Source organism: Paramormyrops kingsleyae, chromosome 18 (genome assembly GCF_048594095.1).
Source record: "Paramormyrops kingsleyae isolate MSU_618 chromosome 18, PKINGS_0.4, whole genome shotgun sequence".
NCBI lineage: Eukaryota > Metazoa > Chordata > Actinopteri > Osteoglossiformes > Mormyridae > Paramormyrops > Paramormyrops kingsleyae.
In genome coordinates this window covers 15264989-15409167 of record NC_132814.1, presented here as the reverse complement: position 1 = coordinate 15409167, position 144179 = coordinate 15264989, and the positions used below count along the sequence as shown (strand labels likewise).

The 144179-nt window shown below is 44.5% G+C and overlaps 2 protein-coding genes across 3 annotated transcripts; both read left to right on the top strand.

Annotated features, from left to right (window-relative positions):
* Nucleotides 1-33680: 33680 nt before the first annotated feature.
* On the top strand, nucleotides 33681-71129 carry bco2a (beta-carotene oxygenase 2a). 2 transcript variants are annotated; one of them, XM_023816287.2, is made up of 13 exons: nucleotides 33681-33769; nucleotides 39885-39923; nucleotides 58040-58238; nucleotides 60810-61021; nucleotides 61481-61596; nucleotides 62385-62487; nucleotides 63395-63523; nucleotides 64891-65051; nucleotides 65646-65813; nucleotides 66013-66150; nucleotides 66978-67160; nucleotides 67430-67540; nucleotides 69832-71129. In XM_023816287.2, exons 1-13 carry the CDS (start codon nucleotides 33724-33726, stop codon nucleotides 69967-69969), a joined length of 1743 nt encoding a protein of 580 aa, XP_023672055.1. In that variant the 5' UTR covers nucleotides 33681-33723; the 3' UTR covers nucleotides 69970-71129. The 2 variants fall into 2 exon arrangements, with proteins under 2 accessions (XP_023672055.1, XP_023672056.1); XM_023816288.2 differs by lacking the exons at nucleotides 33681-33769; nucleotides 39885-39923 and adding an exon at nucleotides 50939-51094.
* Nucleotides 71130-77003: 5874 nt separating this feature from the next.
* Nucleotides 77004-132426, top strand: sorl1 (sortilin-related receptor, L(DLR class) A repeats containing). Its single transcript, XM_072701830.1, has 48 exons — nucleotides 77004-77365; nucleotides 92662-92778; nucleotides 93762-93890; nucleotides 95779-95940; nucleotides 96320-96387; nucleotides 98486-98666; nucleotides 105219-105320; nucleotides 105625-105794; nucleotides 107925-108117; nucleotides 108587-108704; nucleotides 110028-110101; nucleotides 110345-110433; nucleotides 110582-110760; nucleotides 111524-111710; nucleotides 112446-112574; nucleotides 115357-115442; nucleotides 115540-115712; nucleotides 115849-115980; nucleotides 116129-116220; nucleotides 116449-116695; nucleotides 117169-117307; nucleotides 117609-117782; nucleotides 117889-118002; nucleotides 118144-118266; nucleotides 118523-118642; nucleotides 118868-118993; nucleotides 119101-119211; nucleotides 119345-119476; nucleotides 120158-120289; nucleotides 120540-120674; nucleotides 121139-121291; nucleotides 122278-122451; nucleotides 123044-123172; nucleotides 123500-123626; nucleotides 123933-124102; nucleotides 124415-124527; nucleotides 124701-124805; nucleotides 125033-125099; nucleotides 125585-125667; nucleotides 126441-126531; nucleotides 126620-126804; nucleotides 127063-127182; nucleotides 127556-127720; nucleotides 128161-128335; nucleotides 128444-128550; nucleotides 128701-128893; nucleotides 129039-129251; nucleotides 130384-132426. Exons 1-48 carry the CDS (start codon nucleotides 77069-77071, stop codon nucleotides 130449-130451), a joined length of 6669 nt encoding a protein of 2222 aa, XP_072557931.1. The 5' UTR covers nucleotides 77004-77068; the 3' UTR covers nucleotides 130452-132426.
* Nucleotides 132427-144179: the final 11753 nt, after the last annotated feature.

Here is a 144179-nt window from a genome sequence, read left to right as displayed (position 1 = left end):
CGTATCATGTTTAGGGACGAGGAGGAGACTAGGGGGCAGTGTGGGGCTCAGTGGTCTAAGCCTCTGTGTCGGTGATCGGAAGGTTGCCGGTTTGAGGCCGGCCACAGCATGCCTGTGTCATTATATTGTCATTGTATGACAATACAATTGTCATTGTATGTCATTGTATGACATACAATGACAATAAAGAATCTATCTATCTATCTATCTATCTATCCTTGAGCTGGGCCATTAACCCCCAGCTCCCTGGGTAACTGCTACAGGCAGCTGCCCTTCACGGCTGAGCTTGCTCTTTCCTATGGAGAGTAAGATGTGGCGGACAAAAAGAGAATTTTTTCCCAAGGATATCAATAAAGTATAATCATTTTCTGGGCACATGGGCTGGGGTATACCCAGTGCAGGATGCCAGTGCATAATAGGGCACACACACACACACACACACACACACACACACACAGCAGGCAATTCAGAAACACCAGTTAGCGTAACTGCATGTCTTTGAACTGCAGGAGTACTCATCATGGACATGCAAAGTCCACACACACAGAGCAGATGAGAGGCAACAGGGATACCTACTGAGCCACCATGTTAACCAAAGGTCCAACAGAGTATTCCAAATAAACCCTTAAACACTGTGCCTTAAAACCCAATGGTAACCTTTTATTTTGTTACCAACTTCTCTGGGATTTTCTATAGGGCTTAGTGATGTAGGAACATTGTTCTCTGTTCTGCAGTCTCATGTATTTCCACATATTCATTGTGGTAACACAATTGAAGTCCTTACAGAATAGAATGGAATAGAATAGAATAGAATAGAATAGAATAGAATAGTGATATTTTATTGATCCCCGTGGGGAAATTCTCTTTTCCCCTGTCCCAACCTACTCTCCATAAGACACACAGACACTTATACAGGTGAGAGCAAACTTGGGGATCACAGTGCAGGGACAGCCAGTGTGCAGTGGCCCTGGAACTGGGGGTTATGGGCCTTAATCAAGCGCCCCTGGACGTGTGACTGTTCTGCTATCACTCAGACCGGCGATTTTCCAGTCACTAGCAAAGAGACTCGGTCCGCGGTTTTTTTACTTAAAATGAATAGTATGTGTCTGGTCCATGTATCACAGCTGATGCCTGGTTGCACTTACATCCAGAGTTATTGCTCATTTCCACTACAATGTGCAAAGAAGCACCATCTATACACTTTATTTTCCTTGCTTCTTTGTGCAAAGGAATTTACCCCTGGAATCAATAAAGTTTATCATCCATCCATCCAGTCTATTCCAATGACATGGGGCCATTACAAATTTCCCTGAGCCCATGCATAGTCCTTTTGGGCATGAGGAGAGAAGCATTATGTCATTAGAGCAGGGATGGCGGCGCCGAATATACAGACAAAAAGAAAGAGGGAGACAGACGACAATAAAAAACGGAGGGACACTAACAAAAAGCATCCCTGCTAGAGATTATTGAAAGGATGACGGTGCCTTTGGCCCATGTGAGGTTCACAGCAGCCTTTGCAGTGTCCCCACTGGACATCATTCTTTCAGCCATAAGCAGGATGTCTCGTCTCCATGTCTGCTGAATGCCTCAATCTTGCCGTTTGTTCACGAAAGTGATGAAAGCTTCGTCCTTTGAAAAAACTGGTTCCTATACCCAGCCTCAGACTATTTAGCTCATTTGGCGGATGAACAGAATTGCAGTTAGAGTAGGACGCTCAACTGTAAGTAATGTTTTGCAGCCCAGATTGAAGAACATCAAACAGTGCATTTAAGGTAACAGGGTGGGGGGGCTTAAATAACACATCCACTAGTTTATGGTCCTCTAACGCAGCCTCCAGCTGCTAAGACCTTCTGTTTTTGCCCCTCCCTCCCAGTGATCAGTCTCAGAACGATGGCATTTGTATTCCAGGACTTGTTTACAATCAATGTATGACATATCTCAGATCTTAGAACACTGTGTTCTAAGAAGCAGCTTTACAGGCCACTCAAGCACCTTATAAGACGCTTCATGAGGGTTCTACCTACCATCTACTATGTGCTGCAGTCTCAGAACCGCTTTCAGTGACTGTTCTAAGTGGCCCCTGATGCTGTTCTTATAGATGGCCTCCATTTAATTTTGTTTATATAATTCAATGGATCTTGAAATTATCTATGTTCCGCTTGTCCAACTGGTATGTTCTGAGGAATCTCAGACCTCCCTCTTACTGGTGGATGCCTTACAGATTGTAAAAAAAAAAAAAAAAAAGTAATCTCAATGTCCCCCCACCAATGGGCTGCCTTGCTCACCTCTGTTCCTCCTCCGGTAGCAGCAGTCTCTTATAGTCCCTTACAAACAGATAAGTAAGATAAACTTTGTCTCAACCACAACGAGAGCTGTTTCCCTCCCAGTACCACATAAACAAGCTTACAACTACGTTCAATGCCAGATAAGTCAAAAGTCACTGCAGTTATCAAACCACATAAAATAATACCCCTCACGGCATGATCCTTTTCCAGCTCAAGCTTTGACTTGTGAACCAAGATTTTGTTTCAACCAACAAGCTTGTGTATAAATGTATCTTTGTCTCAACCACATTGAGAGTCGTGTTTTCCTCCAAATTCCACATAAACAAACTTCCCTTGGCTTATTAAAAAGTGTAAAACAATACAAAACCTGCTTTAAATGTATGTGTTTGATGATAGATTATTTCATACAAGTAAAACAACAGGTACATATGAATGGTTCTTCTACAAGCCCTCTTGAGAAGCCCAGACGCAGGTGCATACAAGCACTGGATCAGCCAGTCTGTAGGAGCCCCAAGCATTTAGGGCTTAGAGCAGGGGAGTCAAACTCAATCGCACAGGGGGCCAAAACTCAAAGCAGACTTTAGGTCGCGGGCCGACGTAAACAGGATACAGGATAAACATTTTCTGAACATAAATATGAATCGAAATAAACAGGATACAATATTATTGCAAAATAAACTTAAACTTAAAATAACTTGAAATATTTTGCTCTTGCAAAATTATACAAATTCAAAATATGAATATGCTGCAAAAAAAATCTGAAAATAAAAATAAAAATTGTGCTTTTAAGTGAAAGTTAAAATATTAACAAATCAAAACATTCCATTTTCTTTGCTTTTATGCCATTCTGTCAGAGCTGGATGCTTGGCATCTTTTCTTGGCAACAAGGTTCTGTAAGGTTCTGTAAGGTAAGGTTCTATGTTGTGGAGATTCTAACTAATAAGACACACGGGTTTAATGTCAGTAAACATATACTCAGCCTCCCACCGGTTTTGAAAGGCTCTGTTTTCTGAATCAACTTTTCTCTTGGCCATTGTTAGGGGCTAGCCTTGACTTGAAGTTAGGGTTGTATGCATCAACGGAGGCTTGATTGATCTGACGTAATTAATGCGGTAATAATCACATTATTAGCCTATCGTCTGTTAATGCTGTTGCGCTGCATTATGGGATTTGTAGTTTGTGTGTTATTAGTGCTCCCTATCGCTGGACCATAAAAAAACAATAAAAAAATAATAATAATATATTTTTTTAAATGATCTTGCGGGCCGGGGATAATTGTACGCCAGGCCGGATGTGGCCCGCGGACCTTGAGTTTGACACATGTGGTTTAGAGTCTTGCTCAACGGCCCAATCGTGAAATTACTCAGTTACTCAGCCACAGGATTCAAACCCATCGACTATCCGGACACAAGCACAGATCCGGAATCTGCTGAGCTGAAGATTATATGGGCAGATGGTGTGTCAACAGGATCTGAAACAAAAAAGGGGAGGCTATATTTTTGGTAGCACCATCCGTTCATCTGAGACCTTTGGATGTGCCTGGTTTGTGACGTCCTGGTTCGGACCCGCATCCCACCATCTGAGCTGATGTTCTCGGTTCTAGAGAAAAAACACCTGCCTGGATCGTTTTGCTCCCTCAGACGCAGAACTGTAAACTGACCCTCCCCACATTAAGAGCACCAGAAAAAACTCCAGGATTCTCTGAAAACTTGGGTCATGAAAATACCAAAATGATTAAACATTTGGCCTTGGTTCAGGAATCCGCTTGAGAAAGAAGCATTAGATCATTATATGCAGAATATGTCATCCAGGCAGCTCTGAAAACAACTGAGTAGAATTCTTTGCTGACACTGTCTTCATGCTTTCAGATGAACGCTACCATTTATGGAGAAGAAGCATGGTGCCCTCCAATCAAACCATGATAATCCCAGGAGTTGTCATTGAGGGCTTTTGTGGATAAAATATGCTGTTTAATTGTGGAGTGAAGGACAGTAAAGACTTTGAATTCATGTTCAACAAATGTGCAAACTTTCAATGAAGGTTGCGATGATAAAAAGACTATAATCAGAAAGGCATAGGAATAGAATATTAACTGGTGACCTCATAGGTTATGATAAGCAAGCACCGTTGTCACATTTTGTACTAATATTACTCCGCGGATTGTGTTGCTATTAGAGTAGCTTCTAAGGCATCTAACAATAACCTTGCACGCTGACCATGTGCCACAGGATTTTGACATCATACGTTTGGTGTTCCTCCTCAGGGGAGCTGGCACGAGTCGAGCAGTCATGCACACATTAGCGTAAGCCCCGACCGCTTGATATAGCCACCTTGATCTGCGTCTGAGAATGTGTGGGTAATGTGTGAACTGACTTTGGGCTGCCCTGTTTGCGGCCTGTACTACGAAGCGGGGCTACTGGCTTATTAAATCCGACAAGTTACCCCGATAAGCCAGTAACCCCGCTTCGTAGTACAGGCCACTGCACTTTAAGCCGACCTGGGGGGTCAAAATCACACACACACAGATACACACACGTGGAATGTGGGCCAGTTAATGCAAGCCTCTTTGCCCATACGATTCACTGGAACTAATTACTGGTGGGAACTTACAGCGACACAGCCACCAGCAAACTGTATCTATTTCCCACAGTGGTATGTCAAATACCATCGAATTCAGAGGAAAGAAATACGGTCTCTTACCCTGCAGCCACAAAATTCACTATTAGGGACATTGCTGATCCAAATAAATTTAAAAAACACACAAATCCAAAAAAATGCAGTTGCCGTGATGCTGTTTTATTGTCTTAAACTTGTCAAACGACAGAACACTCACATTACCATGTAAACAGTGTGCAAGCAGGTCTATTGAAAGCCAGAGCAGAAGGGTCTATCTTCCCAAAAAAATATCACCCATGTGACATTGACAATGACTGCTATGTGGCAACTTAGCTTACAACTACATTCAATTCCAGAGGATCCAAAAGCCATTGCAGTGATTAAACCACGTAATATAATACCCCTCACAGCATGATCCTCGTCTACCTCAAGCTTTGACTAGTGAGCATCCATAGATTTCTGTAAAGGTGAATCACAAAGGATCTTTATGATAATAAGATGGGGTAAAGGAACTCTTCCCCTCAGCATTGCATAATGTCCACAAAAGGATTGACATCCAATACTTCATATATAAGAAAAGACTCCAATAAAAATATTCTAAAGAAACAAAGAACCCTGTGGTAATTCCTTCATTAAGCTTTTTATAGGAAACAGGTCTTAAACACACAAAAAAAAGTCCAGATGTGGAAAGTTCAGGTTCAGAAAGCGCAAATCCAAACCAAGATTTTGTTTCAGCCAACTATCTGAGTTTAAACAGTCATATCCGCAGAGTACTCAGCTGGTTGGTTGAAACAAAATCTTGGTCTGGATTTTTGCTTTCTGAACATGAGCTTTCCACTTCTGACAAAGTCTACCTGAACAAATGCACGTTTTCGGGGAATCACTTATGTTATTATTCTAATAGACTGATGAAGTATTAAGTAGACTGAGAGACATAAATCAGCCTTCTGACTCTGCAATCATAAAGAGCAGACAGAAACTGTCATTCTTTAAGGCAGACCTTTCAACCACCACAGTCATCATGACTCCTGCAAGGTGATGGTTTTTTAAACATACTGTTGGCTGGGTCTGATTCAACAATGAGCTCAGGTGCTCTTGTGGTTTGCAGCTAGCATGAAGGCCTCAACAGGAAGGTCTGTGTCTTTTCCGTGCCACAGCAGTGAGGAGGTCTAGGAAACAATGACCCACATACTGAGTTCCCCATTTAGGACTTTAGATTTCACAGTAGTTGGGAAAAAATCAAAGCTACAGGTGTAACCATTACATTAACACATTCATCTGATGCTTTAAGCTAAAGAAATTTATAGGAGAGAGAAGTGGGCATTGTTTGGCTGCAGAAGCTGGCCCTTGGTAGAATTTCTAGAATGTTTTACATTGAAATTGTTTCAGATTACATAAACGAGCAACGTTTAAATTAAAACCTGTGCAAGTGCCCCTGGATAATCAATGTCAATTGAAAAAATATTAGGCCCAAAATAACTCCTCCATGAAGCAAGGTCCATGATAAACCATGATGAGTCCTCCTTGTAAGAACTTTGACTATTCGGAAAAGCCGCCAAATTTAATCACAGTGAAAGGGTAGAGCTGTCACGGCCATCATCACATCAAAACTCCAGAGGACATGCTGACTGGATGCAGACTGGCCATCGTTAAGCCACTTGGCAAGTTCTGGAGTTGACGTAGGGGAAAGCAAAACTGTTCTTGCTGAAACTAACAACCTGCTTTCAGCCGGTGAGGTCCTGGCACGACAGGTGTGAGGGCTGAAGGCTGGTGCAGGTGCCTGACGTGGGGATGAGGGGATGGAAGCTATTGTTGACAGATTGAAAATGATCAGCCTTCTCAGATCTTCATCAAACTGTCATCAGGGGGCACCAACTCGTGTCGGAAAGCGTGGGATGGACAAATAAAAATAAAGAATAAGCCCTCTGAGTGACAGGTGCAGCATGGGCCAAGTCACAAATACACACCAAAAAAGGTTGCTGAAACTTGGAGGTTGGGTGCTATGCTACTTCCAGAACAACAGCATCATGTGGAGTCACCTTTGCTCAGCCTGACCGATAAAACGCACCTGGAGTATGATTTCCAGGTCTGCGTTTCCACAATAACTCATTCTGGATGGACAGAACCACCTGTTTGGGACCAGAATATGGGAGCAGATCTCGCTCTCCAGTGACATCTTAAAACTCCTGGCAAGCCTCTGATTGCAGCTGCGGGCAAAAGCGGGATGAGGAACGCAGTGTACTGTGTGAGCGACTGACTTTACTGTCAGAATATCGAAATGCTTTTTAAAGCCTAGGCGATCAGGCATTCACGCTCTTAACTTCTGTCATAGTTCTTGTTGGCCTGAGCAAACGCACATGAGTTTTGACTGATGGACGACGCAGAAGATTTTTTAAAGTCTGACTATAAAAACAGATTACACAGATGATTAATACCACGTGCAACGACGGCTCCGTCATTAAAAAACATACAGATTTTGTAACGTGGGGTTCGACTTCGCTAGGTCCTCATAAACAAGACAAACGGTACGCCTGCCAAGATGCCTGAAGAAAATGCATCAGCTTTGGCCTCCGAGACTGACGCAAGCAGGCCACTTTGGAACAAAAGGTCCTGCTGCTGACCATCTATATTGTACTTCAGCCAGGTTGAACACCTCCATTTGAGTCCCAAGAGTGATCAGATCAGGTTCCCTTTGGTCATGCCTCAAGTGTGTCTGGGGTTTCAGGACAAAGTCCAGAGCACCAAATAGCACACACCTTAAGGGGAAACGTGGTATTTTTAACGTTTACGTGGCACACGAGATACTTGATACTCTCACTGCTTAATGCCGCCCAGGACATTCTTACTATAACGGGAGCAGAAGCTTATTTACAAACTGTGAAGATAAAAATTAGGCTGAGTTTGGACACACTGAGTTCTGCACTTAGGGGAACCGGCATTACACTTCATTCCAGTGAGTTGTTAGTAGCTAAAGGACATGGCGATTGGCCAGAGTTTGGCGCATTCTGCAAATGTTCAAGGGTTTTTCGTTCTGTAAAAATATTGAACACAAAGGAAACTATTTCATTATTTAAAGAAAGAATTCTTCTGATATAATAGAAGTAATGTAGTACATTCTGTATTATTTTTAATACATTGCAAAATATGTGGTTCAATGTTAATTGCAAATAGGTATATAAATTAATTAACATTCCGTGAACCGGATATAATGAAATGTGAAATTACATCATGCAAATTCCTTTGCATTTGCATGACAAGCCCTGTATGGAGAGTGCCGGAAACATTAATGGTGAACCTTCCACGATTCCCCACATGGGGCCGCAGATGGTACTGAGGTTGAAGCACTCACTCTGTGGGAGGGGCTCTCAGTTTATATGCACCAGCTTTACCTCTGTTGTGATGCTGGATTACAGAACACAGATGATGTAAAACCCATGAACAAGAGATGGCCCCTCGGGAAAGAGACATCTGCACAACAGTCCTATCACCCTGACAACAGAGTTCTGGAATTTGTAACGACCACATCCTCTCTGCCGGTGGCAACACACCAGTGCCCAATACCTGCCTTTTCAGTCACAGTGACAGCCTTGAAGCATCAAAAGAATAACAGTTATACCAGAAATTCTCCGTCATTAAAAAAGAGTCATAATACAGAATTTAGACCCAATTACAGGTAAGTGACCATGAAAAATCAAGGGAAGGGAGACCATGATCAGTCCAAGAACAGCACAAACAGCACGAGCTGAAGCGGAGAAGTAATTTGAGCTCTCGTTGAAAAATAGAGATAATTCCAACCACTGACTGAGATGAACCTTCATATGGGTGCATCTGGAAAGAAAGAATGAACGAAAGAAATAATGATAGATAGATAGATAGATACTGTAGATAGATAGATAGATAGATAGATAGATAGATAGATAGATAGATCCACCTTCCTCTCAGTACACGCCTCAGCTTTACAGTGAAACGCTCCTCTGTGGCCAATGTCATGTTAGTACATTCTCAGGTTTTTGGGCTTTGCAAGTGAGAGTGTCACCCCCCCCCCCCCAAAGTGAGACCATTGCCCCTTGTCAAAGCCAATAAGCAGAGCTGCTGATGAGCGGGGACAGGCGCGTGGCACAGGCCGCGCATGCGATTGCCCCGGGGCGGCTGGTCTGCCATCTGCGTCGCTTGCTGACCACATTCTCCTCCTGGCTCAGGAAAGCACAGCTGGAAAGGCAGAGCTTTCCGGGCTCTGTCTCACGGAGCCAGGGGAAAGAGAGAAACCTGATTGTGCTGCATTTTCACCAAGGGATCGTAAACACGGGACAATGTTGTAGGTTCCTGTCAAAAAAATAAGCTTCCACTTTTTCGAATGTAGCTGACCTGAAGGCCTGGATTTAGCCACCAATGTATAGTCTTTCCGAGGAATCACACTGGATAACATTGGCCTGTTCCTATATGCAGTAATTGTTGAAAATATTTCAAAGGGGATGGTGGGGGTCAAATCATTCTGGGGTCCTCCATGTTAATATGTGGCAGTGGGACGGGAGAGGGTTGACTGCGCAGTCCAGGTTGAGTTATGTTTCAGACCGGAGTCGGCCCTGATATAGTAGATTTACTTTTACCCGAGTGAAATTAGGCAGAACATTTTAATGGGAGGGGTGGTGGTTGGGGGGACAGTACATTGTCAAAAGGGATGGTGTTTGTCATGTTTTTTCCACAGGGTCATGGCATCCACGTGCATCTCATTACAACAAGCCCTGTCTGTAGGCAATCTGAGAAGCACTCAATCTGTGTTTATCAGTGTTTCCATGGAGATCCAAAGCAAGCCACCACAGGGCCCCGTAATCAGCTCTTTTCAGTACTCATTGTTCCAGGTCAGATTTGTACTGCTATTCAGTGTTTACTGTTTTGTGTCCATCTATTACCCTATTCCAAATCTTTATTGAGCACCATGGGGAAACTGTGGGAACGGGCAATCTGTTAAGCTTAATCCAGTCCATTGAAACAGTAGGGGTTCCGATTCATTTTCCTGACTGATCACTGTTTGTTTCTGTAGGTGTAGTAGGGTTATGGGTATTCTGTTTTTCATCATTCATGCCACAGCTTAACTTTACTGCTTTGCCCCACAGTGGATTTGGTGCAGGATTATATTTCTGTCATACTTAAGATTAACTAACTTGCCCTTATTATGTTTTTATTGCACCATAGATTTCATTCTATCTCGCTGCTTAGTCAGTACCTCAATTAGCCTAAGGTTTCAAGAACCCAAGGACTTATTTTTCAGGCAAAGCTCTTTCAGCATATTGATTGATTGACATACTTTATCCCTTTCTCATTTCCTAATGTACAGAACTTAAATAGAAAACCTTTATAAGAAATCTGGCATTCTACAAATTCATAAAGCCTAAAGCTAATAGTAAAATAATACAGCAAAATTTATGATTGCTTAGTGTGTCTTACTGTTTTGGAAAGATGGCTTTAAATTGACAACCATTACTCCATTACAGCTACTTCTGTGTGTAACCATTTAGAATAACTAATGCGGTATAGGACTGTCACAATCATGAAATTTTAGCTGACGATTAATTGTCATACAAATAATTGCAATTCACAATTTAATTGTCGTTTTCTGTTCATTCTTTAACCCAATAACACTATTATAAAGTTAGCCTAATTATAATGCAATAATGCACGTTATTACTGACCCGATCCGTACCACCTACCCGATTTTATCTCATACGTCTGCGCACGCGGAGCATTCTCAAGCATGCATACACTGCATCACATTTTACAGCACTGCCCAATCCATTCATCCTGCCATTTTATGGCAATTTTGTCTCCATATACAGGATAACTTGTCAGAATTAAGGTAGTCTGGGCAATACGAGTGAACAAAGATAAAGCCGATTTAAACCGGGGTAGCTTATATCTGATGTTATCTGAAGTTACCAGGCTAAGTAAAAATCCGGCTTTGTGAATCGTGGTACAGGCCCTTGTTCTTAACCGATTCTGCCGATTCTTAAGTGTTGTACTTTTACTTGATTTGAAAAGTTGTCTTATTAGGTTCTAGCTGCATTAACTATATATCCTGTGCTCTGATGCTGCTTATGTTTGGTACTGGGCATTCATAGTTGGCTCCTTGACAGCTCTATGCTTGTAATCACTTGTACATCACTTTGGCGAAAAAACACATGCTAAATAAATAGTACTATAAACGTACTACAAATAGAACCGACATCTCGTTAGTGTCTCAAAACAATATCATCAAACCACAGCAGTCTACTATGCGCCCTGCTTGTACGTCACTTTCACCAAACGGATCTACTAAATAAACATGAATGTAACCTCCAAACGATGGGAAACCCAAACCAGCATCAGTCAGTGTTCTGTTGTACCTAGTTTAGCTTTGCTAGCGGGCCCGTACCTCACGATGAAGGTTCCAAACAGCAGCCTAATGGTCTTCTGGATGTTTTCTGTACACAGCCAGCTCCACTAGTCCTTCATGAGGAGACATAGGATGTTCAGCAGGATGTCATTTATATCATGGAAGCCATAGACACACAAATGAGCAGCTAGCCAGACGGAACCCTGTACTTACAGTCACACATCGTTGCCAGTGGATTACAGTCATTCTTGTTTGCTTTGGCACATTTCATGAAACATACTTAAACATTCTCAAGTCTATAAGAGCATTTCTCAAAACAGTTCATGCATAGAGCATAACACTATGGTTTAGCTGCAATAGCCTGTAATCACTTAAAATCACTTCAGTGTCCAATTCCTGTGAAGCAGTGTTTCCCAACTTGGTCCCTGGACCCCCAGATAGTCCACATTTTACTCCCTCTCAGACAGTCCATAGGACCAGAGAGAATCCACAGCCCTGCGGCTATAGGTCACGAAAACTGAGCACAGGACCAGAGAGAATCTACAACCTTGTAGCTACAGGTCACAAACGATGACCAGAGGACCAGAGAGAATCCACAGCCCTCTAGCTACAGATTCCAAAAACTGAGCACAGGACCAGAGGGAATCCACAGCCCTTTAGCTACAAGTCACAATACTGAGCACAGGACCACAGAGAATTCCATAGCTCTGCAGCTATAGGTCAGCTATATGGAAAGAAAATCCATAGTTCTGTAGATACAGGTCACAAACAAAGACCACAGGATCAGAGAGGATCAACAGCACTGTAGCTACACTGTCAGAAAAAAGGGTACAGACCCCCATACAGTCCACATTTTTACTGGGAGGGCAAGTACTGGGAGACACTGATATAAAGATTCAGTCGTCTCAGTCGCTAAGACCACAGGTCTGCCACTCAGATCCTAAACTGGTTTGATAAATAAACAGATTAATCAGCAGACTGACTGTACACTTCAACCCAGGGTCTCTCTTCTGGAATGTTATAATTATGAGCTTTGCCTCAGTTGTTTTGATGTATTATAGGATACAGCAAAGCCCTGTGAGAACTACTGTCAAACAAGGTACTGCAGCTGGATTTCCAAGCTTAATATACAGCTCTGTGAAGGAAAACTTCCCTGGATAGAGGGTTCCCACAAAATAGTAATTTATAATGCACAATGCACTACTGCTCTCTAGTGTCAAAATGAATGCAGTGTGGCCATTCAAACTGTCGAGGACCACAGTTTATAAAGTACCCTATATATATGTGTGTGTGTGTGTGCGTGTGTGTGTGTGTGTGTGTGTGTGTGTGTGTGGTCATGTATATTACATTGTGGAGACCAAATGTTCCCATGATGTGATAAAAACCAGTTATTTTGACTTTGTGGGGACAACCTTTTCAGTCCCCACAAGGAGAAACTCAGTTTTATAAAAATCTCTGACTGCAATCAAAAAACTTAAAATGTAATTGTATTCTGTTTGGTTACTTGTGGTTAAGGTTAGGGCTGGGTAGGGGTTAAGGTTGTCATAGTTGGGATATATATATGCATGTATATTTGTTGAAATTTGAACTATGCATGCAAAGCCTTTGTTAGCGCCCCCAGTTGGAGGGGAGTTCCAGCTCCACGTCTTGTACCCCCCCCCCCCCCCCACATGCATATTCTGCCTACGTCAATGTGCTCCCGGAGTGTGAGGCTGCAAGGCTATTTAAATGTCACTCTCCAAATGTGATGCAATAACTTCCAAGACTCCATGTGAGTCATTCTCCTGATTCCTGTTTCGATTCCACCCACCCCATTTCTCCCCCATTCTTCCATTCCTCTTCTTATTGGCTTGGTACTAGCTGAATGCTCACCATCTGAAGTGGTTTGCTGCTACAATTTCCCAAAGAGGACAAGAGAGAGTTCCCCCCGCCATCCCACATCTATGTGTTCATGGGTCATGCGGCACTCCGCTTATCTGTCGGGGGATGAGTGCGACTGGAAAGGCTGAGGTGGTTGAGATTTCTCCTATTGATGCGTGGACATGAGCTCAAACCATTTTACAGCACCGCGAACCCACTGAAGGACCGAAGAAGAAGAGTACAAAGACAACGGAATGATCTAATCCCCACTTTCGGTTTAATCTTCTTTGATCATACACACATTGATATTTGAATCTATCTTAACACGTGTATGAATCTGTGTTGCTGGTATCAGGCTGGTCGTGTGTTTGGTTTCTGGCTCTCTTGCTCCAGCCATATGCCTCAGTCTCCACAAACTCCCCTGCTCTAGATTCCTCTGATTCGGCCCCTTTTACCTTTACATCCTGACTTTTACTTTACATCCTCAGTTTCCAGTGTTCTGCTCCATTGCCTCCTGGATCATAGGAGTTTTACTTACACAAAAATGTTCGGAGGGCAAAAGGACAATTTGATTGATTCAGACCAGTTGGTTCTGATTTTTGTTTCATCCCAGTTCCCAGTGCACCTGTAAGGTATTTAGAGCTCCTGATTGCTTGGGTGAGGTGTTCTGGGAACTGGGATGGATCTGTCCAGTATGACCCAAGGACTGGTTTGGGAAAGACTGCCTTAGGTCGTGCCCCCAATGCCCCCCATACCTCAACCCCAAGAGAGCCCCCATATATCAACCTTTCCTGTCCCAGTCCCACTAAAGCAATAGTTCTCACACTTCTTTTAACTGGCCCCCTCTGTGGTTGATATATTTGTCTTGACCACCCCCCCCCCCACACACACACACACACATACACATTTTTATGTATTAGTTTCATATGATGCGTACAGGCACGTTTTCAAACAGTTTTAAATGTTTCTACAAGTTGCAATTCCCTTTTTTAAATGTTGCTAAAAGTTGCAGTTCTCTTTCTTTTCCTCTCGCCGGCGCTCCCCCTGCCATTCCGTCACGCTCCACTGGGGGGGGGGTGCCCTTCAGTTGTAATAACTCTGCACTAAAAGTTTGTATTATCACATGGCTGTGAAGACAAACTGCTACACTGAGCTTCCACCCACATATGGGCTGCCTGCTTCGGAAATGTAAAAAAAATCAGTTTAGAGATCATGGCGCTGACTTCAGCACAGCACACTGGCCAGAAGATCTGCAGCATTTAGGGCTGGAGCAACTTTACTGGAAAACCGCATCATGATCAACACTGTAAAAGAAAAAAAATGCATCAAGAGGAGGAGCTGGGACAGTTGTGAGACCAGCAGATACAATTTCTGTTACACCTAAGCAATTCTCACTGGGAATCCCTGTTTAATTTATATCTATATCTATATCTATATCTATATCTATATCTATGACATAAGAAAAAGACAACTGATGGCAAAGTGACCCACACTCTTTAAAATAGATTGAGCAGTGGACATACGGTGGCTGTTTTATTTCTGTAAGTAAAAGACAGAATAATCAATTATCACATGTGTGCTTGAAGTTAACAACTTTGAGCTATTAGTTAAGTCCCCAAACGTGCTTGATGGGCCGAATGGCCTCCTCTTGTTTGTAAATTTCTTATGTACTTATGGAAGCGGAGGCTATAAAAAGAGGATAATTCCAGACATAAACAATTCAGAATCAGTGCACCAAGTAATTACAGGTGAATTACAGGTAAAAGGTGAACCCCCCCAGCCCAGTCATGCCCACTGCATTACTCATCTCCCATTGTCCCCATACACAGAATCCCCCATCTGCCTGTGGTGGTCTCGTGTAAGAATATTTTTTTTTTCATTGTTCCGTCATCCGTTGATGGATGTAAAAAGCATTATTTTCATAGCCTCATCATCCCTGGGTACATGACGTTTTTTTCATGCTGTATTGTCTCTTGAGAATTAGGCTAAAATTTTCAGTTTCCATCATATCTCATTATATTTGTACTGTGTAAAATATATATATTTTTTGCAAACTCCAGGAGCCTTTTATGAACTGTCCTTGCAGTGAGCTTTACATCACTTAATGTTTCCCATTCTTTTTGAAGGTGACTTGAGGTCATTCTCCAATTTATGAGGCACTAAGTTGATAGCCATCTTTACCTGGCTAGTTTCTGGCCACTGCCAGTGTCTCCTGCTTCACCTTGTTCTTGTGTATGATGCCTTAGAAACTTTGAGCCTGGAAGCAGCTTGTCTCACAGTGTAGCCTTCTGCCAGCAGAAGCAGGATTAAACCAGGATTTAAAAATGCAGATATTTAAAAAATATATAGAGTGGTCTCAATTTTTTCCAGAGCTGTATACACACTGGCCCCTATGAATGATTTTGCAAGGTTAGGTCTTGTCCATGAGCAGAACTGCGCATCAGAGCAGGGTTCTGGATGTCCACTTTCAGTCATTTATTATATTGCGCACCACTTCTCCAAGTGCAACCGTGGGTTGAGGAAGTAGCTATGATGTCAGCTAATGATGTGGTAAGCCACTGTCTGGTGGGTGTCCTTATGACTCACAGAGAGCCTTCAGAGAGCCTGCATTGTGAATATTTGTTTAGGTGAGCCAGAATCACCTTACAATACTAATAGACAGGTTCATTACATTTACAAATTGCACATTTACAAACGGTGCACCTGTTGAAAACGTTTTAAACATGCCAGTGTTACTTTCTAAGCATCAGCTTAGTTACACAACTGAAAGCTTGGTAAACAGGCTACATATGGTTACAGGTGATTGAAAAGGGCAACCAACAGAAAATGTTTAGAACTAACTATACTGTGATCGCAGTATAACTTAATCATTCACATACCAGCATGCCTTGCACTGTGCTTTTATATTGTAGTGTTGGTGTCAAGGACTCAGGGGCAATATTAGGAGAGCAAAAAAGACTTTATTGAACAAAACTGGAGCGGGGAACCAAACAAGATCACAAGGGGGTGACAATGAGAAGACTGTTCCAGGGAAGGGCAGAGGCAAACAAGAGGAGTGACATCAATGACTGAACTGGGGAACACAGAACTGGGAAGCACATATATACTGGGCTAACATGGGGCTGACACAATGCAGGTGGGAATTGTTAGCACAATAGAAAAGACTCACCTGGGGAGAAATAAGGAGGAATCTGGAGGACCAGCATCAAGCCCTGCTGGTCATACTAGACGATGGATAGGATGGATCTAGACCAAGGGTGTCAAACTCCAGTCCTGGGGGGCCGGAACCTTGTTCGACTCTCACCGGTTTATAAATGCTTGCTGTGTGTGGTGACACCAGCTGTGTGTGACCCAGTTTTGGGGGGGCGCTTTTAAGAACATAAGAACATAAGAACATAAGAACTATACAAACGAGAGGAGGCCATTCGGCCCATCGAGCTCGCTTGGGGAGAACTTAACTAATAGCTCAGAGTTGTTAAAATCTTATCTAGCCCTGATTTAAAGGAACCCAAGGATTCAGCTTGCACTACGTTATCAGGAAGACTATTCCATACTCTGACTACACGCTGTGTAAAGAAGTGCTTCCTTAAATCCAGTTTGAAATGTTCTCCCGCTAATTTCCACCTATGGCCACGAGTTCTTGTATTTGAACTAATGCTGAAGTAACTATTCGGTTGAACAGCATCCAAACCTGTTAGAATCTTATAGACCTGGATCATGTCCCCCCTCAGTCTCCTTTGCTTGAGGCTGAACAGATTTAGCTCAAATAACCTTTCCTCGTATGACATTCCTCTAAGACCAGGAATCATTCTTGTGGCCCTACGCTGCACCTTTTCTAAGGCCGCTATGTCCTTTTTAAGATATGGTGACCAAACCTGTACACAATATTCTAGGTGAGGTCTCACCAAGGAATTGTATAATCTTAGCATTACCTCCCTTGACTTAAACTCCACACACCTGGAGATGTACCCCAACATCCTATTGGCCTTTTTTATTGCTTCCCCACACTGGCGAGAATGAGACATGGAAGCATCAACATACACACCAAGGTCTTTCTCATAATCAGCTACCTTTATTTCAGTAGGTCCCATAAAATACCTGTACTTTATATTTCTGCTCCCTACATGGAGTACCTTACATTTGTCTATGTTAAATTTCATCTGCCAGGTGTCAGCCCAGTCACTAATTAAATTAAGATCCCGCTGTAGCTGCTGAGCCGCTAGTTCAGTATCTGCTACACCACCCACCTTGGTGTCATCTGCAAATTTCACCAGTTTACTGTATATATTGGTGTCTATATCATTTATGTAAATTAGGAACAAAAGTGGTCCTAAAATTGAACCCTGCGGTACCCCACTATGAACGCAGGCCCACTGTGACATCGAGCCTCTTATAACTACTCGCTGCTTCCTATCCGTTAACCAGTTATCAATCCAAGTCGCTACAGTTCCTAAAATACCTGTCGCTTTGAGTTTAAGTGAGAGCCTCTTGTGGGGAACAACATCAAAAGCCTTTTGGAAATCTAAATAGATGACATCATAGGCCTTCTTATCATCAACTTCCTGAGTAGCTTCCTCAAAAAACTCCAACAGATTTGTTAAACAGGATCTACCTCTCCTAAATCCATGCTGGCTATCCCTCAAAATGTTATTTGAGTCCAGGTAATCTACCATTTTCTCTTTGATTATAGCCTCCATAACTTTACCAGTTATACAAGTTAGACTGATTGGCCTATAGTTTGACAAATTACTTCTATCCCCTTTTTTGAAAATGGGCGTTATGTTGGCATGCTTCCAATCAGAAGGTACCACACCTTCAGATAAGGATTTTTGAAACAGTAATGTTAAGGGTCGGCAAATAATATCCCTCATCTCTTTTAACACTATAGGTAAGATGCCATCAGGGCCCTGTGATTTATTTATTTTGAGCTTAGCTAGGCTTTGCAAAACATCAGCTTCAGTTATATATATATTAGTTATAGACGATGTTGAATTAGTAATAAGAACTGGTAAGTTACTAGTGTCCTCGACAGTGAATACCCGTGCAAAACTATCATTGAACTCATTTACTATGTCAATGTCGTTTTCAATTATAAGACCCTTACTATCCTGCAGATTAGTAATTTCAGCTTTTAGAGCTCTTTTAGAGTTAAAATACTGGAAGAAACTTTTAACGTCATCCTTAGCCTCCAATGCGATCTTCCTTTCGACATTCCTTTTAGCTCGTCTAATGTCATTTTTTAATTCAGCCTGTAGATTTAGATACTCTTGCTTTATTATGTCATCATCAGTTATTTTCCATCTCTGGAACAAAGCCCTTTTCCTCCTTACTTTATACTTTATGTCCCTATTAAACCACCTAGGTTGCAATTTCCTAGATTTATTTTTGCTAGAAACAGGTATGAAGTCCTCTTGTACTTGCAATAACGTGCTTTTAAAAAATTCCCATGCCTCTTCAACAGTTTTGTTATTTAACTCCATCCAGTTCACGGTTTCTAGTTTTAATCTCATACAATTGAAGTTAGCCTTCCTAACATTATATATTTTTGATTTGGACTTTGCTCTTCGGGCACTAAACTTAACCTCAAATTTAACCATGTTATGATCGCTACTGTCAAGTGGTTCTAAAACATCTAATTTACCAATCCTGTCCTGGTTATTAGACAAAACAAGATCAAGAATGGCATCTCCCCTGGTAGGGGTGTTAACAAACTGAGTAAAAAAACAATCCTGTACTAATTCCACCATCTCAAGTTCATTTTCAGAAGAGCCAGCAACAATGTCCCACTGTATCCCCGGTAGATTAAAATCACCCATAACTACCACATCATTTTTATTGCTCATAATCCTAATATCACTGTATAACAATCTGCTTTCCTCAGCAGCTACATTGGGTGCTCTGTAACAAACACCGACAATTAGGCTATTTGAGTTTGTAGCATCTAATTTTACCCATATAGCTTCCGTACTTTTACTTATATCAGTAAGCTCCCTTGCCTGCAAGATTTCCTTTACATATACTGCAACACCACCTCCCTTCTTACCTATACGGTCTTTACGGAACAATGTGTAACCATCCATATTATATTCTTGTCCATCCTTATCACTCAACCACGTTTCAGTTATTGCTATAATATCATAAGAGTCCGATGAGATAAGAGCCTCTAAATCATGAATTTTATTCCTAATACTCCTGGCGTTTAAATACAGACAACAAAGGGTAGGCTTATTACAGTGCCTACTTATAATATGATTTTTTTGGGCTTTCCGTTTCCCCCCAGTTACATACTTAACTAACCTCCCTGCCCCCCCAGTCCCTAGTTTAAACATTCCTCAACTACTCTACAAATACGCCTTCCCAGTACACTGGTTCCCCTCCGGTTCAGATGCAACCCATCCGGCTTGAACAGGTCCCACCTGTTCCAGAAGGTCCTCCAGTGCCCCATAAACCTAAACCCCTCTTTCCTACACCATCCTTTTAGCCACGCATTTAATCTCCTTATCTCAGCTAACTTAGCCTCACTTGCGCGTGGCACGGGGAGTATTTCGGAAAATACCACCATGGACGTTCTGCTTCTAAGCTTATTGGCGACTTCTATAAATTTATCCTGCAGAACAGCCCTTCTACCCTTGCCTATGTCGTTGGTGCCAACATGCACCACGACAACTGGATCCACCCCAGCTGGGGCCAAAAGCTTGTCCACACGATCTGGAAGGTCTCCTACCTGGGCACCAGGCAGGCAAGACACCGTACGGGACCCTCTATCACGCGTGCACACATAACTGTCTACTCCCCTAATAATTGAATCCCCCACTACCACAACCTCCCTCTTTCTGGGGGGAGGGGGCTCCTCAGTGCCCAAGGGCCCACCTGCTTCCCCAGTCCCTTCCGGCTCTAAAGCTGGAAGCACCTGAAACCTGTTAGACACAGACACCTCAGGTGATGCCGCCTCTGTAACGTGTGTACGCCTTTTCCTGCGTCTACGACCTACGGTCACCCAGCTCTCTCGACCTCTCTGCTCTTCATTCTCCCTCCCCCCCGTTAGTGGCGTACACACCGTCTCCCTAAACGGCGTATCAACTAGCTCATCTAACTCACTGTTGCATTGGATGCGAGCCAGTTGCTCCTCAAGGTCGCGAACCTTGACCATGAGTGAGTCCACTAGCTTACATCGCTCGCAGATGAAGTCCGACTGGACACTAACGTCCAGAAGGGCAAACATCTTGCAAACGCAACACTGAGCTGGCCCCATAATTAACTAACTCACTATGACCCCGTACTCCCAGCCCAGTAAATTTATATAGTGTATTTAACTATAAAGATTAATTTGCGTAACAATAAATGCAGTAACGTGCGGAGTACACTAAAATAAGTTATTACTTGTGTTAAAACGGAACTTAATTATTATTTTATTAAAAATTTTAAACCTGATAAACTTACTACTACTTACCAGAAGAACTTCTGCCTGAACCAAGTATGAACTAAAAACAAGGCGAAATCGAAGTTGCTCTTGGGAGGTCGAAAAACCACAAAAACCCCCTCACAGCAGGCTAGCTACTGCCGGAGCGGGAAAAAAGTGGAAAATGTCCTCCCGGCCCCGACTGGCGACCGAGCAAAGCTCAGGAGCAACTGTCCTTTTCCGACGCTTGGTAGCGATACCGACGTTAGATGTTATTAGTTATAATCGCCCCGCGGGTGTGTGTTACGGAGTTTAAACGCGGACAGAAAAACGCCGCGCACGCGACACCCGCAGCTCTCTGTCGGTAATAATCGCGCTGTTGATTAACAGACAGGACAGACAAGCACTCACGCTGACCGAAATAAGAACAATAAATAGAAATAAACAGCCACCCACGTAAACAGGTAAAGCACACAAACACTCAAAACACTCCAAAAAAACAATCCCAAACAATCGCTGCAGCTCAACACCACTCTCTCGCAGCAATCCCAGCAATCCTCGCAGCAATCCCAGCAATCCCTGCGCTGTTTAACCACTGTTTCCATTGAGCCGTACCCGATCTATACCACCGACTGATGGTTCTCCATTGCAAGTTATCCGAGCGGAACCCGCACTGACATGGCCCTATTTATTTGGAGTGCCAAAGGTGTGACCATGCCAAGCTGGTTGTACCACCACCATCTGATATGTTGAAATGCGCGGAGATACCGATGTTCTGCATCGATATGCATGGATTATCTCAAGGAAAAAGGGCATCTTCTGCATATTATTCATTATTAGTAGTATCACGATATTTATGAATTCCTGAAAACTTGGCTCTTGAAAATTTCCAGCCACCTACTTATATAAGTCCTATAGAACGGCTGAATGGAATGGATTTGTAGTGCAAATTTACGCAACTGAATGCTAATTGAATGTGGAAATGATCACATAGTAAATCATGATATACACAGAGTGAGGAGTAAATAAGCGTTTCTTTGGTTTTACACCTGTCACAGTCTTGCAACTGTGTGTTTTTATTTTTCTTGTTTAAGTTGGGCTGCTGCTTCAATTGGCTTAATTTGGCTGATTGGCTACAGCCTGAAATCGATTAATCATGCACATGAATGACCCCGCCTTCTGCGGCTACAAACAGCCCACACAGGCAGGACTTCTGATCCTCACTCTCTTGTTGTTTCCTTGCTTGCGGACCCTAAGGGGTGCGTGTTGAGTTTTTCTGTTGTGTGGATTGAGATCCTTGTACTGTTTAGTTATTTGGGAGATAGTTATTTGTTTTTTAGAATTTAGTGATCAGTGGTCATTGTTGACATACCATAGCACACAGTGCACAACAACGAAATGTGTCCTCTGCATTTAACCCATATGTGACATCGTGACATAGCAGGGGGCAGCTAATTCAGTGCCTGGGTGTAGATCTAGGTGTAGATCAATGTAGCTAGTTAGGTGCAGAAGACTTATTTTTCTTGGCCATTTATTTTGTTCTTGTAAACTTGTAAACCTTAAATCCATAAATGTCGCTGCTACCGTCTTGCCCTCAAGTAAAACAAAAACTTTCTACTGCAAATTCTTCTTTAAATAAACTGTTCCTTTGATTGATTCTAAGTGCACCAGTCTATCATTCCTTTGCACTTCACTCTCAATAATAAGAATCTGTTTTTCCTTGTTTAGTTGCAGAAAGTTTTGTAATATCGATGAGTTTATGTCATCTATGCACTCAAGCAGGCATTGGATAGGCCTATATGGATCAGGAGCTACAGATAGATATAGCTGTGTGTCATCTGCATACTGATGAAAACTAATTTTATGTTTATTTACTATACTTGACAATGGTAGCATGTAGAGGTTAAATAATATAGGGCCTAAAATTGAGCCTTGGGGGACTTCACATGTAATAGTTTGAAGCTTAACGATATAGGTCACAAGTGCAATACAGTATTCACGCCCACTTAGATATAATCTCAACCAGTCTAAGACTGTACCAGAGAGGCCAACTCAGGTGTGCAGCCAGTTCAGCAAAGATCTCATGGTCTGTTATGTCAAAAGCAGCACTGAGATCTAGAAGAACAAGAATGGAGAGGTTACCTGAGTCTCTGTTTCACCTTAAATCTGTATTGTGGCCTGCCCAAAAGCCAGACTGAAACACTGGAGATTATTAGTGTTAAAGATAATCAATCAACTGAACAGACATGACATTCTCAACTATTTTATCAAGAAACTGAAGGTTAGATATTAGCCTATGATTACTAAGCACAGTACCATCAAGATTTTTTTTCGTCAATAAAGCCCTGACAATAGGAGTTTTGAGACATTGTGGAAAAATTCCTTCAGAGAAAAACTATTCAGGACATCTGCCAACAACGAGTTTAAATTTTTTGTGGGAATGAGATCAAGAGTGCAGCTCAATGAGTGTGAAAGTAATACAACTTTGATTAGTGAATTAAGGTCGATAGGAGAAAACATAGGCCGATACTTTGAACAGTATAGTGTGGTAGATTAATGTCCAGCTTTTGGGAGTGAGTAAGCCCAATGTTTTTTCTTATAGCTCCAATTTTATCATTGAAGAAATCAGCAAGCTCATTGCATTCATTAACTATAGGAAGCTTGAATGATATGTGTGAGGAGGGGTTAATCAACCTCTTAGTAGTAGTCAGGGTTGGCACCCGTCTAACCCTGCCCTTAGTGTCCTTTCCTCATTTGACCAGCAGGTGTCACTGGTCTTCCCACTCCCTCCCCCACCCCTTTTTTGTCTCTCAGCCTTCCAGCCTAGTGTGTTTTCCTGCTTCCCTGGACTGCTGCTATGGGTTGAGTCTGCGGCTTACAAATTATAGACCATCCAGGCATGGATTTGAGGCTGGCTAGAGGCCTACCTCATCCGTTTATTAGTATTTATTGGTTTTCAGGTTCCCCCTATGTTTGTCATGTTCCAATTTGGTTTCCCGGTCTTAGGTTTGCCCTGCGTGTGTCTAGTTCACTTCTGGTCCTATTTGTATTTTGGTTCCATTTTCCATAGTGCAGTAATTCCTGGTGTCTGGTTAGTGTTCTTAGTTTCAGTGATTGTTAGAGTCCCCTAGTCCTGTGCTCGTTATTGTAGGTTCCTCCACTAGTTGTCTGTTTCCCTGTTCTGTGCTGGTTGGTTAATTGTCTCATGTTCCACACTTGCCCCTCCTCGTTACCCTGCTTGTCAGTATGTACTTAATGTTTGTACTTGTACAGTAATACAAGTATGTACTTGTAATGTTTGGCTACTGTATTGTTTCTGCCTGCTGCTACCGTACCTGTTATTACTTTGCTTGTTGTCTAGCTCTATTTCCATTATCTCTTACTGTAGTTCCTTTGTTGTAATTAGTTAATGGTCTTAAGTTTAGTCTGTATTATTATTATGATTACTATTATTATTATTTTCTATCAGATTTGAAAAGTATAGCCTTTATGGCATTTTTCAGTTCACTGTTCAAGACTTTCAAAATAGTTTCGTGCTTTTGTTTGCATGTTTCCATTTCCTTTCTGTGCATCTGCAATCTCTTTTGAGTATTGAAACTGGACTTGTGTTCCCCATCGGGCTCTTACGTTATCTGGTACAGTCTTAGTTTTCAGTGTGGCAATAGTATTTATACATTCTGTAATTCTGCAGTTAAATCCCTCTACAAAAGCATTACAAGGGAGGGGCAGTTTCGTAGGAGGAAGAGAGAGAATGAGGTTATTAAATGTCTCAATCAGGCACAAGATAGCATTTGGTAACCTTCCTCTTATCATTCCGGCTTCTGATGTACACTGGCATGTCAAAGAAGACAATAGTGGTTAGAAACCAAAAAATCTGCTATTTCCCACATACTGTAGCAAGATGAGTCTGAATTGGATCTGAGCCAAATGTTGTTCAGAAATTGCCGCATAGCAAGATGAGTCTAAACTGTACTTTTGTTAAAAAAAAACTGGCCCAGTGTCTTTTCGCACAACGGGCTAATACTGGTCTGAATCCGCTTTCTGGATTTGAAACAGATAAGGGCCACATGTGGGCCAAAGTTACATTGAATGTTGCCAAATCTGGCCCGTATCGGCACCAGAGTCAAAAGTTAAATTCAGAGCAGCTTCCAGTGGCGGCAGTGAGTGGCTCTGTGGGCTAAACCTCTGTGCCTGCGACCCAAAAGTTGCTGCTTTAAGCCCCAGCAGAGAACACTGCACATTAGGTGGCCCTGCACTGTGACCTCCAAGCACAAGCACAACGTTTCTCTTACACCGTCCCCATAACTTAGAAGTCAGACAACATGCAGCACCCCAGAGGTGGGGGTTAAAGACCTTGCTTAATGGCCCACAGATATGCAGACATTCCACCTGGGGCTGGGACTCGAACCAGGGACCTCCCGTTCACGAGTACAGAGACTTATGGTGTGTTCGTTTTTCTCTCAGAACTCAGAAATTCCGAGATGAGTGACATCATATCTGTCAATCTCCCGTTCGAGCTACCACATCTCGGAACAAGCATGGCTGCCTCCATGAACATACTGCTGTGTGTTGTTGCTTTATATTTTAGCAGATTTGGAGTTACATTATTTTTTCCGAGAGACAAACAAGAAACAAACTAGTCAAACAACATGAAAAGCTTTATAAAATATATCATAGCGAAATTCTTTTTTCGACAGGCAAACACACTACAAACAAACCAAAGACACTAACAAGTCTGGTAAAAATCTCCCATTGCATGCCTGGATACTGTTTACGGTCATGATATGGTGTTCTCTGAATCGAACAAGTGCAATTACATTTCTAACTATTAATACATTTAACAAAATAAACATTTTTAAAGATTTATAAAATAGAATTACTGTTGAGTGTGTAAGCCGCCATGTTGAAATTATGTCACAGGGGCAACTTGATAAGAATATTCTGTCCGACATGAACATCATAAAAGAAGTGTGTTTCCGACGGGAAGTTAGATTTTTTGTGACGTTCCCATCCAAGTTTGACTCGGAGAGAAATAATCGAACGCACTTTTAACCCACGGAGCCACTCTCCAGCCACATAGGGGAAGGGAAGATTCAGGAGCAGAACCGGTCAGCAGTCAGTCTAGAAAAAATGAGTGTGAGCCACATTTAACAAAGAAAAATGCTTCATTTACACAAGAACATGTACATTGGAATGCTTCTCTTCACTACCATCATCTCACTCTTCACAGCTTGGGGATCACAGTGCAGGGGCCACCTAACCTGCAGCATTCTCTGCTGAGGCTGGGGCTTGAACCAGCCCACAGAGCCACTCACTGCCCCCACTGGAAGCTGCTCTGAATTTAACTTTTGACTCTGGTGCTCATACGGGCCAGATTTGGTAACATTCAATGTAAATCTGGCCCTTACAGATGCAGCCACCTCAATTTTCCCCTCCAAGCCGGCTGCCTGCCCAAAGCCAGCCAAAGGGAGTAACCCCCCTCCTTCTGGGGGTGTGCCTAAATTCTCGTCTAAACCCGCCCATTTATTCACTTGCAGGGTGTTACCATGTGATGGCGCTTTCTTTACAAAAACACATTTTACAGTTTTTTTGGATTGTTTACACACTAAAATTAAACGTAGTACACTATTAGCAAAACCTTACACTCAAGAAGCAAAACATCAGCCCATATTTGCACAACTATAAGCACATTGTCAACCTCACACTTGTTGCAAAACTCTACACACAGTGATTTGCAAAACACTAAACACACTTAACATACATCACACACAAAAATCTATCATGAAGTCACTTACTTGCAATACCAAAGCACTGACTGTCAAATTACCGCACCGTCCAACCAATTGGTTCAACATAGTCATCAGGTGTGCAAACACTTGTTTACTTAATTGTAGACACACCAATCAGGTGTTTAAGCACTATAAAAAGCAGCAGGTGAGTTAATCGGTCTTCAAGCACAATGGAAAGAGTCAGAGAAAAAGTAAGACGATGAGGAGGACAACGAGGAGGAGGACGAGAAGGAAGAGGAGGAAGGGGAGGAAGAGGAATCAACAGAAGAAGAGATGGAGGCCATGCTGGAGGTAGAAGAAGAGGAAGAGGAAGACGAAGACAAGAAGGTGCTCAAAGAGGACCGAATCTGACAAATGAGATCCGCGCAACACTGGTTGACCACGTTGTCAACCACGGCCTGACGCTGAGAGAGGCTGGACTGCGAGTACAGCCAAATCTAAGCCAATACACAGTGGCAAGTGTGATAAGAACATTTCGGCTGGAAAATAGGTATTGTACAATTATCACCATATCAAAAACATCTGCACGGTTTCAGTAACTGCTTTACAGTACTGGCACGCATCCTAAAAAAAAAACATATTCAAATGAAGCAAATTTATCGAGTGCCTTTCGAGCGCAATTCCGAAAGGGTGAAATGACTGCGGCATGATTATGCAGAGGTATGTATTCACTTTAGCAGTGTGATCTTGCATACTGTCTCATAATCTTTTACTGTACTGTAATATGTATACTACATCTACACTGAACTACACAATTTTACCTGACACTGTTCTTCAGGTAGTTATGCGAATGGATGGAGAGGAGATCCAGCATGAGTTCATTTACGTAGATGAGGCTGGGTTCAACCTGACGAGAACACGAAGAAGGGGAAGAAACGTCATTGGCCACAGGGCTATAGTCAATGTCCCAGGGCAACATGGGGGAAATATAACACTCTGTGCAGCCATTACACAGAATGGGGTCCTCCACCGCCATGCCCATATGGGCCCTTACAACACAGCACTCATACTTACATTCTTGGACCAATTGCACAACATAACAGCAGCAAATCAAATCGATCATATGCAATACATTGTTGTCTGGGACAATGTGTCTTTCCACTGCTCTGCTCTGGTTCAGAACTGGTTTCAGCAACATCCACAATTCACCGTCCTATATCTTCCACCATACTCTCCATTCCTCAACCCTATAGAAGAGTTTTTCTCGGCATGGCGGTGGAAGGTATATGATCTCCGTCTCCAGGCTGAGGTACCCCTCATCCAAGCCATGGAGGAGGCCTGTGACCAGATGGAGGTAGCAGCAATACAAGGATGGATTCGTCATTCAAGACGTTTCTTTCCAAGGTGTCTTGCTAATGACAACATTGCCTGCGATGTTGATGAAATTCTCTGGTCAGATCCAGCTAGGCGAAGAGACAAAGTCTAGTGTTTTTTTTGTAACAGTAAACTTACAGTACAATACGTAAAGTGACATGTTGTTACAGTACTATGAATCTCCATGTCAACATTTTGGGCATGTTGAGAAATAAATGAGTTTCTTCAGTGTGCAACATTGGTCTTGTGTAGTGTTTGGTGGATTTACTTTATATTTGTACTTTGTTGATGGTAGCCTATTCTAATCATAGGGAAGTAGAAGTGCTAAAAGTGTTTTAGGTTTATCACAGCAGAGTGTAACTGTAAAATGTCACGACATGTCAGATTACTTTGGAAGTGGGTGAAAGGCCGCAGACTCCACAGGGTTACAGTAAATACTTATTATTCTATGTTTCTTTTATGTTCCTCTTTTTGTGTCTGTTACTATGACAAAAAATTCCCAATCTATCTATCTAGTGCTGCTTCATTATTCCATCCTCTTTGTGCAATGTACTGATGTACTGTACTGTCAGCAAAACAGCATGATACTACCCCCCCCCCTCGTGAATCTGTAACCATCAGCAGCCTTTCACTGTCGCCAGACAGACAGAAAGAACACACTAAGAAATGTGTCTGTTTTATTCAAGCACAGTACAGAACCATATGATTTTTTTCATTTTCCACTCTGTCCACCTTTATTCTCCACAATCAACCTTATTACTTTGTTTAGGCCTGTAATTAGTCTGTTACACACATCTTGGGTCACTCTCTTCTCCCAAAATAACTATTGGACACGCAGCTGCTTTGTACCTGGCTTGGCATCCTTGCAGATGAAGTCTTTCATCATGTGCAAAACAAGCTCGATGGGCTTCAAAACTGTTTAATTTTCATATACCACACTGTCCCTCATTGCTCGACAATATCAGTCTTATTACTTTGTTTAGGCCTGTAATTATTTTATTGCACACACCTTGGGTCCGCCTCATCTCCAAAAGGGGAAGCAAAACACAAAACTCTAATTTCATCAATAAACTGACTAAAAACACATTTTGCTATTTTTAGGCCATTTTTGACTCACAACAGAAACAATTTCTTTAAATTCACAGGCCATTTATTGCAATGTAGTCAGCAGGCAAGTGCTCCAAGACGTTATCAATGGCCACAGGAATTTTGACATCTGCTGCTGACTGGGACATGAGGGTTGACCTCAGGAAACAACTTAAGTTTCCAGAGGAGATTGCAACCACAACTCTCAGACCAGACATAGTCCTGTGGTCCAGAGCAACCAAACAAGTGGTTCTTCTCGAGCTGACTGTGCCGTGGGAGGAGAGGATGGAGGAGGCCCATGAGAGAAAGCTTGGGAAGTACCAGGCCCTCATCCACGATTGTCAACAAGTGGGATGGCGTGCTTGGAATTTGCCAGTAGAGGTAGGCTGCAGAGGATTCCTTCTGGACTGCCCTGTCCAGGCTTGGCACCAGAGGTCTCAACAGAAGATGTCTAGTGTCAAACATCACTAAACGAGCTGAGACTGCATCTAGGTGGCTGTGGCTAAATCGCTGTGAGCGCTGGAACAACCCACCAAGTAGGAAGGAGTCAACTTGAGCAGTGGCTGTGGAGCCTGAGGGGCCGAGGGGGCTGCCCCAGGACGCTGGGGTTAGCTGTCAAGCCCTCTGGAGGTGTTGTGGGTTAATTGATGACACTGGTGAAGGGGAGTACCCACCTGATGACCTGAAGAAAGCACCAAAGGCCCAGACCACAAGCTCTGTCAGGCGAGTGTTGGCCATCTTCCTCAAGAAAGTGGCTGGATGTCCATCCAGCCGTTGGGGGTGAGAGCGATGAAACCATCGTATAACAGACATTAACGAAATTGGAATTTTGTCTAAATATAAGAAAATTATACTTGCTTAGATATTCATTTTTTGCAGTGGAGTTACAATACCTGATTTCAGGTATCTCACCTGATTTCAGGTTAGTCACTTGAGCTTTCATAATCACTGCTCTCCCTGGTGTATATATAAATTATTAAAAGTACTTTACACACAGAGCGTTAAGAGATCATGCCGGCCCCCTTGTTCATTACATCATAGTGGGGGATCTCATTACAGTCAAGGTCCCACTCAGGACCCAGCAGGGACCAGCCAAGGACCAGCCAAGGCCCCATCATGGAAACAGGGGAAAATTCAAGTGGCTACATCTCTATGTGGCCCTTATCTGTTTTAAATCCAGAAAGCGGATTCGGACCAGTATTGGTCCATTGTGTAAAAAGACACTGGGCTAGATCCAGTTTACGTATCTGCAGCAATTTCTGAACAGATCCAGTTCAGACTCATCTCACTATGTGGGGCGATCGTCCTTCAGATTCTTAGCTTATCAGCTGCGCATCTGGTAAGTGATCATACACATACGGTCAGGCGAATGCACGCCAGATCTGCAGAGTGCATACAGACCAGCTGTAATCGTTTAGAACTCTGGACAGATTCTGGTGCAGATTCTCCTGCCCCAATGTCACTGGCATCCAGATTTGAGGAGATGCAGGCGGATCTGGCCCAGAATCAGTTGCTATGTGGGTTGAGAAACCTTGATGTCCAGATGATGAAATATCACCAAATCCAGGTTGTTACCTTGTTTAAGACTGGGGTCTAACACATGCTGTAACAAGTAGAATGAATGAAAGTGAACACACAACAACAGAATGTGTCCTCTATTGAATATTTAATATATAATCACCAGTTATTACAACATATTCAAAATCAGTTAAATATCAGAGAGAGAAGTCCCCAAACTCATTAAGAAAACCCGAGTTGGGGCTTGGTGGATGATAGATAACCGGCATAAGTACAGATTTTTCCCACTTGAGATGCATTGCAAGGTATTCAAACATAGAAAAGTTCCTATAAGAAATTGGGAAGATCATGCTTCATTAAGTACAGGAGCACCATTGCTCTCAATCCACGTCTCAGTGTGGAAAACGACAACCAAGATTCCGGTAGCAGACATTCATTGCCGCAGCTTTGAGAACCTGGAGATTCAGTTTCTCTTCATTGCGGTTAAGACACTTCACACTAATTAAATTATACTTATCTGAATTTTTCGGCAGCCTCTTTATAATGCTGCAACACCACCAACTATTGCAAATAACAGGGATGTTTTGAATAGTGGCACAGATTCCTACACACCGATTTCTAACCATTGATCACACTGTATGATGGGGATGGATGTAAATCTGATTCCAGCACAGACCCTGGTCCATTTCCCAGGCACACTTCTCTATAGGCGAAGCACTTCTTTAGCAGGTGATTGTGGCTTTTGCTGAGTGACACTGTCTCTAAGATTCATGGGGGGATGTGAGATGTTGTATATTCCCCATTATTTCCAGATATAACCAATTTTTCATTCTACAGCATCAGCTAGTATGTTAATATTCAATGCTTCTAATGTGGGCAACATCTCGCTGGGCAACATCTCGCTGGGCAACATCTCGCTGGGCAACATCTCGCTGGGCAACATCCTTAATGGCTGACTGAAGAACTGAGTAGGGGCAGGCACTTAAATACAAAAAGCAACTGCGCTAACGAGAGGGGCAGGTGTGGAACATTGGACAATCAACCACTAACCACGGCACAGGTGTAGTCACTTATTCTAATGAACACAAGACCAGTGGCCTGTACTACGAAGCGGGGTTACTGGCTTATCGGGATAACTTGTCGGATTTAAGGTACCACAGTTTAAATGGACTTAATATTTGCTCACTTACATTTTGTCCAGACTACCTTAAATTTGACAAGTTACCCCGATAAGCCAGTAACCCCGCTTTGTAGTACAGGCCACTGGGAAACTCCCACAAACACTGAAAGTAAGAAACGCTAATCACACACTAAGAATTCATCACTAAGGAAATATAGGAATGTGGAATATAATAAAAATAAGGCAAAAGCTTAACAAGGAGAACACAGAGCAAATAAACACTAGGGGGAACAGAAAAACCAACAATTAAATGGAACAGGACAGGCTGTTTCCTAGCCAGCCTTGAAACTCCTCGACTGCACACCCAAACCAGTCATGCAGTAATCCGGGGAACAGGAATATTGCACTAGGGCCAAAGACAATCAGACGGCAAAGAGGATGGCTATACATGACATCACAATGCAACATAATCTTTATATTCAAGTGGTTGGTTGAAACAAAACCTGGAATTGTATGGATTTATATTTCTGTACATGAGCTCTCCATCTCTGCACTTAGTATAAATTATAGAGAATCCTCCACAAAATCTGACGTAGACATCACTGTCAGATGAGTTTGACAGTGTTTTTTTTGCATGTAGGCCTACAGACAAAACCCTAGAGTGCTTCAAATGTTTCAGAAAGATTACAATTTTACAAATTAACCAAGTCGACAAAAAAAAAAAACAAATTTACAAATTACACAAGTCTTAACTCTGATGTGGCTGCCCACATAGCACACATGCGTCTGGCAAGTGTCTGCTTGACGTACACAAGTTATGTTCAAACGATGTAATACTCAAGTCAGTTTTCGGATTTGCAGCAATTACAACCTATTTATAATCTCTCCGTGATATTTTTACAGTTGCCTAATACATATGACCTCACATACAGTACATATGTCATTATACTCTATGGGAAATTTAGAGACACCGGTTACCTTAGCTGCATGTCTTTATGCTGCATAGGGTGTATATTTGGGGTTTGTAACGCTTGGCCTTCTTGATGTTGCCACTGATGTATGCACCAAGTGCAGGGAGGCCACATCTGGATCTCTAGAAGCCATCAGAGATATAATTATTGTAGTGTTTTTGCTGTGGGTGCTGTGGTACAAACGGTAGGAAAACAGTTTTTTGGGAGCCTGATACCAGCCTGATACTGGCCTTCGCAACTTGCTATCCAGAAAAAAATTATTTTATGCCTATGGAACATTCAGAAGTGAAAGAAATTACCCAAATCTATTAATTGAAGAGGAATTCCAATAAAATTCTATAATTTCCTGTGTTGCTTATTATGTGTACTGAAACTACACCTAACACACATACCTCTGCCCAACAAGCCCGAAATGACGTAATGCTCAAATATATTTCCCACAATGTTTTTTAAGTTCCCTAATACATGTGACCTCGCATAGATGGAACTTGTGTACGTTGGGCAGATGCTAGCTAGACATCTTTCTGCTATGTGGGAACTATAAATGAATTATTATAAAGAATATAAACTAAATTCCATTACATATTAAGTATTTTAGTGACATTTTCATGCATATATAGCAAATACATGTACAGGCATGTTCTTAGAAATGTATCAACTTTGTAAAATAATAACAAATATCCATCCATCCATTTTCTGTAACTCCTTGTGCTATTCAGGGTTGTGGAGGGTCTGGAGCTTATCTCGGAGGCTACGGGTGGAAGGCAGAGAACACAGGGAACAACCCAGGAGGGGGTGCCATCCCATCGCAGAATACACTCATTCATTCACACAGGCACCTTGATGGGCAATTTGGTAATTCTAATTAGCCTCAGCATGTATTTGGACCAGGATACCTGGAGGAAACCCCATGATTACACGGGGAGAACGTGCAAACTCCACGCACATGGAACCCTGGTGATGATTTGGATGTTGCTCCCAGAGATGTGAGGATGAGTGCCAACCACTGCACCACCGTGCAGCCTCACCACCATCTCAACGATGTCAACAACAGCAACAACAACCACAAGAAAATATATGTAAACATTTTATATAAACATTTATTCCAGATGAAGGCCTGTGTGTACTGTTATACTGTTGTAGTAATTTCTGGAGTGAAATGATTTTCAATTTCACAGCAGTTTTCAGAGTAGGTTTTACAGTAGTAAAGTAAAATTCCATTATTCCAGTTTGTACTATACAAACGCCACACTGGTTACCCAATAACGTGTGTTTCTCTGCCCTTCTTGTTCCAAGTTTATCGTCTCCGAAACAGCAGGTGGCAGTAATGACTTTTAACGTTACTCTTTTTCTTCTCCACAGCCTGAGGCATTTCTGTTTACCGTGTTCAGTGCCATGGCCGGGCTGGTCTCCGTCTTCGGCTGTTACCGGAATTTCAAACGTACGTGCTTGATTGTGTGACTTTTTAAATCAAATACCTGCATGGCATATCTTACTTTCCACTCTTTTGATATGGGTGGTAATGAGATATGTCAGTGTGACCTGAGTTCATATCCTGGCGAAGTGGGTAAATGGTGAAGGCTTTCAGATTGCAGCACCTTTTATTCATATCTTTGGTGAATTTGCGTAGAAACTCGTACAGCCATGTACGTTCACATTTAAACAATCTGACAGGTTTTGAGGTCCCTGTCCTCTGTGATGTGGCTGTCCGATTTCCATTGTGAAACATTTTCACAGTCTTTTCAAACGTAAGTTACACGGTGTCGTTTTAATAGTTTACAAAACTGGATCGAGCAGCAACCTTTGGACTGTGTAATCTGTTCAAGATCTAGTTTGGAAGCCATGCCTTGCATTTTTAATCGTTTAAAAGTGATACACAATTGTGGGACCTTACTGTACTTGATCAGTTATAATAACTATTGCCTATGTTATACTAATGAATATTAGACGGTTAACTATCGCTGTAATTATTAAACACAGGGTAAAACATTGACGTATGGAGGGCTAAGAGTGCCAAAATTAAATAAATAAATACACCAATAATTAATTAATTAGATGTGCCATGAATTGTTTAAAATGGGAAATATAAAGATAAATTATTACTTAAATGTGTCATGAATTATTTAAAATGGGAAATAAAAATATCGTTAATTAAATGTGCCATGAATTATTATCTACCATTAGAAATAAAATCATTATTAATTAATTACATGTGTCATTTACAATAATTTCACTATTTATTTAATTTTGGCACTTTCACCACATCATGAATTAATTTTATCTGTCAGTGTGACCCATCAAAGTCAGTAGGCGGGACAAACAATGATCTATCTGGATCTTGTGCAGCCGATTATTTTGGTCTGAAGCTGTGTCATTTCCAACATGGCGCTACCAATCATGGACCAGGCCCAATACTGTGCATGTATTCACATTTTGCGGCAGACCGTGATTCAGGGCATGGATGTCGTGTATCATCATTCATTGGTCACGTATTGTGAGATGGGTCATTGATGTTTATATTTATAGTTCAGCCGTCACTTTATTGTGGTATTTAAACCATATTGCTTTGCAGATTGTAATATTTGCATCTGTGTGCGCGTTGCTTTTAGTGCCGGTGTTCTGACAAAACATCCTACCTATCGAGACGTGCTATCGAGCCTTTCTGCGCATGTGCAGTTCCACCGTCTTGGGATTAGGGTTAGGTTTTAGGGGTTAGGGTTAAGGTAAGAGTTTTGGGTGGTTTTGGGGGGTTAGGGTTAGTGTTAGGGTAAGAGTTAGGGTTAGGGCTATCGATTAGCACTACGGTAGGATGTTTTGATAAAGTAGGACGTTTTGTCAGAACACCGGACAGTAATCTTACACTTTCCCAATTGGTATTGCTGAATAGATGCCTTTTCTTTATCAAGGGGCTGTGATATATGTACAGCATTTTCTAAAAAAAAAAAAAAAGTCACTCCAAAATAATAGTTAAGAACTTTTATTTGCACAACATAAACAATGTTTATGTTGTGCGGTTTGGCCCAAGATAAAACAATCGGTCGTCTGTCAGAAACAAATATAATTTGCTTCATTTAGCACCACAAAACACAGCTGCCATAACTGACCGGAGTGTGTGGTAATTACACTGATACAATTAAGAAAAGAAATGACTAAGGAGAAAAAAGCAGGCTTAGTTTAAGTAACTTCACAGCACATCGAACTGGGAGTAGTACATAATGGTAACATTAAAGTAATGTCACCTTTGACTAAAATTGATGGCCATACCCTGTATTTTACGTCGCTCCTTCTGAAGCACATTAGGCATTAAAGGCCTATGCGAAATAAAATCTTTTAAAGTCGAAGGACTCCATCATTATCCGGTTAATTCTCTTTCCTCTCGCTGTCGACATTATCATAAAAAATCAACAGACGATGAAATGTGACGCGATGCCATAAAAATAGCACGCCTTCTTCCAGAAGTCGCAAGCGTGCGCATGCGTAGTAGCGGAAGTTACATTTTCGGTAGTGACACCCCTACCTATATCGCTCAATTAAGGCCGTTGCGAAATTCTTCTTCTTCTTTATTATAGGTAGCAATGTAAAAACAAATACTGCCATCTATTGTCTCGGAGTATGTTGACGGGTCCCGTACCGATCCATTATCTGGGATCTATTTGTTTTGACTTGCTGTACAGGGTAACCAATCAGATGTTACTCTCGGTTGACGACCCGCAGTGACCCGCCTACTGACTTTGATGGGTCACACTGACAGATAAAATTAATTCATGATGTGGTGAAAGTGCCAAAATTAAATAAATAGTGAAATTATTGTAAATGACACATGTAATTAATTAATAATGATTTTATTTTTAATGGTAGATATAATTCATGGCACATTTAATTAACGATATTTTTATTTCCCATTTTAAGTAATTCATGACACATTTAAGTAATAATTTATCTTTATATTTCCCATTTTAAACAATTCATGACACAATTAATTAATTATTGGTGTATTTATTTATTTAATTTTGGCACTCTTAGCCCTCCATATTGACGTGCCCTAAGTTTATATATGAAGTACTAGTCAAAGGTTGGAAAGCACCTGCTTTTAATGCATTTATATCTATTTTAGCTCTTATTCACCTTATAGTAAAACACCTTGAGGCAATGAAGTAGGCTGATTATACATATCAAATGTTGCAATGATCGAGAAGTGTTAAAAAATTTCTGAAATTTTTAACTCTTCTAAAAATTTCTGAAATTTTCAACTTTTCAAAATAACGCCCCCCCCCCCCCCTCCCCCTTTTTGTTTCAATGATAGCATTGCATATTGACATTCTTCCAGTCAGCTTCCAGATGTGCCACCCCATGTCAAAATAAGAAAGACAAAATATGTATTTTGGTGGAAGCATAGAATAGACCCCCCCCCCCCAACCCGCAAAAACCCAAAATACAGGATGGCCCACGTGAAAGTAACCTGAATAATTATAATGATGTATTGTTGTGCGGGGCTCATTTACAGTACTTTGGCTACCTTGTGTAACTAGGCCCTGACGGCGATCCCACACTAAACGTTCTGCTGATGACACTGCAGGTGAAGCCACCTGGAAAGTTTCTCCAACAGCCCTGAAGGAGTTCCCACAAGTTCTTTGCACAAGTTGGCTGCCTTGCTCTTACTCTTCAATCGGACTTATCCCAAACCAGCTAGGGTTTAGGTGGGGGGCATTGTGGGGGCCAGGTCATCTGTCACAGCACTCCATGTTTATCCTTTGCACTCTGTGTCTAACCTTGAGGAGTGCTTAGGCTTGTATTGGCGAAAAAAAATAAGTGTGTGTGTGTGTATGTGTATATATACCCTCACATTCATCACAATTTAAAATTCCTAGAATTAGATTCAGGTGCACCATATCCGGGGAAAATGATCAGAACATCATTACAGAGCGTTTTGGTGGAGTCTGTCTCATTTAAACCACAGGCATTTAGTTTGGTTTGCTCTCGATTGTTGAAAAATGTGAAAACATCTGTCCAGATGTTGAAGCTGAAGTGGGGGTGGACCATGCAAATGAGAATGACCCAAAACTTTCCAGTAAATCTACCAAGGAATGGCTTACAAGAATAAATGGAGAGTTCTGGAATGGTCAAATCAAAGCCCGGATCTGAATCCTATTGAGATGCTGTGTGGTGATTTGAAGCGGAAGTGCATGCAGGACACCCTTCAAACATCACACAGCGTAAGGAATTCTGCATTAGAGAGAGGGGAAAACTTCCTGCCAGTCGATGTCAGAGATTGATAGATGGTTATAGGAAACGTCTCATTTAGGTTATTTCAGCTAAAGGGGGAAATACTAGCTATTAAGGCACAGGGTGTCCTAACTTTTTCCTCAGTAGGAATTGGCATCTTAGTTAATTTCCTTCATTAAATAAGTGAATGTTTCTAGTTTTTGCATAGCTGATGCAATTACATCAGCTCTATCTACAGATAAAATTTGAAAGAATATTCAATACTGGTATCGCGGGGCAAGCGAGCCAGAAAGCAGGCGATCGGAGCCAGGAAGCAGGGTAAAATCGGGGATTTATTAAAGATGGACAGGACCAGGGAAACACGACAGCGAACAACAACAACAACAAATTTATTTTTGTATAGCGCATTATCACAACATTACATTGTCCCAAAGCGCTTTACAGCATCCCCACCCAAAGCCCCCAGTGAGAAAGCCTAGGCGACAGTGGCAAGGAGAAACTCCCTAGAAGGAAGAAACCTTGGGAGGGACCAGACTCAAAGGGGGAGCCCATCTTCCAGGGGCCGGCAGGAAGAGTCAAATACAGTCGAACATCAATGACTAATCTGGGAAGACTAACTCAGACAGGGACTAAATACAAAAGACTAGCCAGACATAACAGGACACAGGTGATCACAATCAGGGCTGAACACGAGGTAACGAGGTGGGCGTGGCACACATTAGGATCGGACGGAGCGGGGTGTGACATCGATATTTCTTAATAAAGAACTAAATATTTAATGGGGTGTCCTAATTTTTTCACATGACTGTATGTGTGTATATATATAATATATATATATATATATATATATATATATATATATATATATATATATATATATATATATATATATATATATATATATAAATTTTTAGATTTCCATCCCAGAGGATAACTAGAAGTCTTGCATAATAAAGAGACACAGAACAGGTCTGACCTGGAACTGAATCGGACAGGCTTATTGAGTGTCAGGTCAGCTAATATGGAAGGCCTTCTGCAAGCTCTCCGAGCATTAGCTTTGAGTGTGAATCTTACAGCACAGACACACAAGAAGTAATTTAGTCTGACATACAAAGCTTATTCAAAAAGGAAATCACACCTGCCTCCAGTGAACATCCATTGGAAGTATGCCCAAACAGACAAGTGTTCAGGCTTGTCTGAATATTGAAAAGTAATATATCTCTTAATTAGCTGGCAGCTGATGTAAGGACTCGCCTTGCTTTTGATGTATAGGGTGGTTTGGTGTTTGTATTCTTATGGATTATTTGTGGGATTTGCGTGTATCTTGGTTTATGATTCATTAAATCTGATATGTCTGTGTTAAGATCTCAGACCTCTTTCATTACAGATATTTAGATACCACTTTACAATAAGGTTCCCTTTTGTCGCTTGTAAGTGGTATTAACTCATTCATAAAAAGAAAAGTGTAACTTGTTTAAAATTGTCTATTAATTTACAAAGTGTTACAACCTAATTAATAACCAGATTATAAGCCATTCATAAACCCATCCATAAATCACCTGAGTTTCCATTATTTCTGATAGGAAAATTCGCTTTGATGTACGAGTGCTTTGGATTACGACCATGTTTCTGGAATGAATTATGCTCGCAATCTGAGGTTTTACGGTACCTACTTTTGGCCCACCCTGTTTAATCTAAAGTCTGACAACAAAATTCTTATCCAGTTTCATTTTTCTCAGCATGCTTGGCTTCCTGTCCTTTCAATATTATCCTCATGTTCTTATCAAATTTGAGGAAGCACTTCTTTACACAGCGTGTAGTTAGAGTATGGAATAGTCTTCCTGCTAGTGTAGTGGAAGCTAAAACCCTGGGTTCCTTTAAATCAGAGCTAGATAAGATTTTAACAACTCTGAGCTATTAGTTAAGTTCTCCCCAAACGAGCTTGATGGGCCGAATGGCCTCCTCTCGTTTGTAAATTTCTTATGTTCTTATACCTGAGGTAATCAATCTTAAAAGTAATAAATGTTGCAGTGATATTCTGAAAAGAACCTGTATACATAGAGTACAAGAAATCATACCTTCATCTTGGGAAAAATTGGCTTAAATTACAACAGTCAGACCTGAGCATCATTTTCACCTTACTTTTTTGCTGAAATTCAACTTAATTACCAGGGTAATTCTGAAGAAATCTAGATTGAAGGAACATATGTGCACTGGACTTTCTAAAGAACTCTGGGAAACGATAAAATGTTATAAACCACAAACCCACTTCCTTCCACACAGGGAGCAAATCATGATTAACCTTTTTGCTGTCTGATATCTTTCCCTTTCAGCTGTTAGAATTCAAAGAGTCGCCTTTCTTCGCTTAACCGGTGAGTAAATCCTTAAGTCCTTTGTTTTTTTGGGTGGGGTACCAGCTGTATGCTGTACTGCAGTTTACTCCCTGTACGCATATCCTGTAGCGCTGTCTTCACATAAGGTTACTGTTTCCAATCCTGTGGACATGTTCCACTTTTCACCACTCTGCAGAAGTTCATATTTGTGTGAGCTCAACAACCCTGACAAAAAAGGTAGTGAAGCAGAATTTCTCAGTTTGCTGGGTTAGCTTAAGCTAGAAGTCATAATTGTCCAATAAGAGTTTAGGTAAGGGCCATTCCTATTGGGGATTCATGACTTCTAGCTTAAGTTAAACCAGGTAACTGAAAAACTCTGCTTTGTAGAATACCCCCCAGGCGTACAGAGACAAGCCAACAAGTAAGTGTTATTGTCAAGAATGCTGATGCAAATACACTTTCCCTGGTGATGGTCATAGTGGCAGTATGCGAACAGCTCAAACTACACTTCCTGTATGGAGATCACAAGCTGTAACTCATTCTGTGACATCACTAGATGTTTCCAAGCCTGCTCAGAGATATAGTGCCTTCGGCATGTCCGAGGTCTGCCCTGGGGCCTTCGCCCAGTGGGACATACCCAGAACAGAACAACAAATATGTGACATTCTCATAAAGTGCTCAGAACATCTTGTCTGGCTCCTCTTGATTCAACGAAGCAGCAACTCTATTTTCAGGTCCCTCCAGATCTCCAGCTCCTCACCTTGTTGTGGAGAGTGAACCTGGCAATCAGCTGAGACACTTTACTTTTGGCTCTTTGTACTGAGAACCTTGATTTTTTTGGTCTTTCACCATGGCTCAATACCATAGGTGGAGATAGGTTTATAGATTGACTAGAAAATCAGAAATGTTGTTCAACCATCTTCTGTTTCAGTGACTTGTTCATTTACCTCAAAACTGCATCCACTGACCTAGTGCACCTGCCAACCTCACATTGTCTCTAATTGACCAAGATCCTGGGGTACTGAATCTCCTTTGCTTAGGGTAGACTCCTTCCTACCTGAAAGGCGCAATCCACTCTTTTCTGAGCTGGAGAGAGCACCGTGGCTTCTCATTTGGAGTCTTATCCCTTCGTTGTACACTTGATATCAAACCACTCGTGTGCTGGAGATCTTGGCTGGATGAAGCCTGAAGCGTAACATTTTTTCCAAATAGCAGGAATGTCACCTCTATCCCTCCATACAAACCCCCTTCCAGTCACAGTTGCACCTTGATAACCTGCCCATCAAAATGGAAAGTCTTGCCAGAGGCCAATGAATACTCTAAAGAATTTGGATTTTGTGTCAAATATCTCTTGCCACATTCATGCAGAGACTAATCAGCACGCAGTAACAGCCTCAATTGCCCATATTTCTGTAGTGCTTCCCACAATTTGTGCCATCATAAGCATTTGCCAAGTTTCCATGATTCCTGACACAGCTGTATGAGATAGAAGAGTTGGTCTGTTGTTCCACAGCCAGGCTGGAATCAACATTGTTCCTTCTGAATCCTAAGTCAGGGACTCTGATCCACCAGATGTTTCCTGGTGAGTGCACATATCCAATTGGTTGAGCAGTTCCTCATTGTGTTCTTTCCATTACTAAACATCAGGGGAGCAGGAGAGATTTTCGAAGTCCAGCCATTCTTGATGAGTGATTTGGCATGATTTAATATACTAAGCATTTTGATTGACACTGACCGACATACATACAATATTGCAGTGTTATCTTGCTATGGAGCTGGCAGTAACCCAGACATGGTCTATTGGACAATAGCATAAGCAACAGCAAGTATAGATGTTTTTGAATAAAATGTTTTAGAAAGTGGCATCTATGTTTGAGTTATCCTTCGTTAAATCGGTAGGTCATTGTGTAAGTGAAAAGTCTTGTATAAACTAATAGCTATGTGTGGATTTTACTCTATCTACAAACAAGATAAAGGGAGACAATGGGAGCACATCAGGGTCCCTATATAACTGGGGTTGGGGGGAGGGGAGGTGTCCTTCCCGTCTCCCCCACCATCTGCGCCCGTGCTGAACAATATCCCTAAAGTTGGTCAGCCCTTCCCCAACTTCCTCTTCTGAGGTGTTGATTGGTTTTCTCCGGGAAAACCCCCACCACACAGATCATAATATTGGTTTTGTGAGTATCCAGACTCGAAGAGACTGCACCCCCCAATCGAGAGGGTTGATTTAGTGCCCACACTATATACAAAGGTAAGGCCACCTTTATCTATAGGGGTTGGACAATGAAAATGAAACACTGGTCCCTCTGGGTTCTCCGGTTTCCGCCATAGTCCCAAAACATGCCAAGGTGAATTGGAGTCGCTAGGTTGTCCATGAGTGTGTGCGTGTGCCCTGCGATGGGTTGGCGCCCCATCCTGGGTTATAACCTGCCATGTGTCCATTGTTTCCAGGATAGACTACGAACCCCTGGGACCTGCACTGGACAGGCAGGTGTAGAAGATGAATGGACAGTGCTTAATAATCTATTCCATGTGACCTATCACTTTTCTCACAGTCAGGGACTGTTTCTGATTTATTTCATTTGAAGTGTGTTCAAATCATTTTATACAATGAAGAACCCAACTTTTTGCCCATATGTTTATTGGGCCAGTTTATTTTTCTCGTATCACGTCTCCTAAATTGTGAGTTCGAATCCCACCCCCCAGCTCTGTGTGTGTGTGTAGAGTTTGTGCATTTTCCCTGTCTAATGCAAGACACCATGCCTAGTATCAACATCAAAATGGAAATTAAGGTGTAAACCGTAACATCATCAAACAGCCAGTACCGCACATGCATAGATAGATATTTATATAGATGCACATGCATAGATATTCTCTGAATATTTTTATTCAAAAGAACAGGTAAACAACACAAACAGAATAAACATTCACCCCCCTTTTAGTATATATTCTTTATCTCCCCAGAATATCCCCCCAACTCCATAAAAGAAGAAAAAAGAAATAAAAAATAATAATAATAAAATGAGAATGTAGAATGATGGTTTTGTAGAATATCTACAAAAATCATACAATAGACCAAGTTAACAGCTTAATCTGAATGATAAATAACTGAATTCCCAAAAGAAATCTGTATCGGGTCCTACATTGTATAAAATACATGTATAGTTCTTCTCAGGGTAGATTTAACTTTTTCCAGTTTGAAAAGTAAAACAGTCTTGATCCAGTGGAAGGCGTTAGGCAGGTCTACCAATTTGCAGTGTTACAAAGTTCTCCACCAAGCTAGAAGTGAAGCAAAGGCCAAAGTATCTCCCACTCCACTGTTTATCATTTTCAATAAAAATGAACAGCTGGTTAATGTGGCTGTTAATATTTGTTTCAAGTCCTGATTTTCTACCTCTCATGAACATAGCTTATTTCAAACCTCAAAGAATTTAAACACTGATGAACATCAAGTTGGTCTTCTCGTTCACGCCATTTCTCATGTCCATCAATGCAGCAGTGGGCCACCCAAGGCTGTCCACCTCACCGTTGCCCGAGTCACTGACAGAGTATGGATCATTGAAGCTCATGTAGTACATTGGCCACCTGCCAGATTCCAGACATTTCAGGTCAGGCCGGCCTTTAATCTCCTTCAGGAGAAACAGGGCATCATGGCTGCGGTCTTCAAAGGAGTGTGGGACCGGGTAGTCCTTATCACGCGCATAAGAAAGAAAGAAGAAACATGATTTGCTATATAGCCGTTAACAAAGACAGTTGAGTATAAAGAGTCACAGTCACAGAGCACTCAACAGGTTGGTTGAAACAAAATCTTGGTCTGGATTTGTACTGTCTAGGCCTGAAATCTCCACCTCTGTTATGCACCCTGTGAGATCCACTTTCTCACAGCTGGTTTTTTTTTGACCTTTGGACTTGAAAGATTGGGTCGGGACAGCAGCATCTGTATCCCCTTAGGACAGAGGAATTCTGTGGAACTGTGATACATTTAAATTTTTAGTCTGCTGCTCGAAAATGTTTTAATAACTGTTCTAACGGAGAAGTCGTATTTCTGCGTAAAGCCCTTTGCCCTTTTATGTGTGAGTGAGACTTCCCTTTTTCACCCCCTAAATCTGCTTTTTTCCCACCAAGGGCTGACTTGTCAGTTGTTGACTTAGGGAACGTTACACTTTGATTAGATATTTTGTATTATTATGCATATAATTCTGATAATGATCTTTGGTCCTTTTTCAATGTACCTTTTGCTGTAGCTCTGACTTTTAATACCCCTGTATATCAATAGCTGTCAACCTATATTATAGTTCTAATCTACTTAATGAACATTTTCTGAACAGCTTACCTCTTTAACATACACAATCTTATCCTGCTGTCCACAGCACACAGTAAAGTTTCTTTCTTCAAGCCGGATCTGTAGCATGACTGGTCGCCCATTATCTGAGGTGCTGCCCTTATATGTGTGAAGGATGAATCTGCAGTCTGCTTAAAAACAAACAAACAGCCAAGTCAGTTTTATTTATGCTGTTCCCAACACGTTATTTCAGACAGAATTAATATGAAAATCCAAAGCAAGTCAGCTACATCTGAATAGAGACCATGCATTAAAGATATTAAACATAATATAAACATAAAGTAATAGATTAACGTCATGCCCAGGATGAAGCAATTGCAGGTTAAGGGCTTGCTCAAGGGCCCAACGGAGTAGAATCACTCCAGGCATTCATGTTAACTATGATCGCTTTTAAATCCAGGTTAAATATCCATTTTTTTTTCTCCTTGACTTCTAATGTAGCATGAGACTGTTTTGTATTCATTCTAACTTTGTCCACTCTATATGTATTTATCTTCTGTATATTTCTATAATTTGCACAACACTTTGGTCTACTGTGGTTGTGTTAAATGTGCTTTTTCACACCTACCCTGGGGTCAAGTTGACCCCTAAGGCATATGTCAGGTGACTTCTCATAGTAACATAATTATTGCAGGAGTGTGTAAGAGTTAATGTATCATTCTGGAAATGTTGCAGTGGAGTAGCAGGAAAGAGAGGAACTAATCATTCTGACCAATTCCAAGGATCGCAGGCCGATTTCCCCTTCCTACAGATGTAGCACAATGGAATTTTAACCTTAGTTGCTGTTGAAAACGCATATACTTATCGTTTACCAATGCTACAATCAAGTCTGTGCAAAGGCCTTGGTAATGCTTTAGAAAACTGTTTTTGATTTCCCTTGGCTTAGTTGTTTGTCTGATGCCTATCAGCTGTTTAATTCAATTGGCATTTCAACAGTCTATCCCTAATGAAAGGCGATGTAAATATTACAAGTTATAACACCCATCTTCCAACCATTTATCCAGTACAGGATTGCACTCAACCTAGATAGGACTCAGTCCTGGAAGTGCAAGTCGTTCGTTCTACCAACTCAGTCGCTACATGGTTCCAATACATAGTAAGAACAACAAATATTGATGTAGGCTGCCTTGCAACTAACAGCACTTACAATAGGGTCGTCCCTAGCAAGTTGTCCCCTGCTTGGCTCGGCAATCCCAAGTGGTGTAACTGGCTGGCAAAGGACACCAGATGGACAGGGATGGTATATATGAGGTTGTTCGACGTTTCAAACATGGGAGAGTAGTCAGCCACATGGCGGGCAGAAGCTCTGCCGTTTAATCACAGCCAGTGGCAGATCCTGGCATGGGCAAGATGGGCACAGGGCGTCTCCTTGGTATATGCCACATTTGTTTGAGACTTGTGCAGTTGGCCTCAAGGGAGGTTTTCCACATCCCCATCGAATTTGCAATGAAGGCTCTTAGAGTCCTGTTGATGTTGTACAGCTCCAAGCATTCAATGATCCATGAGTGCGGCATTGAGTCATAGGCTTTCTTGTAATCAATCCAGGCCGTGCACAGGTTCCCCAGCACCTGACACAGACCTTGTTTGACCGGGCGACGTCTGAGCCGGCATCTCGTATGTTTTGGTTGCTCTCATCATTATATGAGGTAGGCAAATAGCGCCAAGGGTCGTGCCAAAGGGCCCACACTGGATGTTGGTATTTGTCCCCAACGTGGAAGTCAGGTGTCTTACCTGTTGAGCTATCCAGCTGCTCTATATATATATATATATATATATATATATATATATATATATATATATATATATATACACACACACACACACACACACACACACACACACACACACACACACACATATATATATATACATACATACATACATACACATATATACTGTACATACATATATATACACATATATACATACATATATACACACACATATATATACACACACACATAGTGGTACCTCGGTTGTCGAACTCACTAGAACTCGAATTTCTTGAAAGTCGAACAAACCAGTTTGACCTAGAACTCGATCTGAATATCAGAAGTCGAACCGTGAACGCTGACCTAATATAAATTGTATATGCGCCAGGAAATGAGTCATACTACAATGCAATTCTTACTTGAATGCCTTCTTCACAGGCTGGACGATTAACCAAATAAAGCAGCGCAACATTACAGTAACTAATAATAAATAAAACACTAACTTACGTGTACTATTAGAGCATTTATGTAATTTATTTAAACTTTATTTTACCAGGTAAATTAACTGAAAACCAGTTCTCACTGCTTTACGTGATATTCCGGAGAAATAGCAGATTACGCATCGGAACTGCCTGGGATACAAACGTTGTGCGTGTAATTAAACTCTTCAGCCAATAAGGTCAAAGGTGTGTCGTCACGGAGGCGGTTCCAGTTTGTGCAGCTGGGTGAGAGGTCGCAATGCATCTAACCGTAATGCATTTTGTCAGGATCAGAAAGCGTTGCTTTAAGCCAGCGCTGTAAGGAAGTCGAACGCACTCAATGACCGGACTGGGGAAACAAACTGAAACACGGACTTAATACAGAGGACTAATGACAACAACCAGAAACAGCTGATCACATGGGGATCCCACACGAGGTTAATAAGGGGGCGTGGCACACGGAAGGAGCGGATGATCGGGACAGGACAGGGGTAAAGATCTTTATCGTTTTGGAAGCCATTAAGAAAAAAATGCTCTTCTTGTTTTAACCTGTTCAATTTGTTTTTAAATGGTAAAAAAAAACATATTTAGGTGTAATTTTGGGGGGCCGGGAACCAATTAATTGGTTTTCCATTATTTCTTATGGGAAAAATTCGATCAGAACTCGAACTTGTTAGGATTCGATCCGGAGTCCGGAATGGATTAAGTTCGAGAACCGAGGTACCACTGTATATATTTTTGCTAAATCTGTAACATTGGAAACCATTGGATACATTTGGATCAATTACACAATTAAGTATGAGAGAAGAGAAATTAATATGACAGAGAATTACCACATCAGAGAATTATAAAGAGTGATTTTTGCTGTGAAAGGCAGAAGTTTTTGCAGCAGTTTTCCCCTAAAATCAAACATGTTTATTCTTAGTCTAATTACTTTTGGTAATAAGCAGCATGAGTTCCTTGGAGGGGTTAGCTACATTGCCAGTGGTCAGTCCATAAATTTCATATACAATTGCATTTCATTCTCTCCTTACCATCTCTGGTTCTGCTCCTTGTTCTGGCTTGATAGACCAGCTGTTTTCCATCCAAACACATGTACTGATGATTGGTATTCTGAATGAGCTTCGGAGTGTTCTCTGAATAGGTGAAACCATCGCATTCATAAATTTCTGCAGGTCAGGAGGGAGAAAAACTGCAATTAGTGGGAGAGAACTTCTGTGTTGCTTAGGGGGAAAAAGAAATCTTTCTCAAAAGGATTGTGATTGTATTATGTGCATGGGCGTCACTGCAATTAAATCTGAGGGGGATTATGTGCATGGGCATCACTGCCATTAAATCTGAGGGGGATTATGTGCATGGGCATCACTGCCATTAAATCTGAGGGGGATTATGTGCATGGGCGTCACTGCTATTAAATCTGAGGGGGATTATGTGCATGGGCGTCACTGCCATTAAATCTGAGGGGGATTATGTGCCAACATGTCAGCAAGGGCTATTTATCTTTGCCAGCCTGATTCTACTCAGAGGTGGTCTAACAAGAATTCTCTGTTTGTTTGGAAGGAAATAACAGCCCACAAAGGGACATACAGCAGCGTGGAACAAAGGAAACAGCTTAATGTTTCCAGTGGGCTGTGGTTGCAGCCCATTACGACACATACCAGAACTTAGATTTTAGGTATTTAGTTTTAGATATTAACTACAGGGTGTTCTGATGCTGTCAAACTGTCAACCCATCATCCCTGTGCACAGATGTCGTAAAACATCCTGTAACTAAACAGTCACGAGCACATTCTCTTTCCAGTGTACTAATCCTGCCAGTTTAGCCAGATTCTGTCGCACTCTGTTTGAATTTTTTTTTTTTTTTTATAAAAATGCCAATCCACAGTCTTCGGCTAAAGAAAACGGCATTAGCATGCAATGCCTGGTGTATCCCCCCAGAGAGAGTTTTGGGAGTTTTGTAGTCGTCCAAGACAGTAAATTTTTGGAGAATTGGGGGATGTTCCACGAAGCAGGATTTCTCAGTTAGCTGGGTTAACTTAAGCTAAAAGACAGGATTGTCCAAGAGGAGTTTCTATTGGACAATCACAAGCTTTAGCTTAAGTTAGTTCAGCTAATTGAGAAACCTTGCTTTGTGGAACACCCCCTTTAACCACCAATTATTATTGCATTTAATTGTACTGTAGTACTGCTTGTTTGTATATATTCTAATGTTAAATTGTGTTTTTTTTTTTCAGCAAATACACTTACAGCCCGAAAACTTACTTTAAACATAATTTGATTTTGTGGCCTGATTATATGTAAATTATTATTATTGTTATTATTATTATTTGCCCAATCTGTGTCAGACAACTAAATTTGTTTGCTCAAACGCTGTTTCACCACAGACGTCTTGAACGCTGTCGCACTGACGTCGTTAGATATACAAACAGTAAATTACTTACGTAATGTACATGCAGACCTCATCGCTGGTTTAAAATCATTTTATGGACTAAAGAGGAAATAAGCGCAAGATGTCACATGACGTCCGCGGCTTAGGCCCACGACAGACCACAAAACGTCGCTTTCTGGCAGATTATTTTTAGGAACATTTCATGGTACTTTGGGGCAGTATTTTTCAACCGATGCGCAGCGTGTGATTGAGAAACGCTGCTTTGGTAGTATGGAACAAAACGTACTATTTTTAATTTTATGTAGCTATTTTTACAAATTCATAACGGGTGTGAAGACCATCGGAACACCACCGTGTCTTACCCTGGAAACAAGTTCCATCCATTAATTCAAAGGTACTCTCTAGCTGAAAGGTGTGATCCATCTTTTCAAACGTTGACTGTTCCTGTGTATAGCCAAAGAAAACAGAAAATGACATAACCATCAACTGCTAGAAATCACTTTATGATTCAGTGATTTTGAGATACATAAAATTTCTTAACACTAAAGATTGCAGATTAAATATTAAGGCGAAGACTATAGATTGCAGTACGTTGCGCGAGTATGTATGATTTGCGTTGATTGGATCTTTAACATTAAATCTGTGTTCGGCGCTAAATTCGTTTTGTTCTGACTTGAAGAGCACGTATAAGAACATTCAGTTTTAATAAAAACATCTTAGGCAGGAAGATACCTTAAGTAAAGTCACGTTTCTGTTAACATAGTAGCGTGCTTCTTTCGACATCACGCCTCTCGGCTTTGTAAAGTCGTAAAGAGTTTAATCATTTATAATAACAATTCGAGATACTATTCAAAATGCAGCATCCAACGCAACTGAACGTGAAACCCCGACCAAACACCGGATTGGCGATTTGTTGAAAATGGTTCGCTTAATAACACCTGTATTAAGATCGCAAGGACCGTGCAGCAGAGATGGATAAGTGATAGGTAAATTTTTGTTGCATGTTGTCATTCCTGCGATTCTGGGAAGCGACGTGCAAAAATAAGATACAAAAATACTTACTTATTTATCTAACAATAAAAAGTCGTCCACTGGCACTTCTCCTCGCGTCTCGTTTTCTCTTTTCGGGAAAACCCGGTGAATTGGAGCTGAGCATCTTAGACAAGGGCAGATATAAGAAAAACCCCGCCCACGTGCCCGTGACAGGCGGTGCCACAGTTTTTCCCTTTGACTTAAAACTGAACGACTTCAGTACAACCAGACTAACATTTCCGTGTCATAACGAGTGATTTCAAGAAGGTGTCAGGTTCTCACTTCTCGGCATATGGACTCGATTAGGCTACTGTAACAAACCGCAAATGATGACATAATGCAAAGTTTTTTCACAAATGCCCACTGGGTGGCAGTGTTCTAGTCACCGTTACAGGCAACTCATTGCCTAATAGCATCATTCTACATGTCTTTTCTGTTGTGGGGGGAAACTAGAGCCGGTATGGGGTTCGAACCCTGAACACTGGAAAAAGTAATAAAACGTTTCCCAAACTTCCCTGAGCTAAAAGATCACCAGAAGCAAATGACACAAGGCTAATCTTGCCCCAAAATACATAGGTTGGCACTTTTAATACGTTATGTTCAGACAGTAAAATGTAACATACAGACAAGTGTAGCTGGACACACATTTTAAAATGCCTACCTATCTGAAGCCTAGTTCATGCTTCACTTTTCTGTGTGCTGTTATGGTCCGTGCGCAGACTCTTGTGTACCTTCTGCATTACATCTGTCCGTGGATGCAGACGGTTGGGCTTGGCGCACATATACAGCAAAGATATTCCCCCTGACCAGCAGAGGGCAGTAGGGATGGGTGATACCACTGATTTTCTTTTTGATCCAATTCGATCCAGTACAAAGATCCTGATATTCAGTGTCAGCCCAACCCTGACAAAAATAATTGGCAAGTGGGGGGTCCCAGCAAATCGATCGTTTTGTTTTCATACTCAGTAGTGTCTGTGTCCCTGGAAGTCTTCCCCTTTCTCCCCCCTCGTGGGGGCCCCTGCCTGGAAGTACTTCATGGCTCGAGGGGTGTAATACGATGCAGGTTTACTGGCTTGACAAGGTTTCTTGAGGCTGACTTCCCCGGTTCACATACAGTAGCTCAGTTATAAATGGGATCCAGGCTGGTGTGAGTGCAGGCTTTCAGCTTAAACTCAGCGTACAATGTTCCTGCGCAGTATGGAAAACTGTGGAATTTGATTTTGGCGTTTTCCAAACGTGGATAAGTATGGAAATAGGTAAGACAGTATTATTTTGGCATTTCCAGACTATTTTGACAAATTGGTGTACTATGTATTCTAAAAAAAAATCTGAATTAAGTTATTAATAGAATAGCATATTTTTACTGCAGTTGTACAGGTTTAACAGAACTCTTGATGTTTTTGATGAAATCATCAATGTAAGTTGATCCTCAGTGCACAGAGAGCACTTTGAAGAGCAGCGTCCCAAACCAAGGAATGTGGGAGTGCCTGTGGGGGACACGGTTGATTAATTTCCACCAAAATATATCGATGTAGGCAACCTGGCTGCCACATCCCAACCACGCTCACATTGGAGAAATGCAAGTGTTCACCTGCCTGGTTTGGCAGTCCTGAATTTTGTAACTTGCTGGCTAAAGATCCCAGATGTGAGTGGAAAGCAAAATGAAAAGTATTAATGAAGCCGTTCGACATTTCGAAAGTGGGCGAGTCGTTAGCCACATAGCAGGGCAGAAGCATTGCCGTCTAGTGGCAAGGTCAAGATAGCTAATTGATCAGGGCAGCATTTTCTGAGCGGGCTTCACCAAAAACTTACGTATAAGCTAACTAAAGCTATTCGGGAAGGGCGATACTCTGAATTTCTTTGCAATCCGACACAAATGAAATTAAATGTTTTTATGGTGCTGGCCCCTTGACGGTCCCTTGACGGCCCCTTGACGGTCCCTTGATGGCCCCTGGCCAGCAGCAGAATAAATTTGCCATTGGAGGCGGTGACATGGGTGTCTGACGATTAAGTTTGTTGGATGTTGGAGTTAATCAGGGGACTGGCACCTTTTTCCACTGTTCCTTCTTTAAATCCTTTTTAGATTTGCACATTCAAAATGTGGGTACAGCATATGAAATGAAGTGTAAGAGTTTGTGTGTAATTTGGCTGGCCACATCAGGGCAATTCCAGCATTATGGCAGTGACATTTACACTCATATTGGTTAACAAAATGCCTCAGCATGGACAAGCTGAGCATTAAGTCAGTTTCCATATTTGACATGTAATCCCTTGGGTTGAGTACAGACAAATTGTCAGTGTGTGACGTCCTATGGAAACCCCTGAGCATTTGATGTGCCCTGTAACTGTGGTGAAGCCAGTTGAGTTGCTGGGTTTAACACCCACACCAGGTGCCAGTGGGTAAACACACATACAACATGATGTAATAGATACAATTGTTATGGTTTTCACTTTCTCTCACTTATCTGAAAAGTCAGTGACAGCCCTCCCCTTCCTTCTTCCATTGTCCCCCTCATTTTTCCATTTCCCTACCCATGAAAATAATCTGCAATTGCCACCAAACCAAATACCTTCTACGAATGCTGTGCAATCTGTCTGTATTTTAATCGCTTTCTTGCACATCATGTATTTTTTATGAAATTTAAGAATTTTACATCTTTCTTTGTACCTTTTATAACACTCGTTCCTTAATACACATAGTTGTAATTAATTACATTCCAAAAATATGAAAGAGCATTTATTTTTTTCATAAGGAAACAACAACTCTTGCATATAAGAACAGTCCCAGGGTACTAGTGGTGGACAAAATGACGCTTCATGAACCGTTTGCTGTTTTTTTGACTTAGATAGTGGTCTTGGTTTGCTTTAGGGCAGGGGTGTCAAACTCCAGCCCTGGGGGGGGGCGGTACCCTGTGTAGCTTAGCTCTTTCCCTGTTCCACCACAAATGATTCAGCTCAGGGGCTGTTTGGTAATTCACACAAGGAGTTGAATCAGGTGTGTTAAATGAGGGGAAACCCAAAAATGTGCAGGGCTCCGCCCCCCAGGACTGCAGTTTGACACTCTTGCTTTAGGGCATGCTTTGTGTCCTTTTTTTGGGGTCAGAAAATATAACAAATGGTTCATGAAGTATCACTTTGTCCATCAATACAAAGCTCTATATTTTATAACTGTATACATCTTGTACATTTATAACATAGAAGTGCTGATCAAGTGTGAAACTCCATAATTTTCCAAGTAATATCTTTTCATTTCGCACTTTCTGCACTGAATTTTCTTTGGTTACCATAACGCAAGCTGGTTCGGTCTCTGTCCTCCTAAATACCACTGGCTACCTGGATTAATGGTACACCTGAAACTTTTCAATCTTTAGAAACTTTTACTTTTAGCATGCTTGACGTACCTGGCAAATAAAGAACTTCTGAGTCTGATCTTGCAGTTGTCTTGCAAGCTCAAACATCCTATGACCTTTTTTGAAGAGCCCACCCAGCCTTATTCTACCCTGAAGTGGCACCAGAACCCTCCCCATAACTGACCCAAATAAGCCGCTAGAAGAGGCCCACTGGTAACTAATGGTAACTGAACAAAAATACAAATTTGGATTTGCTCTTATTTAGTTTCCAAAAAAAATAATTCAGGATTTTTTTAGGTAGATGCACAGATGGTGTGTTTTTCAAATTTGAATAAAAATGTAAGTTAATTTTTTGGAGAAAAAAAAAAGTATTGATAATCCATCTACTGCAGTGATGTGGCATATCAACATGTTGATTAAGCAGCATCATCACTGCAGAGGTGTTCCTGATTATGAGGTTAGTGAAAGGGCAGTCTATAATGTAGTTTGTGTTGGGCGACACAATGCCTCAAGTTTTGTGGGACTGTGTCACTGGCATGCTCTGTTGCCGGAGTCATGATTGTCCACCTCTCTAAGAAAAGCTGCCTCCAACACCACTGTAGAGCTTTGGACTGGACCTCCAAGTGGCTTCACCCACTGAGCAACTTTGGCTCTGGATCAGTGCATCCGGTAGTGTGTTCCAGCTCCCACCAATATCAGATGACTTCCGCAAGGTCAGCTCTGATATGTGTAGAGCTGCTACACACCGGATACAAATGTGGGAATTCCTTCCCACCCTCACCTTGTCTGTTGGTGTGTATCGATTTTGGTGGTCAGATTTCTGTATATTAATTTCTTTTTTTTTTAAAAAAACTAAAAAAACTCCTTGCAATAGTTGTTGCATGTGTATGTGATTGTTCACTATGAATTCAATCTTAAAAACTCAATGTCATCATTACAAGTTAAATAATTAAACTGAAGGTTCGTCATTCACTGGACTCATATGACAGCATTGTTTTTGTGCTTTTACTCTTTCTTGGAAGTGATCTTTGCAGGGTTTCCGGTTGTCACACATCTGGCGTGACTCATACTTTCAGACTCTCATGCAAGAAATATAACAGCAAATCTATATTATTCTGTATTAGCTACATCAAAAGCATTGGGGTAGTTTGCAAATGCTACAGACTATTTACAAGGGAGTACAACTGTTACATAGATGTAAATGTGTGTGTAGGCTTGTTTCGCTTTGGAAATCTCACGCCAGCCAGATGACCAACTTGGCAACCCTGTGTTTGACACAGTGGTTTAGGTTGCTGCGAATGTGACTGGAAGGTGCTGATTCAAGTCCTGTGGTCAGTGTAGCGGTTTCCCTTCTGAGCAAGGCCCTTAATTCTGTAAGGCCATGGGCCTCACAGGATTCTGCAATCCTGGAACCTCATTTATCAAACTGGGGGCACTTTCACACAGTAACAGATACCATCATTTTTGGTTCAGTACTCTCCTTTTTCCATTGACTTCCAGACAATTACCAGTGTAGACTCCGCAACATTCTCCATATTTTTTGTTGTTCCAACCTACTGTGCTTTCGCTCGATTAACAAAAAAAACTTTTATACAGCCGAATCCAATCACAAATGATTTAATCTCCGCCAAAAAACCAAGTGACAGACTGTACCAAAGGTTGTGATTGATATTTTAGGGCCTGCTTTGATCTTGTGTGTGTGTCCTGGAGAACTGCTGATCTTGTCAGCGTGTGAGCACAATTTACTTACGCTCTTAAAGAGATACTACTGAATTTGCCAGACCAACTGGGGTACTTTTTTGGTACTTCAATCGGTACTTTGGGATGGGACTTTAAAACACTTTCTCTGTCGATTGGCTGAAAAAAATCATAGACACCAAGGTAATTTTAATTTCATTTTTTTAAATTAGAGTATGTTTTAATATGCCTACTTTTTTTCTTTTCAGTTTTGTTTCTGTTTAATTTTATAGGTTTTTGACACTTTTTATTTCACTTTGTGTTTTTACTGAGCTTCATAATTTTAGTTTTAATTTTGGTTTTCAGAAAGAAGCCCTCAGTAACACCAACCGAGAGGGAGTCTTTTAAACTCAGAATTATAAGTGAAAATAGACACCACAGATATTTGTTACTACTTACTCGTTTCTACTCATTTTTTTTCCCCATTTAGTTGTGTATTCTGTAAATGTGCAATACCTGTAAATACCTGTAAATGTGCAATACCTGAACGAGCCTGAGATCCTGCCCAGCTGCCACCCCCAAATAACCACAAGTGGTCAAACAAATGAACTGCTTGCTGGTATATTGCGCAATTGAATACTTACTGGTTGCAAAGGCTGATGATAGTGACTGTAAATTTTTTTTTAAAAAGAAGGATGTGAGGTAGAAGCACAACAGAGTGATCTATCTGGGGACTTAATAATAATGCTGGTTACACCTTAGTACAATAATTTACCTTGATCATTTAATGTCCCATTTCCACTGATGCCCTCAGATTACGGGTTGTCAGCTGGCTGCTTCGGTACTGAGCTGTCGGCTGTCTGCTTCTGATCTGGGCTCATACCCGGGCTCTCAGCAGATGATTAGTGCAAGTGGTTATGAAAAGTGACTTAGTGTTTGTGCCATGGATAAAATGAGATAGCAGCTTGTGATGAGGGAATGTAAACAAACATTCAATAGCAGGTACCGGTGAGTAAATAAAAAGCAGACAAGTAATATTGTACTGAATTGTATTGAATTAGAACCTAATGACATAAATGCTGAAAAAGGTGAAAAAGATCACCTACAGAACGGGGGAGAGTTATACAGTACGCTCTTATTGCCACAGGTAGAAAGGATTTCCTGTGGTGTTTGGTTCTGCATTTGCAGGCTACGAGTCTTTTGCTGTGTGTGCTCTGGTGACCCATCATGGAGGCGTGCATGGGGTGAGAGGGGTTGTCCATGATACTGAGAAGCTTTCTCAGCATTCTCCTCTCAGACACCTCCGCCAGGTTCTCCAGTCTGACACACAGGGCAGAATGATAGCACCCGTAAACTACACAAAACATGGGCATTTTTTCAGACGGCAGATTCTCACTACTATTCCACTTCCTGCCATCCATCTAAATTTCGCGCCTTGGCGACGTAGCAAGAAGACGTCACGTGAAAGCGACCTATTGCCGATCCTGGCTGTCACGTGACTTAGCGGCGCCAGGCAACCGAACAGGCTGGCGCGCGCGTGCACACACACACACTACAATATTTATAATAAAGTATTATAATAGTGGGTCGCTGAGCTATCATCGCAATAATTAAATAGCAGAGATAGTTGAGGGGTTTAATCACCAGATTGCGCTTATTACACCCGTACTACTACAACCCACACACTCGCACTGCCCACCGTGCTCGTCGCCCCGTTTACTCCTCATACACATGCGCACGCACACATACACACACACTACGTACAACAATAAACATTAACCACTATACATGAGATAAGACACAGCACGTTTATAATCACATAAACGATTACTGAGAAGTTATAACTATTTAGAAGCCGGCATTAGTCCAACATGCCGCGCTGCCCGCCGGTACCTCCGCGCTACAGAATTTATTTACTCATAAACCTTGCCCATATTCTGTCCTAGGTTTTAACTAATTAATAAAAAAAAATCACAAAAACACTTAAAGGTAATGAAAATTAATTCAGCTTTAGCAAGTTGATGATGCATCCACCCAGCCCCGGCGCCAGCGGAAAACAAGTTGGGGGTAATTGAAATCAGAGAGGGGGCGGCGATTTAACTATCAAAATATGCACACTGTACGATTGTTAGTTCTACATGACAATAACTGTTTGATCGCACACACAAACACGCTACTGTTTAACAAACCCTAAACGTACGTTCCAAACACCATAGCACAGCAGCGATGTTTAACATTAAACATAAAGCAAGTGGGCGCATATATCTCGATCAAGCCAACACACCAAAACATTTAAAAATTAAACCATACCTCAATAGCGTTTTTCGAAACTGTACTATAAGCCCAGACAAGCTCTTCATTCTGTCTCAAAGTGTAATCAAAGACAGAAAAAGTCCACTTCCCGCTTGATCTCGGTTATCAACCGAATCGATGGATCCCCTCAATGGCAATTCGTTTGAGGCAAGGAATTCAATAATGTCTACAATGGCAGAGACATACAGGCGGTTTCGAGAGAGCTGATCGGAATTAACCAGAGTTGAAATCTCACTGCCTGTAGGACATGGCAACTGTCTCTCTTTACAAGAAGTCACGCATGTTTGACGTTCTTTACTATTGGCATATCTGTTAATCCCTTTTGCCGTGTCCTTAGCATATATTTCCAGTTGCATGTATGTAAAACGTAGACCTTATTTTTTAGATAACTATAGTGGTCTAACTTATATATTAGTCTTTTAAAATGAATATATATATATTTAAAAAAAAAAAAAAAGTTCAGTTAGGGCTTATTTTAACAGAGGGGGCGGTATTATCCCTCTGAGGGGGCGATTCCCCCTTACGACCCCCGTGGCGCCGGGCCTGCATCCACTGGTACCTTATTTACTAAAAAATATCAGTATCGTATAGGCGATACTTTCCCCTGTATTTACTTGGTATCGCACATCACTACCTCCTGTGGTTCCCGGGCAAGATGTAAGACTGCAGCTACGCCTCTCTAGCACGATGGTTGGCAGATGGAGCCGCGCGACGTCATCGGAAGATATGATTTGCTACCAGACAATTAAGGATCGTCCCCTGTTAACAAAACGAGCGCACAGCGCACGCACCATGAGTGCAGGTGCGGTCAGTGCGTGTAACATCTTATACAGCTATTACTCAGATTTATTTTGCTCATAGGTGCCAGCACACGGGCCATGGCGACCGAGGAGAAGAACCGTTGGCGGGCAAAGGGCCTCCCGTGCATTGCACCGCTAGTGAGCTCGGTGAATGAGACGACGGTGCCAATCACTACAGAGATCCACGGACACGTTCCTGCCTGGCTCAGTGGCAGTCTCTATCGGAACGGCCCTGGAAAATTCGAGTTTGGGACACAGACGTGAGTCTGGGGGGGGGCAGTCTAACCGACCTGCACTGAGATATTAGCTGAGTCTCCGGCTGGCCAAAACTGCTGGCCTGCAGGCACTCATTCATTTTCATTAATCATTCTTTAATTCGTTTTTAAATGCATGGCTGCCTTTGTGGAGTGCATCAAAACGTTTAATGCACAGCTTGTAGTACACTTACCAGCTTTTACTGCATATTGCATACTGCTTTCATATCCCTCAAACAGGCTTGCACTATGTGTGTGGTTATAGAAAATAAAAAAAAAAACCTTCAGATTCAAGGATTCGGCAATGCTGCGGTATAAACGTTTTTTTTAACTCACTTTGCAGCTCTGTGTTTAAAAATATATAATGCACAGCTTATCGTGCATTAACACTTATCTCATGTCCGCAGTGTCAGCTCTGGTATCAGATTATATGATGTGAGGCTGCAGTCATCTTTCTTAAAATCTTAAGCACAGATTGCAGGTGGATCATAGACGGCACCAGAAACTATAATCACCCAGTATATCTAAAACTAAATATGTTTAAAACTCAGAAAATTTCCCCTACTGCAGTAGTTCTCAACCTTTTTTGCCCCATAACCCAATATACCATGCCAGCTCAGTCGCGACCCTGTGTCAAGTAGGGGTGCACCGATCGATCGGCCTCGATCACGTTAATTTGAGGGGATCAGAAATCGACCATATTCCCATGAGATCCACCGATCTTAGTTATATGCTTTTAACTCTTTGGGGTCGAGTATGTCGTCGACGACATCGCGTACTTTTCGCGTACTTTTCGCGTCTATTTCAGTTTATAAATATCTCGCTGAAATCTTAATGTATAATCATGAAAAAAACGCTGGCTAAATCCGTAATCTGTCTTCTTTTCAAAACGTCCATTGTCGGAAGTATTAAAGTTTTTTTAATTAGGTTAAATCGGCAAAAAAGTAAACCATGTCATCTTACTTTGTTTTACCTGCATCGGGGGCGTGTAGTACCGCTCTCACCCGAAGATCGCTATTCACATTCTAAATAGCCGCATTAGCGCGTATTCAAATCGCATTCGCATGGTAATTTGATTAACAGCGCAACGGTGAAACGCGATCCAGATACATCCCCTTCAGCGCCATAAAAGGGGGTTGGGGACGTGGCCAGGTGACAATGGCTCATTCATACACATGAAAGTTGCTACATATTCAATGAAAGGAGCCAGAAATAGTTACATGAGTTAGGTTTTTCTTATTTATTTATCCAAATTAATGTTGCATCTACACCATTTAGTCATCTTCATGTAGCCAAGACTTTGGTGATCAGATATCTGGGATCAAAACAAACTGCCAGCATTGCTTACTATGTACTTTTATAATGTTTCTGCAAGTGTTCCAAACTGCATTTTGCAATGTCTATACTTTGATGTCAAATTTCAAACTTAACAAAAATCTGACATATTTACAATATATATTAAAATAAAGATGAGTGTAATGGCAAAACAAATATATAAGAAATAATTTATTTGCCATGAATTAAGTGTGATGAAATGTGTGATCATGCCCCAGTCAGTGAAAGTGTGTTTCCTACCCCTAGGCCCCAGAGGGTTAAATCAGCCTTTTCTCCCATTCCCGAGAGAGGTGCAGTGCAGGCTGCCTCCCTCCCTATTTTTTGGACAAGTGTGTCATAACAGCTATATATATATATATTTTTTACAAAATTAGAGAAATTAAAGTCTGGAAGAAAAAATATGATTTTGTAGTTCAAACAGCAATGCTCATTTATATGTTCATTTATATTTGAGGACACTACCACATGTTTTGTGAGTATTCATATCAATTTACTCAATAAAAATGGAAACATTGAAGTAACTGTCTTTTAGTTATGAAAGAAACAAGATCGGCAAAAAAATATCGAGATCGGCAGGTAAGGTTGCCTAAGGATCGGTGATCGTTGATCGGCCAGAAAACTGCAATCGGTGCACCCCTAGTGTCAAGTATAGGGGTCTGTTTCACAAAGCAGGATTTCTTGCTCAGCCAGATAACTTGCCAGATTTAAGGTAGTCTGGGCTAAAAAGACCTTGTTTTCATCAACTTACATTTAGCCCAGACTACCTTAAATCTGGCAAGTTATCTGGATAAGCAAGTAATCCTGCTTTGTGAAACAGGCCCTAGGTCTAAATTAACGCTATGATCAAGTGCGCAGTGCACTCTGCAGTTTACACCAATCAATGCCTATCGCACAAAACTGATTGGATGTACCAGTGACTTTAAGCATCTGTGGTTTGGCTCCTTGGATTGGTTGAAAGTTCACCAGTTTTGTACTAAGCAGTTCTAAACCCAAGGCGCAAATATATAGGTTAATTCTAGGATTGGGGCTGGGAAATCTGATCATGGGTCAGCATAGGCTTACAACCCTTTCAGAACTTGGAGTGACCCATGAGCTGAGAATTACTGCCCTAGTGCCACAAACTAAAGCACTGATGATTATCATCGAGTCTGTCACTCAACGTGCCTCTGTAAGTTTTACTTGTAAGTAGGCAAGCCAAAGGCAAAGTGCACCAGATATATTATAATCCTTTCTGCTCCCCAGTTATAACCACTGGTTCGATGGCATGGCCCTGCTTCACAAGTTCAAGATCAAGGGCAATCAGGTGACCTATAAGAGCCACTTCCTGCGTAGCGACAGCTACAAGGCCAACAGCGAGCACAACCGGATCACAGCGTCAGAGTTCGGCACGCTGGCCATGCCTGACCCCTGCAAGAACTTTTTCCAGCGCTTCCTGACGCGCTTTGTCATGCCGAGTGAGTTGGCAAACCGCAAGAAAGGCACCCGATCGCAGGTGGGACAAAATGAGTCTCCCCGAGTGTGTCATCAGGTCAGCTTAGCTTGGCAAGAAGTCATCATTCATTTAATCCAACATAATTCATATACACAGATGTGAGTCAACGTACAAGATATCCTGTAAGGCACAGTGTTTTTCAACCCAGTTATCGGAGACCCCCAGACAGTCCACGTTTTTGCTCCCAGTTCCCAGTAGGGAGCAAAAATGTAGACGGTCTGGCTGGGAGGGAGCAAAAATGTGTACTGTCTGGGGGTCCTTGAGGAGCAGGTTAAGAATCACTGGCTTACACAACCCGATAACAATTCTTCAGTAATGGCTGATAGCAGTCGGGGGAGGGGGGTAATTCAACATAAGCAAAACTCGCATAAGCAAAACGAATCCAAGTAAATGCTAATTCTTAATTTTTCATGCCCTGCAGAGCCCACTGACAATGCCAGTGTGCACTTTGTCAAGTACAAGGGTGATTACTACGTTAGCACTGAGACCAACTTAATGCACCGGGTGGACCTCGAGACCTTGATGTCAAAGGAGAAGGTACTCACTGTGTTGTGGTGGGTGTGGCTCATCCTATCCTGCTTCTGTTCTGTAAGGCTTAAGAGCAGTGAACATGGAAGCGGTCCGTGATCAGTATTCCACTAGGCTGCAGAACAGAGTTTTGCAGTGGTTGGTTATTTTCCAGAAAGTAACAATATATCTTCTTTTCTTCTTTTACAGCTCCTCACGTTTGCTTTTGTTTGCATCTAAAAAACAGTTAAACTTGTGAAATCGCTGATCAACCGCCCGTCTCCCCCACACAGTCTTATCTGCCTGTGACATTTTTTTGTAGTGGTGTGGTTGTTGGAGGTGTGAGGCCAGAGTTCTGAGACCTGGGTCTGAATCTCTGCCACGGCTCCATGTGTGTGGAGTTTGCATGCTCTCCCCCGTGCCATCATGGGGTTTCCTCCCACAGTCCAAAAACATGCTGAGGTTAATTGGAGTTTCCAAATTGCCCATAGGTGTGTGGGTGTGAGTGAATGGTGTGTGAGTGTGAGTGCGCCCTGCGATGGGTTGGTGCCCCATCCTGGGTTATTCCCTGCCTTGTGCCTGTAGCCTCTGGGATAGGATCCGGTCCCCCTGTGACCCTGAATAGGATAAGCGATTATAGAAAATGGATGCGATGCATGCATGCATGCATGAACCAGTTTGTAGACATAAATTACTCCTAACTACTGTAAATTACTCCTAATTGGATTTTAGAGGGAAGCTGAAATTGCATGGTGTCCCAGTCAGATGTTAATCTGTATCAAATCAGGATAATGTTTCTGTTTGCCTCCCACTTACAGGTAGACTGGAGTAAGTTCATCGCAGTAAATGGCGCCACAGCCCATCCTCACTATGACCCCGATGGCACTGCGTACAACATGGGCAACTCCTACACCAAAAAAGGTTAACTTCCTGTTTTGCTATCACTTTTCAGTCTGGGCCATGTAGCCCTTAGCACTTATGGTTAGGAATTCTAAAAGCAGAAGTTATTTGTGGTTCTGCGTTGGAACAATAGCCCTGTTATTTCTAGCAGTGAAGTCATTATTGGTTTTCTCTGCAGAATTTCAACCTTTTGATTTTTCAGAAAAGGCCCCCTGTAATCTTGACGGAATTGATGGGTCATTTTAGTGTCCACGCCTACAGCAGCAGGCAGGTGGAATGCCAGGCAGCGTATTCTGACCCTCCTGTCTCCTCCCCCCATGTGGTCACAACTGATGCTCGTTGCTTGTATAGAAGTTCCCTCTTGTTCCGTCTTCGTCTGTCCAATCATTGACGTCGTTCCTCCCGTTGCCTGTGCCCTGCCTTTCGCTAACCTTCTCGTTTTAACCTCCCCTGGTCCCGTTTTGTTTCTCTGTTCCTTTTTCCAAAGACCCCCTTTTGTTTGCCGTGCACCTGCTGCCGAGTTGCTCCTTTCCGGAACGTGACAAAGGTTTATTACCAAGAAAACTGAAACTATCGGAAGACATTGTTGTAAACTGAAATAAGAAAAAAAGATATACAAATTTGTATCTTTCTTTCTTGATGGAAATCATTTGAGGAAACATAATCCAGTTATGACCCTTAGATGGTACAATACTTTGGGCCCATTTTGTGGAATACTATAGAAATAGCAAACTACATCGCGACATTTGACAGACATTAATTACTTACTTTATTAATCCAGAAGGACGCATTTTAGTACATTTAGCAGAAGTTATTCTCTCTCTGTGGTGGAGTCTGGTGTTAATTCACTGCAAGTCAGGCTACCATCTAACTGCACCACATGTAGAATTTAATGTTGTTTTCAAACTGTGCTTGGGCCTGGTTTCAGGTGCCTTTTACAACATCATCCGTGTGCCTCCTGAGAAAACGGGACCGGAGGACTCCCTGCAGGAAGCCAAAGTAGTGTGCTCCATCCCTTCAGCAAACAAGAACAAGCCCTCTTATTACCATAGCTTTGGTGAGCTTTCATTAAATTAAGCCAATGAATTTGGGGGAAAGTAAGTTTCTCGTATGACAGACACTAGCAGCAAATGGGCACCGTGCAATTTATTACATTTATGTACAAGCTGATTGATATAATTAATAAGGTAGCATTCAGCAATGTTATGACTTTTCCTTGACAATAATGTCTCAAATGCAAAATGTCACAGTTTATTGTTGAAAAAAATAGGCTTTGCAAGACAACTATTACTATGCAAAAGCCAAAGGAAATGATGTTTAAATGATCTTCATGTTGGTGGGAAAACTATGATGTCTGTCAAAGTGTGTTAGCTTAAGCATTTCAAAAACTCCTAAATTTCCTAAGGGCACCCCAGTGATAAATATACACTTGTTACCCAGATAAATGACTTTAAACATTTCCTTTGACTGCTTAAGTCTTTTGCACAGTATTGTAAATTGTATGAAGGAGCTCCTTCTCCTGGGGTGATTTTAATTTGAAGTGTTCTTTCATGTAAGTCATACAGTTGTGCTGGGCCCATTTATAGTTTATCTAATACTGTCCCAGCCCACCCACTCCAAGTGACCTTTACTGATTAAGTCTGTGAGCAGTCCTCTTTTTACATTTCTGTTGAACATGATACGAGGCAATAAAAAAATAAAAACATGTAACATTAGTAGGGGTGTAACGATATTACAAACCGAACCGAAATATCGCGATACACGAACCACGATACGTATCGCGAAACTCTCGTGGCGTACCGCGGTACTCTCACGCCCCCTGCTGCCCATTGTTGAGGTTGACGTCACTTGTCTCTAACTAATTTAACCAATTTAAACACATCTTTATTTTATCACATTTGATTAAATTGTATTAGTAATGATGAGCTTTTGTTCTAAATTTTGTTCTAAATATTATATTCTAAAGTTAGTATTAGAATTGTTTTTTTCTGACTAGTCTATATTGGAGGTATTTATTTAATTTTTGTTGTTTACTCAGGTATCCTGACTGTACTAAAAATGTGATGGCAAAGTTAATAAAGAAAAAGTTTAGTTGTTCTTGTTATTAAGTGAATCTATTGTTTCTTAGCATTGCTGTTAAGATGACATCAACCCAAACCCACAGCAAACAGAAACCGAACGGAACCGAACGGAACCGAGGCTCCAAAACCGTGAACCGAACCGAATCGTGCCTTTGGTGTATCGTGTATCGTTACACCCCTAAACATTAGTCGAACAGTAAGTCTAAATGCCAAGGGCACGGTATGCACAGTGCATGCAGGCACAGCGATGCGGCCGCCTGTTGATTGTCCCTTACTGACGCTGTGTCGGTGCATTCATGAGTTCAGCAGTCGTAGGACAATGACCTGGCCTGTGTCCTTGCAGCAATGTCCGAGAACTATGTGGTGTTCATTGAACAGCCCTTAAAGCTGGACCTCCTTCAGATTCTGACGGGAAAGCTGCGGGGGAGGGCACTGAATACGTGCATCTACTGGGACCCCCATCAGGAAACGGTCTTGCATGTTGTCAACAAACATACAGGCAAGGTGGGGTTTTTACGCACCATGTTGAGTCTTGCCTTCATGTACTGTCAAGGGTCATTGGCCAGCTGACCCTATCTGTAGGTAAAAATTGAAAATTGGCCCGGGTTATATTTAATTAGTCACAATTGTTTTATTTTGAGACCAAATAAAAAATGAAAATGCCCTGCAAAACTATATTTTTCAGGCTTTATTTTGGTACCTAGTTTAATAGGTTTATTGTAGGCTTCTATGAGAAAATCGAGGGTGTAATTCACCGATATTTTAGCTGAAGAATGTTGAAGAATCATTTAATTTCAATGGATAATTTTGGTGCAGTTTCTGAAAAAGATAAGGGCAAGGCATAGGTTGACAAAAAATGAATGCAATTATTCTTTATGAAATGAGAACATTTATATTGCAATTGCATAAAAGTTGCCTATGTTAAAAACCACCAGCATGAAGTACTTTGGAAAGATTCTGTAGCTCTGGCTAAACTAAGAATGGCTGCTTAGTCTATGTCCCAGCACAATGCTGCTCCTTCCACATGTAACCCTGCTGTCCTTTTGGTATTTCGCCCAGGCTCTAGTGTGAATGCAGACTTTGTGCTCTCTTCCGCAGCCAAGTGCAGTGAAGTACCAGGCCAGGCCGCTGTCTTTCTTTCACCAGATCAACGCCTTTGAGGAGGATGGCTTCCTAATGGTGGACCTCTGCTGTTTGGACGATGGCAGAGTGATGAACAACTTCCTGATCCAGAATTTGCGCAAATCCGGGGAAGCCTTAGACGAGGTTGGCACGAACACACACACACACACACAATGCAGATGCTCATGGAAAGACAGAGAAGGTTCTTATACCTGACACACATACACAAGCAGACTTGGGTTCCTGCATTTCCTAACTAGTTTTGTCTGCCATCTTATCTGTATTGTCATTCCTAGAATCCAAAAACTCCATATTAGACAATGCTGCTGACTTCCGTTCACAGGTGTACAACGAGATGTGCTTTGCCTTTCCACGGCGGTTTGTCCTGCCTCTCCATGTAGATGAGAACACGCCCTATGGCCAAAATTTAAACACTCGTCACTGCAGCCTAGCCACAGCTATGAAGATGTCAAAAGATGTGGTAAGTTGGGGCTTGTTCACCCACAATACATCTTGGGACCTTCAGTGATCCTTCAACATGGAATACAGTGGCCACATGGTAAAAGATCAGAAGAATCCCGTGAATCAAGACTAATCTAGTGGTACTTTGACTGGTCACAGAGGACCTGAGTGTATGCTAGCTTGTTGCAATGAGCTTTTTAATGAAGTGTTGTTTGGACTCTTATGACATTATAACCTAGAAGACACTTATCCTTTAGGAAGAGCATAGGACACATTTTTGTTTGTTTGTTTGTGGCCAGGAAACAATTGTGATACTTCCCAGTTTGCTTGGTATAAACCTACCAGTCAGATAATTATTGAAGGCCATTTAACTAGCGGAAAACTCGAGCAATTTGAGGATAATTTTGTACTCGGCCAGCCTGTACGGAAGGCTCTGAGAAACACTGTGGGGACACGCCTCCGGAATACAGGATTGCGCCATAATATATGCTCCCCCCCGCCCCCCCCCCGTTTCCTCATGGATTGCAAACACGCAGCACCCTATCTCATGTGTCCCCTTACTAATGTCCTGTGCTTTTAGGTATAGGCTCCATTGTGACTTTGCATTGGATGAGCTGTTATGGGAAAATTGATCAAATTTTGAACTGTATACTTATCTTTTGAAAACAACATTTCTTACTACTTAAAACATACCTCCAAAGGATGAGAGATACCAGAATAAATTATGCCTAGTATTGAATGTATTGGTCATTGCTAGTCACCAAACATCTAGAGGCGTACGAGTTTGAGAACTGTTGCGTCAAACAGCATTACTTTGGACTGCTCAGTAACCCTCTTGCTCGACAGGTGTTCTGTACCCATGAGGATCTCCATGGTGATGACCTCCGGGAGTACGGTGGTCTGGAGTTCCCCCAGATCAACTATGCCAGATATAATACGCGTCCATACCGCTACTTTTACGCCTGTGGTTTCAGACACCTGGTGGGGGATTCCCTTATCAAAATGGACCTGCAAGGAAAAAAGTTCAAGGTTAGAGCAGTTCAGGTGTTACGTGGCAGTTCACAAGGGGGTCGTCCCCTGCCTGTGATTAAGTGTTACGTGAATTTGATTTTCCATTTTAAAGTAAACGTTGCTTTTATGCAGCTCATTATACCGCAGTTGGGAGTGTGTCTGCAATTATGGCCGTAATGATGTCAGTGAATGGAGATAGCAATATGACACTATAGCTTGCTGATAGGGTCCTATGTGGACAGCTGTGATACTATGCCTCCGCTGACATTGTCCCCGGACGGTACCAGGTGTGGTACCAGCCAGATTTCTACCCCTCAGAACCCATCTTTGTACCATCACCTGGGGCTGTCGACGAGGATGATGGTGTGATACTGTCTGTGGTCATCACTCCCATACAGGTAAGAGACCAGCTTTAACAGCCGATACTTCAGTCTCACAACGTTGTTTATTACGTGTTTAGCGCAGACATTTCAAAATGCCGTACTGGGAGCTTTTCGTGCTCTCATATGTGTGTTTGTATACAGATATTCGCAAGCATTCACTATGCAACATGTGTATATATAGTTCTTTTTGGCACCCTGTCTTAATTTTAGTTTTAGTCTAGTCTTTGTGTCAAGCTGTCATTTTAGTTATTATTAGTCTTAGTCACGTCCATACTCATTTTAGTCTAGTCAAGTTTCAGTCGACTAAAAGTCGACTTTTAGTCATATTTTAGTCAGAATTATCCACGACTATTTTAGTCTAGTTTTAGTCAATGAAAATTGTATTTTAGTCTCTTTATTTTAGTGATGCAATTCTATTTTACCTAGTCAATATAGTACAAGTACCTAGTAGAATAGACAAAAACAAAATTTTCTTTTAGTCAAACGCATTTCACAATTAAAACAAGGTTCTTTTTATTATATTATTGTTACCTTATAGATTCAAGAATACTCCACATCTAGCACAGGAATAGATACAATGTCAGGACAGATGCAGCATCTGGAAAATCTAACTGTTGTAAATATTAAGTAGCATAAATCCTTGCTATTAGGTCTATTTTGCCCTCAATGACTGAAACTATTGGTTGTAATTTGGCTGTTTATTTTCAGCTACAATTGTTTAACAGAAAAAATAGGCCTCACAAGACCATAAGGGATGCCAATCAAAATGCATCATGCTCTGAATCATTCACGAACATCCTTTCCACAAGAACATTATTTCACAATTAGCAGGTATTTACATGAGCTGTAGCCAGAGCGTATACTGTACCTCTATGTGGATGGTAACTAGCCTGGCAAGCCAGACCCACGCACAATGTTCCGAAAAACACTCTTTTAATGTTTCAAACACTACCCCTTTAGACATGTATCTAGTCACGCAGTAATGAAAGTTTAGATCGCCTCAAGACAACTGGGCTGTCGTTCTCAGTTTGCTGCTTAGCTTTAGCTTGCTAAGATGCCTACATAGCTTCAAAGTGTTACCTTTACCCACGTGTTCTTATCAAGCATCTTATCAGAAAGATGTTTTGTACACATCGCCAAGTGTCCATGCTTATGAAATATAATTTTCTCCAAAACGCCTAAAGCTAGCAGGATAATATCTATTGCTAACGATAACATGTTAACCACAGTTGGCATGAGCTTTCTAAATAGAAAGTAACATTACATTAATGTCTTACCTCTTTGTCATTGTGGAATGCCTTGAGATGTCTTTTAAGGTTTGTGGTGTTTTTTCCCGATATTTTGTGGTTGCATTTCTCCACCATCTGTGCGCCCGAATGGGAGACACAGGAAACAGAAATACTGCATAATAATAACGCGATTAAACGAGAGGAAATATCGTCTCGTCTCGTTTCCGTCAACGAAAATGAAGACATTTTAGTATAGTTTTTATTTTGTAAGCCAAATTTAGTCTAGTTTTTATTCGTCAACAATATTACACAATATATTTCGTTATAGTTATCGTCACATGACCAGCATTTACGTTGCGTCTCGTCTCCGTCACGTCAAAAAGGTTCGTTGACGAAGATAATTCGTCAAAAATTTCGTTGATGAAAACAACACTACATGTATATAAACAACTAAATTCGGCATAATACCCAACTTGTCTCTTTCTTGTCATTGTTGACACCAGATCGACATGCATAATGTTCAACCGTTCATATGATGACTCCAGTTTACTGGTAAAATCCTGTAGTGCACCATGGAATTTCAGATCTGGTTGCAGACCTTCAACCGCCATCCCATATATCACATAAATGTTTAACCATAATGGCCAATAGTGATAATTGAGGTTTACTGTCCAATTAACTGAGCTCTTGGCCGCAGTGAAGACCCACAAACCACTGTGGCCCTTACATGCCATGATTAAACATAGCTCAGGTGTTGACTTACAAAGTCCATTAAGTGTTCGGTCCGGTTCCCAGGCCACCAGAGGGCTGCTTCTGGCTTTCTGATTATTCGCAAGATTAGCAGCATAGATATAACATTGACGTGCTGATCTCTCTCTTAACAGCTTGCGATGCGCCGTCTCACTGAACATTTTTCCCTGCTATTTATTTGCTCAACCCTATAGAAAAACCCTTAAACATCCAAATGATACCACAATGGAGACAGGAGTGATTCATCCCAGCCAACGGTGGTTATAATCACATTTTAATGTTTTTTTTTTTCCCTTCTTTCTTTCTTACATTTTCTTACTGTTCCAGGGCAAGAATACATTCCTTCTAATCCTGGATGCCAGAACATTTGAGGAGCTGGGCCGGGCTGAGGTGCCGGTGCAGATTCCGTATGGCTTCCACGGGGTGTACGAGTCCGAAGTGCTCATCCCCCAGGGTCAAGCCTGAAACGCTACACAGGAGACTGACTATGCAGTAAAGAAGCAGCCAATCCAAAGCTCTATAACAGGGTTCTTCAACTCTGGACCTCGATTCCAGATCCAGGCCGTGTTTTCAGTTCTCCCAGGTAGTTGTTTAATAATTACTGATTTTGATTGGTCAGAGGCTTCATACCTGACTGACCGGTAAAGGAAGGCTGGAAAACCAGCAGTGCTCGGACCTCGAGGACCGTGAGTTGAATAACCCTGCTCTATAATGAATATATCACCTCTGTCATTAACACTAATTCTCAGATAATTATTACCAAATAATTATATTTATAATTAGTTTTTAACTAACTTTAACTTTGTATTTTAAAATCTGAAAGGGGACTTAGAACATGCAAGTGCTGTCCTGAAGATTTCGGTAACAATATCTTTTCTGAAAGCAGTTTTTTGGTTCTCGTAGGAAGTTACTGTGGATAGAGGTAAACTTTGATGCTTTTGCATTGACTCTATCACTATTATTAATATTAAAATAATGAATAAGACATTTTTATTTTTAAATGTATTTTATTATATAATAATAATTACTGTTACTGTCTATCATTGTCTAAATGTATTTTTACTGTCTAAATATATGTATTCAGCTAGTGTAAACATGCAGGATGCTATCACAGCGAATGCTGAAGACTGAAGCATTACCCTTTGTTTCCGCTGAGAGACATGCCGCGTGACTCATTTCCCAGCGCGTACAAGTTATCTTAGGTTGGTGTTCACGGTTCGACTTCTGAGATTCATATCGAGTTCTAGGTAAAAAATAAAAAATCCTAACTGGTTTGTTCGACTTTTAAGAAATTCGAATTCTAATGAGTTCGAGAACCGAGGTACCACTGTATTTCCATTTGGTACAGGAGTTGATTTTGTTTTGCTGGTTATGGCCATTTCTGTTGTGCTATATGCATAAGCTGTTTAGAAAGATGCCCTTATAATCCTGAGAATATTAAGTATGTTTCATGAAATGTAATGAAGCGGTCAGGGAAAACCGTAAATGACGCATTTCTGTACACCACCAACTCATACCGTCCGTGATTACTCGGTGCTGTTGACGCCTCTGGTGAGGATGTATGTAATTAACCTACCAGCAGGCGCAGAAGAATAACATCTGAAAATAAACTGCTAAAAACAGGGTGTTCTGTGTTTCTGATTTTATTAAATATGAGGAACAGCATGACATTGCAATTCAGAAGCGAATGTGGCGGTATTATAGTCGTGCCACTTAATGCTTTGCACTTTCCGCATTTGCCAGTAGATGTCACTAAGAAATTATTACTAGGTACTGTCCAGTTTATGGGCCTTAATCTTGCTGGAATTTCTCTAAAATGTAATGTTTTCTGACTTTTGTCTTTTTCTTTCTATGTTCATTCTCGTCGTCACGCGGTTTTCCTTCAGCTTCTCTAATCATGTCTTTTTATATGCATTGAGTCAATTCATACGACGTCCAATATAAGTCCAAATTAGGTTATCTTCACCTATAACCTAACGGATTCTTCTGATTATCTCCAGTCGTGCGTAAATGCGCAAAACTAAACATAAACAAACACGAATTGCGCGATCAGTGCTTTTGAGGTTAGGAGAATCATTAGGAAGACATAAGGAAATAAAACAAAGTAAGACAAAAAACCAGCAAAAAGTTATATTTTGTCTGACTCACGGACATGCCGTTTTTGCTACTTCGCGTACTCGCTCATGAAGCGTGACAAGCTACTGTTTATGATAGGATAATTATCATGTGAAAATCGTTTTTAAAAAACATTGCTGTTCGCTGTTTTTTCTTCATTAGGAATAATGTTTTCAGCTTAATAACAATGGACATATTTATTTGGCAAACGTTCGTACTCAGGGCCAGTACATGCCCATGTGCCCAGTAACAACAACAACAATAATATCGTTAAAGAAAATGCCCAATAAAATGTCTTTCATACAAGAATAAAGACGTAGGACTGTAAGAAAATTTATTTAAATTAAAGATCTAGGGTTGTTAAGGTATTGGCGTTAATAATAAACATTATTTTTTGATCGCGAGAATAGTGTTAGCAATATTTTTTGTATAATTTAATTTCAATACTGAATGTACAGACTAATTAAGCTATTATTCCAAGTTCGGCTGCAACAGATCGACCTGCCTCCGAGATCGCAAGTACCGTAATCATATCACTTATGGCACTGAATTTTTTTTTTATGTAAAAAATAACAAAATATTGCCCCTTTACAATATTGCATAGGACAAACAGTTATACCAAATGGATGTGGATTGTTTGTCCCGTTTATTGTGACAGCGCTGTTTACCACAACTGAAACCACGCATTTGCGTGGGCCCCCTGTTGGCCACAAGCAGTCACTACAGTTACTAATAATAAATATTGAGTTAAAAGTTCTGCTAACCTGCAGTACTAGATCTTTAAAACTCGAATTACTTGAAAGCTAATGTTAATGTTATACGCAACCATAAAGCTATCATTTCCCCTGTGGCGACACAAAAAGAAAGGAAATAAAATGTAGGAAGTCTCTGACAGACGATTTACCTAAATTTGGGGGGGGGAGGGGTGGCTTTTTGACTGGGGCCGCAGAAACCTGTAATGCTGTGGCAATTAATGAAAAGACTTTATCTTTAACAACGCCAAGGGAACAACTGCCAAAGCAGTTCAAACAGATTACGTAATATAAACATTTTCTTAAGTATTCCAAAATGTAGTACTTCAAAATAAAATGTTTTTTAAGGGAAAAAAAACAGATGTTCTTCCGTGCTTTGCAATCCTCCTGACTTTTCTTTCGTTTTATGGCACACTTCCCTACTGGGAGAGTCTAACCCTAATTGTTCTAGTGCGCAAATCCGGGGCGAGGAGCTAATTAATACTGAGCCGGGAGGTGCAGAAATGTAAAAAGACATTTTAAACTGTAAAGGTTCTACTCTGACGTGGTGTTCATATAATACGTGTTTCTCTCAGTGTTGTTACACAGTCAGGCTCCTAAATACAACTTTAATCCTTAATTTTTCAGTCTCAGGATCGACATGGTTTCATTTGCATTTCACTAAACATGTTTTATTCCCTAGTTTTACTGGACACAAAGTCTGCCTCAGCTGATATGACTCATCTCGTGTTCAACACTGTCTTATGTTACACTGATTGTAAGCCATTTGTCACTTTATAGGTGGTTATAAAACCAAATATCTTCACCTAAGCATGCAGTCTGTATATCTCTGCAGGTGTATGCCAAAACTGGCCAATTCTCTAGCAAACCTATAAAACATAACATAAATATTTGATTTATTACAATGTTTAATGGACACTGCCTCCCAAACCCTTCAAGGTTCTCTATAAGACACTATTATATCACCATTTTGTGTCGATTGTCAAAGGGAGTCAAATATCAGCTTTCGAGGTCTTATTGAGAAGCTTTTCTTACTGAGTTTTCACCATCAATAGCGGCACCTCATAATAATGGACTTTCTCTCTCCTTGATTCCATCACCAGAAGCTAGATTCCAACTGAGACACAAAAACTATTTGATATCATGTCTCTGTTTTTGAATTGTGCATATCACACTGCTATACATCTCCAGAGCTTCCACCGGCCAGTATTAGGTAAAAATCATGCCACATAAACTGAACTTGCCATTCTATGCATAGTATATCTCCAAGTCCTCAACTTATGAGTTCAAGGACAGCTTGCACTCTTTTTAAACGTTGCATGGCAGACTGTCACTGATACGGAAGATGTCCTTATTTTGAAATATCTACCAAGTTGACGTGAAGTGACATGAGACGAAGCATCCACTATCTCACACTGAAGGCAGCACCCTGTACCACATCAACAACCAGCTGAAGCTTCTTAGTAATGTTAACAGGATAATTTCCATGGCAACCAAAGAAACCACACAAACATGTGAACATGTTAAATGCCAGACACCCGTTTCACTTGGTACATTGTTTAATAGCAAATTTTTGTATAGTATTATACCTTTAATATCCAATCATGATCTTAAGATGTGCGCCTAGTCTACAGCATCATGCTAACAAAGAAAATGCGAAAAGTAAACAGACCGAGTTTCTGCAAATTTCTTCAGATCTGAAGACACAGCCTAGACTCCATTTTATCGCTCACACCAGCATATCCTGCAGGACGAGCTAAATACAGCTTCAGCAGCTTCATAATCAGGTATCTAATTAGAGGCTAATTAAGCCTGGCAGGAAGTTGTAATGAACGGCTTCTGGTTCATGCGTGTAGGAAGGGATGTACTTTACATGTACTTTGGGATTTCACACAGTCACATTTGCTTACCACACATTTACCAGGCTCATGGATAATGGAAACAGCTAATTAAGGTGGTGGGGCCTCCAGCGTTTAAATGACTGGACTTACAAGCGGAGGGATCCTGCTCTTGCAACTTCAAGGTACTTGACTGCTGCAGAAATTATCCAGCAGTATAAATCATCCAAACGCGTCCAACCATCCGTCTTGCGGGCCTGAAGCTTTCCCCAAGCAGCCTAGGGAACAACTTAAACCACATTTTTTTCTGCTAATCGCTGAATTAGTGTTTATTCCACAGAGAGCCCCCCCCTCACCCACGACCCTACATAAGACTATAAAAAATGGTGGCCAGATATTCCGCAGTATAACAATGTCAGACTAATAATTCTGCGCAGGTAATCGGGTCAGTTATGAGGATGAAACCTCAACTCTAACTCGCGCCATGACAACTCAAAAGCAAGATGGATATCATCCACCTCATTGTCTCAGGATCAACATTGAGTTATTTGATCAACTGTACAGATATTTCTGTTTTAACATGTCCTATGCGTTTAACATTCGGATCTGTTTAGCAAATACTTTAAAGCAAACGTTGACTTAATGGGATCCTAAGTCAAGCATGAAGGCTTTATTAGGTGAACAGTGAATTATCAATACAAAATATACAATGTGGGAATCTTGCAGGGGGTCGGTGCTGACAATCACAGTTCAGTCAGACTGGAGGGAGGGTCAGGAGGTCAGCCTGAAGGGGGAGGCCGGGGTTAGTACGACCCACCCCGGCAGGAGATAGTGGATAGAGCCCACCCACAGGTCAAGGCTGTAGGCTGATGGTGTTTAGGGGTGGGATTCAGGAAATACAATGGCGAGAGAGAGGTGCAGATAGCGGTCTTCTTAAACAGCACCTTTGTTTGAGAATAAACCCATCTGATTGAACGTTGCTGAAAAGCAGCGGAAAATCCGCAGGCTGACATCACCGGCGGCACATCTTGCCAAGCAGCGGAGCTGTTGGGGTCTGCGCAGTTTCTCGCTTTCTTTTTTTGGGCGATGCAGACTTCCCTGCGTGCAGCGCGTGCATGAAACCTCCCTGCATCTCTGCCTCAGGGCTGAGGCACTGAGGCTCGTTCACAGCAGCCTGCAGCATTTACCTTAGTCTGCCATGTAAAATGCTGAGATAATCATGCGAAACTCAAAATTTGGCACAAATTGGCAAAGTCTCCTAAAAGATGCAGACTAATATAAAATATGGGCTGACATCTTTATTTCCCGAAGAGTGATATTTTATCAGTCAGTGTGATAAACATTTAATTTGCGGTAAGGGGCTTAATTAATTTAATTGACTATAAGTTCATCTTCTGGACAGGGGGTGTAGGTGGGGGTGGGGGTTGTCACAGCAGGGCGAGGGGGGAGGGATGGTTTTGGTGTGTGTGGGGGGCGCTAGGTAAAAATTGCCAACGCAGGAAGGGGGGGGGGGGTTCTCTGGAAATTGTTATCAACTTAGCGTGATCGTCTCTTAACAAAAGGGGCACTTGGTAAAATTTGCCAGCCTGGGGGAAGGGTTAAGTCATGAATGTCTTTTTACTTTATAAGTTTACCATCGGCCCCCCAGTAAGGCATAACGATGTCCCTGGTCTTCTCTAACTGTACAAGCTTCTACTGTGATCAGAAATAGTGGTCGCGTGCTGATCACGAAATAACCCTGTCCCCTTCTCCTTCAAAAGTCCCCGAAAAGATCATAAAAATGTCTGGTATTTGTGGTTTTTCTACGCCACAGCTCACAAACTCAGAATAAAGTGGATAGTGTGAAACGCCGTAGTTGAACATCTGGTTTGTTTTAATGCAGAGAATGAGCGTGTTGAACCGGCTGCAAAGACTGTGACGAGTCCTGCTCCCCGAGCTAATGCACGACTAACCGAGAAAAGCGGAGTAACACGGAGACAAGGAGGGACAGTTTGACTGTCATCCCAGAATACAGCGGCTCACGGTTTACATCTGTCGCTCTTTAATATCTGACACCTCCAGCACTGAAAATACACGTAACAATCAGAGTATGTCTGCGACAAGGCTGAACTATTTTGAGGTATGCATGTGAATACGAGTTCTGTGAAGCATTTGCCCGAGAAAACTTATTCTGAGATCACTTTGCTGAATACACTACTATAATTTTTTTTATTATTAATTTTAAAACGTGTAGGGAGACATATCTAAACAAATTAGGCCTTTCAATGTCCAATGAAGACAGTGACGAAACCACAGTAAATAAGAATATATATATATAAACCACATATTATACATACCGTTACTTGTTCTCAAGTTCTTAAGTGTCAGTATAATGCACAGGAAAATCAAGCTTTAATTCAACAACTGCACAATAAAATTTTACACAGCAAAATATATTACTTACGTACCTTTTAAACGTAAAATGTAAAAAATAATTTACGTAAAATGTGGAGAATAAGTACATAAGGAAAGAAAAGTCAAACTGCCAATGCATCAGAAATCGATAACCCGTCAAAACACAGCGCAAGACGTCGCTGCTTTACGTCACTGACCCTGGCGCTTACATATCCATCACGGATTCCTTAAAGCCGCTAACTAGCAGGTTCCCACACGATGGTTAGCGGCATTACGGCTGATGGTTGCTACCAGTAAATTATGACAAATAGAATACAACCGAAGTAAAACTGCCGGAGTTCCGCAAAAGTGCCTAATATACGGCGCGCTGCGGGATAAAGCGGCCAGTCGCTCTATGTGCGCAGCACTTGCAGCTGTCCGCCGCCCGGGGGCGCAGCTTCGGCGTCGCCGTCAGTATACACAAACATGGCGACAAGGCAGTCATTCAAGATGCGGGTCCCCTTGCTGAACGCCGTCAGTCTTTTATTTGTTGTCGTCCCGGGGTCCTTTTCCTCCAGTCTTTGGCTCCGCCGTGACCAGCGGTTCGCGTTGCCGCAGGAAAGGGGCTTTTTTTGGGTGAACGCCAACCGGGAGCATCACGGAACGGGCACCGAAAGTGGAGCCGCGCAGCCCGGAGACGGGGACGGATCCGCTTGGCGGACGCCCCAGCACCGCGCTCGACGGAGCGCTGCCGAGCCGCCCCTGCTCAAGGTGTACGGCGAGGTAAGACCTTGGATGTCAGCCGGGGAGCCGCGTCCGATAAGCGGCGGCGCCTGGCGAGTCGGTCGCTCGCGATTCACCGGCGCTGCAGCCTTTCAATAAGTAACTAAAAGCTTCGCTCCCCTCGTACCTTAATTAGTCAGCTACCGATGCGTAAATTAACAATTAGTAACGTGGAATGGCGACTTTATTTAGGGTTATTCGCTGAAATGCAAACTGCAGGATTGTCGGTAACTGGTTGTCTCATAGCCAAGCAAACTACTTGGCCCATATTTATCTATGGGACCTTAACGGGACGTGTTTAGCCACTAATGCCATCATTGACCCCTTTTGTTTTCTGTTTTCATTCTCGAAATTATTTGTGCGAACGGTCTGGATGATTTATACATGTAAACATGCCTATATTTTTGAGCATACAGCTTCACTGCGTTGGTTGAAAGTAATTTTAGTTCGTTCCCACTTCCTTTACTTCAGCTCCGTTGACTTGCGGCAATATGACCAAACGGATAATCGATAGGCAGAGGAGGAGGAAGGTGCGATTCCCCTGCGACTTGGCCGTAACGTTGCACGGGCGATTTGCACTTAAAGGGGCGGGATCGTCTGCGGGGGGAAACGGGGCTTGGCGTTTGCAAAGCCTCCCCCCCCCCCCGCCAGACTGAAAGCAGCGGTGCGTCCAGGTAAAGGGCAGGACTGAGCGCAGCCGATCGCCCCCTGTGTGCAGCGGCTGGACGGGAGAATTGAACAATTATGTTCAGTTCTGGTCCTAACCGATGTAGCGCCCTAGGCGAGCATCACCGCCGGCCCCCGCCCCCCCGTCAGAGGCAAAGTGAAATCGGCTGACAAGTTGGCGCCCTAGGCGGCCGCCTATGTCGCCTATAGGATTGACTGGCCCTGATGCACGGCTCACCAAACTGCTGTCTCCAAAGCTCGGGACATTGCTGTTAATTTCTTTCTCTTTTTATATGTGTAATGTCCGGTAACTCTCTCTTTGCCTCTGATAGCCAATCTAAAATGTTATCTGTGACACTTTGTACCTTTATTTTTCTCATCAGCCCTGTCCTACAAGTAGCTAGGATCCATCCATTCACCTCCTAAATGCTTTTTATAGTCAGGTATTGGGGTGGAGAGAACGGAGAACACTGGGCTGGGGTGTCCCCTGGATGGGATGCCAACTCCACTGCATGGTACACGCATGCACACACTTACACACAGAATTGTACTCTGAGTAATTTAGAGACCTCTATTAGCCTAAGTGCTTGCCTTTGGACATTTGACAGATATAGTTTGCCTAAGAACTCTAAAGTTAAAAATGTTCAAAATCATTCAGAAAATGAAAATGACATTAATTCAATCCATGTCGCTATTTGTCTCCCCTCCTGCCTTCCCCCGGGGAAGGCCAGCTTCAGCTTTCCTCAGAAATGCTCAGTGCTTCCTCCAGCCATTTGTAAACAACAATTCGCAGCAGGGATGCTTTGACATTACCGTTGTTTTTTTTTTTCTGGTGTGTTGTCCCAAGAAATGCATATTCCATTCTTGTGTGCTATTTTCAAAGTTGAGGTTACGTTCGTTAACTTGACAAGTTCTGATAAAGTCAAGCTTTCAACACACTTCTTTTCTGGTTTAAATAATGTGCATGTAACATGGATGATTTAATTTAAATTTTTTTCGGTGTTGCCTCACTGATATTAATCAGATTCTACGAATGCAAATATGGCCACATCTAATACTTTTAGTGAAGTCTGTTGACATATATTTTTTTTGTTGCAATTTTTAAATATCTACTGTAAATTTTAACTGCTGTGATATTTTGCTGTTTGCCATTGTTTTCAGCGGCGCCTGCAGACTCTCTGCGCTTGAGCAGCTCGGTAAAGACCCTGGTTGATAAGATGGTGACTTTGACAACCCTGTGCACGCTCGCTCGTATTGCGGACGACAAAAGTTGTCCAAAGCTGACCTCCATAAACGGGGGACCCATTGAATAGCACTGCCTTTGTTTTCTTGCGCTTTTTCAGCTGAGTAAGAATGATCAGGTTATCTACTCACATGTCGTCACTCCTGAACCTCTTTTTTTTTTTTTTTGTTTTGGGGAGGGGGGCCGTTCTGGAATCTGTGTTAGTTTGGCACAATCTGCTTTTCTCTGAGGAAAATCAGTGGAAGAACATGATTCTTGGTTTGTTCTGTTTAGCTTCTGCGTATGTGTGAATGTTGTGGATGGGAAATTGACCAGATAGGATGGGAGGGAGGCATTATGGGATTGGCACCGTGTTTGAGGCCCCTAGGCATGAAGAAAATAGTTTGTTCAAGCTTCTTTGCTGATCGTACGGATGCGTGGTTTTGTCTTCCAACTCGTAATATGGGTCGGGATCACAAGTGGTGAACTAGCAAGTAGAGAAATGACAAGAAACTTGTAGGTATGTCTCGAACCTGTTGAGTTAAAAAATACTCCGCCGAGGTTAAGAGAGGTGTGAGGATAATCAGAGGAGGGGTTGAAGTTGAAATGAAGACAAGTGTTGTAAAAGGAGGAAGTCATGCTTTGATCATGTATTGCAATGACCAGTTCTGTTGAGAATGTCCCTTTAGGGAAGATTAGAAAAGTATACAAACTTACTGTTTCCTTTGTCCGAGGAAGCACCCCATCGGGATGGGAACACTCCACTTCTCTTTTTAATGGTTCTGAGCTGCTTTGCTTATCAAAAGAAACATTATCGTAGGGATTCTCAAGGTGATTATTCGCCGTCTGGTTAAAAGGATGGTCAGTCAATCATTTTTTTTTTTTCTTTTCTTCCTTCCACAACATGTTATTAAAGACTTAAAAGCTTGATTTCCTTGACTTGTGGGTTAAGGACTGGACTGGACAAAGCAGGACAAGACACGTCCTCTTGTAGAGGTCAATAATGACACAGTAGATAGGTCTGTCTGGTCCACACCTCCCCTCAAAGGCAGTCAGGAGTTAGGGTCATGTTTCCCCAAATGCATGATGGGTAATGATATGCAGGAGAAGTTCTTTGCTGATCAAAAAAAATCTGCATTTATATTTGATCTTAGTTCAGTGCAAAGGGTCCCGAATGTTTTTCTGAAGTAGTTCGTTAGCTTTCTACCTGCGGAGCACAATGGAAAGGACTAAACTGGTTTTCAAACCGATAACCTTCAGATTGAAATATAAGGTACTTTTTTCTGTACTTCTCTGAAGTTAATTTGTCGAAGTGCGTTACTAAAAGACAGAGTCAAGGTGATGTGTCTTGTCCCCTGACCGAGGGAGGGAGGGAGGGAGGGAGGGAGGGTGGCGCTCAACTGTAAGTTCCAATCTTGGATGAAACCTGACTGCTTAATTGATAGGAATTGTGGGTGAAGAACTGACCCAAAGCAAGCTGCAGGAAATGGGTTTGTCATACCATTATGCACAAAGTGCTTCAGTGTAGCTGCTGAGTAAGCAGTGCCAGACACGGCGACCTCTGTTCGTCTTCCTCCAGCGTGCAAGCGTTCGCCGAGCAGTTGGACGGTGAAGCCGTTCCCAGCACCAGCTCATCACTCCTGGCCCTTTGTTATGGACCTCACCCTCCTCCTTCGCTCCAGCGGGAATCTACCTGGGGCGATATCCTCGTTAACCCTCCAGCGGGCCGGGCGGCTCCAAATGAGGCATGGACATATCTTATAAACAACAGTGACGTCATGTAGAACTCGGCGGTGATCAGGAAGCTGTAGAGCGGATCTGTTGGACTGCCAGACTGCTTATGAATCAGTTTGCACCCTCAAAATGGCAACTGTGAGCTCTCCGCTCCAAAAAATGTGTGCAGATGAATTCATGCGAGGTAGTCAGGCCGGTGTGCTGCCGCTGCTGTTTGACCACATCTGAGTATTGTTTTTTTTTTTGTTGTCCCACAACAGGAAGTCTTCTGCACCTTGACAGGAAGTGTGCTTTTTTTTTTTGCGCCTTAATGTTGGTTGCTCCCATCTGAGAAGAGGAACAGTTTTTGTTGGGTTTTTGTTTTTTGCTGTCACATGCTGCAGTAAGATTGCTGAAAGATTGTTTATAATTTCTGCAGAATATATATGTTTGCTTGAGCCAGTCTAATCCAGCGTTTACTCTCAGCTGAACGAGTAAATTATGAGGCCGTGTAAATGAGACCAGTGGTATTGTGCTTTAACACTGCCTCGGTTACTCATATCCAATAATGTTCTTGCGTGTTCCTTATGTTTTAGTCTGCTCTGGGGGATAATAATCGGAGCTCTTGGTCTAGTGGACGCGGTGCCTGACAGTTTTTCACCTGCTTTCTGTGATTATTTAGCCCTGTTGTTAAACTGGCCCAACTGGTCTGTCAACAGAGGTGGAGTCAGTCATATGTTTGGTGACCGGGTGGGTGAGACGTCACACCTCGAGGCTGTGTTTCTCTTTCGAAGAGAAGCTCTTTGTGTGACCAATGTCAAAGCTGAAATGAAGAATCAAGTGACGCTAAACCAGCAGGCATTCCCCCCCTTTGAGCTTTGAGTTATTTAGTAGTAGAGCTGGGCGGTATGACCAAAAATTTATATCACGGTATTTTTCAAAGTTATATCAGTTTCACAGTACGCGATGGTATTTAAAAAATTTTTTATTTTCTTTAAGTATGGACTGGGCGTTTACAGGATTTTACAGGACACTTTTTTGTTTTACGTTTTTGCATTGTTCCCACATTAACTATGTAATTTTATTAGCCATTGTGCCTATCCGCTACCTTAATGATAACATATGGCTAACGTGTTTGTTGGCTAACTGCTTATAGATAAACGGCTAATGTTCAGGATGTACGCCGGCCAAGTTAACATTTTTAAGTGTTTAATACTTCAGTGTTGCTGGAACGCGACCTTTACTGACCTTGCGAAATTTCTCATAAAGACCAGGATGTCTTTAAGATGCTTCTTCAGGTTTGAGGTGCTACTTGACTTCGTTGCCACAACTTTATGGCACTGTTTGCATAGAGGCTTATCGACATCCTTAGCCTTTCAATTCTTGTCTGCAAAATACTTCCAAATGGCACTTTTTTTTTTTTTACTAAAGCAGCTTGCGAAGTGCCTTCAACTGCAGCATATGCCGTGTTCGGCCAACTCGGTATGTGTGTGTTAACCAGCGCGAATGTGTTCAGCAGCTATTGAGAGGAGGGTCTGTGCATGTTAAGTGTGGCGAATGATGCAAAAACCGCATTGTTGGTATCAATAATGGTGAAAATTAGTATTTAATCAGATACTAATTTTTAATATCGATTAGTATCTGAGAATCGATTTTTTTGACAACCCAAGTGTCTCATTTTCAACTCCAGCGTCAGCTATATCTTCTGTTTCTGATACGCGGTACATTTTTAGTGGTACAGCAGTAAAAAAGGTCCCCCCTTAAAGTTTCCAGCTGCGCCACTTTCCGAACGTTGTGTAGGCTATTTAAACCGGTATTGCAGTATAAGAAAAATTCATATCATAACAATAATAAAAAACGGTTTTCGTTATGAACTGGTATAGCGCCCCCAACACTATTTTTAGTCAGACCCTGAAGTTATTGGGGTTAAGGACTTTGCTCAGGGACTCAACGGTGAAATCTCTTTGCCGACCCTGGGATTTGAACCAAAGACCTTCTGATGTCAGGTGCCTTAATTTGTGACACTTTGTGCTTTGCAGATGCAGTAAACATTTTGAATTTAGCTTTGTCATGTGTCTACAGTTCGATGAAATTATGAAATGACTTTCTCGCTTCCCCAAGACCAAAAAGCCCCTTTCTTCCCCAAGTGCCTAATCTGCTGTTGCATTCAACTGCGAGTTGTGTAAACATCTCAGCCCATCCAACATACACGTACATCGTTCTTGTAATTTGGCTGCCCAACGGAAACCGATTTTGTGTGTGTGTGTGTGTGTGTGTGTCATTTCGTCTTGGAGCAGTTGCCTACACCTCTCACCCCCCCGACACCCTCCCCGCTATAGCTCATATCTGGCCCACGGCCTGTATTGCTTCCTTCTCCAACTGCGTCCAGGAAGTCTTTCATTAAAAAAAAAAAACTCTGGACTTGCGCCATGTCAGTGAGTGCGACCTGGATTGTGGACCTTGTTCAAAGACCTGATCATAGCTTCCCCCCCCCCACACACACACACAACTCCACTTGATTTATTCCACCATAGTCCTCTGCTGAACGCTGGGTGCTGATTTTATGGACACAGGGGAGTCTTCATGTTATGTCTCATTGAGTGATTAACCCCCACCCCGCCCCCCCGGCTGGCTCAAACCTAGCATTGTTCAGTGGAGAGCCTAGACTTTGCACCCTCACCCCCCCAAGTTGGGGCAAAGCTCTTTCACCAGTGGACAGTAATTACTCAGAACCCAAAGGGCTGAAGTTTGCCTTGTTAACCCCCAACCACAGTCATCCTGCTTGTAGGTCAGTCCTATGTGGAGGCTTCTGAAGTCTGACACGTAGTAAACTGACGTTTGGCATCAGAGGTGCTTTAGCAGCTGTTATTGTGTTTGGGGAGGAGTTTTGCTCTGAGAAGGTGGGGGGAGGGGGACATGGGTGCAGATGCAGAAGAGTTGTGCGATCTTCGATCAGTTCAGTGGGTTCCGCTTAGCTTGGGGAAGTAGATTATGTCTGTGATGCTGTTTATCTCACGTTAACACCCCTCTGCTCTCAGGACCTGTCACGGTCACGGCCAGCCTTTCCACGCCAATTCCCTGTACGTGTGTCTAACCGTGGTGCAGACGCTGGCATTCAGTGCAGTGGGCTGTAGAGACATCGCTGTTTTAGATGCGTTGTTTTGTAGAAGCGAATGACGATACAGTAAATAGGTTCACACCTCTCCTCAAATGCAGCCAGAAGTTCAGGTCGTGTTCCCTAAATGCATGATGAGTAATTAAATGCAGGAAGGGCTGCTTTGTTGAACACTAAGTCCAGCTGCGTTTAAATATAATCTTAGTCCAAGGCAAACTGGCAGTCAGTGTGAGTGAACTGAATCAGTTGAAATTATGTGTTTAGCTGTATAATACAACTGATAGGTCTGAGCTGGGTTTTGAACCAACAACCTTCAGATAAAAATAAGGTTTTTTTTCTTTTCTTCCTTGTACATTTCTGCCATTAGTTTCAGTAATGATATGTAGGAAACCTGTGTCTTAGTCCAATGAAAACCTGGCAGTCAGTGTAAGGGTATGCTCTTTACCGAAGCCGTTTGAGTGTCTTGCTGTAGAGAGCGACAGAAGGGTCTGAGCTGGGATTCAAGCCGACAACCTCGTGGGTTTAAGGTCCTCTTCCACTCTCCTGCTAGCAGGGGGTTGGCGTGTTCAGTTGTATGTCTTCACTGCCGCAGACTAATGCAGCATGTCCAGTCCTGCACGCGGTGCGTTTCGCCCAAACAGACGCCGCTGGTGCCCCGTTGCTAAGAGTCACGGCTTCACACACAAGCAGTTTTTTTTTTTTTCCCGTCCCCCTTGGCACCGCAGGCAGCCTGGTGACTCTGGGGACTTTATGTGAGACCTTGGTCCTTTGACTCTTTGTTACCGGGCTCTGCTCTCTTTTTAGCCCACTTCCCTTCACTTCTCTTTTCAATCTGCAGTATGAAGGAAAAACTATGTGTGCTGTTTTTTTTTTTTTTTTTTTCTCCCCCCCTCTTTTTTGCATATGGGTTACACAAGAAAGGCTGGTTTATTTTAAGCTCCCTGACAGAAACTGCTGTATTGTAGCTTGAAGAGAGATGGTCTCTGTCTTCGATGGTCCTCTGGCTTTGTTCCCTACAGTCCTGATTCAGATTGTGGACCTTTTCTTTTAAATAATTAATAGATGCACTGTAATCTGTGCGCTGAAGCCGTTCTGTATAAATGAATGATTCCTGCCGTTCTATGGCTTCAGCCTCTGGTTCTCCATCTCTCCAGCTGAGGGTTGCAGTGGTGTGACGTTTGACACTGTAGGTATCTGGCAGGGGTTACGGAACAGTCTCAGAATTTTGTGCCTTCTGCTTCTTACCCCCCCCCCCCTTCCCAAATAGATGTAATGCCGCAGGGTCTCTTAAAAAGTCTGAACAAAGTTTAAAAGGTGGTTCTGGCCGATAGCATCCTCTCCGGCGTGGCGCATGGTCCTGTCTGCAAATGCGAGACCTCGGGACCCCCGGCCGCTGCTGGCTGCAGTGTTTTTCGGCAGCTGAGGGCATCTGCATGCAGAGCAGAACCCGCCAACTTGGGCCTGCACTTCTGCGGCCGCCTGCTTGCTTACTGTCACGTCACCAAGTGAGAAAAACCACAGAAATAAATGGAAGCTTGTTGCTCAGGCTGCATGGTTGTGTGTGTGCGTGCGTGTATGTGTGCATGAGACAGTTACCCACATGTCAAGTTGATCAGTCATCTTCTCTGCCGCTCTGTTGATCACTCACACTGACCTCCACCACCTGATGGCCTTTGTGGCCACTTTGGAACTTTTCCTGATCGCATTCTGCTGCTTATCAAGCCAGGTCCAATAAAACTTTGTCATCACAGCCATGTATGGTACACAGTGAAATGAAATGGCGTCCTTCCTGGATCCGTGGTGCAATGTTCATGACAAGGCGAATGTTACAGGGCTAAGGACAATTTCCGTAGTGCAAAGGAAGATTCTTGTATGGTTATCAATAATTTAAGGGGAGAGGAGACAGAGGGATGATTACTAGCTATATTTACTACCTACCATGATGTAACAAATGCTCCTAATTAGACAAACAATTACACTGTACATGACAGTGGGAAATTAGTGCATGGAGGTGCTGTCCATGCTTAAAGGGGCGGTGCAGCTGTCCATGCTTAAAGGGGCGGTGCAGCAGTCTATGCTTAAAGGGGCGGTGCAGCTGTCCATGCTTAAAGGGGCGGTGCAGCAGGTGTAAACGTATGTTTTTCGTGTGGGGGATGGTTATGGGCTCCAGTGTCTGACCTGCCCTGGAGTCTCCCTGTCTCTTTGGGTGAGCTCCCTGGCTGGAAGAGCGTCATTAGGTCCGCGCTGCTGGTGTTAAGGTATGAGAACGGCCAGCTGTCTTATTATCCCATGCAAGTGATGCGTAGCAACGCGCATATGGTGAGGTCGGCTCTTCGCCTCCATCCGGTGCCCCCCGGTGGCCAGGAGGGCCCACAGCCTGTTACCCTTTCTGTCTTTCTGTTACCTGCGGTAGGGTGTTTGAGAATAAACATAGAGCAGTGGGGTGTTTTTCAAGCAAATCCCAGGAGGTGTACTCTCCTCGCACAACCCACCACCACCGGCACCGCTGGGTTAAAAATAAACTGATATCTGGTAGTTGTGCAAAGCGAGGGCCGTAAAGGTGAGAGGGTAACACAACTGTAGGTCCTGCCGAAGATGTCCGAGCGATACCAACGACGGAATGTGCCGTGTGGTAGGAATCCAGTCAGGGTCCAGGGAATAGGCAGAGTAACCTAGATAGGACGTCTGATAGGACAGAATGCATCCCTGTGCTCAAGTTTTTGCACCAAGCACATCCGCACATGTGAGCATGACCGTCGTCTGGTGCTTCCGTGCCTTTAGCAGTTGCTAACAGACTGTCAGTGTCATCAGATTCGAAGCGCCGTCTCATGTTTACGCCAAAGCGACATTTCCTGTTTTCTCGGTGAGCTGACGCACGCTCGCACAAACACGCGTTCGCCGCGCTCAGGGACTCGTGTGTCCGTGACCCGAGGACGGGGTAGAGAAGCAGAGTGGCGGGGAACCTGTAGACAGATGGGCTTAACGTGTTTAAGATGTGAGCGGTGTTTGTCCACTGTGGGCGAGGAGGCCTTTTTTTCTGATGTTTCTCTGCTGCGTTGGAGCCAAGGTTTGCCGAGTGTTACTGCACTTTACAGAATGACGGTCTCTTTCCCCCACTCCCTTCCTGAGATGCTCCCACTGGCTACTAGCCTTACATGGTATATCTGGTTGGTGGGTTGAGCGCTTTCGGCTGGGCTGACAGGCCTGGCTTTATCTATGCTTGTAGTCTGCGGTGAGGATGTCACACTGGTCACCTGACCAAATGCATGGCCGTGCTCGGCGGAAGGTCGAGATTTTCGTTCAGACTTCTGGGTGGTGGCAGCCCCCAAAAACTGTGACACTGTGCTGTCCCCACTGCAACGCAGCTGCAGTTCTCTCTCTCTCTCTCTCTCCCCCCTCCCCCCGTTGTCTCTCCCTTTATCTGTGCAGATATCAGTTCCATTAACTCTTGGCGTGGAGATAAATCTTGTAGGCCGAAAAAAGAAACGCAGATGTAAAGGTTTGGGTCACTTCAGAATATTCCAGAACGGGCCAGTTCAGTTCCATCTGTGAGCGCAGTTTCGAAATCTGAACTTGTCCTGACTCCAGATTTCAAATGATAGACATCGAAAAATCATTCCATGCCACATGAAACATATGAAAGCCTTGTTCATTTTGAATAAAGTCATACAGTGCCAATTTATTTAAAAATATACAGTCATTCTGATAATTTTATCTGTTATGAGAATCTCATTGTATATTACCCCATAGGAAAACGGCATCGATTCTCTTTAATACCCAGCAAGTGTTTATCGGTTCTTTTATCTATAATTTGAAATAAACATGGCATAGGAATTCCAGCGTTTTGGTGAAATCCATTCCTTTTATAGCATTTGAATGTAGAACCAGACATTAAACTTTTGAAGTCCTTATTTGAAATCAGAATTGACTTGAATTGCAGCAACACATACACACTCGCAGTAACGTTACTGTGTGTGTGTGTGTGTGTGTGTGTGTGTGTGTGTGTGTGTGTGTGTGTGTGGGTCGCTATCTGTTTATCCACCGGGGGGGGGTCTCCTTCTCCGGGGACTAAGTGGGGGGAAGGGGAGCTGGCATGTGTCGCTATGGTCTTGCTGGATTTTTGGTTAGATCCTGCTGTGGGTTTGGAGATTCTTCATCCCGGTGCAGCTGTACTTCTTTTGGGTTGGGGGTAATGATGACACCACAGTAATGCAGTGCAGCGGTCAAAGAGTGTACCAACCAACCACGCAGCCCATCGCAGTGCAGGGAGGGGATTTTAGGTAATGGGGACAGAGAAAAGTGTGGTCCTGGGGCAAGCACGCTCTCCAGGCACGCAAACACGCATCACGCTTGCCGGACTCCCACCCAACCCGGGCAGGCTGCGCTGGGCCAAAGCACACGCTGCTGGGGTGGTTGCCAAGATCAGCAGATTGTGCGGCGGTCTTGTTCATGCACAGCGGTGGTGCTGTGGGGGGGGGGGACTTTTACTGAGGACCTGCAGCTGTAGCTATCGACATGCCGCCCTGAGTGGTTCTGGCGGAGTTTCGGTCCTGTGTGTTTGGGTTCCGCCACCACCGCCACTCTGAGTGGTTCTGGCAGGGAGCTTCGGTTGGGTCTGTTTGGGTTCTGCCGCAGACACGCTGAAGTGTCGCTTGAGTGTGTCGCGGGTTCTGCCCCAGCTGTGTCACTGCCAGTGGTGGAATGTAACAAAGTATTTGTACTTTGTTACTGTACTTAAGTACATTTTTAACGTATCTGTATAAAAATAATAATGCCTACTTTTTATTTTACTCCATTACATTTTGCGGCAATTATCTGTACTTTCTACTCCACTACATTTCTACAATTTATGCCGTTAGTCGTTACATTTTATGAACACGATTTCCTCAAAATCTTGCATGAAAAAATAGTTAGCCTATTGCGTTCTGGCGTTGTTTGCCATTTCCTACCAATCAGGTGGCTTTATTAGCTCCAATGATGGAAGAGCGCGCGTCAATTGGCAACAGGAGCTGGTAGACTGGCTGGATTTCAAGAAGACATGGCGCCACACCACCACTAGTGTTTGGTTACTGTTGTGTTTCCCTTTTACTGCTCTTAACAGATATGTTGAATAGTTTTCAAGTACATAAATGATTTAAAGATATATCATGTCCTGATTGGTTTATCTTAATGGTATACTACTGGGTAATACCTAGTAGATAACTTGTCATCCACATAATTCTAAGTTAGGGTACACACAGTATTGCAGAGTGCATGCACAATAAGCACACCAAACTTTCCAATACACGTATACTGTATAGTTGCTTGTAATTATTAGGAGCAATGACATAGGTAGAGGCGTAAGTCACTATATCTACTATTCTTTTACAAAATGGCACGCCCCAGACGTTGAGAGTACTTTTACTTAAAAAAAATACTTTAAAGTAAATTTAAAAGTAAGTACTTAGTACTTTCACTTAAGTAAGATTGTTGATGTAGCACTTCAACTTTTACTTGAGTACATATTTAGCAGGATATTTGTACTTAAGTACTAAGCTTCAGTACTTCCTCCACCACTGGCCTTCTCTCCGGGTGGTGGGGGCCTTGGAGAAACTTCCCTCCCCATTTAATTTGCGTAAATGCTCATAGCCTTCCCCCTCCCTAACGGGCCTGTTTTTCTCTGATCTGCTTTCATTATTAATACTCTTCATTTGTTTTGTTTGGTCCTGATTTTGTTTAAACACTGGTGTCTCTTAACAGAACGGCTAAGCGAAACCCTAATTTTTTATTTTCCCTTTTTCTTTCTTTTTGAACGTTTTTCCTTTTTTTTTATTCTCACATCCGCATGTCCTGCCGTCTGTATTTATATGGCTTCCCTCTGGCCTGCGATGATCGTCCGGCGGTTCAATCCCGTCTTCGTCTCCCTCTTTAAACACCGTCATTAAATTTTAGCGACTCATTAGTGGGGCGAGCGCCTTCACTGCTTTTCTGCGTTTGCCATCCGCACCTCCCCCCCCACCGCAGGTGATGGCCAAGGGTGTGTTCCGCTTGGAGCGCTAAGGCCCTTGGAAATTAGCCTCGCGGCGAGTGGAGAATATTTGGGCGTCACATCAGCGCATGTGCTTCAGCGAGAATGCTACTTTGTTTATGTCTTAGGGCGTTTATTAACACAAAGGCATGTTGTACACATTCTAAACAATGTGTTGTAATCGATGTGTTTCCCCCCCAAGTTTTAGTCATTGTTATCTGTGGCGTGAGCAACAGTGACGTAATCTAGTAAAATGAAAGTGAAACCAGCTAGTAGCCACCCAGACACACTGACACGGGCCGCTGTCAGGGTCCCAAACAGGCCCCCGCTTTCGCTGCCTGTTGGGCACTCAGTGGCAATAATGGGCATTGCATTCGTTTAGGATGGTCATGTGACTGGTCACATGTGCCGTGTGTCCCTTCTCCCTGTTTCCATGGTGACAGTGGGGGGGGGGGGGGGGGGGGTGAGTCACCTGGATGAAGCTGATTTTGATGGCTTACTGGAGAGTCGTAGGGTCGTGCACCCCATGCTTTGTCGGTTTTATTTTTCATTAAGTAATTTACTTATTTATCTTTGAAGTCTGTCTGAGTATCTTTTAGTATCAATTTCAAATACACGATGAGCTGAAATATCATAGTGCAAATGAGAAGTAATAGTGTGTGTGTGTGTGTGTGTGTGTGCACGTGTGTATAAACACACACACACGTGTAAAGTAGAGTATGTGTTTTATATGTGTATATAAACATTACATTGTAAGACATACACTGTAAGATGACATACACAAAGTGATACAACGAGATATATTTAACCACCTGATTGGTGGGGGTAGATTGTGCGAATCTGGAGTGGAAGTTTGGCATGGAAAGCAGGATGAGCAATGAATAAATAGATTTGGATTCAGAGTTGAAGTCCAGAGTTGTCTGTACTTTTAACAGACCCTTAGCCTGCATAATGTTTTATGATTATGAAATGGAAGATCGTAAATAAGCTTTTTTTAACAGTCTGTCTTAAAGGTATTGCAGAGGCTCAGTTCTGGACCTCAACAAAGGTTACAAGTCTGGCCCATTACCACTATGCCATTCACTGAGCAAGGTAAAAATAAATAAAGGCTGCTCTGGATGATACTGTGGAGGTCCTGCTGATGCTACTACATTCGCTGTACTGGCCATTGCGGACCCCAAGCTCACTGCCCCTCCGCCCAGCTTTTCATGGACCTTTGGCAGTGAGCTCCTCTCCATATTCAGATGAGACCAATGTGCTGTTTGTATAGATTTGCCTAGATTGTGGAAGGAAGGGGGGGGGGGGGGGGCACTGACAACTGTCACCTGATTGGTTGGTTTCCCAGCAGCATAGATGTTGAGCTGCTGTTCGCTCCATCTGGGAGCAGTACTGGCTCTCTCTCCCTGCGAAGTGTATGCAAGCAGGCCCTCGTGTGAATTATTGCTGGCGTGCTGATGGGAGGGGAGGGGAGGGGGGGAGGAGACGGGGCGCCGGGAGCAGGATGTTCTCTGTCTTTGTATTTTTTATTTTATTTTTTCTGCGTGAGATCACGAGGAGTGACGGTGCAGACCCGCTTGCCTTGTTGATGTGCGGTCACGCAGAACACCTGGGCCCACAGCGTGTGCCCGACCTTGGCGGGGACCAGGCCGGGCACCGTCGCCACCTGCAGGCCGGCATCAGTGAGAGCAGGGCGTCTTGGGGGTGGTGGGTTGGTAGACTGAATGAATGAGGGAGGCAGATGAAAGGTAGCTTTAGGATAGAGCCTGCCTCCCTCCCACGGAGTAATAAATAATGAATATGGTGGGGAGGAGAGAGGAGCAGAGAGATGAGACCTGGGAAGAGGAATCATGACATAGCCATTACCTCATCCTGCGTCGTGATCTCCGCTCCATGGCTCCCCCTGCCCCCCCCCGCACAGTAATGCCTCACTGTGACCCCCGCTGCCTCTCACATCCGTGCACGCACTCTCTCACACACACACACGCGCACGCGCACACACACACACACACACACACACACACACACACAAGCATCCACCGCAGTGAGATATTAAGATCGAGATTAACTTTGCACAATGTGTATACTCGTGCTCCACGTTCTCGCTGTTGAACGCATGAGAATTTCCCCTAGGATCAACGAAGTGCAGACATTGTGAAGAAGTAAACGTGGTTCAAACTAATTTGAAATGCATGACACGGAAATAGAAAGTTCTGAAAAGCAAAATATTGAAATAGGGAAATATTGAGAATAATAACAATAATAACAAAAGTAATAATAATATAAATGAATATTAATAATAAACAGATGGCACTGGATTTGCCCTGTTACAAAGAAGTCGTGCTTCCTGATGTGTCGCGGCTGGGAGTGGGCAGCAGCACGTCAGCAGAGGGCGCCCTAGTTCCCTGTGACAGTGGACACCTTCAAGGTTACGGCGGGCTGGAATGGCGGCAGGTGGCCGCGTGCAGTCTGCAGAAGCTTCTTGTCGCTCTGGACGTGTGACCGCTGCCTCCTGTCGCCTGGGGTAGAAGTGAGCTGCTGTCACATGACTGCCTCGTCTCCTCTCCTCCATGCAGGTCAACCTGAATGATTCCCACAACCAGATGGTGGTGCACTGGGCCGGGGAGAGGAGCAATGTCATTGTGGCGCTGGCCCGGGACAGCGCCGGCGCCTCCGGGCCCAAGACGAGCGCGGTAGGTTCTTGCAGGAGCGACGTACCGAGAACCTTATGGACCGTGACTAATCAAGAACCTGTGTTTCTCTTAACTGAAGCTAACAGATTCACTCCAAAGAGTGCAAATAAATTTTATGTCTGCAGAATAAAGCATTTTTACTGCGACAAGAAATGTCTCGTGTACATTTAATTAAAACGTCAAAGTGCCTACACCAGTAGAGCACAGTTTTATTTTTTGAACCAGATAAACATCTGTCATCTAAATGAAAGCTCTCCATTCAGAGTGAAACCCCTATCTGCTTAGTTCTATGGAGCCTACAGTCTATTTTTATCTCCACTGTGTTAACACTAGCAAGAGATTTTTTCCTGAGACTTTTGTCAGTGGGAGATCAGAAAAGCAGGGAATAAATAGGTGAAAACTGTAATGTTTAAACCCTCTTCTCTCATTTGTAAACATTGGACAACTATTTGTTATCGAGTAAACAGATTTGGCATTTTACCCTTCTACTCAACTGCAAGCCTGTCTTGTTTTGAAAACAAATTTAGATTCCTGCATGCTTAATTTCCTGTCTGGGCGAGTCTCTGACAGGAAGTTCATGCCCCCACTGAGGTCTTGCCTCTCGTTTTTCCATGCTCCGCCTGTACCTAAATAAATCATGCCTATTTGCTTCTCAGTCTTGCACCACCTGAAGGTTGTCAGCACTTTGCCGCAAGGCCTGTGTATTTCCAGGGACGTGGCGATGAAATTCCTGAGGGGTGGATTTGTGGACGAAACTGGCTGTCAGGTGCAGTGCCTGTGATGGCAACCAGTTTGGCTAAAATCAGGAGGCCGATGACGACCTCGCCGTTAACTCGAAATTTAGTTTGCTTAAGTCAAGCACAAGTTCAATTGTCCATTGGTCCTCTGTGAAAATTTCTGGACGGTGGCCGGGTTCCAGAGACGGCTTTGAGAGTTTTGGCTTGGAGGTTTGCACCCATGTCGTATCACGTTCCCTTTCACAGGTGTATGTGTCCTACGACTACGGAACCACCTTTTCCCACATCTCGGAACGGTTCCAGCTGAGCGATTCCAAGGCGGGCAACAAGCAGGCCATTGCTCAGTTCTACCACAGCCCAGTCGACAACAAGAGGGTAGGTGGCTCCACCCGATCTGGTCTCCACCTGCTCGTCCAGTTTGCTCCCACTGAGTCATTGTGTACTGTTGTTTGTAGGTCATCTGTCCTTTGTTCTAGCCGTCCGATGCACTGCAGAAACGAAATTTCGTTCCAATGACTTGACTTGACATAGACTGTGATAGGGAGCTAGCTGGTAACAGGGACTACTGGGACATAGACCAGCTTCCCAAGGATGTTGCCTGCTGCTCTGATTAGACATATAATAGGCTTGTGAGTCTATATCAGTGGTCACTAACATGCTGACCACGAGCCACCGGTAACCCGCAGGGGGCCATTGAGTATCTTGTATAACACTTATTAGAAGTCAGATCAATAATTTTAATTCTTTTGCATTTTGCTTATGCATGTGTATTCGACTTTGTCTCGGACTGTGATGGCCTACGCAAGGGCACCACCAAAAACCACGGGGTCGCCATAAAAGATGGGAGAACTGCAGGAGGGATTCCAGAAATATTTTTCTTTTATTACAAAAACCCCAGAATTCAATACCCTTTCCCCACAGGACCTACACACAAAGGACAAAAAAGAGGAAAATAAATATATATACAATACAATAATAATAATAATAACCAATGCCTCTGTAACCTCAGAAGTCTGATCAGCCATTTCCATGCCAGTCCTCGCCCTTAATGATAGCCAGCGCCATCACAGCCGCAAAGGGGGAGAGTGAAGAGCATAGTTCACAATGCATTGAACAAACATAACACACTCTCTCTTCTTAACAGTTAAAAGTATACTGCACGTAATTTAACGAACAAAATTCAACACATTTCATATAACCACTTAATCCCCTGCCACCACACCAAAACACAAAAATCGGCGAGGGTCATCAGACGGAAGATGAGTGCCATGATGTCATGACAGAGCGGACATAAATAGCAGAAATACTTATGCTGCTACTGTCAAACAATTAGTTCCCCAGAATACGTTAGAATTAGTTCCCCAGTTCTTTGTAAAATAGGGCTGGGGACCCCTGGTCTATATGCACCTATTCCTCTGCATAACTGGTCTAGGGTCTGTTTCTCAGGCTTTATTGAACGTTCTTGTCACGGGTCCATGATGCTTCTGGGAAACCCCTCGCTGCTTGGTGGTTAATTAGCCATGTCTGTCGTCCGCCTATGAACCTTGTGAAACACTTGTTTGCATTTTGTTGAATTAATGGCACAATCTCTATTTGTTCCGCTTTATTTTTAAAAGCCATACAAAACATGCGAACTCCTGCCGCGAGTGACTAAATCAAAAACTCGAACGGCCCCCCAGGAGTGTAGTTCAGAACACGGGGTGTGAATCTTCAGGCTGCTGCCTTTTTTGTTTGTTTGTTTGGCCCAACGATCAAAGGCTGACGGAGTTCGATCTGTCAGCCTGTTCTTGCACCCTCGCCGCCCCCCCCACATCTCTGCTGGTTCTACCAGGAGGGGCGGGGGATTTTCTAGGATTGTCAGTCAGGAGAGGATTTGTTTACATTTGCTTAATGGATTAATTTGTTTGCTATATCACAGTCTCCGTTTTCAGAGCTGAGTATTTTTACTCAAATGCTTTCCCTGTTTGTCGGTACTGTGGCGGGCCTCCTTGCGGCACATACGGCGATTCTGCTTCCAGAACCTTCTTTACCACCTTCTGCTTACTTGTTTACTTACTCTGGAGCAGATCTGTCAGCCTTTAGGAGAATGAGAACAGAGAATGTCTCACTGTATGATTGTTTGGCGTTTTGTTTGTTTGTTTGTTTGCTTGCTTCTTTGTTTGAGCTCAAGTTTGGGTTCAGGTACTCCACAGTATTCTAAGAAAACAAAGCCTTCCTGTTTGTCTGCGCCAGACACTGTTTCAGTGCTCTCTCTTTCCCACAGTACCTCTTTGCCGACACCACGAATGGCTTCCTGTGGAACACGTTCGACTTCTGCAAGACTGTCCAGGGCTTCTCCATCCCCTTCAAGCCTACTGATCTCCTGCTGCACAGCACAAACCCCAGCCTGGTGCTTGGCTATGACAGCCTGCACCCCAATAAACGGGTTAGTGACCCCGGCTGGGCCAGTCTGGACCCTGTCACGGCCCTGTGATGGCCAGCATCACCTCATTATCTCTGGGATTGAGCTCAGACGTAGCCTTCACCCGTGTTAATGACCCGATGTATTTGCTGTCCATTATCTACACTAGGGGAAGACAGTTCATTTCAGGACACAACTGGCACATTATTATTGCAATCCTCCCACCCTCCTAACCCCTTAATGAGTGTGAGAGCTCAGACCGGCGCATCAGACTTGTCAAGTATTGTTGTAACTCTTCATAATGTACTGCTCGTTTTCTATAGCTGTATTGGAAGGAACATACATTCGAAAAATTCTCTGCCATGTAGCGCTATAAGTGACCCCCTCACCCCCCACGTTACAGTTGTGGAAGTCAGATGACTTTGGAGAGACTTGGGTGCTGATCCAGGAACATGTGAAGTCCTACTTCTGGTAAGATTTCTGCTCTGTTCCTCACATCTCTCCTCCTTTGTCAGAGCATCTCTAGGGACTGGGGGGGGGGGGACTTTGCTGCCAGTAACCTGCTTGTCTGGCTTAGTCTCCTTGTGTTGTTGTTTGTATTTGGCTGACTGACTGTCTTTCAGTGGGTGTGTTTGTGTGTGGCTTTGTGTAAACTGCATTGTGGAGACCAATGTGGTAAAACCTGCTACTATTTTGCTTGAGGGGATATTTTCAGGTCCTTTCAATACAAAACATCAAAAAACCTAAATAACCAAAAGTTTTGCTTTTTGTTTGGTTGCTTACGGTTAAGGATACGGCTGGTGTTAGTCAGGGTTAAGGTTAACAAAGTCGAGATTAAGGTTATGTCCATAGAAATGAATGAAGAATCTCCCCAAGATAGGAATATATGAACAGTTTGTGTATGTCTGTGCGTGTACATCCCTGAAGGCAGCCATCCTTGTGTCGCTGGGTGTCTCTGGCTCTTCAGGGCCCGTCCACTCTGTCATGAGAAACAAACGAGTCGTGAATCCCTTTTGGCAGCGCTTCCCAAACCAGCGAAAAGCAGTCCCTAGAGCAAATGGATATTTAGGGCCTTATTCAAGGGTCCAATGGTGAAATCATTCTGCCTAGTTTGGGATTCGAATCGGCAAGCACCGTCTCCTAAGCTGCTGAGTCAGCCTCATCCTGGATCCTGGATCCTGAAGCGTCTGTCGAACCCGATTTGTACAGACAGCCGCCTACCTCTCTGTCGAGGCCATTTAGCCATAAACAGTGTCGCCATGGGTCGAGGCAGGTGCTTGTCAGAGGAGCCCTGCTAACCCTCGTAATCGCTGTCGTCATTTGGGAGATGTTTGGAAAGTGTGTTCCACTGGAACTGGCCCCAAATTGGTGCTGAGAAAATAGATTGTTTTCTTAGGTGTGGTTAATGGAGGCTTTAACGACTCGTGTCATCCATGCTGATTAATGCCATAATGATACTGAAGTGTTGTTATATTGGATTGTTATAATTCCAATTCACGGATGTAACAATAAGTTGTTTTTATAGTAATAGTATTAATTACCTTGATCAGTTATTTATATAGAGTGCTATGGTGGCTCAGTGAGATGGGTCATTACGTCTCATTCAGGGTTGGGGGTTTGAATCCCAGTTTAAGGTGTATTTCCTCTTGCGGTCCAAAGACTTGCAGTTAGAGTAATGGGCAGCAAAGGCAATACCCTGCTGTGTCCTAATCCACAGTCTCACCATGCAGGAATATATCTTTCACCCACCAGTAGGTTAGAGGGCTGCAGGTGGGGGGGGGGATTAGTGAGGTGACGAAGTGTTCTGAAGCCGTGCTCCGAATCCATGCCTGCTTCTCTGATTTTAAATTCTTCCACAGTGCTCATAGTGGATTCTGTGCTAATCTCCCAATTTACATCACAACTTCCCTGCTCCTTGTTAATCAGCCCATTCTGCCCAGAAGAGTGACGATCACCCTTTTCCCTCTGATTAGTTATTGGCCGTCTGTTCTTTCATAGGGCTGGTCTCCTTATGTGGCCACGTGAGGAGACACACTGTGAGGTCGTACTGTCCCAGGGGAGCGCTATATAAGACCCGCATAGTTACCTTCTCAGGACCTTCATTTGTTCTCTCTACAACCCACTGTGTAATACTATTTATTTCTGAGCAGTTACATGCCCTGACATTCCTTGCACTATTACTGTTAATTGCTGTATATTATTTATTGTTATGGTCTATTAATGTATAAAAGTGTGTTTACAGTCTAAATGTATGTTTTGTTGGGGATTATTAAAGGGTCTATTTGTCTTTCTCTCCCCGTCTGTCTGTCTGTGTGTGTGTGTGTGTGTGTGTGTGTGTGTGTGTGTGTCTGTCTCTCTCTCTCTCTCTCTCTCTCTCTCTCGCTGATGGCAGGATTAGATGCTCTCAGCATTTCCCTTCATAACCGCCTGTATGTGGGACGGATGTCATTTACCCCCCCAAACCTCCTTAAGATGCTCGTCCCCCTGTTCCCACGTTGTCCCAATTTGCTGCGTCACTCTTGTATATATGTACCTAAACCCCGCGGCATGTGTCCCCCCCCCCCCCCAGGGGCGTGGAGCCGTACGACTCCCCCACCACGGTGATCGTCCAGAGACACGAGCCATCCGGCGCCTCCAGTGTGCTCATCAGTACCGACTTCTACCAGAGTGAGCAGAACCGCAGCGTGATCATGGAACGTGTGGACAGCTTCCAGCTGCGTGACAAGTACATGTTCGCCACGACAACGCGGGTGAGCTCCATGGCTGACCTGCCCGCTTACCCGCCTGCAAACACCCGCCTCCCAACTATAAATATAACACTGGTGGTATGTCGCTCAGCGGGTCGTGACGTCGTGCCTGTGACCAGAACGTTGTCGGTTTAAATACTAGGGTAGGCAAAGCAGAACGAAACGGCAGTGTGCCTCGTGTTGACTTCTGAGAGTACGCTTTGGTGGGTTCCTTCATCGATCCGCGGGGCCCGATTCTGCGTGAAATGCACGCAGGGACGGCGTGACACTCCGAGCGCCTCGCAGACGCGATCGATGGACAAGTTGTTTGCGTATCAGGTGACGGCAGCGGTGGACGTCTCCTTCATGTCCTGTTGTTAGAATCCTGGCCCTGAGGGTGTGGTAATGAGGAGCAGAGTCCTCACATCCCTGATTTCAGGTCTGCTTCCCTACGTTAGAGTATAACGTCCTTCCTGGCAGTTGTACGCCGGCTCCTGCCATATTCTTTCTTTCCATTTTCCCTGTGTCACGCACAATTTTGTATTTTGTATAAATGGCATAGTAATGGGTCACTACACACTCTTGTCAAGTGCCTCTGGGTTACTTTGGAAATTGAGCTATATAAACATAAATTGAGTTGTACGAAAGCTCTTAAAATAAGTGCAGCAAGACCAGTATTACATCGTACAAGTAATAATCATCAGTCACTATAGTACTGTATTAAAGGTAAGTAAGGAAAACTGTTGTGGGAGTTACAGGTGGGGAAAAACCCCTGGGTATTCAAAGCCCCCCCCCATCCAAAGTTTAAACAGGTTACAGTTAAGTGTGTGAATATTTTGAGCACTGAATTTTTAATTAGATCACCGGGCTCCCGTCTCCAGAAAATTCTCTTGGTTCGACCCTCTCTTGGGGCAGCTGGTAATGTTCAGCTGGTCAGCCTGTCATAGGTTGTGCCATGAGCTCCCATAATGGGGGGGGGGGGGGTTTAGCGTAAACTGCTGCTGCACTGGGGTCTGGCTAATTAAGTTAGAGGTATGGCAGCATGCTGCCACGTCACTTACCACAGCGTTATTTAAGATGAGATGGATGGAAATGGCCCAGATACGCTCTGATATGCTGGAGAAGGTCTTCAGTCGGGGTTTAAATACTGTGACTGAGTGTGCATCCTTTATGCTGTCTGGCTGAGGATTCTGTGAGTTAGGAGCCTCTAGCTGAAGGCTTTACCAGCAGCATGAGCCAGCGATCCGCGGGGGCCGTTACACATTACACATTAATCACCACTACAGGTCTAACTTTTTACTACGATGCTCATGCTACCCTGGTTTTTAAATTGGCATTTTAATTTTATTGACTTCAAGGTTTGAACCCCCCCCCCCCCCAAAAAAAAAAAAACATGCATTTAACTTATTCCCCCTCCTGTGTTCCTGTCGGTTGGTTTGTTCCATGCAGTTGTGGTAGATGGGTGTTTGCCTTGTAAGCTTCTAAGCTTCCTGCAAAGATGGATGGATGGATGGATGGATGGATGGATGGATGTTTCCCCACTGTGGACCTCCATATGCATTGAGCACCGGGTAGACCCCACCCCCCCACCCTTGTGTGATTGTGGCATATTCAGCCAATAGTAGCAGGTACATCATGTACCAAGTCCCAAGCTGGGGGGGTGGGGGGTGGGGGGTGGGGGGACTGTAGTCATGAGGTAATCATGTCCAGCCACAGCCCGGCTAAACAGCACGTTGGAAGCTGCCCCACGGGTACCTGTGCTGCTTGGCGGGCACTCAGACCGCAGCGAGACTGCGGCGGAGTCACGTGCCACCTGGGACTCACGCGAGTGGCAGATGGGCCACCCGTGTGGCGTGAGCCGGGGTCGAGTGAGCTGGTCCAGCCCGGCTCTTGCGGGCAGATGGCACCCGAACCTCACTGTTCACCACTGAGAGTGTAACGCAATTCGGTATGCATGTATGCACGTGTCCTGCTAAACCACGCTCGAAACTTACACCTGTTGATCTGTGAACTTGGGTATTTTAATTAATGTTTTTTTTTGCCTCCAAAAGCACTCTGTGAGGACTGTTTCTTTTTTATTTGCCTTCATATTAAAAAACAGAAACTATTTTATTTGATGAGAATCGTTGGCGCCAGACTTTATATTGCAGGAAATTGGGTCAGCCCTGGGAGTTTGTTGCGTGAGTGTGTGCGCGCACGTGCGTGTGTGCCTGCGTGTGCATGTGCTTGTTCTTTTTTTCATGCCCCGCGTTTGCTAGGTTTCAGAATTGCTGTTGGTTTGTTAATGGCTCTGGATGTCCTGTAGAGTCTGTGCCAGTGACTATGACAGCACCCGGTGCAGTAGAAGACGGGGCAGGTAGCAATAGCTATCGGGCCAAGGCAGTGGACGGTGACCTGCTGCCTGACCCAGTCACGAAGCAGGAGGGCTCCTGTTAATGTTTTGATTGTTGTTTATGGCAGTAATGGGCTATCACTTTTTCCAAACATGGAAATGAATCAGAGTGTGACAAGATGGATAACATTCCTGCCCAGTCACCCCCGGAGATGCTGGAAGGACAGAGCCAGCGAGTGACGCTCTTTCCTCGTGAATCGCCCCCCCCCCACCCCGGCTCTGCGGCTCAGTGGCTGCCAACCCTAAAAAGCATCACAAGACAAAACTAGCAGGGATGTTTGAGATTGAGCAGTACCCCCAACCCCCCAGCCTGCTTAAACCTCCTATCCGTCTCTCTGCTCTGCTAATAGGATTACCATTAATGAATATCGCAAAACTCCACTGACAACAAGGGGCTACTGAGACTAATTAAACACCCCCCCCTCCCCACGGCCCGTGAGGTCTCCTCTGCCTGAGCCTTTTAGTGAGGCTGGTGCTGATCCTCCGGAACAATCCCCCACCCCCCCCTGCACGGAGGATATCTGGGTTAATGCGGAGCTGCCCTGCTCATTCTGCTGGAGGAGCTCCGCCCCCTCGCCCCGCCCCCTCCCCCTCTCCTCCACCAGAGACTCCGTTTAACTGGGCTTGTCTGGCGCCCCTGAGCCTTTTCGCGAACGCTCATGTTTTGCCATGCCCTGGGCCCTGGCAAGGATTTTTTGGTACGAGAGCTTTGATGGCGAAGCAGCAAATTGAATGTGAATTTCATTTCATTTCTGGGCCAAACCCTGGAGGCAGCTTTTGAAGCTCCTGTTACTCCCCGTCTCTCAACTATGCGTGCCGTGATGGGGTTTCCCCCCTTATACCATCCCCCCTTGCCCCCTTGTGTCCTGTGAGCTCTGCCCCCACCCCTCCCCTCCAGTCTCTGAGGGTTCTGTGTGGCTCAGCGGGGGTTGGATCACGGTGCCTGTGATCAGATTCAAATCCGAGAGTCAGCAGAGTGATTTCAATGTTTGGACGTTGAGCAAGGCCTTTAACCCCCAATTGCTCCAGGGACTGGCTGACCCGGCATTCAATTGTACTTTGCTTTGCGTAAAGAATTTGTAATTGTAAATTGTAATTGTGACTTCAGGAGTGCCTACAATTACAAATTACAATCATAATTGTAATTGAAAGTTTGAGTGCCACAGGCATAATGGAGCTGCAGTTCTCCTAAAGTTGCAATATCCAATAAGGTGTGCTTTTGGACAAGTGACAGATGGGGGCGGACTGCCCTGCACCTGCACTGGACTGTTGGCCCTCGGCCCCCTGCTGCTCGTTTTGGCCCCTCTTAACACCTCCAGACCTGTTGTTTTGTTTGCACTCTCTCAGTAGCTAACAGGTTAGTCCTGTCTGCCTGTGATCAGATGGTTGCTGGTTTGACTCCCATTTTGCAGAATAGTCACATGTCTGCTGGGCCCTTTAGCAAAGCCCTTAACCCCACCCCACCACCCCCACCAAGATGATGGATATGCAAAAAGATGCATTCCAGTGCACCTGTACACGTACTCACATTCCAGTGCACCTGTACACGTACTCGCATTCCAGTGTACCTGTGCTCGTACTCGCATTCCAGTGCACCTGTGCTCGTACTCGCATTCCAGTGCACCTGTGCTCGTACTCGCATTCCAGTGCACCTGTACTCGTATTTGTGCATGTGGCAAATACAATATCATCCAACCAAATGTCTTCATCAAATTGTGAGGCACTGATATTTAAACCATGCCCATTAATGTGTCTCTTTTCCCTAGTGGCAATTCCGAGCCCCTAACCCCACATGTCGACCAAATTGCTTTGGATTTTTCCCAACTGAGGCAGTGGATATTCAGGCTACGCCGTCCTTCCCTTGACACAACACAGGGAGCCATTTTACCCATAAGGCAAATTTGCTGCGCTCAACGGTGCCCCTTTAAAGTAATAAAGTTAAACGGCACGGCAGCAGTGGCTCCGACAGGCCAGACCGCAGCTGAACCACAGAGGCTAACCACAACGCTGATTGGGTGTGCCGGACCGGGGCCCCCCACTCTCCTCTCTCCCAGGGCAGCTTCCCCCAAACTGCCCGACTTTGGCAGATGCTCAGAGCCGTCCGGCTGCTCTGCAGAACCCAGTGAAAACATGAGAACTGAGCCGAGACCACAGGGAACTCTGCTACACCGAGGCTCAAATACCCAACAGAAAGGCGGCATGAAGGTTTGGATTCGAAGCAGTGGTTCCCAGCATAGTCTGCGGAGACCCCAGTCCATATTTTTGCTCTCTCCCAGCTCCTAACACATCCATAGTAGGTATTCGGTGTTCTTGATTGGCCAGAATCTGGGTGGGAGCAAAGATGTGGATTGTCTGGGGCTCCCTGAGGACTGGATTGAGAAATACTGGTTTGAACAGAAAGCACATTGGGGACAGAGAACCCGGCGATCTCGCACAGATGGTCCTCTGGGTGGGTACTACACTTGAGTTGGCCCTTCATCTAGGAAGCCTTTCTTCCTGCTGTGTTTCTGTTCCACTTAGGATCTTACTTCATCTCATTGTGTCATCTTCAACCGCACCTCCTAGATACTAGTCTAGGTCCATTTGTCAGTCGATCCAGACGTTTTGCAGTGCCAGGCTAGCTGTTGCATGCTTTGATGAAAGTCTCTTACCTACCCACACTCTAGAGTCATTTCCACATCCTGTAAGAGTGGTAGTGGATGACCCTGACTGGAATGCAGAGATGAAGAGAAGGTGGGGTAATGACTGGAATGCCTCATGAGGTGGGCAAGCAGGTTATTCTGCGTTAGACTGTATGTCTTGGAGATTCCCCAGCTACTGGCTGGAATTCTTTCAGAATTTCGTTCAGGCTCTAGTAGTGACCCAGTAATCACAGACAATGTAATGTAGACAAGATGGTACATTTTTAAAGTTTGTTGTGGACTGGAAAATATCACTGATTGGTAATCTTGTCACTTCCTTTTCTAGTAAATTGCACAGCCCCCACCAACCCTGTCATGGTCATAGACCCCTGAGTTTAATCACGGTGACATCCCTATCGCTCGTTCAGGATCCACCTTTGTTTGTCTTCAGGAACAGCGCATCCCATCAGCAGCCTGATAAATCAATACAATGGGGAGTTGGATGTGTGTGTGTGTTGCGACATGATGTTCGGGGAAATAGGAAAGATTGTGGCATGCTTCTCTCTCTGTTTTGTCCTACCAGCTTGCGTGTGTGTGTGTGTGTGTGTGTGTGTGTGTGTTTTTTTAATTTTTTTTATTTCAGAAAGTCAAATGCGAATAAGCCACATTGTTACAAGCTCAGGTAATCTCATTTTAGGGATAGCTGATTACAGTGTCATGCCCTGCTGTTTTAAGAGGGCACCTGAACTGTTTCTGTGTCTGCCTACAGTATTAACTGTAATGGGGCCTCCTCCATTATTTCTGCATGCCTGTTGGGTTTGTGCTGGAAGCATTACTGGGAGCCAGCATCTTTCCATGTGCCAATTCAGCTGGAGCTCTCGCCCCAGTGTCTCAGCTGCCGATTCAGTCATATTTCCTTACTAAATGAAAGCTCTTTGACATCTACAGCGGTATTTATTTATTTTTGGAAAGGTCACAGTTGTCACTTCTAAAGCCAACGAGGGGATGTTGTTCTTCATCTCGAGCCGTAAGCCTGCCTTGTGCCCGATCTCTTGAGGAAATAACCCCCCCTACCCCCCCAGGGCCAAGGCTGCCTCAGAGAGCTGCCATGGAAACCAGAGAGGCTTACTAGAACAGACTTCCCTGCCAACAGGCTCATCCGGTCCAGGGTGTTGCTGTCTACAGGATATCATAGCTCTAGATTCTTTTGAAATATGGAGGTTCACCTGAATATAATTAATTTTTCCCCCTGGTCTGTGCATATGTGTAAATCATTCCTCAGCACTGAAATGATCTACTTACTGGTCAATTTTTAATCTGTGATTTTTTTTTCTTCTTATTTGTCTCATTCTACTTTCAGACACAACCCGCTGTTAACATAGCCACCAACATAAATCAAATGTCATGTTTGCCTTCCTGTATAAAGCTGTTGGCAGCATCAGGATGATGTTCCTCAGAGGGTGGTGAGAGCTGTGATGGAAGCGGGTGTTTGACCTGCTTTGGTGGGGTTTATCGAAGCAGGGCTGCTTCTGACACTCTGGGCCGCGGTTGTGTTCCTCCTAGACGCTGCTGGGGAGCCAGGAACCATCCTCTGTCCAGCTTTGGGTCTCTTACAACCGTCAGCCCATGAGGGCGGCTCAATTCAACACTCGCCACCCAATCACTGTGAGTACCCACAATGCAGTGGGAGAGAACATTGCAAGGGTTCATGCTACCAGTCAGCCTAATCTTCATAACAGGTTCGCACTGGGTCAGAATTTCTCCTTAGAACATAATTAAGAAGCGGATTAACTTTAGAAACTTAAATTATTTGAATCTGGTTTAGGTTCCCCCCGAATGTAGAGCGGCTGCTACTAGCATAGCCTGAGAAGTAACGTAGCCCTCTCATTGGTTATCTGTGAAGTAATGGTGCCCCTAGTCTGTGCTGTGTTCCATACGCCTGGTGAAGCCTACACCCCAACCTTGGCAGGAGTACTACGTCGCAGACGCCTCAGAAGACCAGGTGTTCGTGTGCGTGAACCACCAGGACAACATCACCCATCTGTACATCTCCGACACGCTGGGCCTCTCCTTCTCTCTCTCGCTGGAGAACGTGCTGTATTACAGTCCTGATGGCACTGGCAGCAACACACTCATCAGGTTAGTTTGGGGGTGAATGGTTTGGACCAGGGGTCTCCAACTGTGGTTTCCTGAGGACTAAATTCCATCTGTATCACAAAGCAAAGGTCCAGTATGTCTGGAAAAAGAATCCAACTGGGGGGGGGGGCAGGCCCTCTGACAATTGGAGGTCTGGATTCAGATGTATTTTAGTCTGGATGACGATGGAGTGCACCAGTTGGTGATCACTAGTTTAGATACAACCTCAATGACTTGGGCAGCAGTGCTAAGATTGAAAGTGAAGACATTGAGTGTGATGGTGACAGTAATGGACACAGATACTGTTCTTTTGATGAGATAAAGACATTTACGGCGAATATGACTGGGCCTGACGGACGTGAACAGACTTTTTGAGATGATGGTAATTTGACAATTTGACATTGACATCGCTGAGGAATGACATTGGTGAGGATGCTAACATTAGCGGACCGTGATGATAATGCGGACGAGTGTGAGGAGAATAAGAGCGGTGACTAAGGAAACGACTGAATATTTTGTCATGGATGAGTGTGATCGGGCTGATGTGTTAATTACCCCCTCCCACCTGTCGGTGGATTACCAACACGCTGAAAGCAACATGCGCAGCCTGGAGCTCACTTGTCGGATGCTGGCAACCTAAGTACCAGCTCCTGAACTTCCACTAATCCAATTACAAGTTTGCTCAGTACGGCTGGTGACACTGTACTTATAGGTGTCATCACAAACGGATATGAAACCATGCACAGGAGTTTGATGAATCACCTGCCTGGATCATCATCCATTGCAGAAATGATTTCAACCCACACGAGTGCTGGTGTATGTAACCCTTGCTGGGTAAAGCGCCTTCATCAAAAGTTACAGCAGCTAGCCTGGCTTCGTGATGCTCAAAGAATCATCTAGAAGGACACTGTCAAAACCTCAGCAGTGGCAATTGGCATCTCTCCACTAACAATCATTTAATAACAATCGGTAATATAACTGTCGCTGGACTGGATTTAGTCAAGACTCTGGGTGGCGCCTTCGCCAGCTTCCTGAAATGGGAGAAGCACGTCACTGCTTTCGCTAAGAATGCAAAGTAGCTGATGTACTTATGGAAGCAGCTGCAGGAACTCAAGGTTACCCAACCCATTTTTTTTTTTATCGTTCTGTAGAGTCATTCAGAAGCATCCGCACCTCCTCCGTTACTGTCTGCCCACTGTAAGTGCACAGTTGTCCTTGCTGCTTTTGGCTATAATCTGCCCCCCATTGAACATCTGCACAGTTATATGGGCGACACGAATAATGAGATTCCTCACCAACCCCCTCCCGCCCAAGCCCACTGTATTTCCAAAAACTCACTTCTGGGAAACATCACAGGGCTCTGTGGCACAGTTCTAAAATACCAGTATGAAAATGAAATATTCATTATAGTAATTAATAGCACTATTCTTTAAAAAAGAATGACACTAACAAGAAAATAAGGAAAGCATTGTGCAATACGTATGTCAGTTCCTGTACGTGCCTATGGAGCGGCACGCTTTGCGAGAACCTTTGTGTTGTATCGAAGATCTGATATCGCGGCATGTGAAAATAACAGTAATCAAAAAGAACGGTAATCATAAGTGCATAAAAGGGTTCAAGTAAGTGTGAGAAATGTTACACGTCGGTGCTTTTCAAGAGTAATGTTCAGCTGTTCGGCAGTACCACAGTCTGGAAGTTGCCAGATACGAGAGCTTTTACTGTGTATGCGACGTGCTTGGAGAGTAAGTACCAGAGATGGGTAGTTCAGTCCAAGTCCAGACCAAGATTTTGTTTTGACCAACCGGTTGAGTACCGTGACTGTGACTCATTATATTAGTGTTTCGCAAACCAGTCCACAGGGACTTCCAGATGGTCCATGTTTTTGCTCCATCCCAACTCTCAGGGAATTGGGAGAGAGTCACAACGTGGACCGTCTGGGATCCCCGAGGACTGGTTTGAGAAGCACTTCTTTCTACTCAACTTCTGCATTTGTACTCCTTGGACCTGGATTACCCACCTCTGATTTAAAAACCGATCCTGACTCAGCTGATGATGATGATGATTATGATGACGAAGATGGCATTTTGGGCTGGATGAACTGCGGGTGACCCCCCCGAGGACCTGTGCCCACAGGTACTTCGCCAGCGAGCCCTTTGCCGACTTGCACCGTGTGGAGGGCCTACGTGGGGTCTACATTGCCACGCTGATCAACGGCTCGCTCAGCGAGGACAATATGCGCTCCGTCATCACCTTCGACAAGGGGGGCACCTGGGAGCTGCTGCAGCCCCCCAGCACGGACAGTCTGGGCGGCACCCTTGCCTGCCAGGTAGCCACGCTGGAGATGGTCCTGATGATGATTAATACAGAATGGAACAGTGATTCTTCATGCATCTCCATGGGGAAATTATCTTTTTTTTTGTCTGTCAAAACTTGCTCCCCGTGAAACAAACATACATTTAGAGGGGAGAGCAAGCTTGGGGGGTCACAGCGCTGGGCCAGCCAGCATTTAAAGGCTCTTGCTCAGGAGCCCAATGACAGAATTAGTCTAGCAGCCCCAGATTTGAACCAGTGACCAGTGACACGGAGAGGACGCCTGTTTATGTAGATTGGATGGTGGACCTCTGTTTGTTTGGGGAGATCTTTTGGGACATAAATGACAGTGTGTGTTTGTGTCCTTTTTTTAATGTATCGTCACACTGTTTTTTTACAGTGATTTGTCTGTGTAACTGGTGGTATTTGACCACTGGCTGTCTAGCCCTTCGACTTACTCTCCCCTCTGCCTTCACACCCTAAAGCTCTCCAAGGGCTGCTCACTGCATCTGGCCCAGCGCTGGAGCCAGCTGCTCAACGTGCAGCTGCGGAGGATGCCCATCCTGTCCAAGGAATCAGCCCCAGGCTTCATCATGGCCACAGGTGGGTGGGTCCCTGCTCCCTCTGACCAGCAGGGGGAGTCCTACCACCTTTGTCACTGTTCATAGTTATTTGCCTCTGGTTTTGCTTTTAATGTAAGTGCTCTGCCATGACAGTGGCTGTTGTTTAACTCCCCCCCCCCCCCCGCCAATTGCTCAAGGCTGACTGCAGAATGTTGTAGAGCCGACTTCTGTACAACAGCAGCCCCAGTTGAACCGGAGCCACGATCCAGACTTCACTGGTTCTCGCCCTGCTCTTTTATGGCTGCCTGTCTCGTGCCACTGTGGCATGTCGGGCAGCCGCAGAATGCAGTGGAACCTCATAGCTGAGGAACCAGATCAACGGCGGTGGCGGCCGCATCCTCTGTCCGTCTCCGCCACTGTCACTTTCATCACGTTACGCCACTAAAATGGCATCCAGCAATAAATCTCGTCCGTAGGAATGTGCATAGGCAGGACTATAATCCAGAGAGCAAGTTTTCACTTGAAGCTGCTTTCCGGCTCATCTGCCAGCACTGATGGGGCTTTTTCAAAGGAGGAGGGGGCATTCTGGGGTCATGGTGTAGCCCAGTGCATAGCTGGAGGTATAATACAGATCTGTCAGCATCTTCCCCAAATTTTTCCCATAGTCATTATCGCTTGTTTGTTTGTTGGTTTTAGAGAGCACTCTTTCGGGTCTCGATGCTTAATTGGACGATCATTAGATAAGGCGGGAGGTTTGTCCTCCTCTTGTTATCTTGGTAACACAGACGATGTAATTAGGAGTTTCCTTCATCCGCATAGTAATTAGCGTGCCCATTCCCCCGAGACTCTCATACGCTGCTGTTCCGGGCCCAGCTGCCAGCAGCTGCCCACTTTCTGTGTCGGGTATCGCCAGTGAAAGTTCCTTTCGCTTTATTTCCCTTTTCCCTCCGCCCTAAGCCGATTTTTCCGGGCTTCAGGGAGTTAATCTCATTTGTGTTTCATCTGTAAGGGACAGTTCTGCCTTTGAGTTATCGCCTCCGATACGACGACCTTCTGCCTCCCCCCCCCCCCCCCCCCCCCAAGGAAATTTAGTGCGGCGTGAGAGTTTGGTCGATTTCCCAGAGCCGAGTGTGGGTTTGTACCAGTGGAGCATCCCCATAGGGGACCAGTGGCTGCCTGCCTAACTGCAGGCACACTGAGTTTCTCACCAGAAGGTAAACAAATATCCACCAGCTGGTGGTGAAATGGCGTCAAGATACAACTTGGCTCCAGGGGGCAGTGTTGCACAGTGTGCTCATTGTGTGATTAAGGTCGTGACCCCTCCTGCCCTCTCTCTCTCTCTCTCTCTCTCTCTCTCTTTCAGGATCTGTGGGGCGCAGCCTGGCCAATAAACCTAACGTGTACATGTCGAGCAGTGCTGGGGTTCGTTGGAGAGAGGTAAGTCAGTTCTTTTGCACCTATACTTAGTTGTAGCAATGCATTGTGGGAGACAAGGGAAGGTAGGTCATTAGATGTATGTGAACTCATGGTGGTGATGTCACACAATGATTACTGGTAACCTCTGAATGGGAATTAGAGTTATTAGGATATTATAGTACGGTATTCATTGCATTAATGGTAACTTGCCAATGGTGCATTCTGGGAAACAGATTTTTAGCGGTAGGCTTGTATGTATTCTAGGCCCTGGCTGGTCCACACTTCTACACCTGGGGAGACCACGGTGGAATTCTCATGGCTATTGCACAAGGTGGCCCCACCACGGAGTTGAAGTGAGTCTGCGCTGCCCCCCATGACATGAATCTGTGCTGTGCGCACAGAGAAACTGGGCTATGATGTGCTGAGAGATGTGCTGAACTGTAACTTGCAGTGTCATCCCATGGTGTGATCACCTGTCTCTCTGGATCATCCGCTTCTCAGGTTCAGCACCAACGAGGGCGAAACATGGACGCCTTTCCAGTTCTCCTCCAGGGAGGTGTACGTGTACCAGCTGCTGACAGAGCCTGGGGAGAAGAGCACCGTCTTCACCATCTTCGGCTCCTATGCTGACCAGGGTCACAGCTGGCTCATCCTGCAGGTCAACGCCAGCGATGTCCTGGGTGAGAAACCGCTTTCATCTTGAGGTTCATGCTGTGAAGTATCAATGGGAAAGAAATTGATTATAGTTGTAGCACTTCAGTAGAAGCACTGCTGCTTCACACCTGTGGAGACCAGGGCTCAGTTCCCTGTCTCTGTGTCTGTGGAATTTGCATGTTCTTCCCTGTGGTGTATTGGAGGTGCCAGATTGTCTCTAGGTGTGATGGGTTGGTGCCCCGTCGTGGGTAGTTCCCTGGCTAATGCCACTAATTTCCAGGATAGGATCTAGGCCCCCACAGTCCTGCATAGATTTGTGAGATTGGTAACTCCAGTACCTGTGTGTGGTATTGGTGAATGCATATGGCTCCTGTGTCATTGTGCTAGCTCCAAGGCCGGTGTGTAAATCCCAGTGCACTAATGTGGTAGCCTCAGTATTGGTGAACATATCTGGTCCCTGTGTCAATGTGGTAGCCTCAGTATTGGTGAACATATCTGGTCCCCGTGTCATTGTGGTAACTTCGATATCAGGTTCCTGTGTCATTATTGGTGAACACATCTGGTTCCTGTGTCGTTTTGCAGCATCGGTATTGGTGAACACATATGATTCTTGTGTTATTGTGGTAGCCTCGGTATTGGTGAACACATATGATTCTTGTGTTATTGTGGTAGCCACTGTATTGGTGAACACATCTGATTCCTGTGTCATTGTGGTAGCCTCGGTATTGGTGAACACATCTGATTCCTGTGCTGTTGTGGTAGCCTCGGTATAAGTGTATGTTTGCACAGGGGTGCCGTGCACGGAGGCGGACTATAAGCGCTGGTCACCGTCAGACGAGCGGGGCAATGGCTGCTTGCTGGGCCGTGAGCTGGTATTCAAGCGCCGCACTCCACACGCCACCTGCTTCAACGGCGAGGACTTTGACCGGCCAATCACCGTGACCAACTGCTCCTGCACACGGCAGGACTACGAATGGTGAGAGCCTGTCTCTCCCCAGCAGGACGACCCGCCTGTCCTCTAGGTCAGCGACATCCATCACTGATCTGACAGCACTTAGCTAATGACCACCCATCAACCGACAGAAAATGGATTTTATTGGCATGCCGACGACGTTGATTGCAGTTATAGATATACCAGATATAGATGTATTTATTCCTACTTTGAAGAAAAATACCCATCATTACAGTCAAATGTATAATGATAGTGGTGATGATCATCATCCAATTCAGTTTATTTTTATATAGCGTCTTTCGCAACAGACTTGCCCCAAGGCACTTGACAAGAGTGTGTGGCAAACGATTATTACGTCGCTTGTACAAAATGGTGCATGATACAGAGAAGAGGGAAAGAAAGAGAGCCAAGAGACCATGGCAGGGAGAAACCAAAAGAAGAAAACCTCTGGGGGTCCAAGGTCCGCTGGCTGGCTGGGGTGGGGGCATACTGATATTATAGAAAACAGGAAATGAGCCTGCTTTAGTGAAAAATACGGTGCAAACTGTCAGTGAGCGAATCCTCCTAGCAAGTCTGTGTTTGCCGGCAGCTCGTAAGCCACACCCACGATGTCATGCTTTAGCGGGACTGAACCGATCATGATGATTAATAATAATAATAATAATAATAATAATAATAATAATAATAATACTATTAGTAGTTCTGTTCCAAGGTTCTGTTTTCTCTCTTCCTAAATTCTTCTGCCTCTCTCCATTTCAGTGACTATGGGTACAAGCTGAGTGATGACCTGTTCCTCGAAGTGTGTGTCCCTGACCCTGAGTTCTCTGGCCGGCTGGATGTCCCACCCGTGCCCTGCCCCGTGGGCACCACATATCGTCACAGCAAGGGGTGAGGAGATCAGGCCCTTAGCAGGACAGCTCCACATAGCAGGGGCCTAGGACTCCAACCCTTAACCATTAGGAGGCCCAATGACCCAGGGATACCTGACGTGTCTCAGCCTGTATCTGCTTGCCACTGTTTCCCAATCCTGCACTTGGGGACCCACAGTTTTTGGAAGGGAGCAAAAACATGGACCAACTTTGGGAAATACTGGCTTATGGGGTCATAGAAATGGTCAAGATTTTTTTTCTTCTTCTAATTTTTAGTTTTCAGTTTTTATACACATTTGCCCAAATAAAAATGTCTGCAGTTAAGCTCTTTCTGCAGAATGATGTAGGTGCCCAAGTGCTATCAGTGTAGACATGTAGACCTCCAAGTAACTACCAAATAAATACCAAGTAACTACCAAGATAAGTATAATGCTCGAATCAGTGAGGAATTCGGCTTATGGTGAGAACTGGTCCCTCCACACCGATTCATCGCTCGTGGGGTCATGTAAACAGATACTGAACAAACTCCCTTCTCCATTATTAAGAGCAATACTACAGTTTTGAAATTTACATTAGTTGTCATATTTCGTTTTTCAGTTTTAGTTCAGTTTCAGTTTCTTATGAGTGTACAAATAGTTTGTGTCCTTCTTTATTTTCTGAACATTTCTAGTTTTAGTTTAGTTCTTGTATAGTTTCAATATTAATTTTAGTACCACATTTTGATACCACACTGGAAGTGATTTGTTTGCTTTCATGCCGCACATGAAACGGCTAAGGAGGAAGCGTGAAGCATTTTGGTTTCTTGCCTCCTAATGTCCTTCCACACCCCTGACCTCTTCCCTGTAACCCCATCATGCTATTGTAGCTGTGAAGGTCCTGGGCTATTGATGCTCCCATTCCCTGCTTACAATATCCACAGAGTTCATGGGATTTTCACTTCTGGAGAAAGTAAAGTCCGTCTGGGTGTCCCCCAGTGAAAACCCTTGGGGAAGTGGTGGTTAGAGAGTGAGTAATTATTCCTAGAAATATTAAAGTAAAGCAATCAGACACTTATTGGACAAAGCGTTAAGATAATGCTGAAATAAAGTGGAGTGCACCAATTTCAAAAACTCTCAAAACACTCAAAATGCCAAAATCAATAACATTTCACTCAACACTGAATGTGTGAAAGATTCTAACAGTGATCTGCAAGAGGCCACCCACCCTGTTTTAAGCTGGACCATAGGGTAGGAATATGAAGAAATGAGTACAATTGATAAACATGAATCCATTGGCAAACCATTAAATAAAACTTAGTAACTGGTTTCCATTTAGCAGTAATCTTATATTTTAATAAAAGGTTAGCCTAGAGGAGTACATTTAAATTTATATAAACCACTGCACATCACATACATGTGTGTCTGTGAGACGGAGAACAGAGAGAACGCACAGCGGTGCTCACTGGATAAAACTTAATCTCTGTCTGGATCACAGTTTTTTTTTACATTTATTTTGGCATCCTAAAGAATCTTTTGCTGTGAACATTGTTGCTATTCCTGCCAAAGGCAGCACACACCCAACCCCCGTGAATGCAGAAATACAGTATACAGGAATACCTCAGTGGTGGATGGTGGACGACGGTCTTTGCTTCCTGTGAGCTGTACGGTGTGACGTAGATTTACAGCAACAACCACAGTATAAATTGAGGCGGTAAAATTGAAAATGACACTGATTTTACCTGCATTTATGTTGCATCGTTCACTGTAGTTTTTAATTTAGTTTTCATTTAAATTTTTTTTTTATTTTTCGTTTTTTTTTTCCCAGTTAAAAAAATTACTTTTTCACTCCTAGTTTACATTTTTTTTAGTTTTAGTCTTGGTTTTTGTTAACTATAATAACCCTGATTATTAGCTACCCTGTGTATGATGGGATGTCTCCATTACTTGTTTGGCAGAACCTGCTCACCGTACTGATAATCCGGAGATGAGTAGATAAGGGGATTTTGGTATGAAAAGCTAAAGGAAAGACATCTTCAGCTTGAGACAATGCGGAATGATAAACGCACAGTGCTCCACTGTCGTGTTTCTGAATTGCTTTGAGTTGCACGGCAAAACAAATCGGTTCGCCGCAAATGTCAATGTGATACACATGTGGTTTGTATTATTAGGAATTCCACAGGACGTTATGATTGGGCAAGAGCCCGTAAGCCGCTAACCACACTAAGAAATGCACGTCTGTAAAGAGTGAAGGGGTGCGAGGAAATCTGGCGGCGTGAGGAATATGTTCGGTGCGTGTCCTGGAGACGTGTGTCGTGCACATCCTGAAAAGTGCTCGGTGCACATCCTTAGCCATCGTTGTGTAGGTCCATTCTGCCCCTGGACCATTTCTGGGTAATAGTGAGAATAGGAGAACAATGTAAACAATATTTCATAGTTCTGAAAGCAAAAATCTTTCGGGAGATTATGCAGCAGTGCCTGCGACGGCACTGACCACGACCAATAAACAACAAAACGCTACAATTTCTTGCGGGGGAATGGTGCTGTTGGTTTTCCATAGAGTTTGAGACGCTTGCAGAATCTAGTCCAAGGAAGACTGAATTTGCTATGGTGGCTCATTTTGTCTCTGGATCCTGTACAGGATGTTGCATGTTTTGTATGTTTTGATAAGTACCGCATAGATCCAGTGCACTGGCTTTATGGCAAGGGTCATACTGCCCCCTAGTGGCAGTGAGAGAAATTGAGGGCTTCTGGATTGGTGATCAATTGATTTTGCGTAGATGTAGATGTAAAATTGGGGGTAACTGTGTGTGCATTTTGTCTTAGGTACAGGAAGGTATCTGGGGATAGCTGCCATGGAGGTGATGTGGAAGCCAGGCTGGGTGGAGAGATGCTGCCTTGCCCTGTGGGAGGTGAGGTTGGCCTGGGACTACCTGTTGACGTATAGATGTTTGTCGATTGAAGCTCTTTGACTGACTGAGTCCTGTTTGTCCCCCCTACTTTCCTCAGAGAGTAACGAGTTCATCCTGTATGCCGTGCGGAGCTCCATCCATCGCTACGACCTGGCCAGCGGCACTGACCAGCCACTGCCGTTGTCAGGCCTGCGAGAAGCCGTGGCCTTGGACTTTGACTACGAGCAGAACTGCTTGTACTGGGCTGACATTGCGCTGGACACCATCCAGGTCTGCCTCCCCGCTGGCCGCTTCTTCTTGATGCTTTAGTGGCTGTACATGGTCCACGTCTCATTCTCAGCACGGTGAACCGTCGTGACTCCTTTCTGCCCCCCTCCCCCCCCCCCCCCCCCCCCCCACTTTGTAGAGGTTGTGCCTGAACGGAAGCTCTGGACAGGAGATCATCGTGAGGAGGGGCCTGCAGAACGTGGAGGCGCTGGCCTTTGACCCCGTCAGCCGGCTGCTCTTCTGGGTGGATGCTGGCGCTCAGAAGATTGAGGTGAGGGAGCGAGACGAGTGCTTGGAGTGAGAGGGATGGAGAGAGGGGGGGAGAGAGGGGGGGAGAGGGGGGTAGCATGAAAAGCACTGTAAGGAAATGCCGCTACAAGAACACGGAATGACATTTGATTGTCTCACCCACCCTTCAGGTGGCCAACTCTGATGGGGACCTGCGTCACACTCTGTTCAACTCCTCCGTGCTGGAGCACCCCAGGGCCCTGGCTCTGCTGCCTGGGGAGAGGTACGGCACTTTCCCCTCCGCTAATCCTGGAATGAACAGCCTTGCGTTTTAATCTTGATGTAGCCTCAGTAGAAGCCCCAGCTGCGCCCCTTGGTTTCAGCAGCCTGTCCCAGCTTGTTCAGAACAGAATAGCATGAGAACTGAGACACCCAGCTTAATATGGTTGGCATGGAAACTCCTTACGTGTTTGTGTGTGTTTGTGTGTGTGTGTGTGTGTTGCGGGTCCAGCCTGATGTTCTGGACCGACTGGGGGGACCGTGCAGCTGGAGTGTACCGCGCCTGGATGGACGGCACCAACGTGTCCTGCATCGTGTCTGAGGGAGTACGCTGGCCCAACGGCATCACCACCGACGAGCACTGGCTATACTGGACTGAGGCGTTCGGGGACCGCATCGAGCGGGCCGACTTCCTGGGCGCCCAGCGCACCGTGCTCATGGAGGGCCTGCCACACCCCTATGCCATCGCCATCTTCAAGGTATCCCTTACATTCCCACAGCCTCCAGTTGGGGAAAGCTAGCCAAAGAACCAGGTCAGAGAGCTGGAGAACACAGTTTAACGATAGGATGGTTGAGAGCAAGTTAATAGCCAATAAATTATTAGAGCTTCTTTGCCACTGGATGAGATGGACGGACAGATGGATGGATAGATGGATGGATAGATAGATTGATCAGTCTTTTACCCCAAAGGAAATTGCAGGTTTACAGTAGCTCAATGCACACTTTTACACAGTCAAATTACATTTACATAGTAACAATAAACAGTACCAGTGCAAAGAATGTCAGGGAAAGTATTGCGTAGAATTCCGCATAAACCAGTGTGTTCCTGGGAACCAAGGGACAGCACACGTTTGTTCTGGTCATGTAGTCCCACACCTCAAGGGCTTGATACCGAGTCGATTAATTGGACCTCGTGTTAGCGCTGGGCTAAGACTCATGTGCCCCTTCGCAGAATGACATCTACTGGGATGACTGGTCCCGCATGGGCATCTTTAAGGCCCCCAAGTCCGGCTCGCTGGACAGTGAGCTGCTGGTGGGCCGGCTGACTGGCGTGATGGACCTCAAGATCTTCTATAGGGGCAAGACCAAAGGTCAGGATGCCAGCTGGGAGAGGGTTCTGGGGGGCGGAGCTTAGCTTCTGGTGTCTGGGGTGTTAGTCATACATCTCTTAATCGAGGTGGAAGTAGGCTAATAGTGCATGTAGATGTCACCATCGTCTTCCCCATGCGTGTTTCAATCGGCCAGTTAAGTTTAGCTTAGTTTGAATGCAAAGGAACATGATGGATTTGCAAAAATATACAGTCAGCAGGCAGCAGTAGCGGTGAACCTGAAACAGGTTAAACTCTAATAAAAGGGTGACCTTCACACCCACCTCTGACCTCCTACCCCCAGGGCACAACGCTTGTGCCGACCAGCCCTGCAGCCTGCTCTGCCTTCCACGTCCCGGGCACCGTCATACCTGCGTGTGCCCAGAGGGGGCGCCCACCAAGCAGCTGCCCTCGGGCGAGCTGCAGTGCCAATGTCCAGCCGGGTACCACCTCCAGAACAACACCTGCATCAAGATGGGTAAGTTGGAGCGGAATCGGCTGCCGGGCCTTTTCTCTGTCCTGCGAGGTTCCCCATCGATCCGTCTGCTCATACCGCCGCATCTCCCTGTGCTGCCATTACCCAGAGCGCACCTGCCTCCCCAATCAATACCGCTGCTCCAACGGGAAATGCATCAGTAGCATTTGGAAGTGTGACAGCGACAACGACTGCGGCGACATGAGCGACGAGCAGGAGTGCCGTGAGTGTATCTATATATAGACAAGCAGCTGGGAGGAGCAGCGACTTGCATGTGATCAGTCACGTGTTGTTGCCATTTCCTTTGTAAATGTGCTGTGCTTTCGAAATATGGATTCTCTGAATGCTGTGTGGTCCCCCCCAGCCACCACCGTTTGTGACCCTGCTGTGCAGTTCCGCTGTGTTGCCTCTGGATCCTGCATCCCATTGGCCTTCAAATGTGACCATGAAGATGACTGCGGTGATAATAGTGACGAGGAGCACTGTGGTGAGTGTGTGCCTGCGTGTGATTGGAGAGCGCACCAGACTGCATGTGATTGGGTGATGAGCTGACTGGGCTTTGTGTGACTGCATGTGATTGGGTGGTGAGCTGACTGGGCTCTGTGTGACTGCGTGGGATTGGATGGTGAGCTGACCGGGCTTTGTGTGATTGGATGGTGAGCTGACCAGGCTGTGTGTGATTGGATGGTGATCTGACCAGACTGGGCCTGTGGGCCTGACTGTGTCCCTGTCTGTGCTCACAGAGAGTCACCAGTGCCGTGTGGGGGAGTTCACGTGTGCCCGCGGAGTTTGCATCCGTGAGGCGTGGCGCTGTGACGGGGACAACGACTGCCGAGACTGGTCAGATGAGACCAACTGCACAGGTCAGGGCGGGAGGGTCGGCCCAGATACTATAACCCCAAGCCTTCAGCCTTCAGCTTTCATATTTACTTCCTTTAATCATAGTCAACTGAAGAGGCACAGTGTCGATTCTCCGTAATAGTCAGGTCCTGGTAGCTGGAACGCAGTCGTGTCTGCGGTTCTTTATGTCCATTGGTTTCTGTATGAGCAGTCCAGTGCAGGTGTCTAACTGTGACCCCCCCCTCCAGTGGGTCACCACACCTGTGAATCCAGCAGCTTCCAGTGCCACACAGGCCACTGTATCCCCCAGCGCTGGGTGTGTGACGGAGACGACGACTGCCAGGATGGCTCTGATGAGGAGCCCTCACGCTGCGGTCAGTCCCCCCTGCCGATTCTCCCCCCCACCCTCCCCACAACCCCCTCACTGAGACATGTGGTAAACAAGTCATGGCCATCTTTACGTCTTTCTCTTTCTCCATAGGGGGCACTCACTGCAATGGCTTCCTGTGCCCCAATGGTACCTGCCTGCCCTCCAGCTCTCACTGCAATGGCATGGAGGACTGCCCAGGGGGCGCTGATGAGCAACGTTGTGGTCGGTCCCCTCTCATGCTTAGACTGCCGTATGATGCTGTTTTCTGTGTCTTGGGCTGGGGAGACCTAAGGTGTACTTATGTAGAAACGCTCATCCACCCCACCCCTTCCCCCCCCCCCCCCCCCCCCCACAGACCCGCTCTGCACACGCTACATGGAGTTTGTGTGCAGGAACCGTGCCCAGTGCCTGTTCCAGTCTCTCGTGTGCGATGGCGTCCGGCACTGTGCCGATGGCTCCGACGAGGATGCCACCTACGCTGGCTGCTGTGAGTCATCCGTGGTGGTGGTGGGGGGGTGGGGGGGGGGAGGGTTGGCGACGAGGCTTACTGACACACAGGGACACCAAGGGCCTTGTCTGTCGGCCTACGTCCCAGACCGCTTTCAGCAATTTGAATCTGTAACCGTGTGTGTATGTATGGTCCATCCATGCTTACATTCGTATGGCTGTTCATTGCATTTATTGCGCTTATTTATTCTAGTTTGCACACTAATTATCATTACATTTGACACATTCAGCAGACGCTTAGCAATAGCACATTGCAGACATGCGTAGTGCCAAGAAGTCAGTGAATGTCCAGGTATAAATGTGAGCAGTAACGGAGCAGGAGCTGCACAACAGCTTTTAAAAAGCAAGAACATTTTTTTGCATACTTCTATTTGTGCTGCTGTTTTTATTTACACTACTATGTCACTGTTGTTGCGAACTTTCACACTAGTTTTTCCTTCCAAGTGTCAAGCAACATGATTTAGTTTGATGTGTTCGTGCGTGGCTTTGCTTGGCGGCCTTGGGTCCTGAATCTCCCGACGTCAGACTCGTCACGGCTGCGGCAGGGTGTCTTTCGCCGAGGTGTAGCGAGGCTCTCCGTGTCTCCTCCCGTGCAGCCGGGTTTATCGCACCGATCTGTCACCCAGAGTCACGTACTGAGCGCTCTCTGTTCACCCTGCAGCCACGCGGCCCGAGTTCGAGCGCACCTGTGACGGCTACAGCTTCCAGTGTGCCAACGGGGCATGCGTCAGCCTCGAGTGGAAATGCGACGGCATGGACGACTGCGAAGACTACTCCGACGAGGCCAACTGCGGTGAGGCCTCCCTCCCTCCACCTCCTCTGCCTTTCCTGCTTCTCCTCCTCTCTCACTTACTCTTGCCTCGTCTTTCTTTCCCATAATGCACCACTGCTGTCTGTGCCCTAGCTGACTGCTATGTCCTTGTCTTTCGTCTTTACCTCTCCAGTCTGCTCCCTCTGTCCGCCTTTTTTTTTTCTCCCCTGCAGTCTCTCTTTTTCTTCCTTTTTTTTTTTTTTTAATGCTGCGTGTCACCTTTTCCTCTCAGGTTCTGCCACTGACGTTCCTGGCTGCTCCCGCTACTTCCAGTTTGAGTGCCGCAACAGTCGCTGCATTCCCAGCTGGTGGAAATGTGACGGCGAGAACGACTGTGGCGACTGGTCTGACGAGGAGGGCTGCATGGGTAACAAACAGGCTCCACCTATGACTTACACATTGCCTTTTTTCTGCTAAAATGTTCTCAGACCATCATTTAATAAGCATAAATGTATCAATTTCTAGCTTTTTAAAAGCTCAGAGCTGCACGCTACACCGCACACTAACCCCACCAGTAACATCCCTAACCACTTTGCAGTGTACCTCACCCATTGGCAGGGGCTTGTATGGGGGCGGGGCCACAGGAGTCACTGGCTCCAGCTGAAATCTGATTGGCCCCTCTCCTGTCACTCACTCATATCAATAACTAATGATTAGATTGGTCCTTTTTATAACCCCCACCTTAAAAAATCCTGGAATCACCCCTGTCCATTGGTGTACCAAGTCAATATAGTTGGATGTCAAACAGACTTCACTGAAAAAGGTCATGTTTTGGGGTATATTTTTTTTCTCCACCTTAATCTACATTTTTACCTGTCTCCCCCCCCCCAGGAGGACTCACCCCCCGTCCCACCACACCTGGGTCCCTCTCCTGTTCCCCTAACCACTTCCGCTGCGGCTCGGGGACCTGTATCGTCAATACCTGGGTGTGCGATGGCTATGCGGACTGTCCAGATGGCAGTGACGAGGTCGGCTGCTTCAAAGGTGAGCGGTGGGATCGACTGCCGTATGACTCAGTGAGGTGCTGATTAGCCAAACATGGTATGCTGGTAGTTGAGTCAAAAAATACTTGGGTGTATTGGATGGTTACTGCAAATACTAACTGGGGTGACTTTTTTTTTTTTTTTTGAAAATGGTCAATCTGTCAGACTTGGACAGACATCTATCATAGTTTTTCTCCATCATGATCATTTAAACATCTGCTTTGACTGCCCAAGACTTTCACACAGTACCAGCAGCCCCCAGGTTAAGAGCATGTAACTTATGGACAGCTCGTACTTCCGAACGGACTCCCACAAAGCCTATTATATAAACATTTGAGTGAAATACAATGGCTCATAATAATGAAAGCACACGCTGCTTTGTGCGGCTTTAGCGGTTCGCCAGCTCGAGGTACAGTACCCAGTGTAGTTACTTTTACTATTACTGTATTATTAATAATATTACTATTATTGTTCTAATTTACCTACAAATTCAACTTAAAGGCAGACTTAGGGAATGGATCTAGGTTGTTATCTTGAGGTCTGCCTGTGCTGTATATTTTGCTTTATATGCGTAAGTGATTATCGTAATCACATTATACAACCCAACCCAGTCCTCAGGGACCCCAGACAGTCCATATTTTTGTTTTCTCCCGGCTCCCAACACACCCATGCCAGGTATTCGGAGTTCTTGATTGGTTGGAAGCTGGGAAGGAGAAAAATCTGGACTGTCTGGGGTCCCTGAGGACTGGGTTGGGAAACACTGATATAAGTGGTTAGATATGTAGCATAGCTCCCATTTAAGGGGTAACAGTGTGCTGCCAGCCAGTAAAAGGGTTCCATTCTGCATTTGTTTGGGTTCTGGTTCCCATTGTGTGCGACCAAGTGTTTGTGACAATAATGTCCCGGCCTTCAAAGCCACCTTTGTTCCTGTGTCTCTCCGGCAGCTGTTGTGTTGCATCACCCGTTCCGTTCTGTGTGCCCCCACAGGCTCGAACATCACCACGGCCCCCGTGCCCACCCAGCCTCCCGTGCGGCCCCGTCCCACAGGCCGCTGCGGAAAAGGCCAGTTCCCGTGCCTCCGCCCCCCCACCTGCATTCCAGACTGGCAGCGCTGTGACGGGCGGCGGCACTGCCAGGACGGCTCCGACGAGATCTCCTGTCGTAAGTGCAGGCGTGGATTGTGTGTTTGCGGGTCTCTGGGGTGATGTGACATATCTTCTATGGTGTATATATACTAAATTTGGTCTTTGTTTGCCCAGATGGATAATACATGTAGTTTAGGGACTGGTCGACCACAGACATTTGTCTCATGAGGGTGATAACTCAAATAGTATATGGTGGGTCTCTTTCAAACCTTATATGGGGGAAGACCTGGAACTGATCAAATTTTGAGACAAATCACTCCAGAACTGAAGCAGTGCCACATAGTGGTAGCAAAGAAGAAGGGTAGCTGCGGAAACTCAAAGTATTTGATGGATCCTTCACAAACTATACAGGCACTTTGAACTTTATTGGGGAGAATGTCTGGAACTGCTTCTATTTTGACACAAACGGCACCAAAATTGCAGCAGTGCCGCCTAGTGACTGTAAAGGGAAGTGCCAATGCTGGGGAGAGTGTGTAAGGGCCTACAGATTGTAGAGACTGGGTGCTATGGGAGGAGTAGGGATTAAATGGAGGGTGGGGCTATATGGGGAATATGTTTTTTGGGCTATGGTGGGATGGTCAGCCTCTGCTTGCCTCTCTCTCTCCCAGCCACCCAGGGCCCTCTGACTTGCGTTAACGGCACGCTGTGTGCCGACGGAGAGGCCTGCGTGATGGACAGTGAGAGGTGTGACGGTTTCATCGACTGCTCTGACCACAGTGACGAGGACAATTGCTCATGTGAGTGGCGTGCTGCATTCATGTCTACACTTATGAAGCTCTTATTGACCCCTTAAATTTAGAATGCAATGTCTAGGGTACTACAAGTCCCAGAATGCTACATTGCTGATAAGGGGCGTATACAGGGGCAGGGTCACAGGGCCACTGAAAGCTGATTGGCCCCCAGAGTGCCCCCTCCCCTATCTGTCAAAGACTCTTGGTTGCTCCAGTCTCAAAGCTCTGATGTAGCAGAACACTGTAATTATTAAATAAGGAACAAGGAAGGACATTAAAGGGACTCTGCCACCCAAGTTTAATGTCTTCATTGCCGTCCCCCCTCCCCCACAGCTGACACACGGATCTACAAGGTCCAGAACCTACAGTGGAGCTCTGACTTCTCCGGTGTTGTCACACTCACCTGGTCCCGGCCCAAAAACATGCCATCATCCTCATGCTACTATGTGGTCTACTACAGGTACGGTGCTGCTGGATGCTGATTGGCTGGCCCATGTCCGTGGGCAAAATTCTTTCTATACAAATGCTGCTTTAACATGAGTGAGAGTCAGGAATCATAGGGGTGACAAAATCTGAGAAGATCTGTGATATTTAGTGAGTAACTGTCTGAATGAGTAAGAGTGCATATTGCTTTTGTTCCCTTTTATTCTGACTCATAGACTGTCATCTTGCACTGTAGTCTGTTGTGTGTATGCCTGTCTACGTATTTGTATGCACGTGTGGTTGCTCAGTGACACGTTCCTCTCCCCCCTCCCCCCACCGCCAGACTGGTGGGGGCACAGACCTGGACCACGGTAGAGACCCACAGCAACAAGAGCAGCTACGCGCTGACGGTACTGAAGCCAGACACCACCTACCAGGCCAAGGTACAGGTGCAGTGCCTCAGCAAGCTCCACCGGAGCAGCGAGTTTGTGACGCTGCGAACACCAGAGGGATGTGAGTAACCCCCCCAGCACCCACCCACCTGCTCACCTACTCATGCTGTACACCACTGTTCCTCAGGAACCCCCAGACAGTCCACATTTTTGCTCCCTCCCAGCTCATAGCCAATCAGTAACACCCAGTACCTGGTTCAGATGTGCTGGGACCTTCAGTGGAGCAAAAATGTGGACCTTCCTGGTGTTCCCCCCAGACTCGTTTGAGAGACACTGGACAGTAAACCTATGGGTCACACTGTGCTAAGTTCACTGTTTGAGTCATGGCTTGCATTGCGCGTCTGTTTCGGTTCTGACTGCCCGCTTTCTGCAGTGCCTGACCCGCCCCGGGACCTCCAGCTCTCCTGTGACCTCAGCAAGGAGGGCATGGTGCTGTGTTCCTGGCAGCCTCCGGATCCAGCCCACGGACTCATCCGGGAGTACATCGTGAGTGGGCAATTCTGTAGGGTGCCAGATCTCATCTGGCCAACAAGGACAGGACCGTTTTCAATGCACACATTTACTCCCTTAGTAGTAGAATTGTGATTGTGTTTAATGTTCAAAGATTTTTGCGTATGTGTGTGTGTGTACCCGTGCACATGCATCCGTCTCACCACCAGGTGGAGTACTTCGCAAAAGGCAGTGTGGAGTGGAACTCCCAGCGCAGCACCAGTACCCAGGCTGAGGTCAGGGGTCTGCGGCCCAGTGCCCTCTACAGTTTCCGGGTATGTTACTGCCGGAGCAGCGGGAGTTAACTGCAGGGTCAGTGTGAACAGATGGCAGGTCCGAGGAAGTGTTCATAGTAGCACTAGAAGGGTTTTAGTTGCTAGAAATTTGCTAGTGAGTTAGCACAGCTTAGGGGTGAAGTGCAGTGGGTATTAGCACTGCGTTGTGGGGTCATAGCACAGGTCCCAGGTGTTTACATGTCTGTCTGTGGGTTTGCTTCATTCAGGTAGCTGCTGTTACCAGCCGTGGTGTAGGAAACTGGTCCGATGTCAAATCCATCACACCCCAGGAAGGTGAGGACCCCCTCTAACTGAATACAAATGGCTGTACACTATGGCAGGAGTTGCACAAATCCTGCTACGTATGCCTATTCTCTTGAGGCAAACATGTCAGCATGTAGAATCCCCCACTGCTCAGTTACTAGGATTTAGTCAAAGCGTTTGTCTGCGTTTTTGTTTGCATACTTGCGTCTATATTATGGACGGCCTGTGTGCAGAATTCAAGCTAGAGCTGATAAAACATCTCCCTCTACTGGTAGGATATGGTAGGTGCATACAGTGCGCCAGTCAAATATGGCAAAAATCACCACACCAAGGCCAGCAAAAAGAAATGAGTAATTACTGATGGGTAAATAAGCCAATGGCAGCGTCATTTTTAGCCATTGCTATAGGGAGCACTCAGGGAAATTGCCCTCGCTACCTGCATCTACTGCTGTATGACCTGCTGTTGTGTATTTGATGAATAAACTTTGATTTGATTTGCACTCTGTGTCTCTCAGCCCTTCCAGTGCCATCTGTTGAAATGGACCATATCACAGAAGACTCAGTCAGTCTCACTTTCGGTTTCAGTTCCCCGAACAAGGTTGGTGTTTCTTGGTTGATGATGCTCTCTCTATAGCTGTGTGTATGTGTGTCTGTGGGGGTGGGGGGGTATGTATATATTATGTTATGGGGACCAAATGTCCTCACACTGATTTAAAAAACTGTTATTTTCACATAGTGGGGATCATTTTTTGGGTAAACTCAGTTTTATAAATATGTGACTGCAATCAAAAAAAACAAAAAATGCCAAAAGTCTTGTGTTTTGTTTAGGTTAGGGCTGGGTAGGGGTTAAGGTCGGTATTTTGGGGTTAGTGTTTTAGAAATGAATGAAGAATCCCCACTTTGTGTGTGTGTGTCTGTCTGTCAGTCAGTGTAGTTTTGATTTAAAAATTTAAATTTGTGTCTGATCTTTGTACGGAATGAATACACAGTGCACATTATGTTCAAAATTTTTTTTTTTTTATTAATCTTGCACCTTTTGCCAAACCAATCATGCTTTTCAGAGGAAAGAGAAACATATACTAATGTCCTGGAAATGGGGAAAACATGCTCTGGCCATTATTAATGGTCATTGAGACTAAAGAATTCATTACTTTAGCTAAAAAGTATATATATGTTTATGTAAATGTTTTGAATTTTATTCCAGTTAGAGTTTCGGAAGCTAATTTTCCTTTAGTTGTAGTTTTTAACTTTATGAGTGGTGTTGAGAGTGATGATGTGGGCAGTATTTTCCACTAGATTCGTGGACTGACTCTCATGTGACAGCCAGTGTCTCATGCAGATTTTGCACCCCCCCCCCCCCACTGCTTACAGGTCCAACAGTACATGTTGGTTCTCTACTGGGTGTTCGACGCTCACGTGAGGGAGAGCAGGACCATGACGGCTTCGGGTAGTAACCTGACAGGTACGTCCCCCCAATCGTCCGGGGGGGTGTCGGGTACCCGGAGAGGGGGTGACATACTGAGGAGCTGTCTGTGTGTGTTCATCCTCAGTGACAAAGCTGACCGCCGGCACCAGCTACGAGCTGGCGGTCTGGGCCCACACCAGTGTGGGTGACAGTCCCACAGCCCATACCCGGCTGCAGACGCACGGCAATCAGCCGAGCCCCCCCTTCCTTAAGGCCCGCCCCCTCAACCAGAGTACCGTAGACTGCAGCTGGACCGGTCCCCATGCCGAGGTAGGCGGGATCAGCACGCTAAGTGTGGACGCAGACGTGCAAATGATCGCATTTAACTCGTTGACAAAATGTTTCGATTACTACTATTTAAAAGGATAAACTAAAGATAAACACTAAAGATCATTATTATTAAAGAACTTTTTTTATATATATAGTGAGTGACAGTGGGACGTTCTCTAACTCTGTGTGTGTGTGTGTGTGTGTGTGTGTGTGTGTGTGTGTGTGTGTGTGTGTGTGTGTGTGTGTGTGTGCGCTCAGCTGTACGGCGTGTTCTTCGCTACCTCCTTCCTGGACCTGTACCGCCAACCACACAGCCGCAACAGCACAGGCAGCAGCCTGACGGTCAGCGTGGATAGCGATGAGCAGTACCTCTTCCTGGTGAGTCCCGCCCCTCTGCATAGGCTCCTCCCATTTTCTCTAAGGCCCACCCCTCACATTCAGGGCTCTCCCCACTTTCTTAGCAATAGTTCACTTATCAGTCCAGCAGGGGCAATTCTAGGATTTTTTTTAAAGTGAAGTGCATTGGGGGGGGGGGGGGTCATAATTCTTACATAGAGGTCAACTATATCATTAGCCAATGAATGTGATTTGAATCGGTGAGTGATGGGGATGGGGCACTCTGGGGACCAATCAGCATTCGGCCGAGGTCAGTCCCTCTGTGACGCCGCCCCTGGCTGTCCCCTCTGCTGCTTGTCTTTACTGTGCAGTCACTGTGTCAGTCTGCTGACGCCCGCGTGTTTGTGTGAGACAGGTGCGAGTCATCGCCCCCTACATGGGCCCCCCCTCCGAGTACGCCGTGGTTAGGATGATTCCCAGCGGCAGGCTGCCTCCCCGCAACCTGCACAAGGTGCGCGTGGATCGCACCCAAGCCACGCTGAAATGGCAGCCACCTTACGACATGCCTACCACTCCTCTGGTAAGCGCCCCCTACAGGTCATCAAAGGGAATGCAGTTAGCGCAGACAGAATACAGTTTAAAAGGCTTATTGTACATTAGTGATGAGGCCTTTGCAGTGCAGTAAGATAGATATTTATTATTTTATTATTTGTTAAACGCTATTGCATCATGACCTAATGGTGAATGATAGATACCGGCAGTTTTTGAGTTAAATAAGTAATCGGTTTAACAAACCCTTACAGAAGTCGCTTTTTACCGTTCAGGAAACCTTATAGCAAAACGAAATATAGGCCCAAAATGCATTAATTATATGTACTGAAGAACACATTAAATAAAGATAAATAAAAAATTAAGATAACTTACAGGTCAGTTTTTTTATGTATCGCCGTTATTTTGCACAAGTCCGGATTTACTTAAGCTGAAGTCTGACTCCTCTTTGATCCCTGCGTACCCATGCAGACGTACTTGGTGCACGTGAAGGACATGGTGCGTCGCGCAGAGGTGAGCTACAAGGTCACCACGCAGAACAACACCGTGGAATACGTGCTGTGCCACCTGGAGCCCGGGGGGCGCTACAGCGTCAGCGTGCGCCTCAGCAACATGAGCAAGGAGGCCAGCCTGGCGCTCGGCACAGGTATGCCAGCGCGCCACACCGATGACTGGCACCACGCCGGCGCCTCCTCGCTGCCAGCTGACCCTGTCTTCATGTCTCCCCATCCCCCCACCCTCCCTCCTTGGCCAGTGCCCCTGCCCGCCCCAGAGGCCCTGAAGATCCTAGTTGAGAACGATCACGTCTTTCTTCTGTGGAAGAGCCTGGCATTGAAAGAGAAGAGCTTCAACGAGAGCAGGGTGAGGCCCCCAGTAGGGGTGTATATGGGGGCGGAGCCACAGGGGCACTGAATCACCCGTGGGCTGCCACTCTTCCCCCCCCCCCAACAGCACTGCACCGTTGCAATGTAGATGTGATTAGCACAGCGATGACGCCACTGTGATTCTCAGGGCTACGAGCTGCACGTCTACGACAGCGTCACCAACTCCTCCACCTGCCTGGGCAACACCACAGAGACCTTCTTCCGCGTCGGCAGTCTGCTCCCGGGCCACAACTACACCTTCTCCGTTCAGGCGCGCTGTCTGCTGAACGGGCAGCTGTGCGGGGAGCCGGCGCTGCTGCTGTACGACATCCTGAGCACAGGTGCGGGCGCCCCGACCGCTGCGGCATCCTCTGCGCCAACACCGCCCCCCAACTTTTGATTTTGTTTGTCATCTGACGTTTTGGCCATTTGTGACAAAGCTGTAGCACAAACGCTGATCCCTGTGTCTGTCACGGCTCCCCGCAGCCCCGGACAGCGTCCCGTCCCAGAAGGGCCGCTCGGGTGACGCTGCGGCCGTGGTGGTACCCATCCTGTTCCTGCTACTGCTGGCGCTGGGCGGTGGCACTGTGGCGCTGTACATGCGGCACCGGCGGCTCCAGCACAGCTTCACCGCCTTCACCAACAGCCACTACAACTCGCGCCTGGGCTCGGCCATCTTCTCCTCTGGGGACGAACTGGGTGAGCCCCACCGTACCCCGCCGCCCCACCCCCACCTCCCCAGCTGATCCTCACACCTGCTTAGCTGGAGCTTAGCCCCTCAATCAGTACAACTCTGGCAGTGCATCATGGGAACCAGCAGTGGTGTAACAGTCCGTAGTGATGCGCCGTAGTTTGGCATGCATGAGAACCACCAATTAATTGCAAAGCTTAACCATATTAGTGTGAAATACAGTTTTTCGCCCTTCCGTGTAAAATAACTGATACCGTGTAAAATGATAACTGATACCGTGTAAAATGATGACTGATACCGTGTAAAATGATAACTGATACCGTGTAAAATGATGACTGGTCCTGATAACGGAAGAACGGTACTGGACAGAGTCGCTATGGCGTGTAGGCGTTGTGCCGCGAGAGCCATATATCAACGGCAATTGTTCAAATGAAGAAGGTATTATGCCCTGTTTTGCAATTGAACAATGGAGTATTTTATATTATATTTTAATATTTTATATAAATGTTGGACATCTTGAATGTCATTGAATACCATGGGCAAAAGTTCCTTGCTTAGAAGTTTTTTAAGTAATAAATGGAAAGCAAAGTTAACAGGCTTGACATTGCACTACTAGGAATCAGTGTTGTAGATTTGTTTTATTAAATTTGGTTTTATTTTTACATTTTCAATTTTTATTTGAAGTCCAGTTTGGTTTTAGCTAGTTTTTAGTGTGTTGTTTTTTTAAGTTATTTTAAAGATATATTTCTGTTTCATTTTTATATATTTTGTTTAGGTTTTAGTAATTTTATTTCTAGGGATAGGCTGAAAGTTGTCGAGCTATTTTATGTGTCTGAGAATCCTACACCAGTACACAGTGCACATTATTAGACAATGTCCGAAAATAGAAAAAACATCTTTCTAGTATTATTAATGGTAATTAAAGATAAATCATTACTTCAGCTAAATAGTATTTGACGTTTGTTTTTATTTCATTTAGTTTTGAAAGCAATATTTATAGTTTTCATTTAGTCGTAATTTATTTTATTTCCGTATCTTATTTTATTTCAGCTTCCGAAAACGTTTTCTCATAGCTTTCGATTTGTTAACGATAATGTCCCTGGCGTGACCCCTGCCTCTCTCTCTCCGTCTCTCTCCCAGGTGACGAGGACGAGGACGCACCTATGATCAGCGGTTTCTCGGACGATGTTCCCATGGTGATAGCATAACAGGGAGGAGGGAGGGAGTTCTTTAACAGCCACCCGCCTACACTGAGACCCCACCCCCCAGACAGGCTTTCTCCTTCCCACCTTCAGCCATTGCTCCCTCTTGCCCCTCACTCCCTCTCTTTTCCTCTCTACCCCTCCCTCTAGAATTTGTGCCAGTGGGGGTACAGCTGCAAGGGTTTAGGAGATCGTGAGAGAAAGCAAAAAGATAAGAAAGATATTTTTAAATATTCGATGCACTTTTTTGGATGCGCAATAACTTATTTTTTTAGTATGTATATCCATATGTGTGTGTGTGTGTATATATATATATATATATGCATAATATACATATATATGTGTAAGGAGAAGAACATGTAGGCAGAAGTGGATCAAACTGTGAAGCATTTGTTGGATGAATTAACCACAGAAGCTGGGCCTGCAAGGGAGAGGACCGGTTGGAGTGCACAGCTACACCCACCTGCCTGCCCGCAAACACACACCCACCACCGTAAATTAGCATATTGCATCCATCGGCCAAAAATAGTAGCCGCTGTCACCCGACAAAGGTACTTATTCCGAGATCTACGTATCTTTCGTATAACGAGTCGTTTTCAGATGCTGAAAACTAGCGAGCTCCACGGGACGCGACGATGAGGCCGTCGATGCGCTTAAGCAACTTGTATCTTGAATGTCCTGCTTCATCAAAAAAACACAGAAACAGTATGATGATGAGATTTAGCCATGAATCTCGCGGGCTGGCCCTACGAATCTGAGCTGGGGTTGGGGGGGGGGCTATGGATTCTCAGGCCAGTCCCTTTTAAGCTGGTCCACCCGTGTCAGCTGGGTTTTGTTCTGGCACTGGTGGCAGCTACAGGAAGGTGGTGTTCAGTGTGGGATCGGGCAGGGGGGGGCAGGTTGCTGACATGTGCCAAACTTCTGGATGAAAAGGGAAACGGAACAGAAGCGGCTGTTTCTCTGGGAGTTTCCCCCCCGCCTTCCGGGGAGACGGACTTGTTGATATTGATGCTGAAGAGCCATTTTAACTGGAAGTGGGATTTTTTTTTCCTTTGTTTTATTGATTTGTTACATGAATGTATTTTATAAATTTGTGATCTTTGAGATGATGAATCTGTCACTTTGCATCACTTTCAGGAACACACACACACACAAACACACGCGCGCACGCCCAGTCTGTGTCACCGTCACTTTGAGGCAGAGAGCCATATACCCACCCCAGCATCACACCTCTCCAGCTCAGGTGAGGAGTAGGGTTTACCTCAGGGGGGGGTGATATTCCCTTAACTTTTTACCTTTCCCCTTAATTTTTAATTGTTTGGTTGAAAACCAAGGCCTTGAAATCCTGTCCCCAAACTGCCCCTATAATATGTATGTGCCCCCCTCCCCCCATCTGCACAATATAGCTCATAATACCCCCTCTGCCTCATTCAGCATAGTGGCTTTTTATTTTGCATTGATGGGAATTGTAACCATAGCGATGGTAAGCAATGTTTATTGCTAGGTTTGTCACAATTTGCCTTTTCTGGAACTATCTGAGATGTATTTATTCCCACTTACATATATAGACGCGCGCACACGCATGGTACAAGCCCCGTTCTCCGCTCACCGTCGAATAATTCTCAGTCTGTAAACATTTGCTATTATGTGACAGCGAATACCTTCTGATTTTTTTTTTTTTTTTGTCGTCTCAAATTATTAAAGCTTCACTTTATTTTTTTACATTTTCTCACAGAATCGAAATGTTTTAATATTTCTAATGTTCCAAGTGTTAGTGGTTTGTTGCCTTTTTTTTGTCCTGGTTTGTTTTTTTTTTGTAAAATAGGATTGCTTCACTAAGTTTACTACACACAGTGTGATGCTAACAGGACATTTTAATCTCCCAGCTTAAAAGGTCTTAAGGGAATATGAGTGGTTGCACAGGATGTAGTCAGAGTGTATTACAAAAACCGCTTATACTTAAATAAACTTGTTAAACTTACGCAGTGTGCTTTTATCTGTGGGTAGATGGAGATAGGGGTCATGGCAAGGGTGGGTATGTAGGAAGGTCTCCATGGAAGTGCTGTTTTTCTGCTCTGGAGTCACATATGGGGACTATGCAGGGTTCATTCTACTCCAGCACAACTGGGACAATTCTGTAGTGGAAAAATAAAAATAGTCTTGGCTTTTTGATCGTTAGGCGAATCCAGTGCCTAGCAGGGATGTTGGTCCATGTTCCCTGCTGAAGTCCTGGTTCTGTAGGCATCGTAGAACATCCCAGGCTGTAGCTTGAAGTTCTGTCAGCGTTGTGCCAGCGGCCCGAGACGGAGTGTAGACTGAGCGTGGGGATGCACATGCATCCAGCTGGCATGTTCCGCCTGCTTTTCCCCCGAATCCGAACAGCGCAATCAAACCAAGTTCTGAATTCCTGGCCCCTTCCGGACCACAAGCGGCCCCTTGCTCCTCTGGCCTGGGAGGGTGTTCTCCCGGTGTGCCTGCCGGGGGGGGGGAACCTCGCAAGGGGGGGCGACACATGATCTGCAGAAGCACAGTTCTGCAGAGGTCTGACCCAGCCCCACGAAGCCAGCAAAATCCATGTGCGGAACGTCTCAGATCGGGGGCCGATCGATTACGATCTGCCTTTGACGTTTGTCTCTCCACTTCCCATTACCTCATAGAGAATGAAATACATCCTTGGATAAAAACAAATGCAGTCACTTTATTTTTTTATTGTAGTATTGTAGGTTTTCTTTGAAATTCAGCGATCCTTCTAGGGGCCTGACTGCTCACTTGGTCAAAAGGGCCTCATAATTGGGCTGAACTTCATAAGGAAAATAGTGTGGTGTACTCACAAGCTACCACTGGGTGGCACTCTTCCATTATGCCCTAATAGTACCCATCCCAAGCACCTGACATGCATTTCAAAGTCCCTGCATGATTGTGTGGCCTGAATCAAACAGGTGGCAAATAGGAAGTCCTTCGAACAGCAGTGCAATGGCATTTATTTAAAAGCAACCGGCATGCATTGCAACAAGAACCATTTCATAACTGGAAAGGAAAAGTTTTAAGTGGCAGGGAAAATGTAGGATAATGGCATTTCATTAATGCTCTTTCATGCTTTTGATAATCACTAATGTATTAATGTAACTGTTTTGTTGACACCATTAAAAAGGTTTAACTTGAAAGCATGGTATTCCTGGAACGTGTGGTTATTTAAGACTCCGCACTGAGCGATTGGCTGACAGGCGGATAAGCAGTGACTTCTACAGTTTAAAAACACTTCTATGTAAATGGTGCAGGGCAAACTCTAGGAGACGGGCTCAGTAGCGATGTGTGTTGTATTTTCAAACTGTCCAGAAACCCTGAAGAAGACATTTCGCAAATCGCATTGTAATAAGGGTCGACGAAGGTGAATTTCGTCATCTGAAAAGTCCAGTGTTTTCGTGGTGCGTTTCACACAGCCTGTGGACCACAGTGGCCTGTGAGTTTGCTCCATGTGCATGTGGGTGGTGTGTTGCTCTGTGGGTTAGGTCTCTGCGTCCAGTAGGTTTCTGGTTTCAGTCTCATCCTCGGCTGAATAGTCACATCTCTCTTAAAACCTAGAAATTCTCCAGGTTTGCTTGATAAGTAGCCTGACACTAAAGCTTCACTCTTAACTGAGTGTGTGTATGTGTATGGCTGATACCCAGTAAAAATCTGCGTTACCTGAACGTTGGTATTTTGAAGTGATTATCATGTTGTGAAAGTGCACACACACAACAGCGATGAGCATAGATAATGGATAGTGTATATTGCCCATTGATGTGACAGGTGAAAACTTCGATCGTGTTGCGGAACCTGAAAATATTAACCTATTTCAAAGATATTTTGCACGTTTAATAACGAGATCCAATGACAAAATATATATATATATAAAATCTCACACACACCTACCTATGGAAAGGCGTATTTGCACTATTCTCTACAGTTTAGAATTACAAATGTATCAAACCTTAAAGAACATATATGGAATTATGTACTGACCCAACCAAAAAAAAAACATAATAAATAATATATTTGTTGGAGGGGAGAGGTGCAGCTCTGTGGGGTAGGACTCAGAAGGTTGCTGGTTCAGATCCTGTGGTTAGCAGAGTGATGCCCCCATTGGGCCCTTGAGCAAGGCCCTTAACTCCAGTTACTCCAGGGACTGGCTGACCCTGCTGTCTCCTCTACACCAGTGGCCTCCTGAGATGCTTTCCCATCTGTCCTGAAGGAGCTCCCACATATGCTGAGCTCTCATTGGCTGCTTTTCCTTCACTCTCTGGTCAAACTCCTCCAACTGACTGGTACTGTGTGTGTGTGTGTGTGTGTGTATGTGTGTATATATATATATATATATATATATATATATATATATATATATATATATATATATATATATATATTATTATTATTAATTATTGATGGTGGTGGGGCTTGAGGAGATCCTGCCAGTTCCTGCTGGTTTTCCCATGGCCGGCGATCACCTTTCCCTGTGTTCCGCTCTATCCGCTGCCCTGCTTCTCTCCCTCGGTGACCTTGCGTCGCAGGATCTGCGGCATTGCTGAATTTAAAGCTCTCACATTTCCTATAATCCCAGCCCTCACGGGGCCCCGGCAGCGTTGAGCGCAACCAATTCCTGACAGGAACCATGTCCTTACTTCACCTTTCACTCAGCTCAGCTCTCTTGAGCACACACACACACACACACACACACCACCCCCCCCCCCAACAGAATTTCTTTGTCTGAGCTGAACTGCGAAATTTTCACTGTAGATTCAAGACTCTGATTGTGTGTGGTTTTCTCAGTCTTAAAAAAAAAACATATTTACCGTGACTTGGCTCTGCTTTCGACCGTCGACCGCAGGCACGTCGTCCTGCAGGCAGAGGGGAATTCACTCACTTCGCATCCTGTTTAAAAATCACATGCTGCTTCTGCACTGCCTGCTTTTGGCTCCAGCCTCCCCTATGCCCTTCTGCCTCTTTCCGCTGGTCGCATTTCACTCATTTCTGTGCCGGACAGAAAAAAATGGCCGCCCTGAAACCGGATCGGACCTCATTCACTCACGGGATCTCCGTTTTCTTGCATTCGTCTTCAGAACGGCCCTCTGCTCTGCCTCTTCTTGCCTCGTCTTCCTTCGGTTAAGCTGCAGTGTGCAGAAGCATCGAGGTCCAGAGTGTGTAAGCTGCACGGAGAGGATGGAACCTCCTTTCAGTGACGGCCATGTGTTTGTTGCATTTGTGGTATGTGTAGGTAAACAGCTTTGGCATCAGGAACGATTAAGTACCTGCTGGTACAGTCTTGCTTCATTCCTTTGAAGGCTATAAATTGAAACACTTACAATTGATTCAACACTCGCTTAAGTTCAACACTTATAAAATTGGAATGTGGACATGGTGGTTGTGGGTTCAAAATTAAATCAGGACTGTGTTTAATTTTTTAAAATTGGACTCTAGCTAAAAACAATCTCTGGAAATCCCTGGAATATCCCTTAAAGATATTTAAGACCACAAGTGTGCAATCTTAGTAATATAGATGGTTCTTCTGAAGTTGAATTGTTTTATTTCGGTGTGTTTGGACTAAACGGGGCCCAGGAGGCTTTGTGTTCAGCCAGACAGAAAGCAGACACATGTAACTCATTTTATTTGCTGATTCGTTAAATAGCCACTAGAGGGTGCTAGTGCGACAAGTAGCTACCTTTCATTTCTCCATTGTGGCTGGTTTTGGTGTTGAGCCAACACTTGTCAGTAAATATTTGAAGTTAATATAAGAGACCCAAATACTTCTCATGTGCAACTATTCCTGCATCCTTGTCTTAGAAGACTTGAGACTGCACAATGCGGGGTAGAACATATCGGGGTCGGACGTTTCTGGGAATTCCAGTGGATCCTCTCAGGGTTAATGTGCTGTTAGTCTCAGTCAGACAGGTGTATGGGTGAGAGAGTGTACAAATGAGAGTGTGCCAAAGGCCTTGTCGAGGAGGCTCCAGTGAAAGGCCCCGATATACAAAGCAAAGGGGGTCTGCTGGGGCCATGTGGCAGTTCTCTCCAACTTTTGCTGCCTGTGCGCTCTGTCCCAGCCGTGTGACTTGGCGCCAAAGAAAGCCATCTCGGGGCTCCACAGGCTGGCCAACACGCAAGAGGGGAAGGAGCCGGCCGGGGAGCGAGAACAAAGAAGGGGGGGGGCGAGCACTTTCATTTTGACTCACGGGGGATTAAATCAAGTCGGCTAGAGGCCATTTTGAGGCGAACCACATCCTCGAGGTCTTTTCAGTACGACGTTACATCTCTTATTTTTGGAAGCACCTTTAGTGTTCATTTTGAAGTAAGGATACTTTATGGTCATGTAGCACTAACACAGACACAAAAACTTAGGGGTTGGTCTGTGGCTCAGTGGGTTATGACCCAGTGCCTGTGATCGGGAAGTTACTGGTTCAAGTTCCCTTCAGCAAGGCCCCTAACTTCAATTTCTTCAGGATCTGGCTGGCCATACTTTTTCGGTTGTATGCAGTGCTGGGGAAGTTACAAAAGTAATCTATTACAGACAGAGGTGGAAATTTCAGGTCCAGAAAGTACAAATCCAGACCAAAGTTTTGTTTCAACCAACTACTTGAGTACTAGATGTGACTGTGACTCTTTATACTCAACTGGTTGGTTGAAACAAAACCTTGGTCTGGGTTTGTACTTTCTTGACCTGAACTTTCCACCTCTGTCTATAATGGATTTCTTTCTAGTATGACTGACCTTGTTAATGTTTCTGTTGGTTGATTAAGTTTGTTGAATGTTTTGATTCTGCTTAGTTGTTAATATGGACAAGAGATGCTTCTGGCTTGACAGCTGCTGCCCAAGAACCCACCAGCTGATGAGTTCTGGGTCAGTGCCTTGAGCTTCCTGCCCTTGGCCACCTCAGCCCCTGCAGCCCTGGACCCCCTGAATCACTTGATTCTCACACAGATGAGGTCTGTGTGGACAAGGAGGCTGTTGTTGGGGCTATGACACCCACTCCCCCCGCCAAGCGGCAGGGATGCGCTCTGGTTCTCATCAGCAGTGCAGTGACTGCTAGCCTGTGGAGATTGGCTAGGTGGTTGTAAGTCTACTAGCAGGCAGTGGCCGCAGTAATAAAAAGGCCACAATCACATCTGCTAATTGATGGCGGCTCTGCGCCTCGCCAAGGTGGAAATAAGATGAAATATTAATTTCACCCCAGACCAATGAGGCGATACTTTTTTATGTAACCTGACCTGGATTCTACCTTTTGCCTTAGTGTTCTTATAACTGCTGGTTAAATAATTTTAGCGTATTGTTCCTTGAAGAGCATCTTCTAAACTTGTACCACAATCCCAGATAATGCAACATATTTCCTTTGAGAAATAAAATATTCATTAAAAATAATCTTTGTGTGAAGTTCTGTCTGAAAAGAGGAGTGTTCAAGGAACGCTTAGCGCTCAGCAGCAGGTCCCTCCTACTTCCCTGATTGGTCCAGACCTCTGTTTATAACCTTTCAATGCCAATCACCTGCTGCATAATAAAGGTTTGCATAATATGTGTAAGAAAGCTATATTAATCGGTAAAAAATTAAAAGCAATGGAAAAAGTACAACTCTCTTCAAAAGGCAGTCAATAGTGTACATGGACAAGGTGAATGATTTTTTAAAATGTTTTCCAAGATTGGTAGAAATTCAAGCAACCTGAACGCATAGTGAATGTAACAATTTTCAAAATTTTTGCTACATGGGTTAGGCTACATATACTGCCTTGAAATACAGAGGTATTTAACTATTGTATTAAGTTTTGTTTATGCTGTTTTAGTTGTCTACTATACTTATACTACTATATTATATTTACTTATCATAATTAACATGCTGTGTTATTTATATCATACCATAGATGTATATCTTTCATTTTATTTATCACTCGTATATATTGTACTGCTGCATGTAACACTTCTACACTTTGTTGCGCTTTTCAAATTAGATGGCAAACTGCATTTCGTTTTCTGAATAGTTGGTTGAATCAAATGAAATCTAATTACGCGGAGATCAGTTCTTATATCTGCATGTACTGTAGTTATTTATATGTATATATTATTGTGTGTGTCTGTGAGTGAATCAATGTCTAGCATTATGTAACTCAGCTGCTGTAAAAACAGTAAAATTGGTCACAGCAGCAATAAATCTCCTTATACTACAGCTACTGGAACATTTTTGTAGTGATGTATTGTATAATAGAAGCTGTGGTTTTATTGTTAGTGATGCCAGACTGACGCATTTTGCTGCAACGGGAGTGAATCCTCCAGCGAGGAAGAGCAGCGAAAGGGTGCAGCAGCACAAAGGTTGTGTGAGGGGAAGTAAGATCCCATGCTAAAGGGCGCGGGGCCCACGAAGACCCCAGGGGGGTCGGGGGGGGGGCTCTTCCATCAGTTCCAGATGGCCCCTTTTATTAAAGCCCAAGGTCCAACCTCTGACCGATTAAAGAAATAAGCCGCAGCGCGGAGCTGACGGTGCGGGGCAGGGTGCTCTGCCGGCGCGAGGGAGCGGCCGTGTAAAGTGATCGCGCCCAGCAGTCACATGGACGGACCCCTGCCGGCGAGGCTGACGGGAAGGCAACAGCTCTGTTGCTCATGGAGGAATTAAAAAAAAAAGAAAAGAAAAAACAGCCCATCAGAGGAAGGGGGGGGGGGCTCTACATGAAAGGATCCCTGAGACATAATGCATGGGTGTGTGTGGGGTGGGGGGTGCATGTAGATGTTCTTCAGCGAAAGCACTGCAACCGTTCTCTCTCTCTCTCTCTCTCTCTCTCTCTGTATTTATTCCAAATCAAAAACCCTCAGTGTGCAGAAAGATGCTGAATGCAGGCCAAACACCGATTGCTGTCTGCCCGTGCTCTGGTGAACCTCCTTTTGCTAAATAATGCATACCATGGTGAATTTACGAATTTCTCCGCCCCCCTGTTCCGGATGTCTGCTGTGGAGCAGGCTCGTTGACCCCTGGGTGGGTTTCCAGCCCCCCCCGATCTCAAACGCTATGTGCCAGCTACACACTTGGGGCCGCAGTGCAGAGACGAAGCCTCCGGGTGTCAAAGGCTGTGCATGTCTGGGCGTGTCACTTCCTCTCCTCATGGGGTGGGGGGGGGGGGCGCTCCGGTTCCTTACCCGCTGTTCCGCTATGGACAGTGCTATGGGGCGGGGGAGTGGAGTAACTGGCCAAACGACGCAGTGTGGAGATGCATTAGCGGTGCTGTTAACTGTGTTGAGAAAGCTGTGTGGCTTTAACGTTGGCACAGAGAACAGGGCTGGGGGGCACAAAGACAGCCATGTGCACAGGGATTTACACCAGAAACTCAGAACACATCTATTTGTTAGACATTTTTATTAACAGTGATTCACATCTTCAGGGTCCCTAACCTGCTCACTGTGCCGAATCTTAGTTAACTTTCCTGCAAATTTGTTTATATGATAAAAAATAATTTATGCATTTTTTTGGGAACTATTAAACTGACCATTTAAGAAGAAACTTTTTATTATATAACTTATTTTAATTATTATCCCTCTGGGACAGGCACAGGACCTCAGAGGCCCGGCGTAGAGTAAGCAGGTGTATAGAACGCAGATGCAACTTTTGATTTATTTTAGAAATTGCTACGTTTACATACTTTTTTGATTGTTGTCAATGCTTTTTAAATGTGGATGTAAACAAAACCAACAATACCTGACAATAGCCAGTTTGTATGAATTCCGAAACAAACACAAAACGTAGCGTTCAAAAATATCATGCAGACTGTTTTGGAACATTCCATCTGCCATAAATGATTCAAATTCCTTGTATTTTTTGCATAAACATATTGCTCTTAAATATATTTATATTGAGACCTAGTTACATATTAATGTACAAGCCCTTCCTTGAAATTATTTTAATAGCTTTTTCATCCATTGAACTCATGACTGCATGAATAGTTTTTGCCCTATTTTATTAGAAGATGCCAGTTTCGCCTCCCCGAGCTACACTCCTACGCGACACTGCCACTCATTTCGATGTCTTTCTCTCAAAATGCTCCAAAAGTTCCCAGTATGGTTGAGGTCAGGGGATGAAGTTGGCTAAGCCATGCTTTGATCCCATTTTGCATCCCAGGAATCGATGCTGCTCTTAGCTGCTAGTGATGGTGCAACTGTCCTGCATGAACGTCATTCTTTTGTGGAAGTCACAACTCGTCCTTCTATACCAAGGCGTGAAGTAACGGGGGATTTAGCTGCAGAATAACGCATGAGCTCCAACAGATTTAAACCAGATGGAAATGAATGTTCTGTTTTCTACATCCTTGATTGCGACCTCTGTGGCTTGTTGGGAAGTTGCATCTTTGGGGTGGTGTGAAAGTCCACACCTCAGCTACTCCGGCTCGCTCCACTGATGGGTGACTTTAAAATAGGATAGTGATGCATTATTCATCCCTATGGGGAAATTGTTTTTTTTTTTTCGCCCATCCCACCTTTCTCTCGATGAGGCGCACAGACAGGTGGGAGCTGGCATGTGGGGGGGGGGGGGGTCACAGGACTGGGTCAGCCAACACGCAGCGCCCCTGAAACTGGGGGTTGATGATCTTGCTCACATATCCAATGGGATTCAAACCGGCGATCTTCCGGTCATGGGCACAGAGTCGTTACCTGTTCAGCCCCAAAGCTGTCTCAGCTCATGAAGGAACTTTGTCTATGTCAGGCGTGTGAAGATCACTCCCTCATCGGGAACATATTTTTTGGGTAACACTTGTTACAGTTGCTTGTGGGTGTGGCTAGACTGCGGCCAATGGCAGAACAATGAGTTGTTTGTTAGTGTCTCATCCGGCAAGCAGACATTTCACTGTGATGTACCTGGGTGACAGTGGGTCAGATCACGGTCAGTGGGGTTCATTCCCTGGATGGAATGAAAGGGACACATTCACTGGCCTGTGCTCTTGCCACCCCTGTAACAGTGTTTAATACCCAGCTTTCCTTCTAGCTAGCGTGGCAGGTACAAGCCAGTCAGCAGTAATAAAGACCGAGCTGCCGCTGTACCTGACACAAGGCACCCGACTTGGCTGATTCGAATATGGCCGAACGGCACCGAGTGACATTTTTGCTTTTAAGAAATTGATTCAGATAAAAAAAAGAATATTGCCACGCCATAAAATCACCTTACCCTGCTTAATTAACACCTGTATTCACACTGGCAAAATGGCAGGCTCACACCTCTCCTCTGTTTCCACTGTAAATTAAAAATTTACTTTTCAACCTCAAACACAGCCAACACATTAATTGTGGCTGCCTGGGTTGCACTGTCCTGACGCCTCAAGGAGGCTTATTGGATGATGGGGCAGGAACAGTCAGCCAATGAGAGGTGGAGGTGCCGTTCCTCTCCTAGCAACAAGACTCCCTCGCTGCACAGCACTGCTAGCAAACTGACACCCAGAATATTACATCATGAATAATGGCAACTTAACAGCTTTGTGGTGGGGGGCAGGGAACGGTTTTTTCACTGGCTTTTTTTTTTTTTTGTCCTCTTCCATGTTTTCCATGCTTGCCTACGTTCCCCCCCTTAAGAGAGGGTGTTGAGGACACTCATTTGAGGGGAATTAAAGATCAGACCTTATATCTAAATATGAGCGCTGCAGCTTTTGTGATGCTCTTAGTGGCTTTTGAGAAGTCTGGGCATTAGTTTACATCTAATGTTCTGTGTCTCCTAGGCCAGCAAGCTGCAGATGTCTAATGGCTCTCCACCCTGCCCAGCTCAAACCCTCTGGACTCTAAGCCCCTAAACCCTGTTCCATGCCTGTCTCAGCCGACTGAGGGGCCCCCAGCCGACTGAGGGGCCCCCAGCCGAAAGCGAAATTTCACAGTTGCCCCAGGATACCATGATTGAATTACCGGCGTGTCCAGCCGTCCCGAACACTGCTGCTCTCTGTCGAGGTTCGGGACGTCCTCTGAGACGGGGACCCAATTGACAAGGAGAATCTTGTTCCATTTCCCAGGTGCGACCGTGCGAATCAATGTCAGCATTCACACGCATAGCCCGGTTCAGGGATGCACATGCACCTTTCCCAGCGGACTGCAGGTCACCTGAACTCTCGAGTTGTGCCGTAGCGATCGCAGCAGAAAATAGCTAAGAACTGCGGCTGCATCCGTTGTAAACACAAATGATGGACCATGCTATGAGATGACATCTCCTTCCACGGCGAACTCATTTCCACTGCTCACCGGCACCCACTCCATAATTTGAGTTTGAATCCGTGCGCAGCCTTAATAAACATCATATCAGACAGCGCTCCGAAGCACCATGCGTATAAATAGCGCCGCTGCCAGGTCCGTTGACAGAGATGCATGATTCGTAAGAACAAGCTGCCTCCACTAGATCCAGGTTGCTACTACTGGTTGCCCTTCAAACCATGAGCTTGCTGATGGAAGTACTTTTGTTATTTCTTACTTCCTTCTCTTCCGAGGAACTCTAACTGATGCAGTGGTTGAGAACTTGGACCTACTCAGTCCAAGTCCCTAGACAGGTCCTGATGTCCTGTCTTCTAGATCTCGTTAAAATCCCAGCCGCTGGTGAAGCTGTGAGAAATTGTGGGGAACATCGTTTGAGTGAAGCAACTCTGGTCCATCAGCTCCTGCGATGTTCAGAAGGACTTCGGGGACCTACTGGATTAGCCCTAAGCAGGAGGAGCCCCCCATACATCCAGCTAAAGGGATATACATTGACCCAGCTCCCCCCCTGGCCCACCAGCTCCCCCTGTTTCAGCACCAGGGTCAGTGCCCTGGGTATGGCCCTGTGTAATCTGATTTTACTCAAATCAGTTAAATGAGCTACCATGTCAGTCAAGGGACCCTCCCCCTCCCAAGGATAATTCCTCCACCCCACAGCAGGAGTGCTCATCACACCGGAAGAGGGAACCACATGGCATGCAGGAAGCGGCCACTAGAGGGCGCGATTTCAGTGGCGAAAAACAAGCAAACTCCGCTATAATGGTTCACTATGAATGAGACGGTCATTCTTACAATTTCTCAGGGGGGGTAATAACGTAAGGAAAGACATAAGAAAGCACAGCAGAGGCACCCGCAGGTCGCATTTTCGCTGGCAGTCAGGTCTGATGAGAAACCAGTTGTCTGCTTCTCCTTTAATTACCAGACAGCTTTCGGGGAGGAGGGAGTGTGGTGGATGCAGTGAGCCCCCCCCTGCCCCGGCAGACAGCCGCCACCCTCCAGATACCGTGACTTCCTCTGTGACCCCGGCTCCCACCGCCCGGCACCCCAGCTACATGAAAGGAGCGTTTGTTTTCGGACTTCCCGGCAGTGGGCCTGCCATTGTTCCCACCCGCTGTTAATATGCATCTCAAATCTGCTTATTTTCAGACTGTACCAATACTGGTGCGCACCTCCCTCCCCAGCCCAACCCAATGCCCTCGTCGTCCCCACCGCCACCCCCGCCCACCCCACGTTCAAAAAAAAACCCATCGCCGCCGATGCCAGGGCTCCCTGAGACCGGTGAAGAGGAACAATGGAGCTTGTGTGCGGCCTACGGCTGATTGATCCGTATCGTGCTCTCCGGTGTCCTTAGGAGAAGCCGGGAGGCGTCGCCCGCTGCCCCGCTGCCCCGCTGCCGTCTGCTCCGCCTCCAGTCTGTCTCCTCGGGATCAGGTGAACGGGCACCTTTGATGAGCTTCACCCCGCAGGTGTGTGTTTTGGCAGGTCACATGGCTTAACTGTGTCTCTGTT

Bases quoted from the DNA above. Each gene is read 5' to 3' on its own strand.
- bco2a (XM_023816287.2), top strand. From the start codon at position 33,724: ATGGCCGGGCTGGTCTCCGTCTTCGGCTGTTACCGGAATTTCAAAC. The intron at 39,924-58,039 runs GTGAGTAAATCC...TTTTGCTCATAG, and splicing joins CGCCTTTCTTCGCTTAACCG to GTGCCAGCACACGGGCCATG. The intron at 65,814-66,012 runs GTTGGCACGAAC...TTCCGTTCACAG, and splicing joins CCGGGGAAGCCTTAGACGAG to GTGTACAACGAGATGTGCTT.
- sorl1 (XM_072701830.1), top strand. From the start codon at position 77,069: ATGGCGACAAGGCAGTCATTCAAGATGCGGGTCCCCTTGCTGAACGCC. The intron at 110,434-110,581 runs GTGAGTCTGCGC...TCCGCTTCTCAG, and splicing joins GGCCCCACCACGGAGTTGAA to GTTCAGCACCAACGAGGGCG. The intron at 116,221-116,448 runs GTACGGCACTTT...TTGCGGGTCCAG, and splicing joins GCTCTGCTGCCTGGGGAGAG to CCTGATGTTCTGGACCGACT.